The sequence below is a fragment of the Coregonus clupeaformis genome, chromosome 19, assembly GCF_020615455.1.
Source record: "Coregonus clupeaformis isolate EN_2021a chromosome 19, ASM2061545v1, whole genome shotgun sequence".
Taxonomy (NCBI): Eukaryota; Metazoa; Chordata; class Actinopteri; order Salmoniformes; family Salmonidae; genus Coregonus; species Coregonus clupeaformis.
Genome location: NC_059210.1, coordinates 17,315,791 through 17,459,969, shown reverse-complemented (window position 1 = coordinate 17,459,969; position 144,179 = coordinate 17,315,791). Strand labels below are relative to the sequence as shown.

General features: G+C 42.3%; 1 protein-coding gene and 1 pseudogene across 1 annotated transcript; both read left to right on the top strand.

Annotated features, from left to right (window-relative positions):
• The first annotated feature begins 26,885 nt into the window (after window positions 1–26,885).
• Window positions 26,886–97,730, top strand: tmem86a (transmembrane protein 86A). Its single transcript, XM_041837620.1, has 3 exons — window positions 26,886–27,024; window positions 80,412–80,676; window positions 96,354–97,730. The coding sequence occupies exons 1-3, from the start codon at window positions 27,004–27,006 to the stop codon at window positions 96,779–96,781; spliced, it is 714 nt and encodes a 237-aa protein (XP_041693554.1). The 5' UTR covers window positions 26,886–27,003; the 3' UTR covers window positions 96,782–97,730.
• A 25,322-nt stretch (window positions 97,731–123,052) lies between these two features.
• LOC123481035 lies at window positions 123,053–123,863 on the top strand (annotated as a pseudogene).
• Window positions 123,864–144,179: the final 20,316 nt, after the last annotated feature.

Genomic DNA, 144,179 nt, shown 5'->3' with positions numbered 1-144,179 from the left:
CTTTAAAAGATGAATTGGTGTCATATGATGAATCGCCTACGCTGGATAATCTTATTTCACTCACTATCAGGTTGGATAATCGGATTCGGGAGCGCCGCCGGGAGAGGAGTGTTAGTTCCAAGCAACCTGTCTGTCATCAACAAACTCCTCCCTGCATCGTCCCTACGGAGAGAGCCGTGTCTTCCCGAGTCGATACGAGGAGCACTGAACCCGAAGCCATGGAGGTGGGTCGTGCACGGTTGTCCTCAGAGGAGCGTGCACGCCGTATTCAGGCTCGGGTCTGCCTGTATTGTGGAGAAGCTGGTCATTTCGTTCCTTCCTGCCCAGTTCGTCCGGGGAAAAAGGGCCGGCTCATCATTTATGGGAGAAGTTTTGGTGAGCCGAGCAGCGGATTCTTCCTCTTCTCCCCGCATTCTGCTCCAGGCATCCCTCCAGTGGCAGTCCCAGAATTTCTCTGTTAGTGCGCTGATTGACTCTGGTGCCGACGAAAGCTTTTTGGATAGAGAGTGGGCTCAACAAATGGATTTGGAGACTGTTCCTATGGACTGTCCGCTGCAGGCTAAGGGTCTAAATGGACAATTGTTGACCCGCATTACCCATCAGACTGTTCCTGTTTGTCTTAGAGTGTCGGGAAATCATCAGGAGAACATTCAATTCCATATTATCGACTGCCCACAGACTCCCCTGGTCCTTGGTATCCCCTGGCTCATAAAACACAATCCACACATTGATTGGGTGACAGGTAGCATTGTTTCATGGAGCACATTTTGTCATGTGAATTGTTTGTGTTCTGCTCAGACTCCTGCCAGTACTGTGCCTCAACCTCCACTGGAGTCCATGGATCTTTCTGCTGTTCCTGACGTGTATCATGACCTGGCATCCGTTTTCTGCAAACACAGAGCTACTTCTCTTCCTCCTCACCGGCCTTACGACTGCGCCATTGACCTCCAGCCAGGAGCCCCGCTCCCCAGCAGTCGCCTGTACAATCTCTCCCGGCCGGAGACGGAGGCTATGGAGAACTACATTCGGGACTCCTTGGCGGCAGGTATTATGCGTCCTTCCTCGTCACCTGTAGGAGCGGGATTCTTTTTTGTTGCTAAGAAGGATAAGACCCTCAGACCCTGTATTGATTACCGTGGACTTAACAACATCACCATTAAGAACAAGTATTCTCTGCCTTTGATTAATTCTGCTTTTCCCCTCCTTCATGGTGCTACCATCTTTACGAAACTGGATCTACGAAATGCGTATCACCTGGTGCGCATTCGTAAGGGTGATGAATGGAAGACTGCCTTCAACACACCCTTGGGACATTTTGAGTATCGGGTTATGCCTTTTGGGTTGTCTAATGCCCCTGCTGTTTTTCAGGCACTAGTCAATGATGTCCTTCGGGACATGTTGAATCGGTTTGTTTTTGTCTATCTGGATGATATCTTGATTTTCTCAGAGTCCTCCCAGGAACATGAACTGCATGTGCGCCAGGTGTTGCAAAGGTTGTTGGAGAACAAACTGTTTGTGAAGATGGAGAAATGTGAATTTCATGTGTCTGAGACCTCTTTTTGGGTTACATCATAGCTCAGGGGGAGCTGCGGATGGACCCAGCTAAGATCTCTGCTGTCACGGACTGGCCAGCTCCCTCTACCCGCAAACAACTTCAACGATTCCTGGGGTTTGCGAACTTCTATAGGAGGTTCATCAAGGACTACAGCCGCATTGCGGCGCCACTCACCGCTCTCACCTCCATCTCACGACCGTTCGCTTGGAATGAAGGGGCCGAATCAGCGTTCGAAGAACTGAAACATCGCTTCGCCTCGGCTCCCATTCTGATGCAGCCGGACCCCGACCGCCAGTTTGTCGTGGAGGTGGATGCATCCGACACTGGGGTAGGTGCAGTGTTGTCACAACGTTCTCCTGAAGATAACAAACTGCATCCCTGTGCTTTTCTCTCAAGGAAACTTTCTCAGGCAGAGAGGAATTATGATGTTGGAAATCGTGAACTGCTCGCCGTTAAGCTGGCTCTCGAGGAGTGGCGACATTGGTTGGAGGGGGCGGAACAACCCTTCATCGTTTGGACGGATCATAAGAATCTGGCTTACCTCCAGTCAGCGAAGCAGCTCAACCCCCGTCAAGCCAGGTGGGCACTATTTTTTGGGAGATTCAATTTTTTCTCTGTCTTACCGTCCTGGGTCACGCAACGTCAAGCCTGACGCCCTGTCTCGTGTTCATTCGGCTGTTGATACTGGTAGTAACCCTGAACCCATTTTGCCTCCTACCTGCAGTATTGCAGTCATCACATGTGACATCGAGGGGATTGTTAGACAGGCTCAACATCATCAAGCTGACCCTGGGAGGGGTCCTCCTAACCGGATGTTTGTCCCTGAGTCTGCTCGCTCCCAGGTACTTCAGTGGGCTCACTCGTCTCCCCTTACCTGTCACCCTGGAGTTTCGCGGACCCTTGACTTTGTGCGACGGAAGTTCTGGTGGGCCACGATGGAGGCGGACACTCGAGCCTTCATTGCTGCTTGTACGGTATGTGCACGAAGTAAAAACTCCACCCAGGCCAGCGCTGGTCATCTACGACCTCTACCTATACCCAGCCGGCCCTGGTCGCATATCGCTATGGATTTTGTCACTGGACTTCCCCCCTCATCTGGTAAGACTGTCATTCTTACGGTGATTGATCGTTTTTCTAAGTTCGCTCATTTTTTGGCCCTACCTAAACTGCCCACTGCCAGAGAGACGGCTGATATTTTGGTTGAACATGTGTTCCGCTCTCATGGTCTACCCACGGATATTGTCTCTGACAGGGGTCCCCAGTTTGTCTCCCAGGTGTGGAAAGCTTTCTGTAAAGCTTTGGGCATTACATCCAGCCTGTCCTCTGGATATCACCCCCAGACCAACGGGCAAGCCGAGAGAGCGAACCAGGAGATGGAGACCGCACTTCGCTGTGTCACTGGGTCTAACCCTGGGTCATGGAGCTCCATGCTCCCCTGGGTGGAATATGCTCATAACACCTTGACTAACGCTTCCTCTGGTTTGTCTCCTTTTCTGTGTGCTCTGGGTTATCAACCTCCCCTGTTCCCTTCCCAAGAGAGGGAACTTGCGGTACCCTCGGTGCAGTCCCACATGCGCCGCTGCTGCAAGGTCTGGAGGAAGGCCAGGGTAGCTCTGTCCCGAGCTTCGGCGTACATGCAGAGGCAAGCCAACCGTCACCGGTCCCAGGCTCCCGGTTACTCTCCTGGTCAAGAGGTATGGCTGAAGTCACGGGACCTTCCATTGAAGGTGGAGTCGAAGAAGATGGCGCCTCGTTTTATAGGACCGTTCAAGATACTGTCTATTGTTAACCCCTGCGCGGTTAAGCTACAGCTTCCTGCCTCCCTACGGGTTCATTCCACCTTTCATGTTTCCCAGATTAAGCCTGTGTCGGTTAGCCCTTTGTGCCCGCCCTCTCGTCCCCCTCCTCCGCCCAAGATCGTGGGTGGGGGTCCGGTCTACACTGTCCGGCGACTTCTGGATGTTCGCCGCCGGGGTCGTGGTTTCCAGTACCTGGTGGATTGGGAGGGTTATGGTCCTGAGGAACGTTCCTGGGTGCCCAGGAGCTTCATTGTGGATCCTGCTCTGGTTCGTGAGTTTCATAGGTTACATCCTGATAAACCCTGTCGGCCGCCAGGTGGCGTCCGTAGAGGGGGGTACTGTTAGGCCTACTGCTGCTAGGTAGCTCTCTCTCTGCTCTCCCCTCCCCTCTGTCTGTCCTTGATTGCAGGAGTGAAGTCTGGTGTGCGGGAGTCAGGGTTCCAGCTGCAGCTCATTCACCATAATCACCTCAGCCTTTAAGACCCGGTCAAACTTTCCACTCATCGTCAGATCATAGTCAAGACAACCATATATTTGGAACCTGACTCCTGCCTCCGCTTCACTCCTGCCACCACCATCCTGCTCTCCACTATCGGGCCTCTCCTTTGGACTCACCACGGACACTAGGACATTACGGTACCACACCTGCCCTGACCTGGATCTGTACCCTCCCTGTAACCTGGACTTGCTCTTCCCCATTTATTGGAAACCTGGACTATTGAACATTATAATAAACCTGTTAAAACTTCTCTGGCTTGGTGTACTTGTCTGCATTTGGGTTCTATCCAGTTAAATCATAACAGGCAGTGTATCAAATACTTGTTCTCCCCACTGTATGTATTCACCCCCTTTGCTATGAAGCCCCTAAATAAGATATGGTGCAACCAATTACCTTCAGAAGTCACATAATTAGTTAAATAAAGTCCACCTGTGTGCAATCTAAGTGTCACATGATCTGTCACATGATCTCAGTATATACAGTTGAAGTCGGAAGTTTACATACACTTAGGTTGGAGTAATTAAAACTTGTTTTTCAACCACTCCCCAAATTTCTTTTTAACAAACTATAGTTTTGGCAACTCGGTTAGGACATCTACTTTGTGCATGACACAAGTAATTTTTCCAACAATTGTTTACAGACTACAGATTATTTCACTTATAATTCACTGTATCACAATTCCAGTGGGTCAGAAGTTAACATACACTAAGTTGACTGTGCCATTAAACAGCTTGGAAAATTCCAGAAAATTATGTCATGGCTTTAGAAGCTTCTGATAGGCTAATTGACATCATTTGAGTACATTGGAGGTGTACCTGTGGATGTATTTCAAGGCCTTCCTTCAAACTCAGTGCCTCTTTGCTTGACATCATGGGAAAATCAAAAGAAATCAGCCAAGACCTCATAAAAAAAAGTATGGTTCATCCTTGGGAGCAATTTCCAAATACCTGAAGATACCACGTTCATCTGTACAAACAATAGTATGCAAGTATAAACACTATGGGACCACGCAGCCATCATACTGCTCAGGAAGGAGACGCGTTCTGTCTCCTAGAGATGAACGTACTTTGGTGCGAAAAGTGCAAATCAATCCCAGAACAACAGCAAAGGACCTTGTGAAGATGCTGAAGGAAACAGGTACAAAAGTATCTATATCCACAGTAAAACGAGTCCTATATCGACATAACCTGAAAGGCTGTGTGCTGTCGAGACAACGATGGTGATATGCTGTGTTGACAAGAAATCCGCGGACACTGAACTCTGATTATAATGGTTTATTATATCAAAGATTTTCAGCATCAATTTACAGACTTCTGCAGAAATCCGGAGAACAACTAACCCAATCTAAAAATGATTATTCTCCCCGTCCTTTGTTGAAACATGGTATTTATATCCTATGTAACATAAGATGGGTGGTTTTTGATAGACCAATCCCTGACCTTCACATAGCAAACTCTCCTCTGTTTTAGGGGGCCCCTATATTAATGCTTTCCAGATGTTTCCGCAAGCAGAGCCAAGTTCTGGAATGTTCAGATACTACATATTTCCCCCCTTCGAGACTAATTAAGTCTCGAAAACAAAAAGAATAGGATAATGACAAATAAAAAAAAATATTACATCAGAATTCTTGTGTAACTTTAGCAATAAAACAAAATGTATGGAGTGTAAACACATTTTTATATGGAGTGTAAGCAAATTGTTATGTTTCATTCCAAATATCCATCAATCAATCAAGACAGGAAAATTCTCTCATGGCCCCTCTGCCCCAGGCGACCACCTAAGTACTCCAGATCAATTTATAAATCTTTATCAATGCATTTTAAGCTATGTTGCAATTGAATACACATGAAAACCTCAGAAAACAAAATACAATCAAGAATTGTCCACATTCAGGCTGGTCGACCCATCGGACCCTCCTGTGGATTCTCTCTGTCCCTGCCTAGACCCAATATCCCTAAGCATCCATGAAAAAAACAAAAACATCTGAGGTCCCCACATGTACCCAACAACAGAAAACATCATTCTTCAAAAAATTAATACAGAAAGAATATGACACAAATGATCTATTACACATACAAATATGTCTATATATCATTGCAGACACTGGAATGTAGTCCACTACACTGCATCTCCTCAGCAGTGTCGACTTTCAATGCAACGTCGATGATGGAATCTGAACATTTCCACACCTTCCTTGTTCCACTTCCTCCAGTCCATTCATATTGTCCATGTTTGAGTATTTGAATCCCACTCTACACATCCCCATATACTTCTGGAAGAAAAGAAAACACCAACCAGTATCTTTTGCAAAACAACACATGCAAATTAAGACATCAATATCAACAATAATATAAAAATGATATATAAAATGAATCACATTCCATTTCCCCCCTTTGATTCATAAGAAAATACTAAATATCACAACAATATGCAAAGAAATGTGAAAATTATCTCTCAATCAGATATTCAAAATTTCAATTTCAATTTTTTGAAAAATCTATTTCACTGATTTATCCACAAAACTCTTTCCCACTATTTGAGGATATTCGATCGGGAAGTCCCCACCTGCTTATGACTTCTTTACACAAGAACTTTGCAACCGACTGAGCATATTTTAGCTTAGTTGGACATATTATGCACCTCTTGGTGTAGGAATGTAACCAAGAAAAACAGTCACACCCCTGCGAACATTATTTTTCAGACAGATTGTGCACCTGCCTATGATATAGTCAACCTGTTCAAGCAAATATATTTCCCAAAAACCATACTCCTTTGTGATCTTTCTCCTAACCTCCCCCCTTGCAACATTAGCTAACCCATGTGCTTCCTGAATCATTAGACCTAATAGGTCTAGAGGCGCTACTATCAACCCCTCATGGTTTCTCCAAAGACCAGTAGCATCTTTGACGGTACCTCGGTCTAGCCATAACTGTTTGTCGATCGTAGAAGCAGCTTCCTGCATCAAAATCACATCCTTAAGCGTAATTTTGTCTTCCAAGTCCACTCCATGAGTGACCAGAAAAACTTTGCCCAATTTGTCCGCTCCTGTGACGGCTTTTGCAGCTTCATCAGCAGCTTTGTTCCCTAGTGTGACTTTTGACACATCGGTTTTATGAGCTGCACACTTAGCTATCGCTATCTCTTTAGGCTTCATCATAGCATGCAACAATTTCATTATTTGCGCATGATGTTGTAATGGAGAACCATCCGTGTTCTTAAACCCTCGACCTTTCCACACTGCTCCAAACAAATGACATACACTATGTGCATATGCAGAATCAGTACATATCGTCACTCGCTTTCCTTCTGCTAACAAGCACACTTCTGTTAGCCCCACAAGTTCAGCAAGTTGTGCAGACGCAGGCTGTGATGTTACTTCAGCCTTTTCAACAACAAATCCAGTTCCTTGGGCTTTAACTACTGCATAGCCAGCACACAATTTATCTCCCACACGATAACAAAATCCTTCAATTTGTGGTTCGATCCCTTGGATTGCTTCATCTTTCAATGGATACTGATTCTTCCAAGGAGGTCTGGCTCCTGGTCGCAGTTCAACTTTCACTGGTTGGGCTGATTTCACAAGTCCAATATCGGTACTGTGTTGAGACCACAAACATTCTGGAACTTGTTGCAACATCTCCTCTCTCATAGGGTCTGAATCCATCTTTGCACTGCAAATAGATTCATGTGTCATCCGTACAGCTTGTGGCTGTCCTTGTCCTTGAGCCCAAATCATGATTTTGAGAAATCGCTGATCTTCACTCCTCCAAATCACCAAATTCTCTTTCATCGGTACAAAAACAGCTTTCTCTGCTTCTGTCATCATTTCTCCTATTTGCTGCTCATAGCCTGCTCATAGCCTTCAGAAACCAACAAGGTCACATGTGGCACACTCTTCTCAATCTCAAATTCTTTATCCAGATAATCGTCTGTGTTTATCTTCATAGCGGCTCCTTGTGGTTCTAAAATTATGCAACATGAGCTGAGTTGAACTTTCTTTGGTTGATGACTCAACCATTCCTCTGAGTTCGATTGGGCAGCATTGTTGAAATACTTGAGCGTACAATGAAATGGATATTCTGGAAGCCTCACACCTGGCATGTTTGCCACAATGAATTTCTCCCATATCTTAGCCTGCTTCAAAAAATCTGCACTGAGATTTCCAATCCAAAATACTGAAGAAGAATCCATCTCTGTCGTCATCAACAAATGGTAACCTTTTTCTTTTGGCACTTCTACCAGACAGCCGTCTGGCGTACATTTTATTGTACAATTCAATCTACACAATGCATCTCTTCCCAACAATGCAATAGGTGTATGTTCTGATACCAGTATGGGTATTGTAATTTTCTGATTTTTATAGCAGAGCTCAATTGGTTCCGTAAGAGGAATCAGCTGTTTCACTCCCTCAAATCCGATTGTCCTAATTAGTTGATTGGACATAGGGAGATGTGTAGCATCTTTAGGCCAAACACAGGTGAAAGCAGCTCTGCTATCCGCCATCACGTCCAATGGTCGTTTGTTTACTTTCACCTCAATTGTTGGATCTTTTTCCGGTCCTGACGCTACCAGCTGACACCCCCCTTTCGGATCTTCTGGGCACCTCTAGAATCCTTGCTCCGGGCCCCTATAAGGGTTCACCGGTCCTCCAGATGATCTTGACTGGCCCCTGTATCTTCCTCTGAAATTCCCTCTGGTGTTTCCTCCTGGCCCATTACACTCACGGGCAAAGTGACCAACCTGTCCACAATTATAACACACTTCTGAAAATTGCTGGAAGTATGGCTTAAATCTTCCTCCTCTTCCTCTTCCTAAGCCTTCTCGTCCTCTTCCTCTCCAATTCTGTGTCTGTCCAGAAACTGGCTGTGGATATGAAACAACTGGTCCCACTAGTGGTGGCTGGTACAATTGCGGTTGGACCTGGTTCAGTTGAAGCTGTGGCAGTGATTGTTGATTTGGTGAACACTGATTCTGCATAACCAAAGCCTGTTTCTTCTCCTTCTTATTCTCCACCAGTTGTATTTGATTGAGTTTTCTGAGAGTGTCTTGGTCCTGTTCTTTCTGGTTGTGTTCCTTTTTCCGGTACAGATCCACTTGATGGGCTACATGATCTGTATAGACACCTTTTGTCATGCTTCCAAGTCCAACCACCTCTGCCAGTTTGCTCCTTACTGGTGAGGGCAGTCCCATCTGCAGTTTAGCTCGCAAAATTGACTGCTCTATTTGACTCACATCTGGATCATTTCCGGTAATATTTCTCCACACTTGATGAACTCTTGACACATAGGCTCTCAGATTTTCTTGTTGTCCTAGTGGGTCAATCAGAATGTTGTCAGGATGCACATTTGCTGGAAACGTATCTTTCAGTGCTCTCCACAGCCGATTTCTGCTTGCAGCTAACAATTCAGGATCATTCACCGCAGTCCCCACATATCGATGAAGTCCAGCTCTCTGAAAAATTACTTCCATACCTGGAATCCCAAGGAGATTAGCCAAAAGTCTCTTAATGTCTCCTATGGCAGACTGTGTTCCCACCGTAATTTCTTCCAACTTTGAAATCCAAGGATATGCTCCATCTTGAAGAGTAGGCAGCTTCTCAAGTATATCTGACATATCGGTATTCTGCAAAGGCTTATACTCCAGGTTCTGTCCTCGAATTATCACTGGCATCATCTTCTTACTTGTGTTCCCTTTTCTTGGCCTCAATATGTATTTCCTCTCCAATTTTTGAGATTATTTTTTCAGCAGTTTCTCCTCCTGTATCTTTAGCTTCTTGAGATGTTCTTCCAGTTCTCTTACTTCTTCTAAATTATTCGCCTTATCCAAGCATGATATGCATTGGTCTATATCTCTTTCTATTTCTTCTGTGCTAGTCATTGTAGAATAAAATCCTCTTGAACATGAAGCACCTTTAATCTCCAAATCTTTATCGCTGTCTTCATCTTGACTTTCATCAGAGCTCGGATCTCTTGTATCCTTCTCCTTCCAACTTCCATCACCCTTTCTTTCCGCTCTGGCCAACCTCTGTCTGATCACAGGGTCATATCCACCCATGATTTCTTCTGAATCACTCTGATCATCATCATCTTCAAATTCCATCCTCCTGAACCTCACTATACCCTTAGTTTCCAGACATCTCGTTTTCTTCTTACTTTTGGAGTTTGGATTCATCTTTATGGTTGTTTCTGCTTGTCCTCTCTCTATTATTCGTTCATCTTCATCTCTGATGCAATAATCACCCTCCTGAATGATCATTGGAAGCTGAGGATAGACGTCCTTAAACTCTACTTTTTCCTCGTAAGGTGGGGGCCTCTTTGCTGAATCCGTATGTGAGAAAGGTGTATTGACTTCTGCCATTAGTTTTTCTGTTACCTTCGCCTCTTTTGCCATTTTCTCTATACCTCTGTCTCTTTTATCTTTTGTATCTTTTATCAGTTTTTGTCCCTCATTTTCAAACAACTTAAGAACACCCAGCTCTCTTTGTCTCTTTTCTTTACGTTGTTCCTCTTTTTTCCCTTTCTTTTGATCTGCCTTATAAGTCGACACAAGCACTTTCATTATCTTGATGACGTCTGGGTTAAGAGTCCCTTCCACTGGCCATGGTTGTTCAATGTCAGGCCAACGTTTATTCCATTTTCCAGATAACCTTGCAATACCATTAACTAGAGGATTACTATTTTGTACTACATCAACAGGAGTAATTACTTTCATCGTTTTTATGTCCTTTTTCCCCATTGTAACCACTCTTTTATATTCCTTTATTGTGAATTATTTTATTATTATTATTTTAAATAATACATTTGTAAACCCAAAAAACGTTTAGCTATGTTGCTTATCAATCCCTACTAATTAATTAATTAATTAATGTATCAATATATTTATTTATTTTTATTAATTTATTATTTTATTTTTATTTTATTTTATTTTACCAAATTATTGATTAGTGGCAATCTTACCACATCCGATCAGGAAAAGTAAAGGAAACTAGTCAACTTCAGAGCAATCCAAAAAAGAAAGACCTGTAATCCAGCAACACTACAGCACCCACAAACCAATTGCTTAATAATTACCCAATTACCTTAATTTTACAGAATAATGTCAGTGCTGGATTTCCAACACAACTCTAATCAAAACAACCCATACACAAAAAACCCTAATGTGCAATTCTTAATTACATCAATTGATCAGTCTGTTGCCAAGTCCCTGTAAAATTGGCACAACATGAAATATTCTATGCATACACAATGTATCTATTATATCCTGTAACGGAAAGTAAGTTTGTGGATAGAACAGTACTGGCCTTAATTGGACTGGATCCGGGGCAGCACACGCTGTCGCGTGATGCACTGGTCAGCACCTCCTCTCTCTCTGTCTCCTCCTTCTCGTTTCTCACATCACAGAAGAACAAAAGAAACAGACAAGAATTTAGTATTTTATGCACTCACTGGGTTATTTCAACCATACAATACCCTTTTAGACATACCTATGTTCACATTCGCGCTAAGAAATAAGCAAACAGCTTAACTCAGGAATATTATAAATAGCGCAATAACATTTTATTTTATTTATTTATTTAATTTTTATTAATTTTTAATCCGTCAACATATCTTCTCATTTATAAATTCAATGTATCTCAATCAAATAGTTTGATAGGTAAGCAACAGCCACTTATCAAACAGAATATTTTATCTGTGTGTATTCAAAATCTCCCTCTTTCTTCTCTGTCTGCAGCACTAAGTCTGCGTGTCGCAGCAGCTCAGTGCAGGCAGGGGAGTGGCACACTCGCTCCGCTCAACTCTAAATTCCTAAAATCCCACACATGCGCAGCTCATTCACCAGTGCGATTTCATGGTGAGAGGAACTCCCGCAAGCAACTCTCTCCAAACAGCAGACAGTAGACAGACCAGCTGTCCCTCCGTTTTTTCCAACACAGATAAACAGTAACACTGAACAAAACGCACACACCAAAGAACACAAATCCTACTTAGAAGTTTCTTATCTTCACTTATTCTAATCTGCAGATTTATAGTTATTTTCTTATTCATTACAAATCATCTCTATGCAATCCTAACTCCTCCCGGGGGGGCTCATAGTTTTTTTGATTTTTTTTTACAATTATGGAAACGTTCTCTCAAATAGAGACTCATAAGGTTTTAACCGTAAGTCCTCCCGAGGGGCTCATATATTTTTAACAATTATGAAAACGTTCTCTCAAATGGAGACTCATAAGGTTTTAACCGTAAGTCCTCCCGAGGGGCTCATGTATTTTTAACAATTATGAAAACGTTCTCTCAAATGGAGACTCATAAGGTTTTAACCGTAACTAACATATTTCCTTACAAAAAACTAAAACCCCTGTTCTCAACCAAAACATATATACAGTGGGGAGAACAAGTATTTGATACACTGACGATTTTGCAGGTTTTCCTACTTACAAAGCATGTAGAGGTCTGTAATTTTTATCATAGGTACACTTCAACTGTGAGAGACTGAATCTAAAACAAAAATCCAGAAAATCACATTGTATGATTTTTAAGTAATTAATTTGCATTTTAATGCATGACATAAGTATTTGATCACCTACCAACCAGTAAGAATTCCGGCTCTCACAGACCTGTTAGTTTTTCTTTAAGAAGCCCTCCTGTTCTCCACTCATTACCTGTATTAACTGCACCTGTTTGAACTCGTTACCTGTATAAAAGACACCTGTCCACACACTCAATCAAACATACTCCAACCTCTCCACAATGGCCAAGACCAGAGAGCTGTGTAAGGACATCAGGGATAAAATTGTAGACCTGCACAAGGCTGGGATGGGCTACAGGACAATAGGCAAGCAGCTTGGTGAGAAGGCAACAACTGTTGGCACAATTATTAGAAAATGGAAGAAGTTCAAGATGACGGTCAATCACCCTCGGTCTGAGGCTCCATGCAAGATCTCACCTCGTGGGGCATCAATGATCATGAGGAAGGTGAGGGATCAGCCCAGAACTACACGGTAGGACCTGGTCAATGACCTGAAGAGAGCTGGGACCACAGTCTCAAAGAAAACCATTAGTAACACACTACGCCGTCATGGATTAAAATCCTGCAGCGCACGCAAGGTCCCCCTGCTCAAGCCAGCGCATGTCCAGGCCCGTCTGAAGTTTGCCAAAGACCATCTTGATGATCCAGAGGAGGAATGGGAGAAGGTCATGTGGTCTGATGAGACAAAAATATAGCTTTTTGGTCTAAACTCCACTCGCCGTGTTTGGAGGAAGAAGAAGGATGAGTACAACCCCAAGAACACCATCCTGTCACGCCCTGGCTCTGGGGACTATGTTATGTTGAGCCAGGGTGTGTAATTCTATGTTTGATTTTCTATGTTGGGCTGAGTGACTCCCAATCAGAGGCAACGAGTGTCAGCTGGGTGTCTCTGATTGGGAGCCATATTTAACTGTCTGTCTTTCACTTTGTGTTTGTGGTTTCTTGTTCATTTCGGTTTGTGTTAAACTGTAGACGTCACGTTATCGTTTATTGTTTTGATCGTGTGATCAGTAATAAAAGGATATGTACACCTTCAACGCTGCGCCTTGGTCCTCATCTCTAACCAACGATCGTGACACATCCCAACCGTGAAGCATGGAGGTGTAAACATCATTCTTTGGGGATGCTTTTCTGCAAAGGGGACAGGACGACTGCACCGTATTGAGGGGAGGATGGATGGGGCCATGTATCGCGAGATCTTGGCCAACAACCTCCTTCCGTCAGTAAGAGCATTGAAGATGGGTCGTGGCTGGGTCTTCCAGCATGACAACGACCCGAAACACACAGCCAGGGCAACTAGGGAGTGGTTCCGTAAGAAGCATCTCAAGGTCCTGGAGTGGCCTAACCAGTCTCCAGACCTGAACCCAATAGAAAACCTTTGGAGGGAGCTGAAAGTCCGTATTGCCCAGCGACAGCCCCGAAACCTGAAGGATCTGGAGAAGGTCTGTATGGAGGAGTGGGCCAAAATCCGTGCTGCAGTGTGTGCAAACCTTGTCAAGACCTACAGGAAACGTATGATCTCTGTAATTGCAAACAAAGGTTTCTGTACCAAATATTAAGTTCTGCTTTTCTGATGTATCAAATACTTATGTCATGCAATAAAATGCAAATTAATTACTTAAAAATCATACAATGTGATTTTCTGGATTTTTGTTTTAGATTCCGTCTCTCACAGTTGAAGTGTACCTATGATAAAAATTACAGACCTCTAAATGCTTTGTAAGTAGGAAAACCTGCAAATTCGGCAGTGTATCAAATACTTGTTCTCCCCACTGTATGTATATATCTCTAACATAAATGTTATCATAGCATGAGTCGACACAGCTGTAACACAGCAGAGACCTCCCCATGTACACACACGCATAGGCTCTCTTTCACACACACACACACATATTCAAACAAGAATGCATCCGTTCATACAATACTCTAAAGTATGCTTACGTCGCTCCTTTTTTCCTTTATATTCCTTCCTAAATTTCTGCTACCTTGAGTTGCAGATATTCAATGAGAGGCTACATCGAACATATACTTCGTCAACTATATTCCGAGAGGTAACATGCAATTGAATGTATATTCCACAATCTCCAGTTCCCAGAACTGACCCGAAAGTCAACCTAGTGACTTTCCTAGGATTTACGGCCCATCTTAATGATCGCCTCGTTTGAGGGCTTCCTTAAATCAGCGACGTCCTAATAGTATACTTTTTCCTTATTTCCTGGCCTTATTCCTTCATTCTATTCCTGGACACTCCTTTAAATTTATTCAAGCCAAATATCCCTGTGCCCAGTGTTATCAATTCCTATAGACACTCCCCCCTGTTTGCATTGTTTTCAACGCAAACAAATTTAGAAATTTAGAACGGATTGTCATCACACAGCAAATAACAGCAAAGCGCACACACAAGTTCTTTGACAGTACATCTCCTCAATGCACACACACAGCCACACGAACCGACCAGCGCCCAAAGTTGTGAGAAAGCTCACCTTATCTGCCGGCCTCTTGAGCGGGAGTCACTTCGTAGCCCATGAATGGAACGCTGAAGAGACTCAACACGTCCCAAAAATCCTCGTCGCCATTTAATGTGGTGTCGAGACAACGATGCTGATATGCTGTGTTGACAATAAATCCGCGGACACTGAACTCTGATTATAATGGTTTATTATATCAAAGCCGTCATACTGCTCAGGAAGGAGACGCGTTCTGTCTCCTAGAGATGAACGTACTTTGGTGCGAAAAGTGCAAATCAATCCCAGAACAACAGCAAAGGACCTTGTGAAGATGCTGAAGGAAACAGGTACAAAAGTATCTATATCCACAGTAAAACGAGTCCTATATCGACATAACCTGAAAGGCTGTGTGCTGTCGAGACAACGATGGTGATATGCTGTGTTGACAAGAAATCCGCGGACACTGAACTCTGATTATAATGGTTTATTATATCAAAGATTTTCAGCATCAATTTACAGACTTCTGCAGAAATCCGGAGAACAACTAACCCAATCTAAAAATGATTATTCTCCCCGTCCTTTGTTGAAACATGGTATTTATATCCTATGTAACATAAGATGGGTGGTTTTTGATAGACCAATCCCTGACCTTCACATAGCAAACTCTCCTCTGTTTTAGGGGGCCCCTATATTAATGCTTTCCAGATGTTTCCGCAAGCAGAGCCAAGTTCTGGAATGTTCAGATTCTACAGCCGCTCAGCAAGGAAGAATAGTGTGAATAGTTATGCTCGCTCAAGTTCAGTTTTTTTGTCTTATTTCTTGTTTGTTTAAAAAAAAAAAATATTTTGCATCTTCAAAGTCGTAGGCATGTTGTGTAAATCAAATGATACAAACCCCCCCAAAATCAATTTTGATTCCAGGTTGTAAGGCAACAAAATAGGAAAAATGCCAAGGGTGGTGAATACTTTCGCAAGCCACTGTAGCTATAACACACAGGTATAGTTACTCCAAGACTAATATGAGTCATCAAGCCAAAGTAATTCCTTTACTCTCTGCCATTATCATCAAAACATTTATCCAGTTTTGCTCATAATGAGAAGCACTGAGGCTAGTTAGCTAGTTATAACGTTAGACTAAAGCTAGCTAAACTTGGCTTGTAGTGGTTCTTGCAAGCCCTATTATGGCTGAATCGGTCACCAAATGGTACTGTACTGAACAACACTGCCTCGGTTAAAAGAGAGATTATATTGCTAGCTAGCTACCGACAGCAAAACAACTTACTCATTTGTCATTTACCCTCCTGAGTCCTGGTCCAGCTGGTCTAGGCTGCCGCCGCTGCTTGCTGGTCTCGCAATCATTTTTCCTCGCTGTCTCAACTCCTCTTCAGTGTTTTTGCTCGAATAAATAGGGCTGTATATACCTATGTAAAATAACATTTTTAAAATGTTTGTCATCCAGCTCTTCTTGGATAGACATTGAACCAATAAACTAGTATGGTTACCACCAGTGTTGTCAACTCCTCAGTAAGGAAAGTAGCTATTGGCTGTCCTAAAATTCGCTAGAAGTCGCTAAATGACGTAATCACCTAATTTGCATAATTGGCCATGTGCATGTAATTGTGATGGACGCTGTAGGAGAGAGGAATAACGTTGTGGGAGAGACAAAAAGTGAGTAACAAACACCCTAAATATGTTTAGAACTACAAATTAACTTTCTTCTGTCGATTCTTGGTTTTTTTTATGTCACAATTCCAACCCTCCTCCTTTATCTGGGCTTGGGACCGGCAAAAGTGACCCAAAAGAGACACTCTGGCGGAGTTACTTCGTTTTACATTTTTTATGTTTAATTTTTTTAGTTTAGTTTTCTTAAGTTTGGTTTGGTTTTTAACCTTATGGTCCACTTAGGAGCCTACAACAAGTCACAGTAAAACATGAACATTTTTAACCATAACATTTGTAACATTTTTTGTATACAATCTACATTAACAATCTAAATAGACCAAAAAGAGACAATAGAAAAAACTGTCAATGGCAATGTGAGAAAATTATGGTAACAAGTCTGGCCCTAATTCAGGTTTATTGTTGTTGTTTTTCAGACCCCCCTCCACACACACACTGGCTGTGCTGGCTCACAGAATGAGTGGGTCATCGTCATTTTGGTCAAGGCTCCCTATGGCAGGTTCAGCAACTGAGGGAGCTGACTTAAATGAGTAAGCAGCTGATGAGCCAAAAAGCTGCAAAACATTATCAGGCAGCTGGTGCTCATAGCAAGCCTCACCAGACAGCTTCAGTCCATATCGAATGTACAGGATGGAGTTAAGGGTCTGCAAGGACATCCGATTTCTAAGTTTGCTTTTTACCACACTCATCTGGCTGAATACTCTCTCGACTTCAGCATTCGAGTGTGGCAAGGACAATACAGACACAGCAGCCATGGCAAGTTCTTGAAACGGGTTGATATCAGCTGCATCCTGAACTTCCAAATCTCACTCCATAAGCCCAGTGTGTTTTTTGTCTCATTCCATTTACTAAGATGGATGGCACACCATTGCTGGACAATCTTGTCTATCTCTGCAGGGGAGTAGTCAAGGAGGTTGGCTATTTTTTCTATTTCTCCAGGGCAATGTTTCCTCCACATTGAAAACTGACATGTACTGCAATGCTTCGATGTTGTCCGGCAGTCTCACTCTCAACTCATTAATGAGGGAGATGGTGAAGGCTACTCACCGCTTTCGGACATTGTTTTCATCCTCAGGCGCAAGGTGGAGCTCAGCTGCCTTTGACTCAAAAAGGTAACCAAGGTACGGTTTGGGACTGATGTATCCATCTATTGGCCCTTTGAGAACATCAACATTTGCCAGTGGATTCAGCACCCTGCTGCTCACAGACTTGATCAGGCTAACCAAGCTGTCAAGTAGCTTAAGAGGATCTACTTGCTCTCCCTCAAAAGCCTTGATGGCCAACTGTACCTCACCCAGCACTGATACAATATGTTTTGAGGATCACTGTACATGGAGTATAAAACCTCAGCCATGTAGCAGTGTTCACTGGTCTTGGTGACTGCGAAATGCAGCCTAAGCTCCTCCCACTGGTCCAAAATGCGTGAAACTGCAGGTTCAATGGAGAGCCAACGTGTAGCACACACCTTGGTTATCAGTTGATGGTCTCATATATGGCCTTGTAGGCCTCCCTGCGCTTTGGAGACACTGAAAACCAGTTATAAGTCTCTCGTACCAAGTACTCCACACTACGGGGGATGGTGTCATTGGAAGCATGACTTACAGCAAGCTGCAGAGAGTGGCACACACAGCGAATAAGAACCAGATCTTTGAGGCCATACTCCTCCTTCAGCACTTTATGGACCCCATTGTTAATCCTCGTCATAACAGAGGCATTGTCAGTCCATATCCCCAGGAGTTTCTCTTTTTTAAGACAACACTCCTCCCTCCAACTCAACAAGCCCCAGAAATGTTGATACAATTAATAATAATATAATGCCATTTAGCAGACGCTTTTATCCAAAGCGACTTACAGTCATGCGTGCATACATATTTTTTTGTGTATGGGTGGTCCCGGGGATCAAACCCACTACCTTGGCATTACAAGCGCCGTGCTCAACCAGCTGAGCTACAGAGGACCACAATTGTCTGCTTGGTGTCACTAAAGTACCTTATCACAACCCCTAGGTACTTAGAAACACTTACATCCGTGGACTCAATGAGGAGGAGGCTGAAACGCTGGTCACCCACATCTGCGACCAACTTTTTCAGAAAGTATGGTGCTAGAACACAAGTAATCATTTCTGTGCACTTTGTCCTGTGCATTTTGAAGTGGGTAGCAGCAGTGGAGTCTGAGAAAGCAGCTCTACATGCTTCTCCAATGTGATCACATGCCAGCATGGAACAGTGTTCAGCAATAGCTAATGCCATGGTGGCCTCAGCCTTTTCTGCAGAGTCAAATTTTTAAACATAAATGGCAGCTTGTTTTGGGTGGAACTGTTATAAGGCTTTGCCTTTTGAGTACGTTTTTTTACATCACTAAGTTTGGCGTTGTCACGGATTCTGCCGAGGCTGCCCCTCCTCCTTGCTCGGGCAGGCTTCGGCGTTCGTCGTCACTGGAATACTAGCTAATGCCGATCTATGTTCTATGTTGCACCTGTTGTCTGATTGTTACACACCTGTTGCCCATTACGTGATTACTCCTTCCCTATTTAACCTGGTGGCTCCCAATGTGTTTTGTGCGTGTTTGTTTTCCGTTTCGTGTGTCATTGGTGAGCGGGTTTGTTCCTCCCTGTGTGGAGGTGTTTTGTATTTTGGATTCTTTACTTGTTCAGTAAAGTACGTTTCATTGAGTTCTGTGTCCTGCGCCTGACTTCAATCTACCGCATTACACTGACACTCGTGACAGAAACATGCACACCTACGATGGAGTCAGCAGGTACAGCCAGTCAGCCCGGTTCGATGGAGGAACGCGTTCAACGACAGGAGAGCATGATCCAGGCTCTCGCCACCGCTATGGAGAGGGTGGTGAATGCTATGGACCGATGGGAGAGAGGTGGCTTCCCTACACCTTCTCCAACCACTCAACCACCCATACCACTGTCCACCCCTTCGCCACCTGGGTCCAGTGGGATTCGGCTCTCGCTCCTGAGGGCATATGACGGTACACCAGCCGGGTGTCAGGGTTTCCTTCTCCAGGTAGAGCTCTACCTGGCAACCATTCACCCGGCGCCCTCGGGATACGAGAGCGTGTACGCCCTCATCTCCTGTCTGTCGGGGAAGGCGCTCGAGTGGGCCAACGCCGAGTGGGGAGGAATTGATGCTACATCTGTCCGCTACGAGGATTTCACGCTGGATTCAGGACTCTGGCAGCCAGCGCAGGATGAAATGAGAGGGCCCTGATCGACCACTATCGTTGCAGCCTAAGGGAGGACGTTCGGCGGGAACTGGCCTGCAGGGATACCAACCTCAACCTGGACCAACTGGTGGAGATGTCCATCAGGCTGGATAACCTGTTGGAGACCCGCGGACGTTCTGATCGGGGCCCATTCATTCCATCTCCCAGCACCTCCGACCCTACCCCCATGGAGCTCGGAGGTGCTGCGCTTGGGGAGACCAGGAGAGGGGCCGTCCCCTGCACCAACTGTGGCCGCCGAGGACACACTGCAGGTCGGTGTTGGGGAGGGTCCCCAGGGAGTCAAGGCAGTAGGCAGAGCACTGGTCGAACATCTCAGGTGAGTAAGCACCCGACTCACCCAGAGCTCCCTGTTGGTCAGCTGTGTATAGAGGTTGTTTTCCCAGATTTTTCTCCTCATTCCCAGCATAAGGCGCTAGTAGATTCAGGCGCAGCTGGGAATTTCATTGATCATCAGTATTCACTTAGTTTAGGGATTCCCACTGTTCGTGTTGATGTGCCCTTCCCTGTACATGCCTTAGATAGTCGCCCGTTAGGGTCTGGCCTGATCAGGGAGGTTACAGCACCCCTCTTAATGAGGACGCAGGGGGGTCATGAGGAGAGGATTAGTCTATATCTGATTTATTCTCCTTCGTATCCTGTGGTGTTGGGACTTCCCTGATTAACCACACATGACCCCACTATTTCCTTGCAACAGAGGGCTCTCAAGGGATGGTCCAGTCAATGCTCAGGGAGGTGTGTAGGGGTTTCCTTAGGGGCTACTACGGTGGAGAGTCCAAACCAGGTCTCCACAATGCACATTCCTTCCGAGTATGCTGATTTGGCTCTTGCCTTCAGTAAAAAGAGGGCTACTAAATTACCACCCCATCGTCCGGGGGATTGTGCGATAAATCTCCAGGTAGGCGCTACACTTCCCCAGAGTCACGTGTACCCTCTGTCACAGGAGGAGAAGGCGGCTATGGAAACATATGTCTCCGAATCTCTGAGACAGGGATACATTCGGCCTTCCACTTCACCTGTTTCCTCTAGTTTCTTTTTCGTGAAGAAGAAGGATGGTGGGTTACGCCCGTGCATTGATTACCGTGGTCTTAATCAGATCACCATCAAGTAGGCCATTACCTCTGATAGCTTGTATGACGGAATCATTGCACGGGGCGCGCTTCTTCACGAAATTGGATCTCAGGAGCGCGTACAACCTGGTGCGTATCCGGGAGGGAGATGAGTGGAAGATGGCATTCAGTACTACCTCAGGACACTATGAGTACCTCATCATGCCATACGGGTTGATGAATGCTCCATCAGTCTTCCAATCCTTTGTCGATGAGATTTTCAGGGATCTGCACGGTCAGGGTGTAGTGGTGTATATTGATGACATTCTCATATACTCCGCTACCTGGGCCGAGCATGTGTCCCTGGTGCGTAAAGTGCTTGGACGACTGTTGAAGCATGACCTGTATGCCAAGGCGGAGAAATGCCTGTTCTTCCAGGAGTCCATCTCCTTCCTAGGGCACCACCTGTCCACGTCTTCGGTGAAGATGGAGAGTGACCGCATTTCGGCCGTGCGTAATTGAGCGACTCCAACCACGGTGAAGGAGGTGCAGCGATTTTTAGGGTTTTCCAATTACTACCATAGGTTTATCCGGGGCTTTGGTCAGGTAGCGGCTCCCATTACCTCATTGCTGAAGGGGGGACCGGTGGTCAGCTGAGGCGGACAGGGCATTCAGTCATCTGAAAAACCTGTTTACCTCGGCTCCAGCGCTTGTTCATCCGGATCCCTCCTTGGCTTTCACGGTTGAGGTGGACGCGTCGGAGGCTGGGATAGGTGCTGTACTTTCCCAGCGCTCGGGCACACCACCCAAGCTCCGCCCCGTGCGTTCTTTTCGAAGAAGCTCAGCCCGGCGGAGCGCAACTATGATGTGGGGGACCAGGAGCTGTTGACTGTGGTCCAAGCCCTGAAAGCGTGAAGACATTGGCTTGAGGGGGCTAAACACCCTTTTCTCATTTTGACTGACCACCGCAATCTGGAGTACATCCGGGCGGCGAGGAGATTAAACCCTCACCAGGCAAGGTGGTCCATGTTTCTCGCCCATTTTGTTTTCACCCTTTTGTACAGGCCAGGTTCCCAGAATGCTAAGGCAAATGCTCTGTCCCGACTGTATGACACGGAGGAGAGTTCCGTGGAGCCCACTCCCATACTTCCGGCGTCGTGTCTGGTGGCACCGGTGGTGTGGGAGGTGGACGAGGACATCGAGCGGGCGTAGCGTAACGAACCCACTCCTCCCCAGTGTCCAGAGGGTCGTATGTACGTTCCGCTGGAGGTCCGCGATCGTTTGATCTATTGGGCTCACACGTCACCCTCCTCTGGTCATCCTGGTATCGGTCGGACAGTGCATTGTCTTAGTGGGAAGTACTGGTGGCCCACCTTAGCTAAGGACGTGAGGGTTTATGTTTCCTCCTGTTCGGTGTGCGCCCAGTGTAAGGCGCCTAGACACCTGCCCAGAGAGAAATTACAACCCCTACCCGTTCCACAATGACCGTGGTCCCACCTATCGGTGGCCTTCGTGACAGATCTTCCCCCCTCACAAGGGAACACCACGATCCTGGTCGTTGTGGATCGGTTTTCTAAGTCCTGCTGCCTCATTCCTCTGCCCGGTCTCCCTACGGCCCTACAGACTGCTGAGGCCCTATTTACACACGTCTTCCGGCACTATGGGGTACCTGAGGATATAGTGTCTGATCGGGGTTCCCAGTTCACCTCGAGAGTCTGGAGGGCGTTCATGGAACGTCTGGGAGTCTCGGTCAGCCTGACCTCAGGGTTTCAACCCGAAAGCAACGGGCAGGTGGAGAGAGTAAACCAGGAGGTGGGTAGGTTTCTGAGGTCGTATTGCCAGGACCGGCGGGGGGAGTGGTCGGTTTTCCTCCCATGGGCAGAAATGGCCCAAAACTCAATCCGCCACTCCTCCACTAACCTTACTCCATTCCAGTGTGTATTAGGTTATCAGCCGGTTCTGGCACCTTGGCATCAGAGCCAGAGTGAAACAACTGCGGTGGATGAATGGTTTCGGCACTCGCAGGAGACCTGGAACGCTTCCCATGTGCGCCTGCAACGGGCCATCGGGCGGCAAAAGGCGAGCGCCGACCGCCACCGCAGTGAGGCTCCGGTGTATGCACTGGGGGACCGGGTCTGGCTCTCGACCCGAAACCTGCCCCTTCGCCTGCCCTGCCGGAAGCTGGGTCGGCGGTTTGTGGGGCCATTCAAAGTCCTGAGGAGATTGAATGAGGTATGTTATAGGTTACAGCTTCCTCCTGATTATCGTATTAACCCCTCGTTCCATGTGTCTCTCCTCAGGCTGGTGGTAGCTGGTCCACTCCAGGAGTCTGAGATACGGGAGGTTCCTCCGCTCCCACTGGACATCGAGGGGGCACCGGCGTCCGTTCCATCTTGGATTTGAGGCGTCGGGTGGGAGGCCTGCAGTATCTCGTGGAGTGGGAGGGGTACGGTCCGGAGGAACGGTGCTGGGTCCCTTGGAGGGACATCCTCGATCCCTCCATGTTGAGGGATTTCCACCGCAGTCATCCGACTCGCCCCGCACCGCGTCCTCCTGGCCGTCCCCGAGGCCGGTGTCGACGTACGGCTGGAGCTGCGTGTCGTGGGGGGTACTGTCACAGATTCTGCGAGGCTGCCCCTCCTCCTTGCTCGGGCAGGTTTCGCCGTTCACCGAAATACTAGCTACTGCCGATCTATTTTCTATGTTGCACCTGTTGTCTGATTGTTACACACCTGTTGCCCATTAAGTGATTACTCCTTCCCTATTTAACCTGGTGGCTCCCAATGTGTTTTGTGCATGTTTGTTTTCCGTTTCGTGTGTCGTTGGTGAGTGGGTTTGTTCCTCCCTGTGTGGAGGTGTTTTGTATTTTGGATTCTTTACTTGTTCAGTAAAGTACGTTTCATTGAGTTCTGTGTCCTGCGCCTGACTTCAATCCACCGCATTACACTGACACTCGTGACAGGCGTAGAAATCAGCCTTACAATACAGGCAGTATGCCCATGTATCATCTCCAATATACGGCTTCAACCAGCCTTTGAATTCAGGGTTTGATTCCCTCTCCTTTCTGTACTTTTGAGTGTACAGTTTAGACAGAGACATAATGAGCTAGCCAGCTATATGTTTAGATTATGTCACAGAGAGGCACACACACAGTGGACAAGGTGAGTAAGTGACTGAGGCTGTGTGTCAAATGCAGTGATTTATTTTTGTGCAGTGATTTATTTAAGACAAAGAACATTTTACATTTACATCCCGTCCTGAATGTAAGCCAGGGCGGGATCAGCCAGCGGCAGCTCCCCGCATGCGCGATTCATTTGCAGTCTGGACGTGGAGGGGTGAAGATCTCCTGCTCTGACTGCAGCTGGGAGGGACTGCTGCGCGAGGACTGGGCCGCCTGTGAGTGCTTTGGGACGGGGGTGGGGCAGCAGCACCCGCTGCTCGGGGGTGGGGCCTGGGGTGGGGCCCACGGCAGCACCCGCTGCTCGTTGAGAAGATTAAGAACGATAAGTGCTTTCACGTCAGAGTCTCCAAAAGTCTCCAATAACATCAGAAAAAGTCGCTAGATTTGTCGCTATTCGATTTTTTGAAAATGTGTCGCTAGAGGGGTCTGAATACTCGCTAAGTATAGCGACAAAGTCGCTAGTTGGCAACACTGGTTACCACCCCGTTTTGAAAAGTCTGTGTTCGAGGGTGGGCACAAGGAATTATGGCTCTCGTCATTCTGTAGTCTTTACAAAGCCAGGGAAAATGAGTCAACGTGGCAGATAGGAACATCATTGAGACAAGTCCAATGGCTTTATTGAACAAGGAAAACCGTATCTACTCGCATAATCGTGCAATCTGCAAAACACAAAGGCCACAATAATTGCTACAAAACATGACTCCAGTCCTTTTAAGATCAGACAGCAGGCTCAATCAACCAATCAAAAAAAGAAAAATGCAGCTTCAGTGCATAATTTTGTCTGAAATACCCTCTCATCTCTCATAATTATGTAGAGAGACTGGAAAAACACCCACAAATAATGTGGTGAAGTTTCCCTTTTATGCTGTTAACAATATTATCAATGCAATAATATTATTTGTGCTATCAAGGCTTTTAACTTTTTTCCTTTTTTGATGTTGTTATACAAAATTCAGCTAACATTTCCTAATAACATTTTACGAATTTCGACCGTTGCCATTTGTATAATTTTTTGCCATATTCATTGCGTGACTTTTATTTTGAAATCAAATTGCCGAGGTCACGGCCTTATTCTTGCTGTCTTCTAATAGGTGCTGTGTAGCTAGCTAGCTAGTGTATGAACACCGTCATCCGGTTTCAGAACACAATTTCCGTTACACAGAAAAGTTGGGATCTGTGTAAACTGGGATCCTTGGGACGTTCCTCCCCTAAACCCCTACCATAACCATAAGCCTTATCTAACCTTAACCAATTTTAACGTCAACTTCAATGGGGTAGGGACCTCCCAAGGATTCCGAATAGCATGTACTGAAAAGTTGGTGACTGCTGCATTCACAACGACTCAGAACTCGAAAACTCTGACATTTTCAACTTGAAAATCATTGTCGAAAAATGAGCTCAGTTTCCCACTTGGAAAGTATCAGAATCGACCAATAGGAAGTTATACGCAAAAAAACGTAAGTATATTTTAATTTGGCGGGTTCTGAGCCTAGGCTATTAAGCACGTGGAGTAATGAGTGGGCTGTAGGATTCTTTGTTTTCACATGCTAAAGTAATTGCTTTTGATAAAAATGCTTTATCTGCCCTCCCAATGAAAACTACTTTGAAAATTCAAACATATATTTTATGGAAAAGAGATGTTGTATGTTTCTGGACCATGCTTGCTTGTTAACAACATGACCGAGCAGTGCAGATTACTCTGCGATTTGTGAAGGGCGCTCCTCCCTCATGCTTTTGCCAATTAATGTCATGGGCCATAGACCGGTGCACCGCCGCTCAGGTTAGTAGAACTGCCTCATAGGTAATAAATGCCTACTGCATTGGCCAAGTAAAGTAGTGTATTAATTTGACCATCAAAAGCTGTAGCTAGCTATTAAAAGTCAGACTAGCTAAATAGATGGCACCCACGAGTTCTGTCGTGATGATGCCTCAGGCCTCACGTTCCCCTGCTCAATCAATGGTTGGGTGCCACATCATCGACTGTCCCGTCGGGCACCAGATTGCTATAACATATGATGTAGTTGGGTGATATTTCAAATACCTATCCAAGCATATAAAATCTAGCATGTGTAAACTACGTCTGGGCATAGGAACGTGGCAATATGCTGCGTTAGTAACCAAGTGGGAATTGACCACCATAGAGTTAGATAGAGAATGGATAAAACCGTTATGGTATGGACACTGAGGGCTTGCACCATTATAAAGTAGTCAACTGGGTGAGCCTTCCTATGGGTGAAGGAAGGATCACATGATTCCATACGGTCATCAGGGGGATCAGCCAATTCATTATACTCGTGAGAAAACATTGAATAACTGTAGGTGGCAGTAAATCACCAACCAATTGGCTTTATACATGTTCAAACAACACACTAGCTGGCAGTATGCACCCTTTCAGCTCGTCTGCCAATTCATAGAAATAGTAGAAAAAGAAAATTGACTGCTTCAAAATGGAGATGGTCTCAATGGCGCTGCCATGGTGGTAAATTCCCACTTCCCACTTGATTACTAATGCAGCAAAGACTGTATAAAAAATAAAAATAAATGGATGCACAGCACGAGACAGAATGACTAGTGTGTTGTTCAACATTGTCTACAATGCAACATCATTGACTACAATGCAACAATGTTGCCACAATGTAAATGTACAGAGATACAGTGTAACAAAGTGAAATGTGTCATTAGACAAAATGTAAATACAGGCCATCTGCTTCGATAGGTAAACAGCAGTCAAAAGACCTTTATTAAAAGGGGCGTTCTATTCTCTTAACCTTGCCCCTTTCATTGTTCCTGTCTGTTAATTGGTCGGATATTTTAACTACACCCTATCCGTGCCTAAAGATTCTTTCTCCACCCACAATTATGGTCGGTTTGCCTCCTCCCCTTACGTCAGTCTGCCCTGAAAAGGGACCAAAACAATACGCATCACAAAGACTACAGCAATTTTAGTGAACTGTACAGTGCGGAAAACGGCTGCAGCGCAGTGTAGCACTCTCCAGTTCCTTTGCGAATATTAACTACAGTGATCGATTGAGAGATGGTTTCGCCAGTGACAGTGGTGAGTTTGGCTCTTTGACGTCACGTAGAAATATGGACATTGAAATCAAAATGTGCCGTTAAGAACATATTCCGTTGTTATCAGTGTCACAGCGTTTGATTGGTGATTTGAATGCCTAGGCTACTAGAGATAAAGGAAGGCTCGTTAACTCTATAGGGATTTTAGATGTCTTGCTTGTCAATGTGACAGGGGTAGGCTATAGGCCTGTCTGTCTATTTCGTTTTTCTCTCCAATGACGAGCATTATAATACCACAGGCTGACATAGGACCGAGTTTACCGTAAGTAGGCCTACAGTAAAGCACGTGATCATGAAAGCATGTCTGTGTTTATTTCGCGATTGTCACCCACAAAATGTTCCTTATTCACTCTATGGAATAGAGAGGTTGATAATGATCCATACAACGAGCTGAGAGAACTCTGCATGCATTAAAGGGCTTCGTTAATACTAGACCAGATAGACGCCCATGCAATTCATTGGCGGTGGTCTATTGATGCTATGCGGTATTTCTTTGACGATGTGATGATCAGTTGTAGTAGCTACCACTTCAAAACAAATCTGCCTTGATTGTGGAGGCAAATTATAATAATTTTTCTAAGCATAAACTTAAATAGCCTAATAAGTCCATGACTTCGTCTCGAATTTCTCTTTGTCTTGGTCCTTTCTACACTGTTCCAAAAGTATGAAACCGAAACCTATCATGTGACCGAGCTTTTTGTGTTTTTTCCTGTACCCTCCGGATGCGCCGAAGAGCTGTCACGTTGTGGCTTTGCTATAGATTTCCTTTCCACCACTCTACCGAGCCTCTCAACTTTCCATCTAAAGCCCCATTTCAGTAAACATTATAATTACTGTAAATGTATTTAAAATAGAGACATAAACACATTCTGTAGACAAGGCTTGTGCGCCCATACGGAAAAGAACGTTACATATTTTCAAAACTATGATCATATATTTAAAACTCATATGTAAAGACATACATTTTAAAATATACTGTCATATATTTTAAATACAGATATAAATGTCACACCCTCCATACCAAAAATTATATTATGGATAGGCCTATGTATTTTCAACATGCAAAATGTACTCTGAACATATTATTTGTTTTGCATGGCATATATATATATATATATATATATATATATATATATATATATATATATATGGCTTGTCTTTTTTCCTACTATTACTGACTACTTTGTTGAGGTAAAATGTGCCTTCTACGAGTGTGACATGTTGTCTGACCTAGCTATTTCAAGATGAATACACTAATGTAAGTCGCTCTGGAAATTAGCGTCTGCTCAAACACTAAAATGTAATTTAAAAACCATACGTTGATCTAACACGTTTATGATATTTGGATATGCCTGGGTTTGCTGCTTATATAGGATAGCCCATGGAATAACATAAGACAAAATGGTGCCAGCTAAGATTCTGGTTTGAGTTGATTGATTTATATCTCCTCTAAGGTAATAATGTGGTTTATTTTCTACTCCGTTTATATGGTCTAGGCCCTGACATCTCCCCACCCAAGTGTTATATATTACAGAGTTGTATTTTTAGAGTAAAACGGTATACGCTAAGCTAACTACAATCGCTAGCCCATCAAGCCTATATGGCTCGCTATTAGTTTAGCGGCTACCATTAGCTGGCTCGTTCACATTATGCCCGATGTCCACCAGATGAATATGTGTTTTGTTTTGCCGAATGTCTAGCCTGCGTTTTCCGTATTTGACGCACATGTGCTTCACTTTTCAACTCTCTAAAAGCTAGCTAGTTGGAGTCTGTGTGTGTACTTCCTTTTGTACCACTGCATGGTAAAGCAATGCACGATTTGAAAATATTGAACACATGTGGTAAAGAGAATGCACTGCAGCCTAGTGCTGCACCCCCAACGTAGAGTTGTGGACTGCTCCATTGAAAATTATGTCATGCATTTCAATGGGGACATCCACAATGGAGTGGAAACGCAATGTCCCCTTGCGGTTCAAGGCTTCATTGCGAGACAGACGCCACATACTTTTTTAAAACTTTGCGTCATCTTCAGTCCAGCCAGAGTCCGTCAAAGAACAGGAAGTTACCAAACCACAGGAGGATGAAAATACATGGTTTTTGGTGATGGCTTTATGGCATAGCTAGCAACTTGTAATCAATTACCCATTCCTATAAGCATAGCCGCGGGAAGTAAGGGTGCTGAGTGTGCTGCAGCACCCCCTAAAAAATAACAATAAAATATACAATACCGGTCAAAAGTTTTAGAACACCTACTCATTCAAGGGTTTTTCTTTATTTTTACTATTTTCTACATTGTAGAATAATAGTGAAGACATCAAAACTATGAAATAACACACATTGAATCATGTAGTAACCAAAAAAGTGTTAAACAAATCAAAATATATTTGAGATTCTTCAAATAGCCACCCTTTGCCTTGATGACAGCTTTGCACAATCTTGGCATTCTCTCAACCAGCTTATCCTGGAATGCTTTTCCAACAGTCTTGAAGGAGTTCCCACATATGCTGAGCACATGTTGGGTGCTTTTCCTTCACTCTGTGGTCCGACTCATCTCAAACCATCTCAATTGGGTTGAGGTCAGGGGATTGTGGCGGCCAGGTCATCTGATGCAGCACTCCATCACTCTCCTTCTTGGTCAAATAGCCATTACACAGCCTGGAGGTGTGTTGGGTCATTGTCCTGTTGAAAAACAAATGATAGTCCCACTAAGCCCAAACTAGATGGGATGGCGTATCGCTGCAGAATGCTGTGGTAGCCATGCTGGTTAAGTGTGCCTTGAAATCTAAATAAATCACAGACAGCGTCACCAGCAAAGCACCCCCACACCATAACACATCCTACTCTATGCTTTACGGTGGAAATACACATGCGGAGATCATCCGTACACCCACACCACGTCTCACAAAGACACAGCAGTTGAAACCAAAAATCTCAAATTTGGACTCCAGACCAAAGAACAAATGTTCACCGGTCTAATGTCCATTGCTCGTGTTTCTTGGCCCAAGCAAGTCTCTTCTTCTTATTGGTGTCCTTTTAGTAGTGGTTTCTTTGCAGCAATTTGACCATGAAGGACTGATTCACACAGTCTCCTCTGAACAGTTGATGTTGAGATGTGTCTGTCACTTGAACTGTGTGACGCATTTATTTGGGCTGCAATTTCTGAGGCTGGTAACTCTAATTAACTTATCCTCTGCAGCAGAGGTAACTGTTTCTTCCATTCCTGTGGCGGTCCACTTGAGAGCCAGTTTCATCATAGCTGTTGATGGTTTTTGCGACTGCACTTGAAGAAACTTTCAAAGTTCTTAATTTTCCAGATTCACTGACCTTCAGGTCTTAAAGTAATGATGAACTGTAGTTTCTCTTTGCTTATTTGAGCTGTTCTTTCCATAATATGGACTTGGTCTTTTACCAAATAGGGCTATCTTCTGTATACCTCCCTACCCTGTCACAACACAACTGATTGGCTCAAACGCATTAAGAAGGAAAGAAATTCCACAAATTAACCTTTAAGAAGACACACCTGTTAATTGAAATGCATTCCAGGTGACTACCTCATGAAGCTGGTTGAGAGAATGCCAAGAGTGTGCAAAGCTGTCATCAAGGCAAAGGTTGGCTTTTTGAAGAATCTCAAATACAAAATATATTTTGATTTGTTTAACACTTTTTTTTTTTGGTTACTACATGATTTCATATGTGTTAATTCATAGTTTTGATGTCTTCACTATTATTCTACAATGTAGAAAATTGTACAAATAAAGAAAACCCCATGAATGAGTAGGTGTTGTAAAACTTTTGACTGGTAGTGTATATACATATTTTTTATTAAATGTAAAATACAAAAATTCTCAAAAGTAGTGTGCTGGACCTTTTACTAGTATTAGCGGACCGATATACTGTAGACCTCTGTAGCGCGGGCAAACATTTTTTTTCCAGCATCTCTGCTTTGGCAAAAAAGGTAGTTGTATAATTAAGAACAGTATCTTAAAGGATTCAATAGTTGCCCTGTCCCTTTCTCTGCAATTGGAACGAACAAAACCCTGTTCTCAAATATTTGCATCAAAAGGTGCAAAGTTATGGGCAAAGACCTAAAACATCCACATCAAATTAAATGTTTCTCTTGATCAAATAACATGGAAAACAACCACTTTTTGTGCAGTATTAATTTACCATCCTTACAAACTACTTGTAAATAGGCTGGTTATCTAGGTTTCTACCTGTACACTTCCCATCACCGCGAAGAAAAACAATGCACAATACAGTAAATTAATATATTTAGACTTCAAGTGGTTTTTGATGATGTGGCTCAGTTGGTAGAGAATGGCGTTTGCAATGCTAGAGTTGTGGGTTCGATTCCCACAGGGGACCAGTGCGAGAAAGTATGAAAATGTATGCACTCACTACTAAGTTGCTCTGGATAAGAGCGTCTACTAAAATGGAAAAGGAATGAATAGACCATTTCAGTTTTCACAGATTCAAGTTGCATTTGCAAAGTATTTAAAGAAACTGGAAAATAAGGATCTTTATATTCCACAAGTATTATCAGATTAACTGTTTTGTACAGATAATTATCAGACTCAAGTTACAAATGCTGGTACAGTACACTCAAATACAGTACATTTAGTTCAAATATATTCACAAAAGTAGTGCACTAGGCCTTTACTAGTCTTTTGTTAGCAGACCAATATAAATATCTTCAGCGCAGGCCATTTTTTTCTTCTTCTGCAAAACATCGCAGCACCCCCACCCCCAAACTACTTCCCGAGGCTATGCCTATAAGTGAGTACTATTTTAATAGTAATGTTAAATAATACACATTGGCTGTTAAGCCAACTATATTATACTGAACAAAAATCTAAACGCAACCATTTGAAAGATTTTGCTGAGTAACAGTTCATATAAGGAAATCAGTCAATTGAAATAAATTCATTAGGCCCTAATCTATGGATTTCACAGGACTGGGCAGGGACGCAGCCATGGGTGGGCCTGGGAGGGCATAGGCCCACCCAATTGGGAGCCAGGCCCACCCAATTGGGAGCCAGGCCCAGCCAATCAGAATGAGTTTTCCCCACAAAAGGGCTTTATTACAGACAGAAATACTCCTCAGCACCCCACATCCCTCCCTTGGACAATCCCGCAGGTGAAGAAGCCAGATGTGGAGGTCCTGGGCTGGTGTGGTTACACGTGGTCTGCGGTTGTCAGGCCGGTTGGACGTACTGCCAAATTCTATAAAACGACGTTGGAGATGGCTTATGGTAGAGAAATGAACATTGAATTATCTGGTAACAGCTCTGGTGGACATTCCTGCTGTCATCATGACAATTGCTGTGGCATTCTGTTGTGTGATAAAACTGCACATTTTAGTGGCATTTTATTGTCCCCAGCACAAGGTGCACCTGTGTAATGATCATGCGGTTTAATCAGCTTCTTGATATGCCACACCTGTCAGGTGAATGGATTATTTTGACAAAGGCTAAAATGCTTTTATTAGGTGGAGGTCGCCAGCTACAATGGTATCTTCAACCTAGCCTAGGACTGCTCTGCAGTGCAAACTAGCTTGACTTACTATAAAGTTAGAGAAACAAGTTGAGGATAAAGTAACTGAACAAAACATGTTTTATTATCACCTGAAACAACAATATATTTTTCTTGTCTTGAATGAAAAGGTCATATTTTGCAGTCTTTGAAAATAAATGAGATAGCTGACTAGAGACGGGCTCTCCTCCATCTTGCTTTACAAACACTACACTTGTCTGTTCAGTAGCGGAGACTCCCTGAAGATGACGTACGGCGTAATGAAATACTTCACAATGTAAACGGGCCGTCAGTATTGAGATGGTTGTACTGTGAACCAGTCTCCGCGTTAGAGATGTCGACGACGAGTATCATGTGTTTCCTCTAACTCCCAGGAAGCTCCGATTCAAACGCCCATTAGACTGCACTGCAAGTGTTATAATGTCAAAATTAAGTTTGTTACTCACCAAATATGGAGTTTAGCTGAGCAACTATCTTAATTTACTCCCGTTACGGCCGGTATGTACTTCCAAAAAAGGTCTACAACAGCTGGAGGTGCCGAAGAGGCATGTTTTATGTTGCTTGTACATTTTTTTATTAACAATAATAAATCCATACAAAGGTACATGGGGAACACAAGTATACATAAAGAATATACAAAGGACAGTTGGGCTAGGGGCAGGTCTAGGGGGTACAATAACACATCACACAAAGACCTTAAGGGGTTTACACACAAATTTACGTTTGTGAATATTAAATTTGGCCAAAAGAATAATGAAATTAATTACATACATTTGTTTCAAATTATTTCTATCATAGGTAAAGATCATACAGTGCATTCGGAAAGTATTCAGACCCATTCCCCCTTTCCACATTTTGTTACATTACAGCCGTATTCTAAAATTGATTAAATTAATTTTTTCCCTCATCAATCTACACCCAATACCCCATTATGACATAATTAAAACAGGTTTTTAGACATTTTTGCAAATTTATAAAAAAAGACAGATTGCATCCTGAAAATGTAGTAGGTAATTGTTCATCAATTGTAAATGAGAATTTTACGGTGTGCTGGTATCGTCATATTGTTTTAAAAAGAATATGAGTTAGAAATTACTCCTGGTGAAAAGAAGGGTGAATATTATTCCAGACAATGCATACCCCAGAACAGGGTTGGGGTTAATTTAAATTGAAGATGTTAAAGGGATAATTCAATGTTTTACACCTTATCGTCAGATGGTTAACAAACTATGGGAGTGATGGGGGCAATTTGACACAGTTAAAGATTTGTGGCCAAATCAACTCAAAGTAACTACCTACCAAGTCAGAAAGTTGAGTCGACATTTGAGTTGATTTGACCATGCAATTTTGAAATTTGTCTAATTGCCCCAACACTCTCATCGTTTTTCTTGTTATTAGCCGTGGTTAAAATTAGCTGAAGTTAGTATTGGCTATTTAAACAACTTTAAACCATGGATTACAGTTTATCCTGGCCCATGGACTACTTGCAAGGTAAGGAACCATCTGACTATAAGTGAACTATCCCTTAATTGAATTTACAAGTCAATCATTGCATATAGGGCATTAATAAGGATTTCTTATTAAACTGAATCTGATAAGCTTTTCACATCCAAGGTTTTTCAATTTTTATTAAAATCAATTCCTGAATTGATTAAATTGACCCCAAACCCGACCTCTAACTGTTCTATGTGCTCTCTATGTTATACTTGTTGCTTTCCCCCCACAGACGCTGTCATGAAGCGCTTCCTGGGTGCAACAAATAGACAAGTGGGAATGGCTTAAAACAGTAAAATGGCTAAATTGAGAAGCTATGAGAATGTTTATTTATTTAAAAGGATTAAATAAAGTTTAGTGTTGTCGTTTTATTACCATGACTACAGGTATCACTGAAATGATGCTCCCGTAACATACAGTATGCTCCAAAAGCATTGGGACAGTGACAATTTCTGTTGTTGTTTTGGCTTTGTACTGCAACACTTTGGATTTGAAAATACCCTCAAATTAAAGCTGACAAGTCTGCACTTTAAAGCAGAAATCTGCAGGTCGTGGGCTACCAAATGCTGCCCTACTTCCTGTGTAGTGTTTTCACTTTGAACGGAAACAAGGGGGTTGAGCCCTGAGCCGCCTTGGGCTGGCCTTCTGGGCTAGGAGTGTCTTTGTGCTAATCCCGCCTACTTAAATGACTCTGCTGCCCCAGAGATGGAGAGGAAGTGAAAATCACTTGCAACCTAACATTACAGCCACCAGAAACAAACATAGCAGATGAAGCCAACAAGCATCATTCTCTGTTCTTGGATCTGAATCAACTCAACCCCAAAAGAGGAAAAAGAAGCAAGGAAAAAGACTGCTCATGACCAATCCATAAACCGGATAAACATTTAAATTAATTTTGAAAGGTGGAAGAGTGACGCCGAAATGGACTGGACGTTCTCATGGACTGGTAACGTCAGGTAAGTGGTGATGTGTGTTTATCCTGCTAGCTATGTTAGCTGCTAACCTCAGTGTGTTCATGTTCAAGTTAGCTAACAAGGCTACTTAGCTAGCTAACATCGTCTGTATTCAAACTGTTTTGTACTCAAAGGAATCTAAGGATAGCATCATGTAGCTACACTGCATAAACCCCAGAAGATGCCCAATGCCTTTATTTAAACTAGCTAAAGTTAGCTAGCTGAAGCTCAATATGCAGATCGTTGACACGATAATGTGTTTAGTTTGTAGCTGATAATGCTAACTAACTAGGTGGTTGACATAATTTTAGGCCCAGGACCCTAAAAAATGCATCCAGCTATACATTTCAATACAGTAACATCACACAAACATGTATTTCTCAGGGTGAAACTGGTGGAGAAAATCAGATTTCGAGGGAACCTGAGGCTGTACAAGTTGTGGTTGTGCAAACCCCAACACTAAAAGAGAGGTAAGAATTTCTGTATGCATTCTCTGTTATGCTTTGTGGTTCAATAATAATTTTGTTGCTGATGGACCAAAACGGTTAGCTATGTTTGCCTGCTCAGTACATTGCCTGCTTATTTATTTATTTTTATTTCACCTTTATTTAACCAGGTAAGCCAGTTGAGAACAAGTTCTCATTTACAACTGCGACCTGGCCAAGATAAAGCAAAGGAGTGCGATTTAAAAACAACAACAACACAGAGTTACACATGGGATAAAACAAAACATACAGTCAATAACACAATAGAAAATCTATATACAGTGTGTGCAAATGTAGTACGTTATGGAGGTAAGGCAATATACAGTGGGGAGAACAAGTATTTGATACTCTGCCGATTTTGCAGGTTTTCCTACTTACAAAGCATGTAGAGGTCTGTAATTTTTATCATAGGTACACTTCAACTGTGAGAGACGGAATCTAAAACAAAAATCAAGAAAATCACATTCTATGATTTAAATAATTAATTTGCATTTTATTGCATGACATAAGTATTTGATACATCAGAAAAGCAGAACTTAATATTTGGTACAGAAACCTTTGTTTGCAATTACAGAGATCATACGTTTCCTGTAGGTCTTGACCAGGTTTGCACACACTGCAGCAGGGATTTTGGCCCACTCCTCCATACAGACCTTTTCCAGATTCTTCAGGTTTCGGGGCTGTCGCTGGGCAATACGGACTTTCAGCTCCCTCCAAAGATTTTCTATTGGGTTCAGGTCTGGAGACTGGCTAGGCCACTCCAGGACCTTGATATGCTTCTTACGGAGCCACTCCTTAGTTGCCCTGGCTGTGTGTTTCGGGTCGTTGTCATGCTGGAAGACCCAGCCACGACCCATCTTCAATGCTCCTACTGAGGGAAGGAGGTTGTTGGCCAAGATCTCGCGATACATGGCCCCATCCATTCTCCCCTCAATACGGTGCAGTCGTCCTGTCCCCTTTGCAGAAAAGCATCCCCAAAGAATGTTTCCACCTCCATGCTTCACGGTTGGGATGGTGTTCTTGGGGTTGTACTCATCCTTCTTCTTCCTCCAAACACGGCGAGTGGAGTTTAGACCAAAAAGCTCTATTTTTGTCTCATCAGACCACATGACCTTCTCCCATTCCTCCTCTGGATCATCCATATGGTCATTGGCAAACTTCAGATGGGCCTGGACATGCGCTGGCTTGAGCAGGGGGAGAGCTTCAAGTTCCTTGGTGTCCACATCACCAACGAACTATCATGGTCCAAACACACCAAGACAGTCGTGAAGAGGGCACGACAAAGCCTATTCCCCCTCTGGAGACTGAAAAGATTTGGCATGGGTCCTCAGATCCTCAAAAAATTCTACAGCTGCACCATCGAGAGCATCCTGACTGGTTGCATCACCGCCTGGTATGGCAACTGCTTGGCCTCCGACCGCAAGGCACTACAGAGGGTAGTGCGTACGGCCCAGTACATCACTGGGGCCAAGCTTCCTGCCATCCAGGACCTCTATACCAGGCGGTGTCAGAGGAAGGCCCTCAAAATTGTCAAAGACTCCAGCCACCCTAGTCATAGACTGTTCTCTCTGCTACCACACGGCAAGCGGTACCGGAGTGCCAAGTCTAGGTCCAAAAGACTTCTCAACAGCTTCTATCCCCAAGCCATAAGACTCCTGAACAGCTAATCATGGCTACCCGGACTATTTGCACTGCCCCCCCACCCCATCCTTTTACGCTGCTGCTACTCTGTTAATTATTTATGCATAGTCACTTTAACTCTACCCACATGTACATATTACTTCAACTACCTCAACTAGCCGGTGCCCCCGCACATTGACTCTGCACCGGTACCCCCCTGTATATATATAGCCTCCCTACTGTTATTTTATTTTACTTCTGCTCTTTTTTTCTCAACACTTTTTTTGTTGTTGTTTTATTTTTACTTTTTTGTTAAAAATAAATGCACTGTTGGTTAAGGGCTGTAAGTAAGCATTTCACTGTAATGTCTGCACCTGTTGTATTCGGCGCATGTGGCCAATAAAATTTGATTTGATTTGCGTGCGCTGCAGGATTTTAATCCATGACGGCGTAGTGTGTTACAAATGGTTCTCTTTGAGACTGTGGTCCCAGCTCTCTTCAGGTCATTGACCAGGGCCTGCCGTGTAGTTCTGGGCTGATCCCTCACCTTCCTCATGATCATTGATGCCCCACGAGGTGAGATCTTGCATGGAGCCCCAGACCAAGGGTGATTGACCGTCATCTTGAACTTCTTCCATTTTCTAATAATTGCGCCAACAGTTGTTGCCTTCTCACCAAGCTGCTTGCCTATTGTCCTGTAGCCCATCCCAGCCTTGTGCAGTTCTACAATTTTATCCCTGATGTCCTTACACAGCTCTCTGGTCTTGGCCATTGTGGAGAGGTTGGAGTCTGTTTGCTTGAGTGTGTGGACAGGTGTCTTTTATACAGGTAACGAGTTCAAACAGGTGCAGTTAATACAGGTAATGAGTGGAGAACAGGAGGGCTTCTTAAAGAAAAACTAACAGGTCTGTGAGAGCCGGAATTCTTACTGGTTGGTAGGTGATCAAATACTTATGTCATGCAATAAAATGCAAATTAATTACTTAAAAATCATACAATGTGATTTTTTGGATTCCGTCTCTCACAGTTGAAGTGTACCTATGATAAAAATTACAGACCTCTACATGCTTTGTAAGTAGGAAAACCTGCAAAATCGGCAGTGTATCAAATACTTGTTACAATTACAATTTAATATAAACACTGGAGTGATAGATGTGCAGAAGAAGATGTACAAATAGAGATACTGGGGTGCAAATGAGCAAAATAAATAACGATATGGGGATGAGGTAGTTGGGTGGGCTAATTACAGATGGGCTGTGTAAAGGTGCAGTGATCGGTAAACTGCTCTGACAACTGATGCTTAAAGTTAGTGAGGGAGATAAGTGTCTCCAGCTTCAGATTTTTGCAGTTCGTTCCAGTCATTAGCAGCAGAGAACTGGAAGGAATGGTGGCCAAAGGAGGTGTTGGCTTTGGGGATGACCAGTGAGATATACCTGCTGGAGCGCAAATGACGGGTGGGTGTTGCTATGGTGACCAATGAGCTAAGATAAGGCAGGGATTTGCCTAGCAGTGATTTATAGATGACCTGGAGCCAGTGGGTTTGGCGACGAATATGTAGTGAGGGCCAGCTAATGAGAGCGTACAGGTCACAATGGTGGGTAGTATATGTGGTTTTGGTGACAAAACGGATGGCATTGTGATAGACTACATCCAATTTGCTGAGTAGAGTGTTGGAGGCTATTTTGTAAATGACATCGCCGAAGTAAAGGATCAGTAGGATAGTCAGTTTTACGAGGGCATGTTTGGCAGCATGAGTGAAGGAGGCTTTGTTGCGAAATAGGAAGCCGATTCTAGATTTAACTTTGGATTGGAGATGCTTAATGTGAGTCTGGAAGGAGAGTTTACGGTCTAACCAGACACCTAGGTATTTGTAGTTGTCCACATATTCTAAGTCAGTCCCGCCGAGAGTAGTGATTCTTAGCACTGCCTTCAGAAAGTATTCACACCCCTTGACTTTTTCCACATTTTGTTGTGTTACAGCCTGAAATGTAAAATGGATTACATTAAGATTTTGTGTCACTGGCCAACACACAATACCCCATAATGTCAAAGTGGAATTATGTTTTTCGAAATTCTTACCAATGAAAAGCTGAAATGTCTTCAGTCATAGATATTCAACTCCTTTCTTATGGCAAGCCTAAATACGTTGAGCAGTAAAAATTTGCTTGATAAGTTTAATGGACTCACTCTGTGTGCAATGATAGTGTTGAACATGATTTTTGAATTAATACCTCATCCCTGTACCCCACACACACAATTAGCTGTGAGGTCCCTCAGTCAAGCAGTGAATTTCCAAATCCGATTAAACCACCAAGACCAAGGAGGTTTCCCAATGCCTCGCAAAGAAGGGCACCTATTGGTAGATGGGTAAACATTTTAAAAAGCAGACCATGAATATCTCTTTTGAGCATGATGTTATGAATTACACTTTGGATGGTGTATCAATACACCCAGTCACTTCAAATATAGAGGCGTCCTTCCTAACTCAGTTGCCGGAGAGGAAGAAAACCCCTCAGGGATTTCACCATGTGACTTTAAAACAGTTAGAGTTGAATGGCTATCGAAGAAAACTGAGGATGGATCAACAACATTAGTTACTCCATAATACCAACCTTAATGACAGAGTAAAAAAAGAGAGCCTGTACAGAATAAAAATATTCTAAAACATGCAAGGCACTAAAGTAAAACTGCAAAAAGTGTGGTAAAGAAATTAACGTTCTTTCCTGAATACAATGCATAATGTTTGGGGCAAATCCAACACAACATATCACTGAGTACCACTGTTCATATTTTCAAGCATGGTGGTGGCTGCATCATATTATGGGTATGCTTGTTATCAGCAAGGAGTAGGGTGTTTTTTGCTAAGCACAGGCAAAATCGTAGAGGAAAACCTGGTTGTCTGCTTTCCAACAGACACTAGGAGACAAATGTACCTTTCAGCAGGACAATAACTTAAAACACATTTACATTTACGTCATTTAGCAGACGCTCTTATCCAGAGCGACTCACAAATTGGTGCATTCACCCTATAGCCAGTGGGATAACCACTGCGGGACCTGGCAACAGGGTCGTCATTCCAAGCTGCTGTGTGTGGCGAGTACTGGCCTCCAGTGATCAACTGCGGCTTTTCTGCTGTAGGCTTTTTTGCTGGGAGCTGGTAGCTAGCTATATACAGTATGTCCTGCCTTGTATGTGTGTTTTTAAGTTTCACAAGTGTTCAGTTGTCATTGTAACAGTCAGTATCTAAATAATGTGTGAAATGCTTGATAGTGTATGTGATGTAAACTGAGAGGTCTACTTTCTTGGGGACCTGAATATTGACTGGTTTTCATCAAGCTGTCCACTCAAGAGGAAGCTTCTCACTGTAACCAGCACCTGTAATCTGGTTCAGGTTATTAATCAACCTACCAGGGGGATTACAAACATTACAGGAACAAGATCCTCCACATGTATCGATCACATTTTTACTAATACTGTAGAACTTTGTTCTAAAGCTGTATCCGTACCCATTGGATGCAGTGATCACAATATAGTGCTACAGTGGCTTGCGAAAGTATTCACCCCCCTTGGCATTTTTCCTATTTTGTTGCCTTACAACCTGGAATTAAAATAGATTTTTGGGGGGTTTATATCATTTGATTTACACAACATGCCAACCACTTTGAAGATGCAAAACATGTTTTATTGTGAAACAAACAAGAAATAAGACAAAAAAACAGAACTTGTTTCCCTCAAGTATTTCCCTGTATTTAGCGCCATCCATCATTCCTTCAATTCTGACCAGTTTCCCAGTCCCTGCCGATGGTAAAACATCCCCACAGCATGATGCTGCCACCACCATGCTTCACTGTGAGAATGGTGTTCTCGGGGTGATGAGAGGTGTTGGGTTTGCGCCAGACACAGCATTTTCCTTAATGGCCAAAAAGCTCAATTTTAGTCTCATCTGACCAGAGTACCTTCTTCCATATGTTTGGGGAGTCTCCCACATGGCTTTTGGCGAACACCAAACGTGTTTGCTTATTTTTTTCTTTAAGCAATGGCTTTTTATCTGGCCACTCTTCCATAAAGCCCAGCTCTGTGGAGTGTATGGCTTAAAGTGGTCCTATGGACAGATACTCCAATCTCTGTGGAGCTTTGCAGCTCCTTCAGGGTTATCTTTGGTGTCTTTTTTTGCCTCTCTGATTAATGCCCTCCTTGCCTGGTCCATTAGTTTTGGTGGGCGGCCCTCTCTTGGCAGGTTTGTTGTGGTGCCATATTATTTCAATTTTTTAAATAATGGATTTAATGGTGCTCCATGGGATGTTCAAAGTTTCTGATATTTTTTTATAACCCAACCCTGATCTGTACTTCTCCACAACTTTGTACCTGACCTGTTTGGAGAGCTCCTTTGTCTTCATGGTGCCGCTTGCTTGCTGGTGCCCCTTGCTTAGTGGTGTTGCAGACTCTGGGGCCTTTCAGAACAGGTGTGTATGTATGTATGTATATATATATATACTGCTCAAAAAAATAAAGGGAACACTTAAACAACACATCCTAGATCTGAATGAATGAAATAATCTTATTAAATACTTTTTTCTTTACATAGTTGAATGTGCTGACAACAAAATCACACACAAATTATCAATGGAAATCAAATGTATCAACCCATGGAGGTCTGGATTTGGAGTCACCCTCAAAATTAAAGTGGAAAACCACACTACAGGCTGATCCAACTTTGATGTAATGTCCTTAAAACAGGTCAAAATGAGGCTCAGTAGTGTGTGTGGCCTCCACGTGCCTGTATGACCTCCCTACAACGCCTGGGCATGTTCCTGATGAGGTGGCGGATGGTCTCCTGAGGGATCTCCACCCAGACCTGGACTAAAGAATCCGCCAACTGCACCAGCATATGGTCTCACAAGGGGTCTGAGGATCTCATCTCGGTACCTAATGGCAGTCAGGCTACCTCTGGCGAGCACATGGAGGGCTGTGTGGCCCCCCAAAGAAATGCCACCCCACACCATGACTGACCAAACCGGTCATGCTGGAGGATGTTGCAGGCAGCAGAACGTTCTCCACGGTGTCTCCAGACTCTGTCACGTCTGTCACGTGCTCAGTGTGAACCTGCTTTCATCTATGAAGAGCACAGGGCGCCAGTGGCGAATTTGCCAATCTTGGTGTTCTCTGGCAAATGCCAAACGTCCTGCACGGTGTTGGGCTGTAAGCACAACCCCCACCTGTGGACGTCGGGCCCTCATACCACCCTCATGGAGTCTGTTTCTGACCGTTTGAGCAGACACATGCACATTTGTGGCCTGCTGGAGGTCATTTTGCAGGGCTCTGGCAGTGCTCCTCCTGCTCCTCCTTGCACAAAGGCGGAGGTAGCGGTCCTGCTGCTGAGTTGTTGCCCTCCTACGGCCTCCACCACGTCTCCTGATGTACTGGCCTGTCTCCTGGTAGCGCCTCCATGCTCTGGACACTACGCTGACAGACACAGCAAACCTTCTTGCCACAGCTCGCATTGATGTGCCATCCTGGATGAGCAGCACTACCTGAGCCACTTGTGTGGGTTGTAGACTCCGTCTCATGCTACCACTAGAGTGAAAGCACCGCCAGCATTCAAAAGTGACCAAAACATCAGCCAGGAAGCATAGGAACTGAGAAGTGGTCTGTGGTCACCACCTGCAGAACCACTTCTTTATTGGGGGTGTCTTGTTAATTGCCTATAATTTCCACCTGTTGTCTATTCCATTTGCACAACAGCATGTGAAATGTATTGTCAATCAATGTTGCTTCCTATGTGGACAGTTTGATTTCACAGAAGTGTGATTGACTTGGAGTTACATTGTGTTGTTTAAGTGTTCCCTTTATTTTTTTGAGCAGTGTATTATACTGAGATTATGTGACTTCTGAAGGTAATTGGTTGCACCAGATCTTGTTTAGGGGCTTCATCACAAAGGGGGTGAATACATATATTTTCCGTTATATATTTTTTAAAATTTTGTGAAACAAGTAATTATTTTCACTTCACCAATTTGGACTATTTTGTGTCCATTACATGAAATCCAAATAAAAATCCATTTAAATTACAGGTTGTAATGCAACAAAATAGGAAAAATGCCAAGGGTGATGAATACTTTTGCAATGCACTGTATATCCAGGAAAGCCAAAGTTCCAAAAGCTGGGCCTAAAATACTGTATAAGAGATCATACAAAAGATTTTGCTGTGACTCTTATGTGGATGATGTTGAAAATATTTGTTGGGTTAGGGTTGCACTTGATGAATTTATGAAATTGCTTCTTCCAATTATTGATAAGCATGCACCTGTTTTAGAAACTGACTGTTAGAATGGTTAAGGCTCCATGGATTGATGAGGAATTGAAAAACTGTGTGGTTGAATGAGATGGGGCAAAAGGAGTGGCTAATAAGTCTGGTTGCACATCTGACTGGCTGACTTACTGTAAATTGAGAAATTATGTGACTAAACTCAACAAAAAGAAGAAGAAACGGTATTATGAAGCCAAGATCAATTATATAAAGAATGATGAAAAAAAAAAAAAATTGGGAGTACTTTAAATGAAATTATGGCCAGAAAGACTAATTCAATTCTTTTTCATCGAATCAGATGGCTTATTCATCACAAAACCATTTGATGTTGCCAACTATTCTAATGATTACTTCATTGGCAAAGTGGGCAAACTTAGGCAGTAAATGCCAACAACAAACGTGAGCCATTGTATTCATGCATAAAAAAACAAATAATGAAAGAAAAGCATTGTAAGTTTGAATTTTGTAAAGTTAGTGTGGGAGAGGTGGAAAAATAATGGTTATCAATCAATAATGATAAACCTCCTGGCATTGACAATTTAGATGGAAAGCTACTGAGGATGGTAGCTGACTCTATAGCCACTCCTATCTGTCATATATTTAATCTGAGTTTAGAGGAAAGTCTTTGTCCTCAGGCCTGAAGGGAAGCCAAAGTAATTCCGCTACCCAAGAGTGGTAAAGCGACATTTACTGGTTCTAACAGTAGACCTATCAGCTTGCTGCCAGCTCTTAGCAAACTGTTGGAAAAACTTGTTTGACCAAATACAATGCTATTTCTCTGTAAAATAATTAACAACAGACTTTCAGCATGCTTATAGAAAAGAGCACTCAACATGTACTGCACTGAACAAATGACTGATGATTGTTTGTTCATTACCAGATTCAATTTCTTTCAATGAGGAGACTAAATTACTTGGCATTACCTTAGATTGTAAACTGTCATGGTCAAAACATATAGATTCAATGGTTGTAAAGATGGGGAGAGGTATGTCCGTAATAAAGAGATGCTTTGCCTTTTTGACACCACACTCCAAAAAGCAAGTCCTGCAGGCTCTAGTTTTATCTTATCTTCATTATTGTCCAGTTGTGTGGTCGAGTGCAAGGAAATACCTAGTTAAGCAGCAGCTGGCCCAGAACAGTGCCATTAAACCCCTACAACTCATCCAGAATGCCGCAGCCCGTCTGGTGTTCAACCTTCCCAAGTTCTCTCACGTCACCCCCCTCCTCCGCACACTCCACTGGCTTCCAGTTGAAGCTCGCATCCGTTACAAGACCATGGTGCTTGCCTATGGAGCAGTGAGGGGAACGGCACCTCCGTACCTTCGGGCTCTGATCAGTCCCTACACCCAAACGAGGGCATTGCGTTCATCCACCTCTGGCCTGCTGGCTCCCCTTCCTCTGCGGAAGCATAGTTCCCGCTCAGCCCAGTCAAAACTGTTCGCTGCTCTGGCACCCCAATGGTGGAACAAGCTCCCTCACGACGCCAGGACAGCGGAGTCACTCACCACCTTCCGGAGACATTTGAAACCCCACCTCTTTAAGGAACACCTGGGATAGGATAAAGTAATCCTTCTACCCCCCCAAAAAAATAAAAAAAAGTGTAAAGTGGTTATCCCACTGGCTATAGGGTGATTGCACCAATTTGTAAGTCGCTCTGGATAAGAGCGTCTGCTAAATGACGTAAATGTGCCCTTGAGCAAGGCACTTAACCCTAATTGCTCCTGTAAGTCGCTCTGGATAAGAGCGTCTGCTAAATGACTTAAATGTAAATGTAAACAGAGCGGCATGTCTCACTCTTCATTGTAATCAGAGCCTGATATAAATACTATGCATGCCAGTCTCGCTTGGCTAATAGTGGAGGATAGACTGACTACATCACTTCTTCTTGTTATAAGAAACATGAATGTGTTGAAAATCCCAAATTGTTTGCATAGTCAACTTACACACAGCTCTGACAGTTATGCCACTAGGGGTCTTTTCACAGTCCCCAAATCCAGAACAAATTCAAGAAAGCGTACAGTATTCTATAGAGACATTATTGCATGGAACTCCGTTCCATCTCATATTGCTCAAATGAACAGCAAACCTGGTTTAAAAAAACTGATAAAGCAACACCTCACGGCACAACGCCTCTCCCCTATTTTACCTAGATAGTTTGTGTATGTATTGATATGTACCTTTAAAAAAAACAAAAACATGTAGTTCTGTCCTTGAGCTGTTCTTGTCTATTCATGTTCTGTATTATGTCATGTTTTGTGTGGACCCCAGGAAGAGTAGCTGCTGCTTTTGCAACAGCTAATGGGGATCCTAATAAAATACCAAAATGCCAAATACCATTTTAATGTTTGAAAAGTCACTTTTTCCCATTTTAAATTTTTTACAGAACAGATTTTTGTGGTCAGTCTTTTTATCATGCAACAAGTAGTCCAAGTCATCCATGGTTCTGACTCCGACAGTGTTAATGCTGATGGAAGAGAAAGAAATCATATCACTGAAGTGTGTTGAAATCACTTATTAGCACAAGTGTCATTGGCCTTTCCAAACTCAAGTTTTCGTAGTATTGATTCTATCGCAATGTAATTGTATATTGATTTCTCATGTTTCATCAGGAGAAGGTAAAATACTTCTAACTAGTGTAATGTCTGCCATTCTGTATGAACAAACGTTTCCTACCAAGCCCTTAGCACTGATATTCCTGGAGATACTCTTGCTTGCTTGGTAGTGGGACAGGAGGGGACGAGTCTGAGTCTGTCGGGGTTGTTGGCACTTTGGGAAAACATTTTTTATTTATTTTTATTCTTCAATAGTACACTGTAAAATGTGTTGTCATATTCCTTTATACACACCACTGTATCCTGTGCATATGCCAAATAAACATTTATTTTGATAACATAATATGGATGGAATATGTGGCGTTTTCAATCAATCAATCAATTTTATTTTATATAGCCCTTCTTACATCAGCTAATATCTCGAAGTGCTGTACAGAAACCCAGCCTAAAACCCCAAACAGCTAGTAATGCAGGTGTAGAAGCACGGTGGCTAGGTAAAACTCCCTAGAAAGGCGAAAACCTAGGAAGAAACCTAGAGAGGAACCAGGCTATGAGGGGTGGCCAGTCCTCTTCTGGCTGTGCCGGGTGAAGATTATAACAGAACCATGCCAAGATGTTCAAAAATGTTCATAAGTGACAAGCATGGTCAAATAATAATCAGGAATAAATCTCAGTTGGCTTTTCATAGCCGATCATTAAGAGTTGAAAACAGCAGGTCTGGGACAGGTAGGGGTTCCATAACCGCAGGCAGAACAGTTGAAACTGGAATAGCAGCAAGGCCAGGCGGACTGGGGACAGCAAGGAGTCACCACGGCCGGTAGTCCCGACGTATGGTCCTAGGGCTCAGGTCTCTCAGTTGGCTTTTCATAGCCGATCATTAAGAGTTGAAAACAGCAGGTCTGGGACAGGTAGGGGTTTCGTAATCGCAGGCAGAACAGTTGAAACTGGAATAGCAGCAAGGCCAGGCGGACTGGGGACAGCAAGGTGTCATCATGCCCGGTAGTCCTGACGTATGGTCCTAGGGCTCAGGTTCTCAGAGAGAAAGAGAGAACGAGAGAATTAGAGAGAGCATACTTAAATTCACACAGGACACTGGATAAGACAGGAGAAGTACTCCAGGTATAACCAACTAACCCCAGCCCCCCGACACATAAACTACTGCAGCATAAATACTGGAGGCTGAGACAGGAGCGGTCCGGAGACACTGTGGCCCCATCCGAAGAAACCCCGGACAGGGCCAAACAGGAAGGATATAACCCCACCCACTCTGCCAAAGCACAGCCCCCGCACCACTAGAGGGATATCCTCAACCACCAACTTACAATCCTGAGACAAGGCCGAGTATAGCCCACAGAGGTCTCCACCACAGCACAAACCAAAGGGGGGCGCCAACCCAGACAGGAAGATCACGTCAGTAACTCAACCCACTCAAGTGACGCACCCCTCCCAGGGGACGGCATGAAAGAGCACCAGCAAGCCAGTGACTCAGCCCCTGCAACAGGGTTAGAGGCAGAGAACCCCAGTGGAGAGGGGAACCGGCCTGGCAGAGACAGCAAGGGCTGTTCGTTGCTCCAGAGCCTTTCCGTTCACCTTCACACTCCTGGGCCAGACTACACTCAATCATATGACCTACTGAAGAGATAAGTCTTCAGTAAAGACTTAAAGGTTGAGACCGAGTCTGCGTCTCTCACATGGGTAGGCAGACTGTTCCATAAAAATGGAGATCTATAGGAGAAAGCCCTGCCTCCCGCTGTTTGCTTAGAAATTCTAGGGACAATTAGGAGGCCTGCGTCTTGTGACCGTAGCGTACGTATTGGTATGTACGGCAGGACCAACTCGGAAAGATAGGTAGGAGCAAGCCCATGTAACGCTTTATAGGTTAACAGTAAAACCTTGAAATCAGCCCTTGCCTTAACAGGAAGCCAGTGTAGGGAAGCTAGCACTGGAGTAATATGATCAAATTTCTTGGTTCTAGTCAGGATTCTAGCAGCCGTATTTAGCACTAACTGAAGTTTATTTAGTGCTTTATCCGGGTAGCCGGAAAATAGAGCATTGCAGTAGTCTAACCTAGAAGTAACAAATGCATGGATTAATTTTTCTGCATCATTTTTGGACAGAAAATTTCTGATTTTTGCAATGTTACGTAGATGGAAAAAAGCTGTCCTTGAAACAGTCTTGATATGTTCGTCAAAAGAGAGATCAGGGTCAAGAGTAACGCTGAGGTCCTTCACAGTTTTATTTGAGACGACTTTACAACCATCAAGATGAATTGTCAGATTTAACAGAAGATCTCTTTGTTTCTTGGGACCTAGAACAAGCATCTCTGTTTTGTCCGAGTTTAAAAGTAAAAAGTTTTCAGCCATCCACTTCCTTATGTCTGAAACACAGGCTTCTAGCGAGGGCAATTTTGGGGCTTCACCATGTTTCATTGAAATGTACAGCTGTGTGTCATCCGCATAGCAGTGAAAGTTAACATTATGTTTTCGAATAACATCCCCAAGAGGTAAAATATATAGTGAAAACAATAGTGGTCCTAAAACGGAACCTTGAGGAACACCGAAATGTACAGTTGATTTGTCGGAGGACAGACCATTCACAGAGACAAACTGATATCTTTCCGACAGGTAAGATCTAAACCAGGCCAGAACTTGTCCGTGTAGACCAATTTGGGTTTCCAGTCTCTCCAAAAGAATGTGGTGATCGATGGTGTCAAAGGCAGCACTAAGGTCTAGTAGCACGAGGACAGATGCAGAGCCTCGGTCTGACGCCATTAAAAGGTCATTTACCACCTTCACAAGTGCAGTCTCAGTGCTATGATGGGGTCTAAAACCAGACTGAAGCATTTCGTATACATTGTTTGTCTTCAGAAAGGCAGTGAGTTGCTGCGCAACAGCTTTTTCTAAAATTTTGAGAGGAATGGAAGATTCGATATAGGCCGATAGTTTTTTATATTTTCCGGGTCAAGGTTTGGCTTTTTCAAGAGAGGCTTTATCACTGCCACTTTTAGTGAGTTTGGTACACATCCGGTGGATAGAGAGCTGTTTATTATGTTCAACATAGGAGGGCCAAGCACAGGAAGCAGCTCCTTCAGCAGTTTAGTAGGAATAGGATCCAGTATGCAGCTTGAAGGTTTAGAGGCCATGATTATTTTCATCATTGTGTCAAGAGATATAGTACTAAAACACTTAAGTGTCTCTCCCGATCCCAGGCCCTCGCAGAGCTGTGCAGATCCAGGACAGCTAAGCCCTGGAGGAATACGCAGATTCAAAGAGGAGTCCGTAATTTGCTTTCTAATGGTCATGATCTTTTCCTCAAAGAAGTTCATGAATTTATTACTGCTGAAGTGAAAGCCATCCTCTCTTGGGGAATGCTGCTTTTTAGTTAGCTTTGCAACAGTATCAAAAAGAAATTTTGGATTATTCTTATTTTCCTCGATTAAGTTGGAAAAGTAGGATGATCGAGCAGCAGTGAGGGCTCTTCGGTACTGCACGGTACTGTCTTTCCAAGCTAGTCGGAAGACTTCCAGTTTTGCTGTAATCAATGTAACATGCTAATGTCCATCCTATGACTTGATGGCCCATAGTTCAATATGTCATGCAGATGAGCCATTGTTTACTTTACTGACCATGCTGGGTATTCATTCAGTCGTTCTGGTGGGTAGTTCACACTAGGTAGGAAGCAATGCTGTAAATAGGCAGGCAATGTGCTGAACAGGCAAACATAGCTAACTATTTTTTGGTTGATTACCAACAAACAAATTATTGAATCACAAAGCATTACAGAAAATGCATTTCTTACCTCAGTGTTGGGGTTTGCACAACTTGTACAGCCTCAGGTTCCCTCGAAATCAGACAGTCTCCACCAGTATCACCCTGAGAAATACCTGTTTGTGTGATGTTACTGTACTGAAGTTTATAGCTAGATGCATTTTTTGTGTTGGTCCTTGGCCCGAAAATGCTGTCGACTACATAGCTAGCTTTCATTATTATCTACAATCTAAACACATTATCCAACCTAGTCTCAGAGCATATCTTATTATTCTGTACGTAAATCCGGGACACTCCATTTAGTATGATATGTTACGTTTTGTATGGTTTGTATTAATTTGTGGATGTCCATCATCCATTTCGTATGATATGTTACAAATTGCAATTCATACAATATGTTACGAATTTCCAAAATGTATGATATATTACGATTTCCAATTTGTTACTAACGTTCACTCGGTGGCTAACGCTAACATTAGCTGGGTTAGGGTTAAGGTTAGGAGTTCGGTTAAGGTTAGGGGAAGGGTTAGTTGTCCGTGATGAGATTCGAACACACAACCTTTGGGATGCTAGGCGTTTGCATTATACGCCCACCCAACCACCATCGTTTTTTGCCTTAAGTAACCATCTGACTTATGTACCAAACGTAACATATCATACTAATTTGAGTGTCCCGGATTCACATTTACTATGTTACTTCTAGTCTGAGACCAGGCTGCACTATTCATGTCAACAATCTGCATATCTAACTTTAGCTAGTTGAAATAAAGGAATTGGGCATCTGGCGGGGTTTATGCAGTGTAGCTACATGATGCTATTGTTAGATTCCTTTGAGTACAAAACTGTCCAAATACAGAAGATGTTAGCTAGCTAGCTAAGTAGCCTTGTTAGCTAGCTTGAACACTGAACACACTGTTAGCAGCTAACGTGGCTAGTAGGCTAAAAACGCAACCCAACACTTAACTAATGTTACCAGTCCATGAGACCGGTGTCCAGTTTAGTGTCGCTCTTCCAGGATTGGTCATGAGCAGTCTTTTTCTCGCTTCTTTTTCTCTTTTGGGGTCGAGTTGATTCAGATCCAAGAACAGAGAATGATGCTTGTTGGCTTCGTCTGCTCTGTTTGTTTCTGGCGGCTGTAACATTTAGGTTGCAAGTGACATTCACTTCCTCTCCAGCTCCTGGGCACAAAAGGTCATTAGAGTAAGCGGGATTAGCTCAAAGACACACCTAGCCCAGAAGGCCAGCTCAAGGCAGCTCAGTGCTCAACCCACTTGTTTTCGTTCGAAGTGAAAACACTACACAAGAAATGGGGCTGAGTAGGGTCACCGAAGACCTGCGGATTACTTTATTATTTTGGCAATAAGGCCCTTTATCTACTTCCCCATAGTCAGATGAATTCATGGATACCATTTTTAATGACTCTGCGTGCAATTTGAAGGAAGTTGCTAACTAGTGTTAGCGCAATGACTGGAAGTCTATGGGTATCTGCTAGCATGCTAGTAGAGCCCATAGACTTCCAGTCATTGCGCTATTGCTAGTTAGCATTGGCTCCCGAAACTACCTCTGACTTCCTTCATACTGGACACAGAGACATAAAAATGGTATCCACAAGTTCATCTGACTCTGGGGAAGTAGATAAAGCGCCTCATTGACAAAATCCCAAAGTATCCCTTTTATAGGCTGTTCACCCATAAAATGATTATTTCATTCAATGTTCATGAAAATGTCAGTTTCTAGAGAATTGCATCAGGAAAACAATAGTCCAAACCCTATGTCTCTACCATATATAGTCAAAGTTACACACAATTTACTAAGAGAATTTAGCATGATTAGAGTGAATAGAATGATCAATAAAACTCTCACTGCTCCGTGGGCATGTGAACTGACAAGCTAGCTAGTGGCTGCAGGTTCATGTGTGATAATATGGGATTTTTCTAAATTAAATCAGCAGAATACGAAACAAAATGTAGCCTATTAACAAAGCTAACAGACTGAATTTCAATATCTACCCTCCTCAAAAAATGTTTTATTCCTGTTACCATTGTGAATTTCTGAGTCTTCCCCTTTTTAAATTGCTATAAAAACGTCCCCTCTCAACATTGATTGACCGGGGTTAGAGGAATAGAAAGCCACGGATATGTAGATGAAAATGACGAGGGTATCAAGTTTGATTTTGATTGATGGAAAGCGTGGAAACGCCTCCTAATGTTACCACCTCCCAACGCCGAAATATGGAAGAGACACAACCAAGAGCGGGGCAGTCTAAACTAGCAACGGTCACAACAAACTAACGTTGTTATTTAATCAACACTGTTAAATACAAGCATATTAAGGTTGTAATATTGTAGAAAACAATCAAATGATTACTTGTATGTGATTCATAATGACATACAGTGGAATATGGGCTTATTTTCATCATGTCCGAGGCATTTCTAGGTTAGTGAGATGTGTGTCACACATACAGTGGTTCCTCAATTAAAAGTTTTGAGCTTATGCCGCGACCGTTTGTGGTAGATGGTGACAGATTGTGGTAAATTGCGTCCTTCTGTCATTGCACCACACTATCACAAGGGGGAGTTAGAACGCTGATCTATCGGTAGTCTAAACAGTGGCACAAATTGACTATCTTTTCGTAAAGTAATGGAGGTGTGAATGTTTCAGTCCGAGAGTTTCTCTTCTTTGGCACTAGAGTCCTGCATCACGCAACACCAACAAAAATGGCTGGCGGGTGGTCCCGGAGTTGAGAGAGAACTTGGGTAAATATGATTTTCGAAAAAGAGGCACGGTTGGCGTTTGATTTCTCTCCCTCTAAAAACCGAAATAAATAATTCTAAATAACAAACTGGCTTTATTTACCACAGTGTGAAAGAGTGATAGCCCCTCTATATAAAGTGTGTTTCTGAAACACGGAGTCCTTCTTTGCTGATGTGAAGAAGAAACGGAATGAAAGAGTCCAGCGAGGACAGGGAGGGGAAAAGGTTACCCATATTTTAATTAAATGTACTCGTTTATTTAGGCAAAAAGGTTACCCATATTTTAATTAAATGTACTCGTTTATTTAGGCAATTTTAATATATTAATTTAGGCTTGGCCTATTTAGTAGGCTATTTCGCAGCATAAAGCTATATTTGTCAGCATAAAGCTGAGTGACTCACTCATTCGTGGCTTTGGGTCAAAATAAATAAGTACCAACATTCTTTCTGATAGTCTTTCAATAAAGAAATGTTTTACCAAGTTAATCTGCTCTTGTTGTGTGTGTTTAATTATTTGTGACATTGTGGTTACAATGAAGAATGTAAACAAAATCAATCAAATAAATCCTATTCGTAATGAATAATCAGATGCGTGTTGCAAGCTTGTCATTTTTCCTTTTTATATATATTTTTAGTACGATTTTATTTGATATTTTTAGACAACGCAAAACATACACAAACGACAACTACATCACCCCTGCCCAGACTCACCTGCTCACAGCCCCATCTCCAGCGCCCGCATCACTCTCCGCCACATGGCCTCAAACTCCCCCATTTTGTTTCTCCGTCGCCCACACACACTTTCAAAATGTGGATAATAAAGCATTTAAAGGCTGACATTGGTTGATTTTCAGTTTTTAAGTATACGTTTTTTCAAGATGATTGATGAGAAAAGTATCATTCAACCCATAGGGTGTCTCACTGCACCCTTATATGCCATGTGTTGAAATATGACAGACGGATTAAAAGTTAATTTCCATTGTAATACTTCTGACGGCCAAATTTCTAACTCTACCCATAACTTTTTGAATTTATAACATTCCCAGAAGGCATGGATTATTATAACCTAATAAAAAATGAACCTGGTAATCTAATTTAATTTACTACAGGCCTAAGACCTATGTGTTTAACCTTCTGAATGAATGATTATATTGAAGATAGAAGCCGCCTCTTAATGAGTTCCGAGAGCCGATACGTTAACCAACAAAATAATATAAATGTATTTGGCCTAATTGTTTTTATGACTACAGACAGTAGGCTATTATTCCTATTTTCCTGCTTTAATTAATTTGTCTGCATGTCTATTCAACATTTGGCTAAAAAGAAACCATGCCATGAATTAAGAACATAATTATTTTTTATTTTTTTCACAATGCAATGCGGCACATTGCCAACTCAAATCGCTTTAAAGAGCCTTCTAATATTAGACAAAAAATAAATATACTAAAACAATAACTTCAAAAACAGTCCATTCATCACTGGATTCCTTCAAATTGTTGTGCAGGAAAAGGATGTCACCCACCGTGCCTGGTTGCAGGCTCGCAGTTGGCTTCTCTCTGAAACCACACATCCATCTGAAGGTGATGCTTTATCTTTTGGAACCACACAATTACCAGGTGGACAGTAGGCTTCTTGAAGCAATAGAGAAACTCAACAAGATCCACAAGTATTCTTTCACAATAGCTGGCCTTATGCTATCTGCAGTTTTGAGCTGCACTGTCCCACTCCGTGGTGGATAACATTCACTCTTTGTTTATGTAAAGGTCTGTAAGGTGGGTCTGGGCAGCTGTGATGTAGTTGTTTGTGTATGTTTTGTATTGTCTAAAAATATCAAATAGAATTGTACCAAAATGAATAGGATTTATTTGATTTAGTTCATTTACATTCTTCATTGTAACCACAATGTCACAAATAATTAAACACACATGAGCAGATTAACTTTGTCTTTTAATAAAGAAATGTTTTGACCATCAGAAAGAATGTTGGTACTTATTTATTTTGATCCAAAGCCACGAATGAGTGAGTCACTCAGCTTTATGCTGACAAATATAGCTTTATGCTGTGAAATAGCCTACTAAATAGGCCAAGCCTAAATGAATATATTAAAATTGCCTAAATAAACGAGTACATTTAATAAATAAATGAAGTAGCTCAGGTCTTGAAAATATGGGTAACCTTTTTCCCCTCCCTGTCCTCGCTGGACTCTCTTTCATTCCGTTTCTTCTTCACATCAGCAAAGAAGGACTCCGTGTTTCAGAAACCCACTTTATATAGAGGGGCTATCACTCTTTCACACTGTGGTAAATAAAGCCAGTTTGTTATTTAGAATGATTTATTTCGGTTTTTAGAGAGAGAAATCAAAAGCCCACCGGGCCTATTTTTCGAAAATCGTCAGTCCCACATGTCAAGTGTAATTGCGCTATTGTAGTTCTCTCTCAACTCAGGGACCACCCGTCAGCTGATTTTTTTTTTTTTTTTTTTGCCTGATGCAGGACTCTAATGCGATAGGAGAGCGACTGACTGAAACATTCACACCTCCATTATTTACTAAAGGATAGTCTAATAGCTCGGCTAGGTGTGAAAAATCCCCCAATTTGTGCCACATTATAGACTACCGATAGAAGCTGCGGTCAGTCAGAGTTTAGTCCTATTGTAAAGTGTAGCCTAATGGCCAAAAAAGGGCCAACTTGCAATGTATTCGAGGCTTAACATTTCTAACTCAATATCACAGACCAGATTTGCCCTAACGAAAAATGCATCATCCCCTACAAATATATTAATTTATTATAATCCACATAATAATTCAAACGAAATAATATAATAATAATATGCCATTTAGCAGACGCTTTTATCCAAAGCGACTTAGTCATGTGTGCATACATTTTTACGTATGGGTGGTCCCGGGGATCAAGCTAGCTAAATTTCAAGCACAGTAGCCACTTGCTACCTAACGTTAACGGTTCAGACAATGAGGTTAGAAAACAGCTGAATGGTAGGCAATTATTGTATGTAATTATTGTAGGCAGCCAGCTGGCGTAATTACAGGCACTCTCAGGCGTGAAACAACTATACCGTTGCTAATAGCTACTCGCCAGCTAGTCCAGGTGGTGAGTTAGCTAGCTAGCTAGCTTCGTGCTACACCCGGCACAGCCGAATACAGTACTAACCTACAATAATTACATACAACAACCCACGATACCTACCTACAATACCTAACTACAATCTAAATACATAGTTTAAGCCTTACTCGACAAAGCCCAAGCTATGTATAAAGCCAAGCTTACCCGACGCCAAGCTTACCCGACTACCTCCTCATTCGACGCGAGCGTGACCAAAGACAATCAGAACGAATGTGTCTATTAATCCTGCATTATAATATAACTTATTTTGAACGAAAGCCAGGAATGAGTGTCACTTAGCCCTATGCTGTTCCTGCTTCTGTTGTGTTTGTTTAATATCCTACTGATTCTGTGATCACCAAGCCTCATGCAACGCAAAATGTTGGATAAAGCAAGTTCACAAAGCCGGCTGTTTTTTAAACTGTGCTATGCTTTAGTAAAGGTGTTACATTTCTTTTTTGTTAGAACACTCTCTGGTATTACTTATACGTTATTTAGTATTGTTTACACTGTTCCAAATGGGCAGATACATTGTATTGTAATCTAACAGCACCTGTTTGTCATGCAACAGTATCTCTTGCGCTTTTGACAATGATTTTACATGAGGCCTAATTCACATGGTATGCCTAAAACACTTATATCCGCTAGGCTAATAAAGAATCACATTTTTCCTTTCGATGATTTAATTAACCTACAGTGCATTCGGAAAGTATTCAGACTCCTTGACTTTTTCCACATTTTGTTACGTTACAGCTTTATTCTAAAATTGATTAAATTGTTTTTTCCCCGTCATCAATCTACACACAATACCCCATAATGACAAAGCAAAAACAGGTTTTTAGAAATGTTAGCAAATGTATTAAAAATGAAATACTGAAATATGACATTTACATAAGTATTCAGACCTTTTACTCAGTACTTTGTTAAAGTATCTTTGGCAGCGATTACAGGCTTGAGTCTTCTTTGGTATGACACTACAAGCTTGACACACCTGTATTTGGGGAGTTTCTCCCATTCCTCTCTGCAGATCCTCTCAAGCATCGTTTATATTATTACCTAGCAACGCACTACTACTACTACTACTACTACTACTACTACTACTACTACTACTACTACTACTACTACTACTACTACTACTACTACTACTACTACTACTACTACTACTACTACTACTACTACTACTACTACTACTACTACTACCAATAATAATAATAATAATAATAATGAACGTGTCGGTACGAGACCAACAGGCAGCTTTTCTCAGTCAGTCAAAATCATAAATCAGCATAATTTTTATGGACATACTGTCTACAGTGCCTTCAGAAAGTTTTCACACCCCTTGACTTTTTCCACATTTTGTTGTGTTACAGCCTGAATTTAAAATAGATTAAATTGAGATTTTTTGTCACTGGGTTATACACAATAATGTCAAAATGAAATTATGTTCTTCGACATTTTGACAAATTAATAAAAAATGAAAAGCTTAAATGTCTTGAGTCAAGTATTCAACCCCCATGTTATGGCAAGCCTAAATAAGTTCAGAAGTAAAAATGTGTCACAGAAGTTGCATGGACTGTGTGCAATAATAGTGTTTAATAGTGTTTCAGACAAGGTGACTTTTATCAATATATTCGGCTCTATTTACTCTGAAAATGCTAATTAGCCTCAAAGTAGACATCATGCAGAACTACAAATACCTGCAAGCTCCTGCACGTCATCGCTAGCGGACACCTTTGCTAACAGGTATTGTGTCAATTTAAAACTTACACAAGACTGTTCACAGAATTGTCCATTTTTAAAGAAATTGTGCCAATTTATTAATTACTACATTTAGCTAACATTAGATAGTTAATCCAGAGATTCTTACCTTTGCCTCGATTTGGCAGTCTCGTCCAGATCATCATGGCATTTGTAGTTCTTTATGATATCCACATTAGCAGCTAATTAGCATTTAATTTTTGGGGGGTAAATACAGGCGAATATATTGGTAAAAGTCACCTTGTCCTAGAGAGATTTACACGGTTATCAAAACATCACGCCAGGGTAAGCCTAGACGAAACACAGCCCTTATTTTAAGTGTCAAATCGGAGGGCCTGTTGTCTGGCAGTCTCTATGGGGGAACCACAGGGTTCAATTCTTGGGCCGACTCTTTTCTCCGTGTATATCAATGATGTCACTCTTGCTGCTGGTGACTCTCAGATCCACCTCTACGCAGACGACACCATTTTGTATACATCTGGCCCTTCATTGGACACTGTGTTAACAAACCTCCAAACGAGCTTCAATGCCATACAACACTCCTTCAGTAGCCTCCAACTGCTCTTAAACACTAGTAAAACTAAATGCATGCTCTTCAATCGTACGCTGCTGGCACCCGCCCACCCGACTAGAATCACTACTCTCGACGGGTCTGACCTAGAGTATGTGGACAACTACAAATACCTAGGTGTCTGGTTAGACTGTAAACTCTCCTTCCAGACTCACATTAAGCATCTCCAATCCAAAGTTAAATATAGAATCGGCTTCCTATTTCGCAACAAAGCCTCCTTCACTCATGCTGCCAAACATGCCCTCGTAAAACTGACTATCCTACCGATCCTTGACTTCGGCGATGTCATTTACAAAATAGCCTCCAACACTCTACTCAGCAAATTGGATGTAGTCTATCACAGTGCCATCCGTTTTGTCACCAAAGCCTCATATACTACCCACCACTGTGACCTGTATGCTCTTGTTGGCTGGTCCTCACTACATATTCGTCGCCAAACCCACTGGCTCCAGGCCATCTATAAATCACTGCTAGGCAAATCCCCGCCTTATCTTAGCTCATTGGTCACCATAGCAACACCCACCCGTAGTATGCGCTCCAGCAGGTATATCTCACTGGTCATCCCCAAAGCCAACACCTCCTTTGGCCGCCATTCCTTCCAGTTCTCTGCTGCCAATGACTGGAATGAATTGCAAAAATCTCTGAAGCTGGAGACTCTTATCTCCCTCACTAACTTTAAGCATCAGTTGTCAGAGCACCCTACCGATCACTGCACCTGTACACAGCCCATCTGAAATTAGCCCACCCAACTACCTCATCCCCATATTGTTATTTATTTTGCTCATTTGCACCCCAGTATCTCTATTTGCACATCATCTCTTGCACATCTATCAATCCAGTGTTAATACTAATTTTAATTATTTTGCACTATGGCCTATTTATTGCCTTACCTCCATAACTTGCTACATTTGCACACACTGTATATATATTTTCTGTTGTATTTTTGACTTTGTTTTGTTTTACCCCATATGTAACTCTGTTGTTATTTTTATCGCACTGCTTTGCTTTATCTTGGCCAGGTCGCAGTTGTAAATGAGAACTTGTTTTCAACTGGCTTACCTGGTTAAATAAAGGTTAAATAAATAAATAAATAAAACGTTTCTAAAATCCCCAATGGGAAAAATGAATGGTGGAAAAACAATTGGAACAATTTCCCTGTTTGACCACTAGGTTTTATGGGTATTATGACTTACACTGTGGTACTCTTTGGTTACTTTAAAACAGTTGCAGAGTTTTATGGCTGTGATAGGGGAAAACTGAGGATGGATCAACAACATTGTAGTTACTCCACAATACTAACCTAATTGACAGAGTGAAAAGGAGGAAGCCTGTGCAGAATAAAAATAATCCAAAACATGCATCCTGGTTGCAACATTGCACTAAACTAATACAGAAAAAAATGTGGCAAAGCAATTCACTTTTTGTCCTGAATACAAATGTCTATGTTTGGGGAAAATCCAAAACAACACATTACTGACTACCACTCTCCATATTTTCAAGCGTAGTGGTGACTGCATCATGTTATGGGTATGCTTGTAAACGTTAAGGAATGGGGAGTTTTTCAGGATAAAAAATAAATGGAATGGAACTAAGCACAGGCAAAATCCTAACAGAAAACCTGGTTCAGTCTGCTTTCCACCCGACACTGTGAGATGATTTAACCTTTCAGCAGGTCAATACCCTAAAACCTAAAAAGCCTCCATAGCAACCATTTTTGTTTGCCATAGCAACCTGCACATTTCTTTAACTATCAAGCAGCGCTGACGACCATTGCACTTCCAAATCAATTTGTTGAAAAATGTATGGTTTGGGAAAGAAATCGTGCTTTTTAATGCTGGTAACCCGTTGTATAATAATACACTCGAGTCCATGTGTTATGACATTTTTATCATGGCTGTGGTGGTCTACACCACTCAGCTTTGATTCAACTGTGTAGAAATCAAATAACTGTATAGGGCAGGCTTACTTCAACACTGTTCCTGCGGGTTGTGTGACGTGTGAGAGTATCACAGCATCAGTGTTGCTCTACACTTGGCTGTAGAGTGTAGACTCCTATATGGCATTGCGTCTGCAGCCATGTATCAGGGCAACTATCAGTGTCACGATCGTCGAAAGGATGGGACCAATGCGCAGCGTGGAATGCGAACATACTTTATTGTTATATTCACCACACAAACAAAAACAACAAAACGATACGTGAAGTCCTTGGGTACATACACAAACCAACACGGAACAAGATCCCACAAAACACAAGTGCCAAACGGCTGCCTAAGTATGGTTCCCAATCAGAGACAACAAGCAACAGCTGATTCACGTTGCCTCTGAGAACCACCCCGGCCAACATAGAAACACATGAACTAGAAACTGAAACAATGAACACAAAACATAAACTCTACACACCCTGGCTCAACATAAAAGAGTCCCTAGAGCCAGGGCGTGACAATCAGTGGACGGTATCTAGTCTTAACCATAAAATATGGTATCCTCAAGACTACACTTTGACTGTTCATTATGATCAGCACATTTTATTTTATTTGACCATTTAAAATACATAAAGAAGCCACACCAGGCAACCAATACATCTACCAAAGTCAGACTTGTTTCCATTGTGGTCCTCTATTGGTAGGCAAGTGGCTGCAAGGCAAAACAAGGCACATGGGCACTCTGTGCCATACATTCAATAATATAAAATATTAAGGAGTATACAAAAATATACAATATATAATATACAAAAAAGCGAATATACACATCTTACAAATCACTTCACTAGCACAGAGTGGATGTATACTTGGCTAGGAGGCTATCTCAACATTAAACAAGCCTTGCAGGAGTGTTTGCACCTGGCAAAAATCGTTTTTTATCTCAGCCGGGAGTTTGTTCCACTCTACCATTGCCGTATATAAAAACGTGTTCTGGCCAGTACCGCTCTTGAATCGAGGTGGCACAAAATCTGTGGCACCGCCTCTTATGGCGTAGGAATGAGAGTCCCTAACAGTAGTAAGATAGTTCTTTAGATACTGGGGGACTGTACCATACAAGATTTTATGGGCCAATCCCAGCTTCAGCTGATTGACCCGTTTATCAACTGATAGCCACTGTAGTTCACTGAGCTGAGAAGGGCCAACATGACCCCGAGGGCTAAGATTCAGAATGACCCTTGACATTTTATTCTGAGCTGTCTGTAGCTTGTTCTTGATGAACTGAAGGGAGCTACTGTACAAGGTAGTGCACACATAGTCAACCTGCACGTGTTTTCAAAGTCCCTTTATCTACAAATGTGGCTTTTCTGGCCAGAAATGTAACTTTGTAGTTGACCTTGGCAATCACTTTCTGCCCCCATACTCTCCCCTGTGAGGAACCTGTCTAGTTCACAGCCTAAGTATTTCACACAGTTCTTGGCTGTAACCGCTGTGTCACCAACCGCGACTCTAAAGCCTGGTGATCTACCTAGCCTAATCTTAGATCCAAAGTTAATTGACTCTGTTTTTCCCAAATGAAGAAACCGCTTGTTGTCTGACAGCCAGTTACTGATACTCATCAGTTCTGCACTAAGCTGGCTCTCAACCATACTCTTATCTTTGTGAGAGACCAAAAGAGCTGAATCGTCTGCACATAAAAACAGTTGACAGGAACAAGCTGATTTCATATAATTGATATGATTGTTATTGTAGAGAATTGAGAAAATAACAATATTCCCCTAACCTCCCTAAAATATCTAATCGCTACATGCTATACTGCCATGCTACTGATGCACTTCTCATGTACAGTATCATTGTATTAGCAGTGTTGTGTGGTTAGGCCTACTCCCCCACTCCCAGTCTCAGCAGGTGACAGCTTGGGGTGGTGGGCAGATAGAATAGCATTATCTGCTTTAGTATATAAGATGACAAGACTAACAGACTCATTCTTCCCGAAGAACCCGGTAAGGAAGTTATTGAACTTCCATTTTCCTCAAATGGCAGCTGTTTCTTACACATTCAGTTTATTCCTCAATTAATGCACCTTGATTGGTCTCTGTGTGGTAGGCCGAGGCTGCATACTTTCCCTGAACAAAAAATCTCCGTCAAAGAAGGAACCCAATGCTCCTGCTACTCTTGCCCTTTATTAATGATCTAGGATCAGCTACCCTTACCTCATGCTGTCCTAACCCCTATCAATTATGGGACAAGCGCCAAAGCTGGCACTGATTGTGAACCTGTTGCTAGGCCTTAAGTAACCAGGAGAGATAGAATGCAGTGTAGCGCTGCCCTTTTCCCTGTGGCCATTTGGCATACGGGTGAGATCATCCTCTTGTCAAATGTTATTTGTCTTGACGAGTCCAACGGTTTAAGTGGTTTAAGTGAATACCCCTCTCCTTTCTGTGAACCTATTAACTGTGCTATATTAGTCTGTAAGTGTTAAAACAGTAACATATTACATGAAGTGTATTACAAGTGTGAAAAGTGGTGTTACACATGCATAACTGTAACTTATTATTGTAACAGCAATGAATATCCCTCTCTTTTCTGTGCACCTATGAACAGTGCAATACTAGTCAAGTGTTAACACGGTAACATGTTATATTAAGTGTATTACATGTATTTAATAGTGTTGTTAGGCTACACAATGCATACAAGTAACTTATTATAATTACATTTACGGGGTTTACTTTGGAACCACTGTCAAAGTTTTTGTCTTTTGGTTGCTAAAAGCAGAGCATTTGATATTGTAGTGTTGTCCCCCTGCTCTCATCCTAATGTGACCCCTGGGTGTGTACGGTGTTATGGAAAGATCTAATGCAGTATAGGATATCACAATGAACATAGCAGTAATACAACCCACTCGCCGGCTGTGCATGCCAGGGCCGTATTTGTACCCCTGTTGTACCCCCTTTGCCAAGATGAGTACGATGAGAGAAGGGGAGAGAGTGTGTGTGTGTGTGTGTGTTTGTCATATTTCTGACACTCATCAACATAGTGCCAGATGATCCAGAATGCATAGATGGCATGATGGGACTTTATTACGACTGCCCCAACATGCACGCGGCTGTAGTGTTTCCTAATGGTGGATCCGGAGCCAATGCTAATTCTTTTTGGGTCGCAGTGTAAAAGTGGTAACCTAGTCCCAGATCAGTTTGTACTGTCTTGCTGAGCTGGCAATAACTGTGAGTCTTGAAACATTGGTTTCACATCACAAAAGTATTGTGTTTTGCCAAATGGTGGGTTTCAGCTAGCTTACTCTTAGGTTGAAGTCTTTGAAGAAAGAGACATTGGTTGTGGTGTTAATTAGGTTTGTCACAAGAACATTTGAAGAGCTTTAGATGGGTCTCTCAGCACAACAAATGCAGCACTATACTTTCATGCGGCATAAAAACGTCCTTCTTTTTAGTCACTCTCTCCAGCCATTAACCGTATGATTCTTCGATAGGATACAAGAGCAGGTCTAGATTACCAATCAACCATGCAATAACACACTTTCAATGTTTGTTTGCATTGGGATCATCAAAACAGAAGAAATGCGTTAATTGTGTTTGTCTTATCTACCTTAGTTGAATATCTGTATGTCGCTCTGGACACAATGCCTTCAGAAAGTATTCATACCCCTTGACTTCAAAATGGATTCAATTGATCTACACACAATACCCCATAATGACCAAGTGAAAACATGTTTTTAGAAATGTATTGAAAATGACATACAGAAATATCTCATTTACATAAGTATTCACACGCCAGAGTCAATACTTTGTATAAGCACCTTTGGCAGCGATAACAGCTGTGAGTCTTTCTGGGTAAGTCTTTAAGAACTTTCCACACCTGGATTGTGCAACATTTGCCATTATTCTTTTCAGAATTCTTAAAGCTCTGTCAAATTGGTTGTTGATCATTGCTAGACAACCATTTTCAGGTCTTGCCATAGATTTCCAAGTAGATTTCAGTCAAAACTGTAACTCGGCCACATTCACTGTCTTATTGGTAAGCAACCCCAGTGTAGATGGGGGTTGTGGGTTCGATTCCCACGGGGGGTATAAAAAATAATGTAAATCGCTCTGGATTAGAGCGTCTGCTAAATGACTAAAATGTAAATGTAAATGTAGATTTGGCCTTGTGTTTTAGGTTATTGTTCTGCTGAAAGGTGTGTTGTGACGTGACTCATTATTGTGATGACTATTATTTATCTAATAATTACCTACTATGTTTAATTGTTACTAGACTAAATGAATCATGTAACAATTAACTCATTAGGAATTTGGGGCACCACAGGAAAAGTTTTTAACGAGTTACCGTTCCCGAATTAACTCTGAAGATATCTAGATATCTCTTGTCATATATTAATAATTTACCTCATATCAGTCTCATTCTGAAAGTCGTAGGCTCTTTAAGTCTGCACGAACCCGGGTCTTACTGATCATTCGGTAACACACATTGATTTAATGATTTATTTACTAACTAATTAAAAATGATAACACAAGATACAAACACGTACACTGTATAGGTAGGGATTAGAAACTTAATACAATGAAAACTGGTCCCTAGCGGACTAACACAATATGACACTTCTTACAAAAGATGGTGAGTTAAAGAGGGAGAGAGAGAACACTTGGATACATATGGACCTACGCTCACAGTAATCCTAATACTTTGCCCCGAACTGCCGCCCGTTTGGGAAGAAAAGCAATGCATGTATTTACGTGTTGGAGGTCTTCGTCGTGTATCTCTGTTGGACCCAGGCCTTCGTGGGAAGGGGTCGATTGGGCCTTCTCTTTCGGATGGCCTTTTAGATGTAAGGCTCAGATTGTCCACAAGAGGTCACAATGTTCTTCTTAGTTGTCTGTTTACTTTCACTCGTTATGGAAGTGGTCCTCTGAGGACGGCTAATCAGCCATGTCGATGATCCGCTGTGGGGTGATGAGAGCAGTGTAGTAGAAGGTGGCTTGAAGAGAGTAACAGGATGGTCCCACTTAAATTCACCTAAGAGACAGTAATTAGAACAGATACTCAGCCGTAACATTGATTGTTAGTGGAGGCAACTTTGTCGTCTTCACCTCGTGTTGATTTTCAGGGTCAGGACCAATATGAACAAAAGCTGCAGCTTGAGGTCCGTTTAGTCTGATCTGATAATTCTTATCTCAATCTTTTATGCACTCTGGTAAAGAGGGGCGTTTCCGTCATACTGACATGCTCTCTGAGCGCTCTCGGGCGTGGCTAGTTACGAGGCAAAAGTATTATCATCATATGATTTTGTTAGAAAGCTAAAATCACATTCTTATCTTCACGAAAACATTGTCTTCCTCCTTGATATTTTCTACACAAGGTAAAGGATGTAAGCCTGATATACACAGTGTAAAAGCTTTTCAAGTCACAATGTTTTAGTTATAACGCCTTTATACCATTTTTAATGACATCACAAAATAGACATACATTTTCCATATTCCATTTCTCATCATTCCCAACGTTCGGATGTTGAAATATATTGTCCCAATATTCATTGTTGGATGTTGAAGTTTTTGGGCGGCAAAAAGTCTCTGAAACAAAGGCATTCCTTTCACCATACTAGAATGCCAGAGATTCTCCTCCTCTCTAATTTATGGCAGTATTAAGGTGTCAAGACCGGCACAGTCCCCCTGTGGGTAAGAGGGTCTGGTTGTTGTCAGCCATTTGCCAAGCTGATGTGAGGCCTTTGATCCTCACCCAGGGGAGTCATGACAGGTGAATTAATCTCCCAGTGTCTGGTGGAAAGCAGACTGAACCAGGTTTTTCTCTAGGATTTTGCCTGTGCTTAGCGCCATTCTGCTTCTTTTTTATCTTAAACTCCCCAGTCCTTAACGATTACAAGCATACCCATAACATAATGCAGCCACCACTATGCTTGAAAATATGGAGAGTGGTACTAAGTAATGTGTTGTATTGGATTTTCCCCAAACATAACACTTTGTATTCAGGACAAAAAGTGAATTGCTTTGCCACATTTTTTGCAGTATTACTTTAGTGCCTTTATGCAATCAGGATGCATGTTTTGGAATATTTGTATTCTGGACAGGCTTCCTTCTTTTCACTCTGTCTATTAGGTTAGTATTGTGGAGTAATTGCAATGTTGTTGATCCATCCTCAGTTTTCTCCAATCACAGCCATTGTCAAAGTCACCATTGTCCTCATGGTGTTAATCCCTAAGCGGTTTCCTTCCTCTCCGGCAACTGAGTTAGGAAGGAGGCCTGTATCTTTGTGGTGACTGGGTGTATTGATACACCATCCAAAGTGTAATTAATAACTTCACCATGCTCCAAGGGATATTCAATGTCTGTTTTTTTTTGTTTTACCAATAGCTGCCCTTCTTTCCGAGGCATTGGAAAACCACCCTGGTCTTTGTGGTTGAATCTGTGTTTTTAATTCACTGCTCGACTGCGGGAATTTACAGATAATTGTATGTGTGGGTTACAGAGATTAGTTAGTCATTCAAAAATCATGTTAAACATGATTATTGCACACAGAGTGTTAGGGTTGCGCGACATTTGGGCAGACCTCTTCTACGATATGCTACTCCAAATACTGCAATATCCGATATAATCGTTTTGAAATGTTAATAACTAGATAATTCACATTTTTGTTTTTATTTACGATATTATAGTAATATTCTCATTAAATAATCTTAATATGGCGAAAAAATAATGCTTAGTTAATTCCTTTAGGCTTCATTTAACATATTGATACATCCTAACTGATAAAGCTGCACAGTTTTGATTTGTAAAGTTCAAATTCAGTATAGTCAAGATCGTCTTGCATTTCACAATACATTTTCAGTCAAATATCACGATATTCGATTTAATCATATCGGCCCAACCCTAGAGTCCATGCAACTTATTATGTGACTTGTCAAGCAAATTTTTGCTCCTGAACTTATTTAGGCTTGCCATAACAAAGGGGTTGACTGAAGACATTTCAGCTTTTCATTATTGATTAATTTGTAAACATTTCCAAAAACATTATTCCACTTTGACATTATGGGGTATTGTGTAGGTCAGTGACAAAAAAATCTAAATGTAATCCATTTTAAATTCAGGCTATAACACAACAAAATGTGGAAAACGTCAAGGGGTGTGAATACTTTCTGAAGGCACTCTAAGAGTGTCTGCTTAATGACCAAAATGTAAATGTAAAGAAATGCATACTTTTATAGGCTATGCCATCTCTGCTGGGCAACAACTGTCTGTCAAACAGGACTGTTAGTCACCACTGACTGATGTTACCTTCAGTCTCCCTTAGTCTCAGTATGCGTCCCAAATGGCACCTTACTCCCTATATAGTGCACTACCTTTAACCAAGGCACATAGGGCTCTAGGCAAAAGTAATCATTATATAGGGAATAGGGTGCCATTTGGTCTCCTGCATCTATTTCAGTCTCCCGCAGACACACACTGATGGCAAAGCCAAAATGAAGTGAGTCATTCCATGCGACATTTTGACACATGCTCCAGTATGACTCGGTAGCTGTCTGTGAGAAAGAAAGACAGATAGAAAGGATACAATCAATGCAATGTTTTGACACATTCCGCTTCAAACTTTCAAGTATGGCTCGGTAGCCGTCTGTGAGAAAGAAAGAAAGATAAACAGAATACTGAAAGGAGTCAGTCAATTAAACATTTTGACAGTTGCTGCTGAGTGAGCCAACCAGAAGGAAGAAGAGGAGGTAGATGAATGTGTTAGTGTTGTCTGGGTAGATCTCGCCACCTGCTGTTTTAAACTTCATGAGACAGAGAAACTCAGTGGAAGAGAAAGACGGATATATTAAAACATTTGAAAGTAGGCCATTTGAAAAGGAGACATTCAGTCACATAATGCTTCTAATGATACAGTAAGGCTGGAGAGAACCAAGTGTGAGAACTAAAACAGAGAAGGATATATTTTGAAACATGCCGTTATTTACATTTGACATTTTAGTCATTTAGCAGACGCTCTTATCCAGAACGACTTACAGTTAGTGAGTGCATACATTTTTCATACTGGCCCCCCGTGGGAAATGAACCCACAACCCTGGCGTTGCAAGCGCCATGCTCTACCAACTGAGCTACAGGAGGCCTACGTTATAAACTTGACAGGGCTGGCGAGTCATCCCTGAGAAAGAAAAGGCTGAGAAACTGAGCTTTGAAAGGAGACATGTATGAGGTTAAGGCAGATAGACAGACAGTTGGCAGACATTTGAGAGGGCAGGCATTGAATAGATGCAACATTCAGAAGCACTTCACTTAGACTCTCCATCTAAAGGCCTTCATAACAGTGACATAACAGATTACAGAGGCCTCCAACAGTGATTTCAAATAAAGTGTTACCGCTCTTTCCTAATTTAATTTCTTCATTCTTCCTAGTTTTTCATGTAAGTTCTGAGGATAAGGTTAGAACACGAGGAAGACATAGCCCACCCAAATCCTAACCTCAATTATCGGTTTAAAAAGCATAACTTTCCTTAGATCAGTGCTTTATGGAACACAGAATACAGACACACTGTCTCAGCACAAAAAAAACATTCAAATCAAATCGGTTTTTATTTGTCACATGCGCCGAATACAACAGGTGTAGACCTTACCGTGAAATGCTTACTTACAAGCCCTTAACCAACAATGCAGTTCAAGAAATAGAGTTAAGAAAATGTTTACTAAATAAAATAAAGTAAAAAATACAATAAAAAGTAACACAATAAAATAACAATAACGAGGCTATAAACTGTACAGGGAGTACCGGTACCGAGTCAATGTGCAGGGGTACAGGTTAGTCGAGGTAATTTGTACATGTAGGTAGGGGTAAAGTGACTATGCATAGATAATAAACAGCGAGTAGCAGCAGTGTAAAAACAAAGGGGGGGTCAATGTAAATAGTCCGGGTGGCCATTTTATTAATTGTTCAGCAGTCTTATGACTTGGGGGTGGAAGCAGCTAAGGAGCCTTTTGGACCTAGACTTGGCGCTCCGGTACCGCTTGCCGTGTGGTAGCAGAAAGAACAGTCAATGACTTGGGTGACTGGATTCTTGGACAATTTTTTGGGCCTTCCTCTGACACCGCCTAGTATATAGGTCCTGGATGGCAGGAAGCTTGGCCCCAGTGATGTACTGGGCCGTACGCACTACCCTCTGTAGCGCCTTATGGTCGGATGCCGAGCAGTTGCCATACCAGGCGGTGATGCAACCGGTTAGGATGCTCTCGATGGTGCAGCTGTAGAACTTTTTGAGGATCTGGGGACCCATGCCAAATCTTTTCTGTCTCCTGAGGGGGAAAAGGTGCTGTCGTGTCCTCTTCACGAATGTCTTGGTGTGTTTGGAACATGATAGTTGTTGGTGATGTGGACACCAAGGAACTTGAAGCTCTCGACCTGGTCCACTACAGCCCCGTCGATGTGAATAGGAGCGTGTTCAGCCCACCTTTTCCTGTAGTCCACGGTCAGCTCCTTTGTCTTGCTCACGTTAAGGGAGAGGTTGTTGTCCTGGCACCACACTGCCAGGTCTCTGTAATGATGATGTTGGAGTCGTGCTTGGCCACACAGTCGTGGGTGAACAGGGAGTACAGGAGGGACTAAGAACGCACGCCTGAGGGACACCCGTGTTGAGGATCATCGTGGCAGATGTGTTGATGCTTACCCTTACCACCTGGGGCGGCCCGTCAGGAAGTCCAGGATCCAGTTGCAGAGGGAGGCGTTTAGTCCCAGGGTTCTTAGCTTAGTGATGAGCTTTAAGGGCACTATGGTGTTGAACGCTGAGCTGTAGTCAATGAACAGCATTCTCACATTGGTAGTCCTGTGTAGCTCAGTTGGTAGAGCATGGCGCTTGCAACGCCAGGGTTGTGGGTTCGATTCCCATGGGGCACCAGTATGAAAAAATGTATGCACTAAATGTAAGTCGCTCTGGATAAGAGCATCTGCTAAATGACTAAAATGTAAAATGTGTTCCTTTTGTCCACTTGGGAAAGGGCAGTGTGGAGTGCGATTGAGATTGCATTGTCTGTGGATCTGTTGGGGCGGTATGCGAATTGGAGTGGGTCTAGAGTTTCTGGGATGATGGTGTTGATGTGAGCCATGACCAGCCTTTCAAAGCACTTCATGGCTACCGACGTGAGTGCTACGGGGCGGTAGTCATTTAGGCAGGTTACGTTCGCTTTCTTGGGCACAGGGACTATGGTGGTCAGTTTGAAACATGTAGGTATTACAGACTCGGTCAGGGAGAGTTTGAACATGTCAGTGAAGACATCCCACTTGTTCTCAAACACAGCCTCGTAAATACCATATTGTAGATACCATAAATACTGTATCGTAGATACCAAAAACAAGCAGGTTGAACTCATACTCAAAATACACTTATTGCGAAAATTGAAGCAGCATGCTTCTTTCTCTGGGCCTGTGTCATAAACAAAGATACAACTTCCCTGTTCCTTCGAGATCTTATCACAAGTCCCAGCACTTTAAGTGATTTAAGATGTTTGCAAGTGAGTTTAAGCTCTCTTACTGCATTTCTATACAATAAAAAGAAAAACTTTTCAATGCTATTTGGAGAACAGCAAACACAAGCAAAAATGACTCCAGCCATTATCAACTTGGCTGCTGTAGGTTCATTCAATACAGTTGATCTAAAAACACATAGCCAAATAGCTATACAATTATAATGTTATACCCCTGAAAGGGGGGAAATATGATACATTATTCACACTGACACGTAGCATCAGTGACTGTTCAGTCAGTTGTAATGATGAATTGCATAAAATCATCAACTCTTTACATAGATATCTCTTTTCTCAAATTATATAGCCTTCACATTTGTATTCCTAGGCATTACTAATCAAGCGCCGCACAAACAGACATCAATGGAGCACACAGATGATCATATTATTACATTCACATGAATTATTAGAATATTACTTACGATTCTGTATTAATATCAGTGATGTACTAGTAAAAAAAGGTAGGTAATGGGTAAACTATAAACTCCAGTGGGCGATCGCGATAAGACGAACAACCACAGATATAAACAAAAACGTAGGACATTTCTAGAACTGTATTGTTTGCATTTTGATTGCATTTTAATGCAGGCCGCTAGGGAAGATAGGCCATGAGGAGATGTTCATATTGAAACATATCTTCCTTTTTTAAGTTCCTAATTTGTTTGATAAGATTTGTACAGATTTTCTCAGGGGAGCCCAAGATTGGGAATCACTGTACTAACCTCTCTCTTTGCTCTTCCTCTCTCTCTTTGTCTCCTCTACTTCCTCCTGCATGCGTTGCAGCCTGCCTCGGCCTCACCACTGAGTGCCACATCACTGTCTGTTTCAGTAGCCTACTCTCTGTAAAGCAACGTTATTATGAGGTAGGCTCCGTTTAACGTTAGCTTCTTACTTCATCCTTCTAGCTGGCTTAGTAATACTAGCCAGAGCCCTTCAACGTTACTGCAATGGAAGTCTCTGCCGGCAGCTAGCTACCTGACTGACTGACATATCTATAAGTGACTATTTACCAGTTGTGCACTCATTTTCCAAGAGTCGTTTTTTGTTTGTTTGGGGGATGTCTGTAGACATGGCAGGAGTCGCAGAACGGTTTTTAAATCGCCTTTTGTCCGGCATCTCGCAAACACACTGTCGGCAGCGTCTGTAGTTGCTTAGGCCTACTTCAGCAGACTCCGAGCTGAGGTAGTAAGTTTCACGTCTCAGGCCCTCAGGCCCTCAGCCTGTGCCGCAAGAGGGCGGAGTTAGCCATTTGAGAGAGTGGTGAATGTGCAGCTAAAAAGACAAACCTGGGAGACGCAGGCGAACATAACAAACAAACCACTGTTCATGATTCCACTCATTCGCAAAGAGGTAGGCGCGATTAGAACTCAGTCAGATCAAGAATATGAGGGTTCGGAGCTGATGTTCACCCGTAATTGATTTTCTTTGTGTAAAAAATATATAGTTTAATGTCCTCCTATGTAGTTATGGCCCTGTGCCCAGTATTATTAGTCAGCTTATCAGTCCTGGGTGAGCCACTTGGGAACAGAGAGAGAACAACACAGGAGAGGACACACGGCATGAGAACAATCAGCACCACTGGGATACAAGGACAGAGCAATGGAGGGCCATGTCACATGGGCCTTGTTTGTAGTCTTTAACAGGAGTTACCTTGAAGAAACATTTTACAGACCTAAAAGGGTTGGATTAGTGAAAGATGAGAAAATTAAATATCTGTGTATGTGAAGCAGAGGACATGAGGTTGAAAGGTTGACCCTCCTGCCTTTTTCATGCTGTGTTTAAGCAATCATTCTCAGAGCAATTGTTCGGCGGGAGTTTCCCTTTCCGTTGCTTCACGTGTAAACATAATATCAGCACAATGAGAACATGGGGCGCTGTACTGTTATCTACACTATATATACAAAAGTATGTGGACACCCCTTCAAATGAGTGGATTCAGCAATTTCAGCCACACCAGTTGCTGACAGTTGTATAAAATTGAGCACACCGCCATGCAATCTCCATAGACAAACATTGGCAGTAGAATGGCCTTACTGAAGAGCTCAGTGACTTTCAACGTGGCACCGTCATAGGATGCCACCTTTCCAACAAGTCAGTTCGTAAAATTTCTGCCCTGCTAGAGCTGCTCCGGTCAACTGTAAGTGCTGTTATTGTGACGTGGAAATGTCTAGGAGCAACAATGGCTCAGCCACGAAGTGGTAGGCCACACAAGCTCACAGAACGGGACCGGCGAGTGCTGAAGGGCGTAGCACGTACAAACCGTCTGTCCTTGGTTGCAACACTCACTACCGAGTTACGAACTGCATCTGGAAGCAACGTCAGCACAATAACTGTTTGTCGGGAGCTTCATTAAATGGGTTTCCATAGCCGAGCAGCCGCACACAAGCCTAAGATCACCATGTGCAACGCAAAGCTTCGGCTGGACTGGTGTAAAGCTCGCCGCCATTGGACTCTGGAGCAGTGGAAACGCGTTCTCTGGAGTGATGAATCACGCTTCACCATCTGGCAGTCCGACGGACTAATCTGGGTTTGGTGGATGCCAGGAGATTGCTACCAGGCCGAATGCATAGTGCCAACTGTAAAGTTTGGTGGAGGAATGATGCTCTCTGGCTGTTTTTCATGGTTCGGGCTAGGCCCCATAGTTCCAGTGAAGGGAAATCTTAAGGTTACAGCATACAATGACATTCTAGACGATTCTGTGCTTTGAACTTTGTGGCAACAGTTTGGGAAAGGCCCTTTCCTGTTTTAGCATGACAATACCCCCATGCACAAAGCGAGGTCCATACAGAAATGGTTTGTTGAGATCGATGTGGAAGAACTTGACTGAATGCACAGAGCCCTGACCTCAACTCCATGGAACACCTTTGGGATTAATTGGAACGCAGACTGCGAGCCAGACCTAATCGCCCAACATCAGTGCCCGACCTCATTAATCCTCTTGTGGCTGAATGGAAGCAAGTCCCCGCAGCAATGTTCCAACATCTGGTGGAAAGTCTTCCCAGAAGAGTGGAGGCTTTTCTAGCAGCAAAGGGGGCACCAACTCTATAATAATGCCATGATTTTGGAATGAGATGTTCGACGAGCAGATGTCCACATACTTTTGGTCATGTAGTGTATGTTCGCCTCAACTTTTATTTCTCACGGTTATCTTTGCTAGCTGCAGCACAGGCCAGGGGTTGAATAAGCAAGGTTTTGTTGTTTGGGTTTGTTTGTAACCCCCTAGAGTCAATTGATGCACCTGTGCTTCAATATAAGTTACATGAAGAAATCCCCATCAAAATGTGTCAGTTTAAACTAGAGATATCTGTTTTTTGGCGTTGGATGCGTCTCAATCCACCGCATCCGCCAGTGTCGCACTTCCGCAACTGCGGTGAAAGGTGGCAGAGCTAGAGCGGTGTCTGTCAGACCATGAGGTATCACGAAAATCGGTCTTCTCACGAAAACGTATGTAGTGTTGGTGGTGGTGTTCTCCATTTTGCCTGTCTGAAGGTAACCGGTACCAGTTTTTAAAAAAATAATGGAAGTATGAGGTTGGTTTTGTACCTACCCCAAAAAAATTTTATAATGTGGAAAATGTGCAAGTCTAGTCACAGACACATCTCAACATCAACTGTTCAGAGAAGACAGTGTGAAATCAGGCATTCATGGTCGAATTGCTCAGTTCTCTTTCTATGAGAGGGGTGACAGACTGTAGGTTGGGGGAGAAGTGTTAGAGAGAAGGCAACGTGAGGCACCATTGTTTGGAAGACCGTAGCCTCTTCCCCACTTCTGCTTTCATATTCCGTCCACGCTGAAGTGGTTTGTGTCTGTCTGACTTTTTTGGGTCAGAGAGCATGTGAACATCTGGGTTAACAATACACAGCACATTTCCTCTCTATTCTTTTACTGTCTTTAGGTCCACCTGTCAAAACTGTCCATGACTTTAACTCACCTCATTCTTATGCCAATTGAGAGAATCTAGAGAGAAAAGTCGTAAGTTTACATACAATTTAGCCAAATACATTTAAACTCAGTTTTTCACAATTCCTGACATTTAATCCTAGTACAAATTCCCTGTCTTAGGTCAGTTAGGATCACCACTTTATTTTAAGAATGTGAAATGTTAGAATAATAGTAGAGAGAATGATATACACTGCTTAAAAAAATTAAGGGAACAATGTAACACAACACAATGTAACTCCAAGTCAATCACACTTCTGTGAAATCAAACTGTCCACTTAGGAAGCAACACTGATTGACAATACATTTCACATGCTGTTGTGCAAATGGAATAGACAACAGGTGGAAATTATAGGCAATTAGCAAGACACCCCCAATAAAAGACTGGTTTTGCAGGTGGTGACCACAGACCACTTCTCAGTTCCTATGCTTCCTGGCTGATGTTTTGATCACTTTTGAATGCTGGCGGTGCTTTCACTCTAGTGGTAGCATGAGACGGAGTCTACAACCCACACAAGTGGCTCAGGTAGTGCAGCTCATCCAGGATGGCACATCAATGCGAGCTGTGGCAAGAAGGTTTGCTGTGTCTGTCAGCGTAGTGTCCAGAGCATGGAGGCGCTACCAGGAGACAGGCCAGTACATCAGGAGACGTGGAGGAGGCCGTAGGAGGGCAACAACCCAGCAGCAGGACTGCTACCTCTGCCTTTGTGCAAGGAGGAGCAGGAGGAGCACTGCCAGAGCCCTGCAAAATGACCTCCAGCAGGCCACAAATGTGCATGTGTCTGCTCAAACGGTCAGAAACAGACTCCATGAGGGTGGTATGAGGGCCCGACGTCCACAGGTGGGGGTTGCGCTTACAGCCCAACACCGTGCAGGACGTTTGGCATTTGCCAGAGAACACCAAGATTGGCAAATTCGCCACTGGCGCCCTGTGCTCTTCACAGATGAAAGCAGGTTCACACTGAGCACGTGACAGACGTGACAGAGTCTGGAGACGCCGTGGAGAACGTTCTGCTGCCTGCAACATCTTCCAGCATGACTGGTTTGGCGGTGGGTCAGTCATGGTGTGGGGTGGCATTTCTTTGTGGGGCCGCACAGCCCTCCATGTGCTCGCCAGAGGTAGCCTGACTGCCATTAGATACCGAGATGAGATCCTCAGACCCCTTGTGAGACCATATGCTGGTGCGGTTGGCCCTGGGTTCCTCCTAATGCAAGACAATGCTAGACCTCATGTGGCTGGAGTGTGTCAGCAGTTCCTGCAAGAGGAAGGCATTGATGCTATGGACTGGCCCGCCCGTTCCCCAGACCTGAATCCAATTGAGCACATCTGGGACATCATGTCTCGCTCCATCCACCAACGCCACGTTGCATCACAGACTGTCCAGGAGTTGGCGGATGCTTTAGTCCAGGTCTGGGAGGAGATGCCTCAGGAGACCATCCGCCACCTCATCAGGAGCATGCCCAGGCGTTGTAGGGAGGTCATACAGGCACGTGGAGGCCACACACACTACTGAGCCTCATTTTGACTTGTTTTAAGGACATTACATCAAAGTTGGATCAGCCTGTAGTGTGGTTTTCCACTTTAATTTTGAGGGTGACTCCAAGTCCAGACCTCCATGGGTTGATAAATTTGATTTCAATTGATAATTTTGGTGTGATTTTGTTGTCAGCACATTCAACTATGTAAAGAAAAAAGTATTTAATAAGATTATTTCATTCATTCAGATCTAGGATGTGTCATTTTAGTGTTCCCTTTATCTTTTTGAGCAGTGTATTTCAGCTTTTATTTATTTCATCACATTCCCAGTGGGTCAGAAATTTACATACACTCAATTAGTATTTGGTAGCATTGCCTTTAAATTGTTTTAACTTGGGTCAAACGTTTCGGGTAGCCTTCCACAAGCTTCCCACAATAAGTTGGGTGAGTTTTGGCCCATTCCTCCTGACAGAGTGGTGCAACTGAGTCAGGTTTGTAGGCCTCCTTGCTCGCACAAGCTTTTTCAGTTCTGCCCACACATTTTCTATAGGATTGAGGTCATTGATGGCCACTCCAATACCTTGACTTTGTTGTCCTTAAGCCATTTTGCCACAACTTTGGAAGTATGCTTGGAGTCATTGTCCATTTGGAAGACCCATTTGCGACCAATATTTAACTTCCTGACTGATGTCTTGAGATATTGCTTCAATATATCCACATAATTTTCCTTCCTCATGATGCCATCTATTTTGTGAAGTGCACCAGTCCCTCCTGCAGCAAAGCACCCCACAGCATGATGCTGCCACCCCTGTTTTTCACGGTTGGGATGGTGTTCTTCGGCTTGCAAGCAACCCCCTCTTTCCTCCAAACATAACTATGGTCATTATGGCCAAACAGTTCTATGTTTGTTTCATCAGACCAGAGGACATTTCTCCAAAAAGTACGATCTTTGTCCCCATGTGCAGTTGCAAACCGTAGTCTGGCTTTTTTATGGCAGTTTTGGAGCAGTGGCTTCTTCCTTGCTGAGCGGCCTTTCAGGTTATGTCGATATAGGACTCGTTTTACAGTGGATATAGATACTTTAGTACCCGTTTCCTCCAGCATCTTCACAAGGTCCTTTGCAGTTGTTCTAGGATTGATTTGCACTTTTCGCACCAAAGTACGTTCATCTCTAGGAGCCGGAACACATCTCCTTCCTGAGCTGTATGACGGCTGCGTGGTCCCATGGCGTTTTATACTTGCGTACTATTGTTTGTACAGATGAACGTGGTACTTTCAGGGGTTTGGAAATTGCTCCCAAGGATGAAACAGACTTGTGGAGGTCTACAATTTATTTTCTGAGGTCTTGGCTGATTTATTTTGATTTTCCCATGATGTCAAGCAAAGAGGCACTGAGTTGGAAGGTAGGCCTTGAAATACATCCACAGGTACACCTCCAATTGACTCAAATGATGTCAATTAGCCTATCAGAAGCTTCTAAAGCCATGACATCATTTTCTGGAATTTTCCAAGCTGTTTAAAGGCACAGTCAACTTAGTGTATGTAAACTTCCGACTTCAACTGCACATTTCTTAATGAAAGATTGAATAGATTGATGTGCAAAAAACCTCAGCTGCCAAAACTGCTGAATGTTCCTCTTTTTTTGCTTCGTCAGGACTAGCGGAAGACCAGAAATGCAATGCAACCTAAAAAAGACCCCAAAGGAAAAGGAGAACTTTGAGATACATTTGACATGAAAAAAGACTGCTGTGTTCTGACTTCACAGATCACCCCTCTTCCTCACCCCTCCTCTACCGTTATCCTTGCAGTAGGGCTGTGGCGGTCACAACATTTTGTCAGCTGGTGATTGTCAAGTAAATAACTGCAGGTCTCACAGTAATTGACCGTTAATTAACATAAACACATGTAGCATCTCCTTGCTTCCACACATACAGTGGGGAAAAAAAGTATTTAGTCAGCCACCAATTGTGCAAGTTCTCCCACTTAAAAAGATGAGAGGCCTGTAATTTTCATCATAGGTACACGTCAACTATGACAGACAAATATAGATTTTTTTTCTCCAGAAAATCACATTGTAGGTTTTTAATGAATTTATTTGCAAATTATGGTGGAAAATAAGTATTTGGTCACCTACAAACAAGCAAGATTTCTGGCTCTCACAGACCTGTAACTTCTTCTTTAAGAGGCTCCTCTGTCCTCCACTCGTTACCTGTATTAATGGCACCTGTTTGAACTTGTTATCAGTATAAAAGACACCTGTCCACAACCTCAAACAATCACACTCCAAACTCCACTATGGCCAAGACCAAAGAGCTGTCAAAGGACACCAGAAACAAAATTGTAGACCTGCACCAGGCTGGGAAGACTGAATCTGCAATAGGTAAGCAGCTTGGTTTGAAGAAATCAACTGTCGGAGCAATTATTAGGAAATGGAAGACATACAAGACCACTGATAATCTCCCTCGATCTGGGGCTCCACGCAAGATCTCACCCCGTGGGGTCAAAATGATCACATGAACGGTGAGCAAAAATCCCAGAACCACACGGGGGGACCTAGTGAATGACCTGCAGAGAGCTGGGACCAAAGTAACAAAGCCTACCATCAGTAACACACTACGCCGCCAGGGACTCAAATCCTGCAGTGCCAGACGTGTCCCCCTGCTTAAGCCAGTACATGTCCAGGCCCGTCTGAAGTTTGCTAGAGTGCATTTGGATGATCCAGAAGAGGATTGGGAGAATGTCATATGGTCAGATGAAACCAAAATATAACTTTTTGGTAAAAACTCAACTCGTCGTGTTTGGAGGACAAAGAATGCTGAGTTGCATCCAAAGAACACCATACCTACTGTGAAGCATGGGGATGGAAACATCATGCTTTGGGGCTGTTTTTCTGCAAAGGGACCAGGACGACTGATCCGTGTAAAGGAAAGAATGAATGGGGCCATGTATCGTGAGATTTTGAGTGAAAACCTCCTTCCATCAGCAAGGGCATTGAAGATGAAACGTGGCTGGGTCTTTCAGCATGACAATGATCCAAAACACACCGCCCGGGCAACGAAGGAGTGGCTTCGTAAGAAGCATTTCAAGGTCCTGGAGTGGCCTAGCCAGTCTCCAGATCTCAACCCCATAGAAAATCTTTGGAGGGAGTTGAAAGTCCGTGTTGCCCAGCGACAGCCCCAAAACATCACTGCTCTAGAGGAGATCTGCATGGAGGAATGGGCCAAAATACCAGCAACAGTGTGTGAAAACCTTGTGAAGACTTACAGAAAACGTTTGACCTGTGTCATTGCCAACAAAGGGTATATAACAAAGTATTGAGAAACTTTTGTTATTGACCAAATACTTATTTTCCACTATAATTTGCAAATAAATTCATAAAAAATCCTACAATGTGATTTTCATGATTTTTTTTCTTCTCATTTTGTCTGTCATAGTTGACGTGTACCTATGATGAAAATTACAGGCCTCTCTCATCTTTTTAAGTGGGAGAACTTGCACAATTGGTGGCTGACTAAATACTTTTTTTATGGTCACCATAACAGCCCTACCCTGCAGTTGCCCTCACCCCCTCTTCCCTCACCCATACAGATTTTGACCACTGCAGATGTACTATACGCTACACCAGATTCACATCAAAGCAAGATCACATGACCTTTGACCTGTAGGAAGTGTTTACCAGTGATCAGCGAGCCATAGGATAACAGAGAGAGAGAAGAGGGCACTTCAGACAAGGAGACTATACATACACAGTGCAGGCTCTGTTGTAACGTTATACTAGATTGACTACTTTGCTGTCATACTGCTCAGAATCACTGAACTACAAATGACCTTCCGTACCAAATAACTACTCATTATGCGATAAAGATTAGCAATTATGCGCTTTGCCTTGCTTAAACTGATCCCTTCAAATGTGATGATATTGTTCAGGAGAGTCGTTATTATTCTGCTAAAGAATGGCCCCGCATTTGTTGTTGATCTTCTCTAGGAATTCAGTTGTTTAGAGGAATTCCACATTCCCAGTTCCTTGTAGTAGAATGTCATGATGATACTTGTACCTGACTTGCCTTTCTTAATTGCCCCTGAGGGGATAAATAACGTTTTATTGAAATGACTCCCAATCGTCTTCTTTTGCTGGGATTATGTTGAATGTTGAACGCTATAATTCCAAATCTGTCTTCACAACAACTGATTAACTGAATGATTACTGTGTAACAAACTGTCAACACCGACCCACCCACCCACTCACTCACCCACCCACTCACTCACTCATTGGCTGCATTCCAATACCTTTCTCCAGAAGTGTGAACTCGTTCACTCCCCTTGCATTTAAAAGCATTGGATTGGTGCAGGCATGACTGGAAAACGTTTCCACCTTATTTCTTACACCAGTCTATGGGAGAATCTCACCATTCCTTTTAAATCCATGAGGGGGAGTGTGCAGTACAAATGCACACTTCGGGACAAGGGTAGAGAATCGGATGTAGCCAATCACTCACTCAAGAGGGGCTGCTAGAGCTTCTCCTGTTCATTCATTCATTCACTCACTCACTCACTCACTCACTCACTCACTTGGGTTTTATGTTGTGTTCCAGGTGAAGAGTGAGGGCCCTAAGCTGGTGCCCTTCTTCAAGTCTACCTGTGTCTACTTTGTCCTGTGGCTACCAACCTCTAGCCCTTCTTGGTTCAGCGCCCTCATCAAGTGTCTACCCATCTTCTGCCTGTGGCTCTTCATGCTTGCCCACGGCTTCAGCTTCTTAGGTGCCCACTCCAGTGCCCGCAAGATTCTGGCCGGACTCATCTTCTCTAGCCTGGGAGACGCCTTTCTCATCTGGCAGGAGGAGGGCTACTTTAGCCATGGTGAGTGATTCCTGCCTGACTACATTTCAGACACCTGCCAGATCTCACAACCCCTGGATAGGTGTTCAACCTACCAGCTAACCACATCATATGATAAAGCAATCTGCAATTTGGTAATATTTGGTTGAGCCATTGATCAATGCGATTACAACCTATATTCACCCACACAAAAAGTTTGTTGAATTCCCAATGTGTTATCACTATGCTTTCAACCATCTAAAACATTACTGGAACTGATTTGGCCAAGTGCAACTGCGCTCTCTGTTCAGTGCGCTCTCTGCTTAGCAGTGGTGTCTCTGCTCAGTTTGGCAGCTGTGCAAGTGGGAGGGATATTCCTGTGTGCTTCGCAGTTTACCAGATCTTCTTTCTGCAGTTTTATTGAAGATCACTCCGCGACCCATACGCTGCAGCGCTGTCGTTCAGCAGCAGATGATGCGCTGTCAGCCACCGACTTGTCATTCTCACTTTCCATCACTCACCGCTGTCATCAAATGGACGCAAGCTAGCCACAAGTTCTGACTGAGCTCATACAGTGCAAATACAGCGATGAGTTTCTCTCTCTTGGTTTCATACAAACTTCGAGAAATAACGAGGAGCGCACACAATGTGTTTTGTGTGGGGAAATGCTTAGTTATGAGTCTCTCAAAACGAACAAATTAAAATGACACGTCCTGACCAAACATCCACAGCATGATGGTAAACCCAGGGAGTTATTTCAGAACACCTGCAAAGTGGTTATGAACGACATCAATTGCCCAAAGTTTAATTATTGCCTTAGCAAGTTTATCCTTACTTAAATGATCATCAGAGGGCACCCGTGCAGTCACTCTACATTTGTTGAAGTCAGTTCAATTGATGCGACCTCCCGTTTGGCAGCAAAGGCTTCTCAAAGGATAAATAGGTACATCACTAAGGGGATGAGGGATCCGATTGAGGAAACAGTATTTCACAGAACAGACTTCTCTCGGTGGATAAGAGGACTCTAACCTCTGTCTTTAGAATCACAATCTAATGTGTTGGTTAAACTATATCTACAGAAACATAATTTCCCAGCTCCGTTAACATCCCCCTCAGTTTTTCATAACAGTTTATACCTAAATGTGATTGTTCTCCTCTCCTTGGTGTTGAACTTGCTGCTTCCTTTTTCCTCTTCTTCTATCTCTACATTCCCTTTTATTGAGACTAAACCTGTGACCTGAGAATACTGCCCCCCTTCTGTGTATGGTGGTGGTGTAGTTAAACCAGCCTTTTTTGGTTCACTCTCCATTATCCCTCTAGCCTTGGCTATGCTGTCCCTCCAACTCTTTCCTTCCTCACAGAATAGTTTCAAGATTTCTTTCTCGCTCTTCTTCTTTCCAAAACCCGAGATTATCCCTTGCCTTTCTTTTAATATTCTTCTTATCCTTTGTTCCATTGTCTCATCTCCCATTAAAATAAGACACTCACTCCCCTGTGCTTTCGAACTATACTCTTTAAAGGACACAGATCTCACAAGCTCAACGCAAATAACTTAGCAGTCAACAAGTCAAACCTACGTTCCTTGATTTGGAAACAGATCTAACGACTTTACTCAAATGAATTATATTTTCCCCCTAATATACTAAAATTCCTTGACCATATCACCTCTGCTTCTGAAATGATAATTAGCTATTATAATACTTAATTTTATCTCTATCAAATGATCTATGTACTGTCTCCCACCCCCCACGTATGTCTACGTGCTTGGGCGCGCAAGCCAGCACTCATATTATTTCACTTTTACCCACTCTCTAATAACCACTTATCCGCACATAACATGCATCATATTTTAATATTATTCATATCAACCACCGCATTCGTATTTCTAATGATTCTTTATTCCCGCAAGTTAATTTTACCATACCCCCCCCAGGTATCATTATATAACCAGCTCATTCTCCACACTTGAAATTTACTCATACCTCATTCACACAACGCTACTTCCCAAACACAGAATCAATATTCGTATAACCTACAGGAATTTTCTTCTATAAAAATACCCAAATTTGGAATGTTAACTCTATCAACATTTACTTTTATATTTTCCAAATGTAATGATCCCCTATAAGCTTGACCGAAATTCAATGTGTTGCCGTCATATGATCACCCCCGTACACATGACCTGTTCCTCCAACAGGATTTCTCATACCCCTCCGGGAAAAGACACCTTTAATTTTCTTCTCCCAGTAACGTGAATTTTCCACACTCCGTTAGTAAATGAATATCCACATACTATCAATTCTCCTCTTCCCAATGCAAGATTGGGCTTGCCCTTTCTCCACCAGCCTTAGAAGCTTTGTTGTCCGATCACCCACACAGATAAGCCGCCACTCGTGCTTAAATGAATCACTGAATGACTCACAGCCGCTCAAGCTAACCATTCACCCTTACGAGATGAGCAGACCTACTCTATCTTATTATTTCTCTATACTTTGAAGCCCTGGTGGCGTCCACAACTGTTCACCTACTAGGGATGAAAAGCGCGACTTCCAATTTATGGTGTCACCTACTCAGGATGACCTACGTTTTTACCTGATTAGCTGTCTAATTTGTGCATCCCCTCCTCCAGGATAATGCACACCTACCCGAGCAGTCCTCTAACAATGAACTCCACGTTAGAGCGGTACCGTAGGCCCTCTGTCTTATGTACAACTCTTGGCTAGCCACCTGCTCGTCCAGCCCCCTGGAGTGCTAACTTAGCTCTCCACAGCGGTAGCACAGGATTTAACTTATTTACACTTTTCAACAATCACATTGCATGCATGTTTATTCTTTATTCCAATAAAAACTCTGTTCTTCTGCTAAATTTGGTCCTTATATTCTGGAGAGAACCGTTCCGTACCCTACCCTCAGATTCAGCTTGATCGAAACACACAGTTTAATTAAGAACATCGCTTACCTTTGTTTAAACAGTGGCCACTGATTGTGTGATTCGTCAAAACCTCCCCCGATGGCAAAGCACTCAAAGATCCCTTATAACCAGTCCCGTCTCGGGTGCCAATTATGTTGTGGAAAATAACCACTATACTATATTACAAATAAGGTCTTACAGAGTTTTTGTTGCATTAAGATTACTTTATTAGAGTTTCAACAAAGCCGATACCAGTCTGCAGAATGGCACCCCCCCTTACGGTCTCCCTCCACCTTATATAGTCCTCTTCAGTTTTCCCGCTATTTTATTGCTCCGCCCACTTCTTTTGTCTCTGAGAGCGGCTAAACTCGACTTTCATTAAGTTCAGAGTACTACATTCAATCAATCCTTATCTTGCAAAAACATTCATGTTTGTTCAACGCTGGCTCTTTTGACTGTGTTTGAAGACAGAAACAAAAGGCCCAAGCCAGTTTCAGTCTTTGATATGATAAGACAACCATGGATCTAAGTAAGAGCAAGCAATCTGACCCTAGGTCAGATTCCCTCTTTACCACCACACACAGTGAAATGACCCAATTACATTCCTGGCCCAGTAACAAATAATTCTAACTCTATGTTAGTGATTAACCCAGTTTTATCTGACAATCCATAAAAAAATACACATCAATGGGAATAAGGTGCAAGGTGATAAGTAGGTGTTCACGGGTGTGGATTCATACTTCCCCTTTCTTCAGGGTATAGAATACTACGAATCTCCATTTACAATCGCTGACGACATATACGGCTCCACTTTCTTTGTCAGGGCACAATACTTCAGGAAACATTGCTTTGACAGTGGAAAAGTAAGTCAGCTAGTATTGTTGTCATTTTCTAACAGGTGATGATAAGCAGAAATAAGGGAGTACTATCGCTCATAGTAGTAGATGTGAGTTTCTCTTTCAAACAATCCCCTTGTACACAGGTGATAGCTAGCTAACGTTAGCCAAAGCAAGTAAGTTAGCTACTGTACTTAGTGCAACCCTAAGTAACAGTACAGATGAAGATGAAAAATTATCAGGCCTACTTTACATCTTACTGTAGAAATTGTTGTTGAAAACAAGTCTAGGTTGAAACTGTTGCTGTTCAAATACAAGTAATACTTTTTTTCTGGAATAAACTGATTGAAGCAAGATGCTTTTTTTGGGGGGGGGGGCAAACACACTCACACAGTTCTCGGTTGCTCATTTACAGCAGGAAGCGGTCCCCTGCCTGAGAAAGCAGTCAATGTTCTGATCCATTTATTGTATTTTAACAGCAACAGTTCCAACCTTTTTTTTCAACAACACTTTCTACAGTAAGATGTACAATAGGACTGATAATTTTTCATCTGTATTGTTACTTAGGGTTGCACTATCACAAACTGAGCTGGTGTGTGTTCTGTTATAGTTCAGAATGAAAATGATTTATTGTATTTTAACAGAAACAGTTACAACCTAGACAGATATGTAAGAGTGTTTTTAATGGGTAAAAATAAACATTAATTGCTATTTATATGGGTATTTCATTGTTATTTGTTTTTGTCTATATTGCATTTGTTTTAGGCATAAAGGCAATTAAATGTACCAATATTTACGTATAGTTGCATGTTTTCATAAGCTTGGGTCCCAGGAAAACACAGAATTTCTCATTTGGGTCCCAGGCTGAAAAAGTTTAAAGAACCCTTGATCTGAAAGCACAACCAAATTCCAATAGAAAAACAATGTCAGATTTTTGTTTATTTATACAACTGAATGTGTTATCGCTGTGTTTCATCTAATAGCACAACCAAATGACCTGAATTGCAGTTGGGGTTGCAATAAATAGTAATGGTGCAAGTGGTCAATGCTGCTACTGCTTAAATAGTTCCATCTGTGCCACTGGCTTAGTCCTATTCTTTAACTTTTTGGTTGAGTTGGAGACGTGAATCCAACATATATAATTGGTAAACAAGTTAATAGGCTATTTAGTGTAATAAAAAGTTATACTGAAGTGTTTCGTTTTCAGCACAACCAAAAATCAACATTTGAAGGAGATGTATTGACTGCTTGGATAGTTCTGTCTGACACTGGCTTAGTCCTATTCTTTAAGTTAGATTTTTGGTTGAGATGGAGATGTCAACCCAACATATCAATTATTAAAGGGATACTTTGGGATTTTGTCAATCGTGGATACCATTTTTATGTCTCTGCGTGCAGTTTGAAGGAAGTTGCTAACTAGTGCATAATAGCGTTAGCATAATGACTCGAAGTCTATACCCATAGAATTCCAGTCATTGCGCTAATACTAGTTAGCATTGGCTTGTGAAACTACCTCTAACATCCTTCATACTGGACACAGAGGCATAAAAATGGTATCCACAAGTTAATCTGACCCCAGGGAAGAAGATAAAGGGCATCATGGCCAAATTCCTGAAGTATTGCTTTAAATTAAAATTGAAATCAACTGAAGCCTATAGGTATTGTCTATTTTTAGTTGAATCCTTGGTTAAATTGAAACAATAGCTGTTGAGGATTTTTTGGAACTGCTATATAGGCCTAAATAACATCATTGATGAAATATAATTACATTGATACACATATGGTTACATTTGTTAAACCTACCCTTTGGAATACAAATAGCAACAGTGAACCTATTTAGTTTTAAAGTGGAGATCCCTCAATAATGATTCTTAAGATGGCACATTACTCACTGGGCACATACACCTCAATGTTTAGTTTGAGTTGCCAACAAAAAATGTCACCATGTTATTGGATTTAGGTTCAAAGTTGGGTGAAAAAAAATTGGGAATTCCCTTACGTTGATGAGTTTTTGCAAATCCAATCAGTATGCCACGTTGATTCAACGTTATCACATTGAATTTTTTGCTGTTGAAATGACGTGGAAACAACGTTGATTCAACCAGTCAGTGACAAATCTAAATGCTAATCAGGGCTTGGTTAAAACCCTGGATGGGAGACCAAAAGGATTACTGTAGATAAATCTGTACTGAACAAAAATATAAACGCAACATGTAAAGGGTTGGTCCCATGTTTCATGAAATAAAAGATCCCAGAAATGTTCCATACACACAAAAAGCTTATTTCTCTAAAATGTTGGGCACAAATTTGTTTACATCCCTGTTAGTGAGCATTTCTGCTTTGCCAAGATAATCCATCCACCTGACAGGTGTGGCATATCAGAAGCTTATTAACCCCCTAGAGTTGATTGACGCACCGATGCGACAATCTAAGTAACACTAAAGAAATCCCCATCAAAATCAGTCAGTTTAAGCTAGAGATATGTTTTTTTTTTTGCATCGAATGTGTCTCAATCCAACGCACTTCTGCATCTGCGGTGAAAGGTTGCAGAGCTAGAGTGGTGTTTGTCAGACCATGAGACATCCCGAAAATCGGCCTTCTCACGAAAACGTCTGTAGCATCCGAGCCGTTTGGCCTACAAACAACTATGACCACTCTCACGAACACGATGGTGTTCTCCGTTTTGCTCTATGACCCCCACAAGTGTCAGGGGACTCGTCTAAAGTCGGTACCGTCGGTGTGCCAACTTGTGTTTTGTAGCTTCCGAACCATTTGGGTTACAAACTAATGTGACCCCACTGAGGAAAGGGGAGAGTCTCACGAACACCAAGTGTCACTGGACTCATCTGAAGGTAGCCGGTACCGGTTTCAAAAAATGAATGGAAGTATGGCGGTAGTTCTGTGCCTACCCCAAAAAAGGTGTTCAATATGTGTAAAAAAAACAAGAAAAAAAAAAAACATATATATATATATACACTGCTCAAAAAAATTAAGGGAACACTTAAACAACACATCCTAGATCTGAATGAATGAAATAATCTTATTAAATACTTTTTTCTTTACATAGTTGAATGTGCTGACAACAAAATCACACAAAAATGATCAATGGAAATCAAATTTATCAACCCATGGAGGTCTGGATTTGGAGTCACCCTCAAAATTAAAGTGGAAAACCACACTACAGGCTGATCCAACTTTGATGTAATGTCCTTAAAACAAGTCAAAATGAGGCTCAGTAGTGTGTGTGGCCTCCACGTGCCTGTATGACCTCTCTACAACGCCTGGGCATGCTCCTGATGAGGTGGCGGATGGTCTCCTGAGGGATCTCCTCCCAGACCTGGACTAAAGCATCCGCCAACTCCTGGACAGTCTGTGGTGCAACGTCCCAGATGTGCTCAATTGGATTCAGGTCTGGGGAACGGGCGGGCCAGTCCATAGCATCAATGCCTTCCTCTTGCAGGAACTGCTGACACACTCCAGCCACATGAGGTCTAGCATTGTCTTGTATTAGGAGGAACCCAGGGCCAACCGCACCAGCATATGGTCTCACAAGGGGTCTGAGGATCTCATCTCGGTACCTAATGGCAGTCAGGCTACCTCTGGTGAGCACATGGAGGGCTGTGCGGCCCCACAAAGAAATGCCACCCCACACCATGACTGACCCACCGCCAAACCAGTCATGCTGGAAGATGTTGCAGGCAGCAGAACGTTCTCCACGGCGTCTCCAGACTCTGTCACGTCTGTCACGTGCTCAGTGTGAACCTGCTTTCATCTGTGAAGAGCACAGGGCGCCAGTGGCGAATTTGCCAATCTTGGTGTTCTCTGGCAAATGCCAAACGTCCTGCACGGTGTTGGGCTGTATGCACAACCCCCACCTGTGGACGTCGGGCCCTCATACCACCCTCATGGAGTCTGTTTCTGACCGTTTGAGCAGACACATGCACATTTGTGGCCTGCTGGAGGTCATTTTGCAGGGCTCTGGCAGTGCTCCTCCTGCTCCTCCTTGCACAAAGGTGGAGGTAGTGGTCCTGCTGCTGGGTTGTTGCCCTCCTACGGCCTCCTCCACGTCTCCTGATGTACTGGCCTGTCTCCTGGTAACGCCTCCATGCTCTGGACACTACGCTGACAGACACAGCAAACCTTCTTGCCACAGCTCGCATTGATGTGCCATCCTACCAGGTAGCTGCACTACCTGAGCCACTTGTGTGGGTTGTAGACTCCGTCTCATGCTACCACTTGAGTGAAAGCACCGCCAGCATTCAAAAGTGACCAAAACATCAGCCAGGAAGCATAGGAACTGAGAAGTGGTCTGTGGTCACCACCTGCAGAACCACTTCTTTTATTGGGGGTGTCTTGCTAATTGCCTATAATTTCCACCTGTTGTCTATTCCATTTGCACAACAGCATGTGAAATTTATTGTCAATCAGTGTTGCTTCCTAAGTGGACAGTTTGATTTCACAGAAGTGTGATTGACTTGGAGTTACATTGTGTTGTTTAAGTGTTCCCTTTATTTTTTTGAGCAGTGTATATAACATTTCCTGAGCTTTCTTATACAGTGCATTCGGAAAGTATTCAGACTGCTTCACTTTTTTCCACATTTTGTTACATTACAGCCTTATTCTAAAAGGTATTACATTTGCAAAAATGTCTAAAAACCTGTTTTCGTTTTGTCATTTTGGGGTATTGTTTGAAGATTGATGAGGAAAATGTTTTATTTAATTTATTTTTATTTAATAAGGCTGTAACATAACACAATGTGGAAAAAGTCAAGGGGTCTGAATAGTTTCCGAATGCACTGTATCTTCTAGAAATAGGACAGACACTTCGAAACCTTATTCCTTATGAATTTTTTTTTTGCTTTATTTTTTGCCATTTTATGAATGTGTTATTCAATGCGTTTTTAAGGGCTATAGTAGTAAATGCCAAATTCAATATTTTGTCAAATACATTTCATATAATACGTTTGGGACACATGAAGGGGCCCTAAAATTCCAAATCAAATAGCTAAATGATCCATGGTATGACCATCTTAAAACAATTCCATATGTCAGCTTAGAAGACAGATATTGAAGAGGAGTGGGACAACATTCCACAGGCCACAATCAACAGCCTCATCAACTCTATGCGAAGGAGATGTGTTGCGCTGCATGAGGCAAATGGTGGTCACACCAGATACTGACATGTTTTCTGATCCACGCCACTATCTTTAAAAAATGAAGGTATTCCCAGTCATGTGAAATCCATAGATTAGGGCCTGATGAATGTATTTAAATTGACTGATTTCCATATATGAACTGTAACAGTAAAATCTTTGAAATTGTTGAAATTGTTGTATGCTGCGTTTATAATTTTGTTCAGTGTACTTTCCAGTGGGAGTTGCTGGCCAGCCTATTGTCTTTTCTGATGGTGGATATAACGTTGAAGATCTGACATTGTTTCAAAGGTACAAATGTAACATGTATTCAACATATTTATACAAGGTTTGTCTATGTTGAAAATTGGTTAACATGATGACATAATCCTGTGGTTGAAATTTCACCCTCAAACATCAGTGATGACTTTTTGCAAATCCAATGTATTTTACACGTAGATTCCACGTCACAATACGTTGACAAATTACGCTGAAGCAACAACGTTGATTCAACCAGTTTGTGCTAAGCGGGACTGCAGTCAGAATCATGTTGTTATGGTGTAAGTCAGAAATAGGGTAAAGACCCAGCAAACATGGCCCCATGTGGGTATTCAGGGGGCAAGGTGGGCACAGGCTAGCCCACACTAAGCCCACGCCAGCCCAACACAGGCTAGCCCAGACCAAGCCCAGCTAGAGGCAGGGGCTCATTTGAATATTTGGGGGCATGTGAAGTTTTCATATGTCACATGCAATTATTTAAAGACCCAGTACAGTCAAAAATGTGATGTTTCCTGTGTTTTATATATATTTCCACACTAAGAGTTTGGAAAAATACTGTGAAATTGTGAAAATTATGATAATGCCCTTTTATTGTAACAGCTGTTTGAAAAGACCACCTGAAATTTCTGCTTGTTTTGGTGGGAGGAAGTTTTGGCCTTCCATGTACACCTTTCAAACCAATATGTTTTTCCGCCAACTTTAGCATTCCGCCAACTTTTTGCAGGCTTTTCTTTATATATGAAAGGTATTGCCGGCGACAAAGCCTCTACATTTCCACCAACCGACCTAGTCATGATTGTGGTAAAGTTCTGCCTACGGCTTAGTATGAAATGCTGAGGCGGAATGGCACGCTCTACGCTTAAGTTCTTGATGGTTGCTAGGCAGTGCCCATTACTACTATCCTCTTGCCAGTTATAAACTTTGCTAGACATGTCACTTCACCCATCTCTTCGCATAGCCCACCACATACACTGTTTTCTTAACCACAACTGCATGAATCATAAAGAATGACTGTGGGAATAAATATCACTGAATGATGGAAATATTGGAATAATGTAGTCTAATGTAATTGAAGGCAACAAATTGTTGCTTACTGAAACTCCCAAAGTCATCCAGTTGTTATAATAGGATTTGAAGCAATAGCCTACCTGCATGTGGTCAACTATTTCAGCACTGTTTCTCGCTCCTTTGAGACAAGCATGGGGACTCGTCTTGATAAATCAATCAATGTCCGATTTTTCTTTTCACTGAATCTCCGTTTGGATATTGGTTAGGCTACAATTAGGCTGTGGAAATGTTAGCTAAGTTGAGGTGAGTGCTGCTCATGATCATCTTGTCAAGTTGGCTAATTTATTAGCACTGATCAGAACATTTTGCAAGCATGTTCAGTGCCTTCAGAAAGTTTTCATACCCCTTGACTTATTTCACATTTTGTTTTGTTATAGCCTGAATTCAAAATATTTTTTCTCACACATCTACACACAATACACCATAATGACAAAGTGAAAACATTTTTTTAGACATTTTTGCAAATGTATTGGAAATGAAATACATAAATATCTAATTTACACAAGTATTCACACCCCTGAGTCAATACATGTTAGAATCACCTTTGGCAGCGATTACAGCTGTGAGTCTTTCTGGTTAAGTCTATAAGAACTTTGCACACCTGGATTGTGCAACATTTGCCCATTATTATTTAAACAATTCTTCAAGCTCTGTCAAGTTGGTTGTTGATCATTGCTAGACCGCCATTTTCAAGTCTTGCCGTAGATTTTCAAGCCGGTTTAAGTCAAAACTGTAACAAGGCTATTTAGGAACATTCCATGTCGTCTTGGTAAGCAACACCAGTGTATATTCTGCCTTGTGTTTTAGGTTATTGTCTTGCAGAAAGTTGAATCTGTCTGTTGGAAAGTCTTCCTCTAGGATTTTGCCTGTGTTTATCTCTCTTCCGTTTTTTTATCCTAAAAAAAGTCCCTAGTGCTTGCCGATGATAAGCATAACCATAACATAATGCGGCCACCATCATGATTGATGTGTTGTATTGGATTTGCCCCAAACATAACACTTTGTATTAAGGACATACATTTAATTTCTTTGCCAAATTTTTCAGTTTTACTTTAGTACCTTATTGCAAACAGGATGCATGTTGTGGAATATTTGTATTCTGTACAGGTTTCCTTCTTTTCACTGTGTCATTTAGGTTAGTATTGTGGAGTAACTACAATGTTGATCCATCTTCAGTTCTCCTATCACAGCCATTAAACTCTTAACTGTTTTAAAGTCACCATTGGCCTCATGGTGAAATCCCGGGGGGTTTCCTTCCTCTCCGGCAGCTGAGTTAGTAAGGACGCCTGTATGTTTGTAGTGACTGGGTGTATTGATACACCATCCAAAGTGTTATTAATAACTTCATCAGTCTCAAAAGTATATTCAATGTCTGCCAATAGGTGCCCTTCTTTACGAGGCATTAGAAAACGTCCCTGGTCTTTGTGGTTGAATCTGTGTTTGAAATTCACTGCTCGACTGAGGGACCTTACAGATAATTGTATGTGTGGGGTACAGAGATAAGGTAGTCATTAAAAAAATCATGTTCAACACTATTATTGCACAGTGAGTCCATGCAACTTATGTGAATTGTTAATCAAATTTTTACTCCTGAACTTATTTAGGCTTGCCATAACAAAGGGGTGGAATACTTATTGACATTTCAGCTTTTCATTTTTTATTAATTTGTAAACATTTCGAAAAACATTATTCCACTTTGACGTTATGGGGTATTGTGTGTAGGCCAGTGACACAAAATCTCAATTTAATCAATTTTAATTTCAGGCTGTAACGCAACAAAATGTGGAAAAAGTCAAGGGGTGTGAATACTTTCTGAAGGCACTGGAGCTTAACAAGTGAATTATTTTTGCTCTTCACTTGCAGTCACTTAGTAGCCTAGTTCTACTCCCGACCAAAAGCCTGCAACTTAACTTAATCAATCAATGTGATTTTGTTTAACTGAATCTCTGTCTATTTGGTTAATTATCTGGCTGGACAAATAGCCTAAGTGGAGGTGGTATAGCTCATCTATTCATTTGCTAATCTATCACTGATCAGAAACATTTAGCATGCAATAATGTAGCCTAAATCAAGTGTAGGCCTATGATTTTGCTCGATCGCTTAAAGGCAACTTCAAAAAGCCTGCGGAGGTTGTGAAATATGAACATGAGACTCGCATGCTTTTGAAAATATAGATTACTATAATTTTTTATTGGTATCAGCATGAAGATACTCACAATGTAAGACCCTACCTCTGCTCCTTAACAAAGCAGAGTGAGGGTAGGAAAGAGATGAAACGTGGATCAAAAGCATGGGCTTGGGCTCTGTTTCAAAATATCACTTTTTTTATATGACAGCGGTTCCACACGTTGACGTGACGCAAGTTGTGTGGGAAAAATATTATTTGTATTTTATTCTGTTCTATTTCATTATATTCTTGGCCTACAATAAAATATGTGTGTTGACTGTGATCTGGGTAGCCTAAGTGTGCCTTGTCTGTTTAACCTCTAAAAGTCTAAGCCTTGGGGAGTTCTACTAAGCTAATATATATAATTGTTTTAAGATGGTCATACCATTGATCACTTAGCTATTTGATTTGGAATTTTAGGACCCCTGTAATTATCCCCCCCCAAAAATGTAAACATAATTTGATAAAATATTGTATTTGGCCTTGAATAACACACATTAATAAATGGCAAAACAGACACACAAAAAATAAATCATAAGGAATAAGGTTTTGAAGTGTCTGTCCTATATCTAGGAGATATAAGAAATCTCAGGAAATATTTTATTTTTTGGTACACATATTTAACCCATTTTTTGGGGGTAGGCTAAGACTACCTCCATACTTCCATTTGTTTTTATAAACCGGTACCGGGTTACCTGCAGACGAGTCCCGTGACACCTGTGGGGGTCGTATAGAAAAATAGTCTCGTCTTTCCATAGTGGGTCATATTAGTTTGTAGCCCAAACGGTTTGGACGCTACAGACAGAAGGTGGCACATTGGCGGTACCGAGTCCTGTGGGGCTTGTAGAGGAAAATTGTAATATTAGTTAGTAGGCCAAACCCTTCGGACGCTACAGACGTTTTGTGAGAAGACCGATTTTCCAGATGTCTCCTGGTCTGACAAACAGCGCTGTAGCTCTGCCACTTTCCACCGCAGATGCGGAAGGCCAACATAGGCGGATGCAGTGGATTGAGATGCAGCCCATGCAAAAAAATATCTCTAGCTTAAATTGACGGATTTTAATGAGGATTATTTTGTTAGGTAAATTAGATATAGACTCTTAAATTAATGAACAAAATAACCATTGATTTCATGTGCATGACGCTGCACAGACCAGTAACATAATACAACTCAAAATATGTCATTCTATTCTTTTGAAAATACAATTTATTCGTCTTATAATGTTTCTTAGGACCTGCCTAAAACGTCGTCCCATGTGTATTTCCACTCTTAAACTTGCCGGCATGTGAACAGGAGATATAAAAGGCTTTTCCGGCAATACTTGTAAAAAATAAAAATAAAAATCTGCCTTTTTTTTGTTGTTTTTATTCATATAGTCCTATTTTTAATAGGACTGTATGAATAAAAAAAACATTGCCCGATTTTTATGTTTTACAGGCAACATACCGTAAAGTCTGTCTGTAAAGGGTAATGGTCCCTTGCGGTAAATTAGTTAATAGACCAATAAGAAAGAGTTCCAAACCCCTCTGCCAATAACAGCTTGCTTGCTTGAGAAATTGCTCTTTGCTTGTTTCTTTTTAGCCATTTTAATTTAAGTTACTTAATTGTTACCCAGAAATGATTTGATATTGAGATAAAAACGGCTGCACTGGACCTTTTAACCTTGGTGCTTAAAATAGCCAATAATATTTCCACCAACCATTTCATTTGTTTGGGTTCTTTTTGAAGGCCTCAGGGTCAACTTGCATTCTGGGAAATGTAGTAAGTTCCCCATATTCAACAAAATGTTAGTGATTAATGAAATATAACCGCATACAGGTTTTGTTTTCCTTGATCATTCATTTTAAGAGTTTGTCCTGAAAATCTATTGTTTCAACAATATTTGATATACATGTATATGTTTTATGTACAAGATGTACAGTACATCAGTATAAACTACACCTAATATAGAATAGAAGAGGCATTTTAATTGTAGCTCAGTTGATAGAGCATGGAGCTTGCAATGCCAGGGTTGTGGGTTCGTTTCCCACGGGGGGCCAATATGAAAAAAAGTATGAAAATGTATGCACTCACTAACTGTAAGTCGCTCTGGATAAGAGCGTCTGCTAAATGACTAAAATGTCAAATGTAAATGTAAAACCCTGCCTCCAGCTGTTTGCTTAGAAATTCTAGGAACAATAAGGAGGCCTGCGTCTTGTGACCGTAGCATACATGTAGGTATGTTTGGCAGAACTAAATCGGCGAAAATATGTAGGAGCAAGTCCATGTAATGCTTTGCAGGTTAGCAGTAAAACCTTACTACCCGGATAAGGCCCTAGCCTTAACAGGAAGCCAGGATCCTAGCACTGGGGTAATATGATCACATTTTTTGGTTCTAGTCAAGATTCTAGCAGCCCTATTTAACACTAGCTGAAGTTTATTTAGTGCCTTATCCGAATAGCCGGAGAGTAGAGTAGAGTGCGTGCAGTAGTCTAATCTTGAAGTGACAAAAGCATGGATTAGCTTTTTTGCATCAAATTTGGGCAAAAGGTTTCTGATTTTTGCAATGTTACTACTTCAATTCAAATTCAAGAATTGAGCCCAAACCCTGGTAGGATTACAGGAAATTAACTATAAATCGTCAAATTTTGCTGTACGCTGCGAAGAGGGGGGCGACTAAAATGTTTTGCCATAAGGTGGGGGGGCCCTCAAACCAAATTCCGCTTAGGGCCCCCGAAAGGCTAGAGCCGTCCCTGCCTGCAATGTAGTCAGGCAGGAACTCGACCACTGATGCCTACGGTCCTTTTCAGCAGTTGAAGGTGGCTTCCTCTACTGGGCTGCATCTGAAATGGCACCCTATTCCCTAGTAATAGTGCATTATACAGAGAAAAGGGTGCCAATTCGGAAGCAGATATAGGGTCTCATTTCCCTCATGCTACTTTCAGCTATCCAGTTTGTTTAGATCAGCGCAGACGAAGGAAAAGAGATGGAGGAGAGGAAGGTACTTTAGACAATTTAGGTGCGCCCCATGCTTAATTTCTTCCCTATTTATGATTTCCCTCCCTCCTGTGTGTACCTAAATGTGTGTGTGTGTGTGTGTGTGTGTGTGTGTGTATATAGCATAAATACTATATTAGGCTAATTCTAATCTGGACCTCAAAGCCTGATCTACATTATTTCCCTCTAATCAAAGACTGATTTAGACCTTGGACACCAGGTGGCTGCTATTAATTGTCAGGTATAACAGAAAACCAGCAGTACTCCAGACCTCCAAGCTCAGATTTTATAACAAAAAAGGCAATATAACAGTACGTTTTATATATATACTATTTGCTGTATCCCACAGGTCTGCTGATGTTCGCCATCTCCCACATCCTCTACTCCTCGGCCTTCGGTATGAAGCCCCTGAACCCGCTTGCCGGCCTGGTGATCGGCGCCATATCGGCCGTGAGCTACGCCCTGCTCTACCCCTACCTCTCAGGCCCCTTCACCTACCTGGTGGGGGTCTACATCGCCCTGATCGGCTTCATGGGCTGGCGGGCCGTGGCCGGCCTGCAGTTGGCCAATGATCTGTGGACCTGGACCAAGATGTCGGCATGCCTGGGCGCTGTGCTCTTCATGGTCTCCGACCTCACTATTGCCGTTAACAAGTTCTGCTTCCCTGTGCCGCACTCACGCGCCATCATCATGGCCACCTACTACGCCGCGCAGATGCTGATCGCGCTCTCCGCCGTCGAGTGCCAGGATGTGAAGACGGCGAGGAAGAGGGCATGAAGAGGAGAGAGCGAGGTCGCGAAATGTGATCAAGAAGATGTGAACGGGGCAGCCAATCCCCCTTGTTTTTGTCATGGACATATTCCAGAGACAGTTACCCCCCAAACCCCTGCTTTGGTTGTAGCGTCGCATTCACACACCCTTGTTACCATGGAAACTAGTGTACTACCACCAGCCTGCCCCATGGCTAGTGGGACAGGCAAAGACCCTAGTTACCATGGAGACAAGTGCACTACCTTTAACCCCCAACTACTGCCCTACAGTTCTCGTAGATACATCCTAGTTACTAGAGAGTAGTGCACTACAACTCCCCCACCTCACTGCCTAGGATTTTGGTACAGATGACCATACAGATCACCATGTCAAGGTTTGTGTGTGCGTGCGTGTGTATTAGGTTAGAGCATTCATACTATATAACCTACAGATGAGTGTGAATTGTCATGACCTGCTACAATAATAGCACTTCTTCATTCTGTCCCCCGGTCATTGGCTGCCCCCTCCCCCTCCAGCCCATTTACAGTATAATGTGGTCCAATATTGCAAATTCAAATGGGTGTGCTTTCCTGTGGAGTATTGTCTTTGCCACTATTTTATCACCATTCTTTTATTTATCTCTGAGAAGGTAGTTGTTTTAGTGAAGAAGTTTGCACATCTCGACTCGTTATGGGGGAGGTAGTGTCCACTCTATTGCTGTCTGTTCTCATGTATTTAGGTACTCAGTCAGGAGCACATCCACCCCCCTTTTTACTGATTTTAGTCTCTTCCATTTCACTCAAGACAGCCAAACTGCCTTTTGTACTTCTGCACACCACACTCTTATCAGAATACATCCTCTCTCCTGTGTCTATGAGCCTATGAAAATTGCCCTGAATGTCTGCCATGTGATAAGAAGAGAGAATTTACCTAGCTTGCTGTTGCTAACTAATTTAAACATTGGGTTGCTATTTTACCTGAAATGCAGATGGTCCTTTTTTTGCTGGATCTTTGTAGAATTTTGACCCATTTTGAGTCACACAAAATCATGTGTTCTCTACTCTGACAATTAATCCACAGATAAAAGGGAAACCTAGTTAGTTTTTAGTTAGTTTTCTTTGATTAATCTCTCCTCATTCATTCTTCTTCTGATTTTATATGGCGGTTGGCAACCGACATTAATGCGCATTACCGCCACCAACTTGGCTGGAGTGTGGACCTTGTTCATCTTTCAATCACTCACGTGGGTTAGTATGCTCCTAAAAACCAACGAGTAGATGGGAGAGGCATGACTTGCAGCGCCAAATAGAACCAAGTTTTATTTTAGCGCCTGGTTATGCAGATGACGTGCGTGAGCAGTTTGGATGAAATGATTTGAATAACATGTATGTGGACATTTATTTTGCAACACTCGCACACGCAACGTGGCCGGTTTGGTCAGCATGTGAGGGAGATCATTAGAGAGCTCCTGCTCTAGTATTTTACCACAGTCATTCTGATCACTCAAAAGGCTGGTCGTTTACTGCGGTCTAATGGGAATGTTTTTCTTAGATCTGTATGTGTGCGTATGTGTTTCTCTCTGTGTGTGTGTGTACCCTCTGTCCCTGAGACAGGGTTCCTCCTTCACTGTTTATGTTACCCTGAACACACACACACGCACAAACACACACATTTACACGGTAGGTGTGTGTGTGTGTCGAGCTCCCCTTAGGGCCGTGGCAGAATTGCTGTGAACCATCATTTTGCTTGTACATTGGCTAAATGTACATCATACCGGCATATTCCTATTTTGTGATATTCTCTCAAAATCCTTTGCCGTTTTCTCTTACTTCTTCACTTCAGTCACCTATCTTCCTAATAACGGATATTTTCACTTTCTATATTATTTTCACATTTTCCCTTGCTGTCTCTTTCCTTTCTATGCACCCATAGTCAGGGATGACTGATTTAATGGCAGGCCATTTTTATGTATGTAGCATTTTCCCAGCTAGTACATAACGTTCTGAGAACCATATGTTTCTTAGAGCTTGTTGAGAGGGTGGTTGTCCTATGGTTATTTTGCATACAACTTTCCCACAACTTTCTGGGAATAGTTGCTTGGCTTTGGAACATTCTCAGCACTTTTAAGGAACTTGACAACATTTCTTTATTTTCTTGGTATTTCATTACTTTAACAGAATGTTTCCTAGAAGTTCAAACATGGTTATATTTCATTTCAATTTTGGTTATGTTCTTGGAATGTTCTCCAACTGCTTTGACATTGGGAATGTTCTCAAGTAGTTCAGAAACAACGTTCTTCAGTGGGAATTTCAGTACTTAAGCATAACATTTTACTACAGGTTTCCTCCTGGTTCTATTTAAAGTCATGTTCTCAAATTATTCTGAGAACATTAAGAAAACTTTTCATAGAAACCACAAGAAAACTTTTGTAATGTTCAGAGAATGTTCTAGGAATGTTATTTAATAACATATACATTCCATTCTCAGCATCAACAAAATTATCTCTATCCTCTATCTTGTTAAGTGTGTTGGCTGTGCCCACTAATTGGCAACACCTGGTCTTAATGAGTGTTTGTTTCCATTGAAATGGGGTCTGTTTGAATAAACTAAAATGAACAGATTTGTATGCGTAAAAAAATATGACATGCTAGCTCCATCCTGGTGGTGTGGTGGACTAATTCCATGGATAGATTATAGGTTCGAATCTCACTGATGCCGTGTCACAATGAAAAAGAAATGTGTTTGCATGATTAATGCCTAAGGAAATACATTTCCATGTGTCCTATCTGTGCTTGGAGTTCAAAGAAGTTAACCCAAAATAAACTAGCAGTGTTATTAACCCACTGGGCACAGACATCAGTTCAACGTCTAGTTTTGATTTAAATTTGGTTGAGTTGTCAACTAATGTGAATTCAAAGTGAAATCAACAAAACAATTCACAATGTCATTGGATTTAGGTTAAAAGTTTGGTGAAAAAAAAGTTTTCCACATTGATTCAACGTTATCACATAGACATTTTTTGTTGAAATGACTTGGAAACAACATTGATTCAACCAGTTTCTGCCCAGTACGAAAAGTCACATTCAGTGAACGTTTTAAGGAAGTTATAAAAAAAAACTCGAAATAACCTATAATATTTCCGTTCTCAAAGCGTTAATAAAACCTCCCAGGAAAGCTTTCAAAGAACCAGAGTAAAACGTTCTCAGAACCTCCTGCAACCTAAAAATAAACCTTCCCAGAACAGGCGAAATGTTCACTTTTGTTCTCAGAACGTTTACCGGTCAGGAAACGTATGACTCAATTCCCACAACCAATGTGAAACCAAAAACATACAACTTCCAAGGAACCAAATGTGCTAGCTGGGGTCTCTGCTCAAACAGAAACATTGTGTGTTTATTAATAAAGGCAGTGGTGGAGCTTATGAGTGTGCAGGCTCTATTTCTTTTATACCAACTTTTTTCGGCCCTGCATCGCACTAAAGGATGTGTCTTTGATTACACTTTTCTATAGAGAGTGGTTGTTGCATAGCGCCCATAGAGTCTAATGTAGCATGAAGAAGGATGCTAAATATTGATGTGTTCTATTGGTATTGAAGACATCTATCTATTGGCTATTGTTGTTTATTGATATCTATTCAGCTACAGTATATGAAACTAACTGACAGTTTACTGTAATAAGTAGAGGAACTACTTAAAGATGCATACAAACAGTATATTGTAACATATATATTTTTTTTACCTTTAATAGTTTTAATTGTGATGTGTATAGGGAGGATTTGAATACTTGTGGATACACAGATACAGAGTATCCAAATATATCGTACTGTTCTGTCCCACTGGGCACCAACTGGTTGAATCAACGTTGTTTCCACAACATTTCCACAAAGAAATGCAATGTTTTTCCTTTTGATAATGTTGAATCAATGTGGAAGATTAATTGAATTTGCAAAAACTCATCAACGTACAGGAATTTCTGGATTTTTTGTCAACCAACTTTTAACCTAAATCAAATGGTTGTCAAATGGTTGACATTTCCGTTTATTTCACTTTGAATTCACATTAGAATTGACAACCAATCAAATGTAAATCATGTTGAACTAACGTTGGTGCCCAGTGGGGTGTGTGGTCTTTTTAGCCACAGTCTAAGGTGCAGAAGGGATCACTGAGATTCTAAATGAGGGGGAAACAACCCGGGATGTCAGCTGGTCCAGTGACCCCAGAGCTGTCAACAACACACACAGCCACCATGTTCGGTTGGCCATGGTGTTAACACTCAGAGAAGCATCAACGTAAACATGTCACATTTTCCCTCAAGTATCTAATTCAAAATAATGCTTGCCACTCTGTTTCATATACTATTTTTGGTTTGGCGGTTTGATTTTCAGCTAAATATTTCAGCTTAGTCAGTCAGACACCGAGTGTGATTGAGAGCATCAGTTCCTTTGTCGACAGGATATATTTTGGGACCCAGTTTTGGTGTAATGGATTGGCAATATTTAAGAGGATGTGAAATTAAATATTTGCAAGTAGTGAATGTGTAAAATCAGGACCAGTGTGCAAATTACGGGGGGCATGAGCTCCCCTAAATGCAACAAAAGTCAAACTTTAATTAAACAATTCTCCAATTTGTTTAAAATGCAATTTTGTACTGTTACAGTTGTAAATATTAAAATAAAAGTTTATTCCAAATTAAAGGAACACCCCCCTCTGCTCTGTCATTGTTTAAACCAGTGACAGTTACTTCAGGTTCTTTCAATCGCATTCATACTACTCCACCTGTCTGCCTCTCTCTCTCTGTCTGTCTTGAGCTTTCGCTAGCAAACTTGCAACATTGTATCGACTGTATGATAGGAGCGAGGCAAACTATAAACAAACCTAAATCCCAGATTAGCTGTGCATCCTAAATTGCACCCTGTTCCCTATTTATTGCACTACTTTTGCCCATTGAATTCTGGTAAAAAATAGTGCACCATATAGGGGATAGGGACCATTTGGGACACATCCTGGGTCAACGAATCACGGGTATTGATGCCAATTAAGAAAATTACACCGTTTGGCAAACATTTGGCAGCCACCCAATGTAAATTACATCATAATTTCTCAAAGTTTGTACCAACAGATATTGAATATCATTCTAGAGTATGCATAAAATGTATCCTCCAATTGCAACATCTGCTTATGCCCACACATATTGTCTCAATAACATTTTCTATTTTTAATACCCTCAAACACCAAGTTAGGCATACCTAATTTCAAAATAAGCCATGGCATCATCACTGTCAATCATGAACAATAATTCTTCACGTTTTACCAGTGAAATGTCCAAACTGCGTCTGCATGCCAATCATTTGATCTCAATCATTTTCATGGGAATATGCGTTTAGATCTCCTTGAATTACTGTTTTGTGAGCAAATTAGAGCAGATGGTTTTAACAAACTATACAGCCTTCCTGCCTGTATATTGTTTCAATTAAAGCACATTCTGCCTAGTGGCGCGCTGTTGAGTTTTTGACTTCAGCTAGCCATCCTAAAATAAGAAATTAGGTGGTGTTTTTTATGTAACAGTAACATTATATATGTTATAATATTTGGTCATGTTATGTAGAATACTAATGAATCATTATGCGATCTTCCAATACATTGATTCAGCCTTAATCTAACTTTACTAAACGAGCACCATTGTGAGAAATGGAGGAGCGACGCTCCGCAGTCCGCTGCACCGAATTAGCAATTTAAGCGCACCTAGCCTACTCTGTTGCCTCATGCAAAATTTGGTGATGCAGAAACGAGAGACAACGTGTGGCTGTTTTATGATAATCTGGGAATATTTGGCCAAGGACACTTCTGGTTGGTCTCAGGGAATGCAAAACAGGATTGAGTGAAGTAGCAGCAAATATGTGGCCGACCGGCTCGATTCGGTCTTATGCAGCAAAATTTGACTTGTGTTTTTTACATTGGATATAAGTAGAGACTCAGAGCTACAAAATGGTATATAATTCACTACAGTTGAGGAACAATGGGAAAGTAATTCTGCTTTAAAAGTTGATAAACTTGTAACGTCCCTTTTTGAGAAAATGGCCCTTGAATGTTTTGGTAAACCTACTGGAGAGCTCCTCTTTGTCTACACCCATTCAGCATCGTTCACACCCTCTTAAGCCTTATCCCCACCCATCTCTTTAAGGATTCACATATGAGGCCATGTACTAAACAACCAAAGATTTCAAAACTAAAGGCTGGTTTATACTACGTCTATTGACAGTTGTCGCAGTGACATCATTAACATTCTATTGTTGTCGGACATCAAACTTGTCATTTGTTGTTATGAAAAAGTATAAACACAAAAACTACGGGCTGCATGACATCAGCAGCCTGGTGGTCCAAAATAGCATAACCACCTGTTTAAAAATGAATTTAGTATATGTCTATCTAGAAACCAGGCAACTAAAAGCAACTTTCTAAACAATGTTTTGGTTCGTTTCTAGCTTTTTAGCTAGCTAGCTAATGTTTATTTAGCTGGCTAGCCAGTTTAAATAATGACCATATTATATAACTGACAATGTCTTCACTTTAACTCATTTGTCTTCATTATTACAGGAAAATAAACTAACAACAGGGTCGTTATTTACAAGTTAATGGCGAGCCAATAACAGAAAATAGCTTACGGTTGTGAGTGCGACGAAATAAAAGCAGGGCATTCTACCGGAGAATTGTAGAACTTGGACACTGTCTCGTTGGCCTAACGTTATGTCCTAATTTTACTTTGGTGCAGGTGTTGTTCTTCACATTACCGTCTCTGGTAAACACATACTATATCGAATAAAATCAAAGTGTATTTGTCACATGCACAGGATACAGAATGTGTAGTGAAATGGTTACATGCATAGTGGAGTCTTTTGTTTAGACATGTAGCTAGGTCCCAACTCATAACGTCACTACCCTGCATGAATTTGCAGGTAGCTAACCAACCAGGTTCAATGTTAGCTAGCTGGCTAACATCAGGCTATAACTAGCAATGCAAATGGCTCTGAGATACAAATAATATTACTACACAGATCATACACGTAACATTAGCTAGCTAACTGTATGCTTTAACTTGAAATGAAAATGACTTTCTGACAAAATTTGAAACTTATAATATCTGAAAATGTAGCTAGCTAGACTATCTTACCCGTATACATGGATGGACGCTTTTCCATCTCTGTCAGCCTTCTGTGTGTTCTTTTTTCGACTGCCTCTACATAGTTGCAATCAAACATCAGAATTTTCCACTGATTTCAAAACTCGGTCCTCCAGAAAGTGGAGAGAAACACTTTTGCAATTCTACTATGTGATATCTTTCAAAAAAGCCACATTAGAAAGGATTTTCTACACACACTGACAAGCTCATGTTATAGACAGAAGCGCGCTACATGGCAGTCCAATCCGAACTCATCACTCGGCATGTCCAGCCCAGCCATTATCTCAGCCAATCATGGCTAGCGGGAAGGTTCCTGTCTTTTTCCGTGGCTAAACCAACTAGGCTCGTAAACATTCTGAATTGATTTCGACATGCCAGAAGAGATAGTTGAAAGTTCCATATGTTAAGCAAGGAAAGCATCATAACGTGCACTTACCTCTGCAAGCTCCTTGTAGTTGCCCTTGTTAGTGGAACTTCCCCTCTCTTCGTGTTCTCTAAAAGCCAATTCTTGCATGCCCAAAAATGCAGTGGTGTCGATAAGCCGCTTGATAACATCCCTGTTTCTTCTTACTTTCTCGTTGTTACACAGTTTGAATACGCAGACCTTCGTCCATTACATGATCAATGCGGCTTTTTCCCAGAAGCTTGAATCTGATGTGGGCATGTACTGTATATGCTCCCTGCTTTTGTTATGCCGTTTTGCTGAACGATCAATGTTCTTCAGGACACTGTACCCCCTTTTGCCCAAGGCTCTGACTTTCCAAAAAGCAGGCAAGGCCAGCAATACAGGCGGCTTGATGAAAGGGTCCCTGTTAACCAGCTGTACTGTTGATACCAGTTGGCATTAAACGCCCTCACCTTTTCATCCTTCTTCATGAAACTGTTCTCAGGCAGAGGTCGACCCTCGGTTTTAATTCGCACCTTTTCTGTGTACCCCAGAGAATGAAAGGGGTTCTTCAACAAAAAGTCCACAACATTTTCGGTAGCGTTGGCCATTCTGCCATTCTGGCGGTGAAAACTGCATGCTTGTGCTGGTAGCTAGCTAGCTACTGCTACTTGCTACTGAAGTTAGCAAGGCAAATTCAAATAACTTGCACTAACTGGACATAAAAATAAAATTCTAAAACCAAGAAAACCATTTTTAATCTACCTCCTCCTCCTGTAATTTGAAAAAATTCATTTGAATTTAATAATGTTATAAAAATGCTCATCTATCACTTTTCACTCTCAATCACTATCCAATAATGCCACCAACTCACCAAGCTTCTCAACACATAGAACCCCCCAGAATGCTCTGCGGCACAATCCCAATACAACACACTAGGTTCATTCTCTGATCCTAATCCTATGATTTGATGGACAAGATGTCAGTTCATACTGCAAAAGCTTTGATTGGTTGGAGGTCGTCTTCCGGAAGTGATCATAATTACCATGTAGGTCTATGGACGGAGGTGAAGCAAACGAGCCTCCTAGGTTTTGTATCGAAGTCAATGTAGCCAGAGGAAAACGGAAGCTAGCTGTCCTCCGGCTACACAATGGTGCTTCCCCAGAGATTGCTATTGAAGTTACTATAGACCTTCATTGCAAAACAGTGTGTTTTAATCAATTATTTGATGACATTAATATATTTAGTATAGTTTTATCTAAAAAGGATAATGTTTTAAAATGTTTCACAAGAAAGAAAAAATTAATTTCACTGGTCGGAATGTCTGACTGACAAATCAACATTTTTTTCTAAATTAGTGGTGTTTGAATTTATTGATAAAATGCGGGACATGATTGTTTGGTTGTGGGACGCGGGATCCGGGATATGTGGTCACCCTACATGAGATATACAGTAGCTCCAAGTAGGTTAGGTGGTGAAATATGACACATGGGGAAAATTGCCTGCTACAGTAGCTAGCTACTACTACCCAGCGCACCACAGATGGCAGGCTGTAGAGCATCACTTTACCTTCCCCATCAACAACCCTGTTGTTCTCTGCCTATGTGAGACTCAGACAAAGGGAGGTGAGAGTCATCTGGGAGGTGGTAGAGACGGAGCGTGTTTGGGCTGTGGTGTGTGAGTGATGAGGTGGAATGAGTGAGTAGGCGTTGGAGAGAGTAGAGGTCTACGAAAATGCTGTTCACTCCTGTTCAGATGAAGCACTTTTCCGCTTTTTGAGAGTTCCTTTATCACTTTCTCAATCACTTGTCTATTGAAGCTAACATTATTTTTGTTTGGTGTGTGTGAGTGGAGATAGAATACACATTGGCCTGATCATAATATTTAGAGTGTCACTAAAGTTTTGATGATCTCTCAATGGCTGCCTCAAATCATTCAGCTGTACGCACATTTCTTGTTGTGTATCTGGAGGTTCATTGACTCTATACACTGACACAATGTGACACCTATAAGGGAACCACACCCTCCCATGTTCAGAACAGGATCTTGGGTTGAACAGAAACACTTTTTATTGGATAAGTCCAGGTAGTCCCTCCCTCTTTGAGTCAGTTTTCTTCCATTTGGTGCCTAATGAATTTTCTATTCTCCTTACTCAACTTCAATGCCAGTAATGCACCACTCTGACCAGTGGTGTTATGTTGGATGATAAGAGGCTTCCCACTGGGCACAGACGTCAATTCGACGTCTATTCCAAGGTTGTTTAACACAATTTAATTGAAATGACTTGGAAACAACTTTGATTCAGCCAGTGTGTGCCGGTGGGTTTCTTGATGTGTCTTCTTCAAATACTTTCTACTATGGACAATTGTCATGATTAAACAATGCATAGGTACAAGTAACTGCCCAAATAAATGAAACACAACGTTTCTTAATAGGGCGATGGACCAAATCAAATCAAATCAAATCAAATTTTATTGGTCACATGCGCCGAATACAACAGGTGCAGACATTACAGTGAAATGCTTACTTACAGCCCTTAACCAACAGTGCATTTATTTTAAACAAAAAAGTAAGAATAAAACAACAACAAAAAAAGTGTTGAAAAAAAAAGAGCAGAAGTAAAATAGTGACAGTAGGGAGGCTATATATACAGTAAAATAAAGTGACAGTAGGGAGGCTATATATACAGGGGGGTACCGTTGCATAGTCAATGTGCGGGGGCACCGGCTAGTTGAGGTAGTTGAGGTAATATGTACATGTGGGTAGAGTTAAAGTGACTATGCATAAATACTTAACAGAGTAGCAGCAGCGTAAAAAGGATGGGGTGGGGGGCAGTGCAAATAGTCCGGGTAGCCATGATTAGCTGTTCAGGAGTCTTATGGCTTGGGGGTAGAAGCTGTTGAGAAGTCTTTTGGACCTAGACTTGGCACTCCGGTACCGCTTGCCGTGCGGTAGCAGAGAGAACAGTCTATGACTAGGGTGGCTGGAGTCTTTGACAATTTTGAGGGCCTTCCTCTGACACCGCCTGGTATAGAGGTCCTGGATGGCAGGGAGCTTTGCCCCAGTGATGTACTGGGCCGTACGCACTACCCTCTGTAGTGCCTTGCGGTCAGAGGCCAAGCAGTTGCCATACCAGGCGGTGATGCAACCAGTCAGGATGCTCTCGATGGTGCAGCTGTAGAATTTTTTGAGGATCTGAGGACCCATGCCAAATCTTTTTAGTCTCCTGAGGGGGAATAGGCTTTGTCGTGCCCTCTTCACGACTGTCTTGGTGTGTTTGGACCATGATAGTTCGTTGGTGATGTGGACACCAAGGAACTTGAAGCTCTCAACCTGTTCCACTACAGCCCCGTCGATGAGAATGGGGGCGTGCTCAGTCCTCTTTTTTTTCCTGTAGTCCACAATCATCTCCTTTGTCTTGGTCACGTTGAGGGAGAGGTTGTTGTCCTGGCACCACACGGCCAGATCTCTGACCTCCTCCCTATAGGCTGTCTGACCAAGAACAGTATGTAGGGGATCTAGTTTCAGGTGTTTATTTTACACCTGCTACGTTAGATTATGTTGATGATGGTGGAAAACGCCGTCTCAGGCGCTGCTCCAATCTCCCATAAGTGTTCAGTTGGGTTGAGATCTGATGACTGAGATCTGATCACTCACACACACACACACACACACACACACCTGTGGAGGCTGCTGAAGGGAAGACGACTCATAATAATGGCTGGAATGGAATGGCATCAAACACATGGAAACTGTGTTTGATGTATTTTAAACCATTCCACACCTATTACGCTCCAGCCATTACCATCAGCTCGACCTCCCCAATTAAGGTGCCACCAACCTCCCGTGACACACAAACACATTTTCAAGTCTTGCCACACATTTTCAAGCAGATTTATGTCAATACTGTAACTTGGCCACTCAGGAACATTCACTGTCTTCTTGGTAATCAACTCCAGTGTAGATATGGCCTTGTGTTTATTGTCCTGCTGAAAAATGAATTCCTCTCCCAGTGGCTAGTGTAAAGCAGACTGAAGCTGATTTTCCTCTAGAATTTTGCCAGTGCTTACCCACATGAAAAAATACAATAGTATACTATGGTCTAAATACTGTAGTGTTAGTATATTTATAGACTATAGTATTCACTGTAGTATTTTTGCTGTATTCTTACTGTAGTATTCTTGCTGTATTCTTACTGTAGACTTTTTGCGGACATGACTGTAGTTTTCCCTGGGCACCCTGATTAGGAGAAGACATGCAGGAAATATATAAAGGCACCCCATGGTCATGTTCAGGTGAGCGCTTTGTACCTGGAAGGTACTTTGTGTGTACAGGCTGTACGGCGTTGGTGCTGTTGGTTTATTTCTGTGAGCAACCATTTTGTGGCCAAGCTGTCTTCAATAAATGTTTGGGGTGTGGTCGATTGTTCTAAATGGAATGTGTTGAGTTTGACCATCAGTGAGTTTTTTCACTTGTGACAATATTCAATATGTTCATTATGTAAAGCCACTTCAATAATGTCCTTTTGTTTTCATTTGGTTTGTTTGGAGAGGCTTTGCTGGTTTGAGGTCCAGGCAGTTTATTGGCAGCACCCTCCCATATGGTGACTGTCTAAGCAAAATAATTTGTATTTCAAAAATATCTATTATTTAGGTAAATGTGAACTTGGTCAGCTAAATCTCTGTGAAAACACTATTTCAGAAAGCTATCTAGTGGAAGTAACAGATCTAAGAAGTAATTTTGGTGTACACTACCGGTCAAAGGTTTTAGAACACCTGCTCATTCAAGGGTTTTTCTTTATTTTTACTATTTTGTACATTGTAGAATAATAGTGAAGACATCAAAACTATGAAATAACACATATGGAATCATGTAGTAACCAAAAAAGTGTTAAACAGATGAAAATATATTTTATATTTGAGATTCTTAAAATAGCCACCCTTTGCCTTGATGACACCTTTAAACACTCTTGGCATTCTCTCAACCAGCTTAACCTGGAATGCTTCTCCAACAGTCTTGAAGGAGTTCCCGCATATGCTGAGCACTTGTTGGGTGCTTTTCCTTCACTCTGCGGTCCGACTCATCCCAATCATCTCAATTTGGTTGAGGTCGGGGGATTGTGGAGGCCAGGTCATCTGATGTAGCACTCCGTCACTCTCCTTCTTGGTAAAATAGTCCTTACACAGCCTGGAGGTGTGTTGGGTCATTGTCCTGTTGAAAAACAAATGATAGTCCCACTAAGCCCAAACCAGATGGGATGGCGTATCACTGCAGAATGCTGTGGTAGCCATGCTGGTTAAGTGTGACTTGAATTCTAAATAAATCACAGACAATTTCACCAGCAAAGCACCCCCACACCATCACACCTCCTCCTCCATGCTTTACGGTGGGAAATACACATGTGGAGATCATCCGTTCACCCACACCGCGTCTCACAAAGACACGGCAGTTAGAACCAAAAATCTCCAATTTGGACTCCAGACCAAAGGACAAATTTCCACCGGTCTAATGTCCATTGCTCGTGTTTCTTGGCCCAAGCAAGTCTCTTCTTCATATTGGTGTCCTTTAGTAGTGGTTTCTTTGCAGCAATTCGACCATGGAGGCCTGATTCACACAGTCTCCTCTGAACAGTTGATGTTGAGATGTGTCTGTTACTTGAACTCTATGAAGCATTTATTTGGGCTGCAATTTCTGAGGCTGGTAATTCTAATGAACGTATCCTCTGCAGCAGAGGTAACTCTGGGTCTTCCATTCCTGTGGCGGTCGTCATGAGAGCCAGTTTCATCATAACGCTTGATGGTTTTTGCGACTGCACTTTAAGAAACTTTTAAAGTTCTTAAAATGTTCCGTATTGTTTGACCTTCATGTCTTAAAGTAATGATGAACTGTCGTTTCTCTTTTCTTATTTGAGCAGTTCTTGCCATAATATGGACTTGGTCTTTTACCAAATAGGGCTATCTTCTGTATACCCCCCTACCTTGTCCCAACACAACTGATTGGCTCAAACGCATTAAGAAGGAAAGAAATTCCACAAATTAACTTTTAAGAAGGCACACCTGTTAATTGAAATGCATTCCAGGTGATTACATCATGAAGCTGGTTGAGAGAATGCCAAGGTGTGCAAAGTTGTCATCAAGGCAAAGGGTGGCTATTTGAAATATAAAATATATTTTGATTTGTTTAACACTTTTTTGGTTACTACATGATTCCATATGTGTTATTTCATAGTTTTGATGTCTTGACTATTATTATACAATGTAGAAAATAGTAAAAATAAAGAAAAACCCTTGAATGAGTAGGTGTTCTAAAACTTTTGACCGGTAGTGTACTCTTGTTAATGTGTGTTACTTATCTGCGTCAAACAAGCAAGCCTAACCCTCTAAGCTTTAATAAACTTAGCTTGTTCTTCATATCTGCCTCTGTACTGTTTCCATTTAATGCGCCTAGAACCTGTCTAATGTTTAGATGTTACAATTGTAATAAAAAAAATATATATTTGCTAAAGTTTTGTTTGGTCCGTTGCATTGCTCAGAACTCAATCAATCTGTCACATGCTTCGTAAACAATAGGTGTAGACTAACAGTGAAATTCTTACTTAGGGGTCCTTCCCAACAATGCAGAGAGAAAAAAAGAGAAATAACAGAAAAATAACAACACAAGACAAGACACAATGAGTAATGATAACTTAGCTGCATACACAGGGTACCAGTACCAAGTCAATGTGCAGGGGTACGAGGTAATTGATGAAGATATGTACATATACAGTGAGGGAAAAAAGTATTTGATCCCCTGCTGATTTTGTACGTTTGCCCACTGACAAAGACATGATCAGTCTATAATTTTAATGGTAGGTTTATTTGAACAGTGAGAGACAGAATAACAACAAAAAAATCCAGAAAAACGCATGTCAAAAATGTTATAAATTGATTTGCATTTTAATGAGGGTGGGGGGACATCGACTAGGGGGTAAGCACATTTTTACTCCTGAACTTATTTAGGTTTGCCATAATAAAGGGGTTGAATACTTATTGACTCAAGACATTTCATCTTTTTTTATTATGGGGCATTGTGTGTAGGCCAGTAACCAAAACAATCTCAATTTAATGCATTTTAAATTCAGGCTGTAACACAAAAAAAATTGGAAAAAGTCAAGGCGTGTGAATATTTCCTGAAGGTATTGTAGTCCGGGTAACTAAGGGGGTTAATACTTATGCAACGACTATATTTGAATTATAAAAAATATATTTGTAGAATTTCCTTTTCACTTTGACATTATGGAGTATTTCGTGTAGCTCAATGGCCAAAAAAAATCACAATGAAATATATTTCAATCCCACGTTGTAACACAACAAGATTTGAAACAATCCAAGCGGGGTGAATACTTATGATACCCACTGTACGCTTATTCTCAGAGATGGAAATATTTACTAAGTGTCTTTGTGTTTCTTTTGATGGCATTATTGCATTGATTCTGAAGGTGTTACTTAGCCCATAGTAGAGCCGTTGCTAGAAATTGTTATCCTTCTTTCATCGAGAGAAAAATGCCCGGAATGCGTAAATTCAGGCTTTTATTGGGATATCTGTTATATTTTGAGAATTCACTTTTTTCATTTTAAGTTATGATGTAATATATTCTTTAAAAGATAAGTTTACTTTTTTACAACCAAATCAGTTTTTTGGATGTAAATGGCATATTATAGAAGTGTCCAGACACTTTTTTGGGGGATTTCACTTGTTTTTGAGAAACTTACCTCAACCAGCGATAAACTTCCTCATCCTCGTTCTGCGGTATGAGGGCTTAAATAAAAAAAAACTGTCTGAACACTTCTATAACATGCCATTTACATCCAAAATACAGATTTGGTTGTAAAATGTAAACTTCTCCTTTAAGCTGGCATTGTGTTGTGAATGAATGCAGAGTTGGTTTGTTGTTGTGTTTTCACCTTTGATGATGTTTTCGATTCTATTTCTATATTAACTTTCATTTTGTGTATAATGAGTATTGATTTATTTTTATGATATGTAGAGATAAAGGACCATATTGTTCCTTCCTGTAGTCGAACTGTGACTTTATCTAAAGGAGAAATAAATGCAAGTACAATGCAACCTCATAACAGTCTCTTCTTCTTTGTGGTCATTTTTCTCCTGAGTGGCGCAGTGGTCTAAGGCACTGCATCGCAGTGCTAACTGTGCCACTAGAGATCCTGGTTCAAATCCAGGCTCTGTCGCAGCCGGCCGCGACCGGGAGACTCATGGGCGGCGCACAATTGGCCCAGCATCGCCCAGGGTAGGGGAGGGAATGGCCGGCAGGGATGTAGCTCAGTTGATAGAGCATGGCGTTTGCAATGCCAGGGTTGTGGGTTCGATTCCCACGGGGGGCCAGTATAAAAAAAATATGTATTCACTAACTGTAAGTCGCTCTGGATAAGAGCGTCTGCTAAATGACTAAAATGTAAATTTTATAATAAATAATACGAATAAGTAATTGTTTGGATTTATATAGCGTTTTACTACATAGAATGATCAAATGACTGCTCTGTGGCCTAGGATGGTCTAGTCTGGTTAGCACCACTGCTTTCAACACATATGATCGTGACTACATGGGTTCGAAAAATATTAAAGAGTAATAGTAAAGTGTGGCATATCCACTCTTTAAAACAAGGGGGGAAAAAAAGACACAAATGCTCTCTGCACAGGTCGGAAGGTGAGATTTTGAAGAGGTGGGAGAAATTATCTCAGCTTGGATGTCGGCCCACCACCTTAAGCTCAACCTCGACAAGAAGGATCTGCTTTTCCTCCCGGGGAAGGCCTGCTCGCTCCAAGACCTCTCGATCACGGTTGACAACTCCACGGTGTCCCCCTCCCAGAGTGCAAATAACCTTGGCGTGACCCTGGACAGCACCCTGTCGTTCTCTGCAAACATCAAAGCAGGGACTTTCTCCTGCAGGTTCATGCTCTACAACATCCATAGAGTACGTCCCTACCTCACACAGGAAGCGGCGCAGGTCCTAACCCAGGCACTTGTCATCTCCTTGTCTGGACTACTGCAACTCTCTGGTGGCTGCTCTCCCCGCTTGTGCCATCAAACCCCTGCAAATGATACAGAACGCTGCAGCCCGCCTGGTGTTCAACCTTCCCATGTTCTCCTATGTTACCCCGCTCATCTGCACACTCCACTTGCTTCCAGTCGAAGCTCGCATCCACTACAAGACCATGGTACTTGACTACGGAGCAGCAAGAGGAACTGCCCCTCCCTACCTTCAGGCTATGCCCAACTCAAGCACTCCGTTCTTCCACCTCTGGTCTCTTGGCCCTCCCACTCCTACATGAGTGCAGCTCCTGCTCAGCCCACTCCAAGCTCTTCTCTGTCCTGTCACCCCAATGGTGGAACCAACTTCCCCCTGAAGCTAGGACAGGAGAGTCCCTGCCCATCTTCTAAAAATATCTGAAACCCTACCTCTTCAAAGAGTATCTTAAATAATCCCACAGCGCACCATGCACCTGTAGTTTGCTGACTGAACTCTAGCTGATTAAACACAACATGTATCTCACACAGGGTGACATCTTTGTCATCTTCAACATCATTGTCTTATACCACCTGTCCGAAGACAATGGTTCGTCACCATATAATGTTTTGGTAAAGGGGAACATTTTGCTAACACTTCCTTAAAGCCTGCAGGTGTAATGTGCATGCATGACCCCCTTGTAATGTCTATCTCATAATGATCCTGACTAATTGCAAATCTTCATTAGTAAACCTCTAAGCTGCTGGAGGGCCATAACTGCAGCCACTAGCAGAGAACAATAATGACACTGTTCTAGTGGCTGGTCTGTTACACTCTCAGGCTTATTGCTGTGGGAAACACGCACGCACACACACAGGGGGTTTACTCCAGTTGGAACTCGGCCAGTCCTCTGGCAATGAAGCTCATTCAGACACAGCCAAGCGTCCACATCAAAGGACCCCACTCTTCCCCTTCAATAAAGCGTCTGTGATTGCATGAATCAAATAGATGATGACTATTGACTGTATTGTTGTATTGGAAGTGATTGAGGTCGCTTCAGGAGATATTTATGTCCATAACTACATGGTAAGACTTCCAGAGATTTGGTGGAATGTGAGAGGGACGGAATAAAGAAGAAAGAGGGGATGAAGGAGAGGAGTAAATCCTACAGCTGTCGAAGACTCCCTTTGCTCCAAAATTCCTCCATTGAATGATAAGCAGCAGGTGACCTGACAGTGAGGACGAAGGAGAGGAGAGATGGAGGAGAGAAGAGAGGGGGGAAAGGAGAGGAGCATAGAGGAGAAGAGAAAGCAAATGACGTGGGGGTTTAGTCCAATGCTCCTTTAATTAGTTTCACCCTGGCAGTCCACGTGTTGTGCCAAAGAGTTTGTTGCTTAGTCAACAGGTGGCTGTATAGAAATAAAGACGGCGGCCGTGTCCCAATGGCACCCTATTTCCTATGTAGTGCACTACTTTTGACTGGAGCCCTATGGGTCCAGGTCAAAAGTACTACACTATATAGGGAATAGGGTGCCATTGGGACACGGCCGGCATGTTGGAGCCAGCAGCCCAATGACGTCAGCACAGAGAGAGACTGGCAGTCCTCTGTTAGGGAAGGAACTCTCCATTACCGGTAGGGTGTCTGGTAAGAGGAAGGAGGCTGATGTGTAGAACAAATTAGACTTTTAAAAAAGAGAATGGTGTTGCTAAGAGAGGAAATGGATATGTCAGATAGGGAGGGGGGAGGGGGGAGGAGAGAGAGGTAAGGGGAGAGCGAGGAAGGGGGAGAGCGAGCGAGAGAGAGAGAGAAAAGGAGAGCGATACAATGGAAAATGAAGAAAGGAAGAGAGATTAAATATAGGATAACCGAGGATGATCGAGGAAGTAGACCTACCCTATAAAAAATGTGATTAACAATTGGGAAATTGTTGAACTGACATGGAATACTCCATTGACACAACAATTTCTACTCAATGTGAGTTGAATTAGAAATACAATATTGTGTGAACTTAATTATTGAACTTTGTCTTTGCAATACAAATAGTTTTATTTAACTTTTATTTAAGCAGGGAGTAAGGTGGTTGATCACACGAGAGTTTAGTTTGCTGAGACCCGCAACAAACAAAAAAGCCTCCAGCTATTTTGGAACATGTGGAAACCTGCTCCACCTATTGAAATGCACCTTTTGTTAGGTAAATCATGTGATAAATTAGGTGCTAAGGAAGCTGAATTTGTATATACTTTGTTGGCTTAAATCTGCAATATGTAACTTTTTGGGCTATTTGGTAAAGGGCTTTGATACTGTTGATCCTTAATTGTTGCTGTGCAGACCATCTTCTGTTGGACTTGATTGCAATGCATGCGATTGGTACAGAGACTACCGTATGGGCAGATCACAATGTATAGTTGCTGACAGTGTAAATTCGCAATTCCTTGAGGTCACTAAAGGAGTTCCCCAAGGATCCATTTAAGCTTTGATGATTTGAATCAAGTGTGTAGTGCTAAGGAAAACATTTTAATCCACCCCATTGGGTTCCCAGGACCAGGATTAAGAAGCACTGCCCTAAGCACTTCCTCTAGCCCTTGGCACTTGTTTATATCAGAAAGTATTCGATAGCTATAATCAATATTGTAGTAGCTTAACATTGCCCTCTAAACGGTTATGTAGAATGTTAACCATTTACTGACACATATCCAGTCCCCTAAAATCTACACAAGTGTGTAGGCTAGGGCTTGCTTCTGGACAGGGCCATTGTCAGAGCTTAAAGGGGTAATGTGGAGGAGTGAAACTTCAGGGAGCTCTTGGACAGACCTCTGCGACCTAAATTAAACATATCATTTTTTTCTTATCTGTGTTGTTAACCTGACTCACTTCTCTGTGCCTCATCTATATAGCTATTAAAGTAACCCATAGCATTGCAAACTTACATATTACATAATAAGACATACAGGATCATAATGATCCCAGAACAGAGCCTTGTGGAACACCATTTTTTACGTTAAAGATATAATTAGATTCTGTCCAGAAAAATTGTCATGTACAGGGTCCAGAGACAAATGCAATCAATGATTGAGGGGTTAAATAGAGAAGTGAAACTCCAGGTTCCTTGGTGGTCTTTGAAACAAGGAAGCGCTAACTTTGACCAACATGATCAAGAGGTTCTCTATACCATGATCACAGTGCTCTACTGGAAGGAGAGGCAGTCAACACCACTGGCTGTCGTCTTTTCATGATTGCAAGTAACAATAATGACTGTTTTATTGCTTTATAACTAGGTTTTATCTAGGCAGTCTAATGTGCTATGCAATTCCTTTGTTTAGAAGATGTCTTGTCCCAAAAATATTTATGCTCGCATTGACGTCTATCTAGGCTTAAGTGTTCTCCTCCTATTTAATTTGACTTAATTTTGACTGTACAATTATTTTGTTATTTACTATAGTAAAGCTTCCTCCTTGTAGCTCATTCAGCTCTGATTCAAAGGGCCTCATTTCCACTGACTGGACCGGGCAAAGAGTACTGCTCCTGCGGGTGCATGTTTTGTTTTTTGCTCTAGCACTACACAACTGATTAGAATAATCAAAACTAGATGAGGAGTTGGTTATTTGAATCAGCTGTGTAGTGCTAGGACTGCTCTAGCGCGTGCAATCAGTATCGTCTGTGAAGGAGAAGGAAAGAGAGTGTACAGCACGTGTCAAACTCATTCCATGGAGGGCCGAGTGTCTGCGGGTTTTCGCTCCTCTCTTGTAAAGAACTCCCCTCACCTGGTTGTCTAGGTCTTTAATTGAAAACAAAAAACAAAAACCTGCAGACATTAGGCCCTCCATGGAATGCGTTTGACACCCCTTGTGTAGAGTGACTCAATTAGATTTTAACTGCCAGTGATGGGCAGGACTCGCGGGAGGTATGTTTGTAAATTAATTTGATCAAGCTATGATTCCTTCTTGATTAATAAATAACACGAAAATGTTTTGTTACTAGCCACCTAGCAATTTTATGAAGTTGGCTTTAGCTAGCCAGCTAAATAGGTTCCATGCCATTTCAGGCTATCAATCCACTTAGAGTAGCTTGTCTAACTATCTTAGCTGGCATGCCTGCTGGCAAGGTTGCTAGACTTTAGAAAAGCAAGCAATTACTAAATGTACTGAATAAGGCTCACATTCCTTTCAATCTCTTACCCAGATTTTAGCAGAGAGGCAGAGAAGCATATTTCATTAAAAAAATAAAATAAAAACACCAGTCACGTGCGGCACCGCCTTCACACCGAATTGCTGGAACGACCTAGCGAACAGACACGAACTGGCTGAGTCGATTCAGTGGCTAATTTTGCACTTGGCTGGCTAACAGTAGCTGCTAGGGGTAAGTTATAACCTACATTTGTGTTTTGTTTTTACTTACTGGTAACCAGAGTCGTTCAAGAGAATTCGGGACATGGGTGACTAGTTAACGTTAGCTTGGCTCTCTCTGTGTGTTCGTGCCATGGGAGGAGTTTTTTATTTTCTTTCCGTTGGCAGAGAGCAATGGCTAGCTAGTATGCTAACTATTCTAGCTAACTAACTGGCTGAATAAGTTGACGACGGACTCGCTCAAGCTGTCGGGACTAACCCAGAACTTTAGAACGTTAGACACGGACACGAATGATCTGCTTGGCGTGTTGACACACTGGTGGTTTGTTGTGGCCGAGTATTGGTGCTAAACCGTGTTGTTGGAGGCTGGCATGCTAATTGGCTGTGGCGTCATAGGATTCGGTGCCCTGGACTGTTTTCACGGAAAAATACTGTACCAAGTTAGCTAGCTGAATAAACTAAGTTAGTCTATTCCTAGAAAACATTGAACCGCTGTAGTTTCCAACAATGATAGTTTCTGAGGTGGAAGTTGGGAGAGTTATATTTGGGTGTTTCAGTGAAACGTAAGTGAGGGAGGCCCCGCTCTCTCGCTTTCCCAGATGTTTAGTTCATTTCATTCCGATCTCCTTTGCATTATTGTAGTCATTTTCTGTAGCCTGTCAACTATGTGTCTGTCTATCCCTGTTCTCTCCTCTCCGCACAGGCTATACAAACGCCTCACACCGCGTGGCTGCTGCCACTCTAACCTGGTGGTCCCTGCACGCACGACCCACGTGGAGTTCCAGGTCTCCGGCAGCCTCTGGAACTGCCGTTCTGCGGCCAACAAGGCAGAGTTCATCTCAGCCTATGTTACCCTCCAGTCCCTCGACTTCTTGGCGCTGATGGAAACATGGATTACCACAGAAAACACTGCTACTCCTACTGCTCTCTCCTCATCTGACCATGTGTTCTCGCATAACCCGAGAGCATCTGGTCAGCGGGGTGGTGGCACAGGAATCCTCATCTCTCCCAAGTGGACATTCTCTCTTTCTCCCCTGACCCATCTGTCTATCTCCTCATTTGAATTCCATGCTGTCACAGTCACTAGACCATTCAAGCTTAACATCCTTATCATTTATCGCCCTCCAGGTTCCCTTGGAGAGTTCATCAATGAGCTTGACGCCTTGATAAGTTCCTTTCCTGAGGATGGCTCACCCCTCACAGTTCTGGGTGACTTTAACCTCCCTACGTCTACCTTTGTCTAATTTCTCTCTGCCTCCTTCTTTCCACTCCTCTCCTCTTTTGACCTCACCCTCTCACCGTCCCCCCCTACTCACAAGGCAGACAATACGCTTGACCTCATCTTTACTAGATGCTGTTCTTCTACTAATCTCACTGCAACTCCCCTCCAAGTCTCCGACCACTACTTTGTATCCTTTTCTCTCTCGCTCTCCTCCAACACTACTCACTCTGCCCCTACTCAGATGGTAATGCGCCGTCGCAACCTTCGCAAGCTCACAGAACAGGGCTCCGGGCAGCCAAGCGGAAATGGAGGAAAACTAGACTCCCTGCGGACATGGCATCTTTTCACTCTCTCCTCTCTACATTTTCTTCCTCTGTTTCTGCTGCTAAAGCCACTTTCTACCACTCTAAATTCCAAGCATCTGCCTCTAACCCTAGGAAGCTCTTTGCCACCTTCTCCTCCCTGCTGAATCCTCCTCCCCCTCCAGCCCCCTCCTCCCTCTCTGTGGATGACTTCGTCAACCATTTTGAAAAGAAGGTTGACGACATCCGATCCTCGTTTGTTAAGTCAAATGACACCACTGGTCCTGCTCTCTCTGCCCTACCCTATGCTTTGACTTCTTTCTCCTCTCTCTCTCCAGATGAAACCATTTCCGGAGACCTTCTCCCTTACCTCACCTCGCTCATCAACTCATCCTTGACCGCTGGCTATGTCCCTTCCGTCTTCAAGAGAGCGAGAGTTGCACCCCTTCTCAAAAAACCTACACTCGATCCCTCCGCTGTCAACAACTACAGACCAGTATCCCTTCTTTCTTTTCTCTCCAAAACTCGTGCCGTCTTTAGCCAACTCTCTTGCTATCTCTCTCAGAATGACCTTCTTGATCCAAACCAGTCAGGTTTCAAGACTGGTCATTCAACTGAGACTGCTCTTCTCTGTGTCACGGAGGCTCTCCGCACTGCTAAAGCTAACTCTCCTCTGCTCTCGTCCTTCTAGACCTATCTGCTGCCTTTGATACTGTGAACCATCAGATCCTCCTCTCCACCCTCTCCGAGTTGGGCATCTCCGGCGCGGCTCACTCTTGGATTGCATCCTACCTGACAGGTTGCTCCAACCAGGTGCCGTGGCGAGAATCTGTCTCCGCACCACGTGCTCTCACCACTGGTGTCCCCCAGGGCTCAGTTCTAGGCCCTCTCCTATTCTCGCTATACACCAAGTCACTTGGCTCTGTCATATCCTCACATGGCCTCTCCTATCATTGCTACGCAGACGACACACAATTAATCTTCTCCTTTCCTCCTTCTGATAACCAGGTGGCGAATCGCATCTCTGCATGTCTGGCAGACATATCAGTGTGGATGTCGGATCACCACCTCAAGCTGAACCTCGGCAAGACGGAGCTGCTCTTCCTCCCGGGGAAGGACTGCCCGTTCCATGATCTCGCCATCACGGTTGACAACTCCGTTGTGTCCTACTCCCAGAGTGCAAAGAGCCTTGGCGTGACCCTGGACAACACCCTGTCGTTCTCCACTAACATCAAGGCGGTGACCCGATCCTGTAGGTTCATGCTCTACAACATTCGCAGAGTACGACCCTGCCTTACACAGGAAGCGGCACAGGTCCTAATCCAGGCACTTGTCCTCTCCCGTCTGGATTACTGCAACTCGCTGTTGGCTGGGCTCCCTGCCTGTGCCATTAAACCCCTACAACTCATCCAGAACGCCGCTGCCCGTCTGGTGTTCAACCTTCCCAAGTTCTCTCACGTCACCCCGCTCCTCCGCACACTCCACTGGCTTCCAGTTGAAGTTTGCATCTGCTACAACACCATGGTGCTTGCCTACGGAACTGTGAGGGGAACGGCATCTCCGTACCTTCAGGCTCTGATCAGTCCCTACACCCAAACGAGGGTATTGCGTTCATCCACCTCTGGCCTGCTGGCTCCCCTACCTCTGCGGAAGCACAGTTCACGCTCAGCCCAGTCAAAACTGTTCACTGCTCTGGCACCCCAATGGTGGAACAAGCTCCCTCACGACGCCAGGACAGCTGAGTCACTCACCACCTTCCGGAGACACTTGAAACCCCACCTCTTTAAGGAATACCTGGGATAGGATAAAGTAATCCTTCTACCCCGCCTTACCCCACCCCCCCAAAAATTAAAAAAGTAAAGTGGTGGGTGTCCCACTGGCTATCATAAGGTGAATGCACCAATTTGTAAGTCGCTCTGGATAAGAGCGTCTGCTAAATGACGAAAATGTAAATGAAAATGATACAGACAGCTCAAGAGGTAGGCTTAGATATGCAGAAAAATACTGAAATGTAATCTGGCATCTTATGATAATATCATGATATTTGTGTATTAATTATGATGCCATGATATGTGCCTGTATTGATGATGTGGGTTATGTACTGTGTTGTAATTTAGAACAATAGACATATAGAATAGAATTAGGTGTAATGATTATGGCTCTAGATTGCAGGAAAAAGCTGTTTCAGGCGTTTGAAAAAGACTAAATTCTACAACTAATCACCTCCCTCCATCCTCATGTACTTCGTGGCCCCTCTAAAATAATATGAGTCAGAAGCATTTATTCTAGTGTCAAAATTGACTACAAAGTGTAAATTGGATAATTTTGGTCATAAAGTCAGTCTTGTCCAAAACGGAGTTTGGTAAGTGACTGCGTCATGACATACTTGAGGGTTTGTTTTGAATTACATTTATGTCAACAATTCATGCTCTCTTTTGCCTATTAACATGTGGTGACACTGTGTTTTCTGAGAAAAGACTGGGCGAGTTCACTTTGCATGAGACATCTCCTTAGGAGTACCAATGGAATGGTTGAAAATGAGCAAACCCCCTGCCCACCTGGGGCCCCGGGTCACGCACAAAGAACTCACTCACTGGAATGTCTCCTAGACAAGACTTGTGGTTAGGACTTGCCCTTGCTCTGGAAATAGCTACTCTAGTGAAAATGGGCTTCCATCAAGTTTTTCAACAATCTTGGGCAGATGGCCAGGATATGGATTACATACGACTAGTTTCCACTTGGGCTATCAACAGTAAAACCTGAGACTGGTGTGTTGTTGGTAAGTAGCTAAGTTTTGTTTATAGCTAGCTATCTAACTAGCTACATGTCATTATTTGATAGCCTAGTATCATAGAGGATTAGCCTATGATACTGTGATGTAACTAGCTAAATACATAGTCTCTCTCTAACGTGTAATGTGTTGAGGAAGATTTACATAGATAACGTTGCACCTGAAGACAGGTTTGATCTCTGCTAGCTAGCTCATAATCAAGCAAACCTGACAACATGTTTGAAGCATGTTGCCAGCTTGCTTTCAATAAGCAACTGTCCTTTTTTGTTGTGATTGAATGGCAAAGACACACCCAAGACAACTCATTTGCCTTCAGTTGTGGCCGCTAGTATTTCTTAATGAGCATTGATGAAAAATGAGGCCAAATCGGCAAATACAGTCACCCTTTAAAAACAACATGTTCATTGAAATAGTTTAAAAATCAAGCAAATATTGTAAATGTGGCCAGTGGGCTCTCTGTCCTCTTTGATGGCACTTAAAGATGAAGGGCTGGTGTTTCTTGACTTTTCATTGAGTGATGCATAAACATTTTTTCCCTCTCAAAGCAGCTATTTGTTATTTACTTAAGATCTACAGTATAGGTTGAAAATAACCTTGTTAGGATAAAATGTGTGTTGATCACCAGCCACCTATTACTCTGAAAAGGAACTGAGCCAAACCAAGCTCTACTTGCTGAAATGATGATAACCATGCCAAGAATAGGAAGTTGGTCTACATACTCTCAGCTGAGACTCTCTCTCTAGGTAGCGGCAGGTAGCTTAGTGGTTAAGAGTGTAGTGCCAGTAACCGAAAGGTTGCTGGTTCTAATCCCCGAGCCGACTAGGTGAAAAATCTGTCGATGTGCCCTTGAGCAAGGCACTTAACCCTAATTGCTCCTGTAAGTCGCTCTGGATAAGAGCGTCTGCTAAAATGTAAATGTACTTGTTGTTGTATTGCTGGGTTCTTGTAATCCAGTGAGGGGTTACATAATGAAAACCTACACAATTGATTGCACAAAAAATATCACCATCAACATGAAAGTACTCTGTGATCATAGGAACCTCAAAGCCATACCAACTGACTTTCCACCTAAAGTGAGATTTTTAGACATTTCGTAAAATGACATTTCAAAGATCAAACAATAGTTTTTAACATTTCTATCAATCCTGAAAGTTCAATATGTTCGGCAACCAAATCTCTCATGTAGACGATGGGGCTTTTTCAGACTTGGTGGCTCTAGAGGAGCTGAATCTTGGTATGAACAAACTCACCTGTCTCTCAGACCACACGTTTCATAGCCTGGACAACCTGTTAGTGCTAACACAAAAATCCATCACAACCATCACCCCATCATCCAATTCAGTTCCTCTCCTGTTTAAAAGTAGTAGGCTTAAATAACAACAGGCTGAGACATATCAAATATGTTAAGTCCATCTTCCAATTACCACAACAGCAGGAGTTGGATATTAGTGACAACTTATTTAACTATTTTCAGTCATCAAAATATCAAAGACGTCCACAGGGCTGAGAAAGCTGGATGTATCTGGGAATCATTTTAATATCTTCAGCATCACAGCCAATGTTTTTCCTCACCTTCAGACATTACACCTATCCTTCTCTGGCCCATGTGTAAATGGAAGCATGGAATGGGATGTTCCAGACAGATATTTTCTAAGGAACGTGTCCAGTCTTGACTTGAGCTGGATCCACATGTCTATAGAGATGATGAGTATGGTACTGCAGAGCCTCAACTCATTAGTAAACCTGAAACTGAATCATACAGGTGAATATAAGCCTGAACCTGTATGTTTCAGGTTCACTAATGAGTTGAGGCTCTGCAGCACAATACTCATCATCTCTACAGACATGTGGACCCAGCTGGGTCTCACGGGCAAAACATTTTAGTGGCCTCCCTCTTGACGGCTGAGAGAACAATTTAAAGTTTTTAAGTACATTTCCTGCAATTCTATGAAATATTCCATGGGGCATAGAGAAAATATTTCCGTTTTAAAACAAGTTTTCTGCAATTCTACACATTTTGCCATGGGGTGGAGAGAACATTGTGCAATTATAAAACAACTTTCACGCAATTCTACTATTTCTGGCATGGGGTGGACAGAAGAAATTTCAGTTTTACAGCAAATTTCCTGAAATTCTACACATTTTGCCCTGACTTATGCCAAGGCCTCTGGGCAGGTAATTCGGCCATTCTTACTACAAGTTTAGATAGCTGGCTAAACTAACTTACCAATTTAAAAAAAAAATTGCTGACATGGGCTAATTGAGTGAGTGTCAGTGACTGAGATAACAAGAGGATAACTGCTGATGCACAACCAAATTTCGAAACTGCACCTTGTGTTTTTACTACTGTAACTCTGACAATTCTATAATATCATTTTCTGATAAGTCCAACTCAGTCATCTGTATGCATGGTTGCAGCAGTTCCTCAGAGACAATAGTGAAGTCGTTATATTTCAGGTGTCCTCCAAAATTATATTATAGAATTGTCTGAGTTATCTTTCAGGTCAATTAAACAGTTAATACTGTTACTGGGTAAAAACATCCTGTCTTCTGTGCCAAATGCCACAAGGAATTTCCCTACTTTGGAAATCCTGGATCTCAGTGGCAATAGGATCATTAAATTAGGCTGTTCAGATTTTGCCAATCTCACAAGATTTACAGAACTCTATCTTGACTTCAATGAAAACATGAACTTTGAAGGATGTGTTTTCCAGGATTTGGGAGCTTTAAAGCCCCTGGCCCTTGGAAACAACCTAATCCTGGCCTTGGATGGTGCTTTCAATTAGTATTTGCTAAAACTGGAGTGCTTGAATCTGAAATCTGAAAGTTCCATTGTAAAAGACTCCAAGCTTTTGGATTTATCTTATAATCAAATTGTCAACCGGTAATATAATAATAATAATAATAATAATAATAATAATAATTGGGACATACAGTACATAGTGCTTTTCAATGACCCAAAGTCGCTTTACAATTGTAGAAACTAAACAAAAAACTGAGATCAAAACAAGACAATGCCAGATTAACAGCAGGAAGAAACCAAAATATAAAACAAAGAGGGAAGGGCTTAAAGAAAAGGAAAATAGTGTGATGTGTCAGTGTATGAGTGAGCGAACAGGTGTTATGTGTGTGTGTGGGGGGGGGCTTAGGGGTAGGCCAACTTGAAGAGGTGGGGCTTTAGGAGGGACTGAAAGATGGCGATGGACTCAGTCTCTCGGTCCCAGCTTTGATGCACCTGTACTGACCTCGCCTTCTGGATGATAGCGGGGTGAACAGGCGGTGACTCGGGTGGTAGTTGTCCTTGATGATCTTTTTGGCCTTCCTGTGACATCGGGTGCTGTAGGTGTCCTGGTGATGCGTTGTGCAGACCGCACCACCCTCTGGAGAGCCCTGCGGTTGTGGGCGGTGCAGTTGCTGTACCAGGCGGTGATACAGCCCGACAGGGTGCTCTCAATTGTGCATCTGTAAAAGTTTGTGAGGGTTTTAGGAGACAGGCCAAATTTCTTCAGCCTCCTGAGGTTGAAGAGACGCTGTTGCGCCTTCTTCACCACACCGTCTGTTTGGGTGGACCATTTCAGTGTGTCAGTGATATGTACGGCGAGGAACTTAAAACTTTTCACCTTCTCCACTGCTGTCCCGTCTATGTGGATAGGGGGATATTCTAAGCATTTCTACGTTTGGTAGAAAAAATAACAAGTTAGAAAGTTATACCTGATGACGTCATCAGAAGCTTAAACATTTTAAAAACAGTGATTTTCAAACACTGAGATTTGCGGCGATGTGGGGAGCAAGAAAATACCATCCCTCTGGCTAGAAACTCGTTGCAGGTTTTGATAAACACTTTTTTTGGGGGACCTTTCTTTTCTTCTCTTTTTAACACACAGATCATAGAAATGCGCTGTTTTCAAATATGTAGAAACTGGTTTGGTGCCGGAGATAATGAATATGAGTTTGAAAAGTGGCGGAATGGCATTTTAACAAAGACCAATGAGGTAATGCTGTGTTCTCTCCCTATGTTCCTGCAATGCTTTGTTCATCCAGTGGGTGGAGCGCAACAGCCAAACACAAGTTGTTCATCCCTACCAGTAACTCTGCAGATGTCTAAAGGATCTGAAGGGTTCTAAACAGTTGGACTTTGACATCCACTCATGTTCAGTAGACATAGGCTTCTTGTACTTCCTCTCCTCCACTTCTCCTCACTTTGCTGGTATCCTTTATCTACCATTGTCTGAGATTGCAGGTGGTCTACGTCTACTACCCCTTCCAGGCTTGTCTTTATGACACCAAGTGGAGGAATAGGTGTGTGCCTCATCAGTACGATGCCTTCATCTGCTACAACGCCCACGATGAGCCTTGGGTCCTGAGGCAGCTGCTGCCAAAGCTGGAGGGAGAGCAGGGATGGAAGCTGCGTCTGCACAACCGGGGACCTTCAGCCAGGTAGGGGTGTGTGTTTGTGTTTGCGTGTGCATTGATCATGCTGTTGGTCATTGCACTTACAAGACTTTTCGACATAGTAATTTTCTTGTGTCCTGTAGCCTATATTCTGTTACACCCATACCATGGGGAGCGGCTATGAAGGGTTGTCATGTCTGTGCTTTCATAATGCAAGCCGCTACTTCTGTCTTGACAAGCGTATTTAATTTGACATGAATAGCCATGAATGGATATGACGGGTCTTATGACATTTTTATGACATGTCATGTCCATGACATAGCGATACTATCAAATGAAGTGTAACCAAATGTTTTCAATTTAAGTGTGTATATATATATATATACTGAACAAAAATATAAATGCAACAATTTCAACAAATTTACAGAGTTACAGTTCATACAAGGAAATCGGTCAATTTAAATTAGGCCCTAATCTATGGATATCACATGACTGGGTAGGGGCGCAGCCCTGGGTGGGCCTGGGAGGGCATATGCCCACCCACTTGGGAGCCAGGCCCACCCACTGGGGAGCCAGGCCCAGCCAATCAGAATGAGTTTTTCCCAACAAAAGGGCTTTATTGCAGACAGAAATACTCCTCAGTTTTATTAGCTGTCTGTGTGGCTGGTTTCAGGCGATCCAGCAGGTGAAGAAGCCAGATGTGGAGGTCCTGGGCTGGTGTGGTTACACGGGGTCTGCGGTTGCAGCTCTGGTGGACTGGATCTCTGCAGTCAGCATGCCAATTTCACGCTCCCTCAAAACTTGCGACATCTGTGGCATTGTGTTTTGTGACAAAACTGCACGTTTTAGAGTGGCCTTTTATTGTCCCCAGCACAAGGTGCACCTGTGTAATGATCATGCTGTTTATTCAGCTTCTTGATATGCCACAGATGTCAGGTGGATGGATTATCTTTTCAAAGGAGAAATGCTCAATAACAGGGATGTAAACAAATTTGTGCATAAAATGTAAAATAAATAAGCCTTTTGTGCGTATGCAACATCTCTGGGATCTTCTATTTCAGCTCATGAAACATGGGACCAACACATGTTGCGTTTATATGTGGACACTCCTTTAAATTAGTGGATTTGGCAATTTCAGCCACACCCATTGCTGAAAGGGGGAAAAATCAAGCATAGACAAACATTGGCAGTAGAATAGCCTGTACTGAAGATTTCAGTGACTTTCAACGTGACACCGTCATAGGATGCCACCTTTCCAACAAGTCAGTTCGTCAAATTTCTGCCCTGCTAAAGCTGTCCCGGTCAACTGCAATTGCTGTTATTGTGAATTGGAAAAGTCTAGGAGCAACAATGGCTCAGCCTGCGAAGCAGTAGGCCAGAAAAGCTCACAAGCTCACAGAACGGGACCGCTGAAGCACGTATTGCGTACAAATCGTCTGTCCTCGGTTGCAACACTCACTACCGAGTTCCAAACTGCCTCTGGAAGCAACGTCAGCACAATAACTGTTCTTCGGGAGCTTCATGAAATGGGTTTCCATGGCCGAGCAGCCACACACAAGCCTAAGATCACCATGCGCAATGCCAAGCGTCAGCTGGATTGGTGTAAAGCTCACCGCCATTGGACTCTGGAGCAGTGGAAACACTTTCTCTGGAGTTATGAATCACACGTCACCATCTGGCAGTCCAAGACGAATCTGGGTTTGGTGGATGCCAGGAGAACGCTACCTGCCCGAATGCATAGTGCCAACTGTAAAGTTTGGTGGAGGAGGAATAATGGTCTGGGGCTGTTTTTCATGGTTCAGGCTAGGCCCCTTAGTTCCAGTGAAGGGAAATCTTAACGCTACAGCATACAATGACATTCTAGGCGATTATGTGCTTCCAACTTTGTGGCAACAATTTGGGAAAGACCCTTTCCTGTTTCAGCATGACAATACCACCGTACAGAAAGCGAGGTCCATACAGAAATGGTTTGTCGAGATCGGTGTAGAAGAACTTGACTGGCCTGCACAGAGCCCTGACCTCAACCCAATCGAACACCTTTGGGATACATTGGAACGCCGACTGTGAGCCAGGCCTAAAGCCCAACATCAGTGATTGGCCTCACTAATGCTCTTGTGGCTGAATGGAAGCAAGCTCCCGCAGCAATGTTCCAACATTTAGTTGAAAGCGTTCCCAGAGGAGTGGAGGCTGTTATAGCAGCAAAGGGGGGACCAACTCCATATTAATGCCCATGATTTTGGAATGATATGTTCGATGAGCAAGTGTCCACATACTTTTGGTGATGTAGTGTATCTTAAGATGGATGCACTAACTGTAAGTCACTCTGGATAAGAGCGTCTGCTACATTACCATTTAAAAAAATGTAAATAGTATGTCAACAGTGGACATGATCAATATCACTAAGCAGATACACTGCCTTCAGAAAGTATTCATACCCCTTGATTTATTCCACATTTTGTTGTTACAGTCTGAATTCAAAATGTATTAAATAGCTTTTTTTTCTCAACAATCTAATCAGGGGTGTGAACACTTACGTAAATGAGATATTCTGTACTTCATTTTCAATACACATTCCACATTTTGTATTAAATATGTATTAAATAGCTTTTGTTTCTCACCAATCTACACGCAATACCTGATAATGACAAAGTGAAAACATATAATTTTCAATACATTTGCCAAAAAATGTAAAAACATGTTTTCACTTTGTCATTATGGGGTATTGTGTGTAGATTGGTGAGAAACAAAAGCTATATAATACATATTTAATACAAAATGTGGAATGTGTATTGAAAATGAAGTACAGAATATCTAATTTACGTAAGTGTTCACACCCCTGATTTAATACATGTTAAAATCACCTTTGGCAGCGATTACAGCTGTGAGTCTTTCTGGGTAAGTATCTAAAAGCTTTGCATACCTGGATTGTACAATATTTGCCCATTATTCTTTTCAAAAGTCTTGCCATAGATTTTCAATCAGATTTAAGTCAAAACTGTAATTTGGCCACTCAGGAAACATTCAATGGCTTTCTATTTTGGACCAAAAGTTAATTGCTTTGCCAAATTTTTGGCAGTATTGCTTTAGTGCCTTATTGCAAACAGGATGCATGATTTGGAATATTTGTATCCTCTATAGGCTTCCTTCTTTTCACTCTGTCATTTAGGTTAGTATTGTGGAGTAACTACAATGTTATTCATCCATCCTCAGTTTTCTCCTATCACAGCCATTAAACTCTTAACTGTTTTAAAGACAGCATTGGCCTCATGGTGTTAATCCCTGAGCAGTTTCCTTCCTCTCCGGCAACTGAGATAAGAAGGACGCATGTATCTTTGTAGTGACTGGGTGTATTGATACACCATCCAAAGTGTAATTAATAACTTCATCAGTCTCAAAAATATATTTAATGTCTGCCAATAGGTGCCCTTCTTTACAAGGCATTGGAAAACCTCCCTGGTCTTTGTGATTTAATCTGTGTTTGAAATTCACTGCTCGACTGAGGGGCCTTACAGATAATTGTATGTGTGGGGTACAGAGATGAGGTAGTCATTCAAAAACACTATTATTACACACAGAGTGAGTCCATGCAACTTATTATGTGACTTGATAAGCACATTTTTACTCCTGAACTTATTTAGGCTTGCCATAAAAAAGGGGTTGAATACTTATTGACTCAAGAAATGTCAGCTTTTCTTTTTAAATTAATTTGTCAACATTTTGAAAAACATGATTCCACTTTGACATTATGGGGTATTGTGTGTAGGCCAGTGATGAAATATATAAATGTAGTCCATTTTAAATTCAGGCTGTAACACAACAAAATGTGGAAAAAGTCAAGGGGTGTGAATACTTTCTGAAGGCACTGCAACTCTGGTTGAAAGACACGTTATGCAGGAACTGAGACATACTGTACCTGATGATGATGTGATGATGCTGCGGATGCAACTGCTGCTGCTGCTGCTGATGATGATAATGATAACAGCAACTATACTGATGATGATGATGATGACAATTATGATGATGATGATGATGATGAATACAGTGGTAAGGCTGAACCAGTGTTAACCCTCTCACCGATGAACTCTCCTGCATACACCTCATCAGTCTCCATTGGGTCACTCATGCCCTGGAAGTTGAAGGCTCTGATGCGATACTGGTAAGCCTTGCCCCCTTCCACCTTACTATCGGGGAATTTAGTAGTGTTACTGTCCACCTCCCCCGTCTGGAAGGGATATGAATGGGAAATATAGGCACCATTTAAAAATATGAATTCGATTTTTTCCATTGTGTTAATGATAGCAGATTGATTGATTTTCAGGTTTTTAGTATCCGTTTTTCAAGATGAGTGATTTATTATTGAAATATTGAAATAGCATAGGTGACCAAGAAAAACAAATTGGTACAATTTAAGTCCATGTGGCAAACAATAATGCAGGCACTTGTTACGCCCTGGCTCTGGGACTCTGTTATGTTGAGCCAGGGTGTGTGGTTTCTATGTGTTTTGTGTGCTAGGGTGATTGTCTAGTTTGTTTGTTTCTATGTTGGCCGGTGTGGTTCTCAATCAGAGGCAACGTGAATCAGCTGTTGCTTGTTGTCTCTGATTGGGTACCATATTTAGGTAGCCTGTTTTTCCACAGTGTTTGTGGGATCTTGTTCCGTATGGTTTGTGTTGTAACCAAGGACTTCACGTTTCATATCGTTTGTTGTTTTGTTCATGTGGTGAATAATAAATAAGGTATGTTCACATTCCACGCTGCCCATTGGTCCTCTCTTCCCGACGAACGTGACAGAAGATCCCACCATAACTGGACCAAGCAGCGTGTCCAGGAGCCAACGCCAGAGAGGGCTCTAAAGGATATTAACCTCGACTGGGTCAAGCCGCGGGAGGAGGAGAGAGGCTGGACTTGGGAGCAGAGGAGCGAGAGTCTGGCGAGAGCCATGGAGGCCTGGCCCACGGGGAGGAGAGACGCCCAGAACATTTTTAGGGGGGGGCTCACGCCGTGGACGACGGGGCAGCAGGAGGCCGGGATAGAGTGGTTCAGCGGGTTGGCAAAGGTGGCCGCCAGGTTACGGGAGTCACTGGTCACCAGGGGGAAGGAGAATGTAGAGGCACGGCGAGAGGTACTGGGGTGTGTTGCCAGTCCGGTCCGGCCCGTTCCTGATCCCCGCGTAGGGCCGGTGGTGTGTGTCCCCAGTACGGTCCGGCTTGTTCCTGTCCCTCGCACCGAGCCTGTGGTGCGCGTCGCCAGCCCGGTGCGGCATGTTCCTGCTCCCCGCACCAAGCCTGTGATGCGCGTCGTCAGCCCGGTCCGGCCTGTTCCTGCTCCCCGCACCAAGCCTGTGGTGCGCGTCGTCAGCCCGGTCCGGCCTGTTCCTGCTCCCCGCACCAAGCCAGTGGTGCGCTTCGTCAGCCCGGTCCGGCCTGTTCCTGCTCCCCGCACCAAGCCTGTGGTGTGCTTCGTCAGCCTGGTTCGGCCCGTCCCTGCTCCCCGCACCAAGCCAATGGTGCGCGTCGTCAGCCCGGTCCGGCCTGTTCCAGCTCCCCGCACCAAGCCAGTGGTGCGCTTCGTCAGCCCGGTTCGGCCCGTCCCTGCTCCCTGCACCAAGGAAGTGGTGCGCGTCGTCAGCCCGGTCCGGCCCGTCCCTGCTCCCCGCACCAAGCCTGTGGTGCGCGTCATCAGTCCGGCACAGCCCGTGCCTGTTCCACCGGTGCTGCTCCACTCCGGAGCTAGAGCAATCCGCTCCACCAGTGTTCAGTCCAGCTCCGGCCAGCAGGGCCAGACCGGACCAGGGGCGCTTTGGGGGGTTGGTTGGAGGGTGGAGGTCAAGCCCGGAGCCGGAACCGCCTCCGACGAGGAATGCCCAACCGGCCCTCCCCTGTTCGGTTTATGTTTGGCGCGGTCGCAGTCCGCGCCTTTGGGGGGGTACTGTCACGCCCTGGCTCTGGGACTCTGTTATGTTGAGCCAGGGTGTGTGGTTTCTATGTGTTTTGTGTGCTAGGGTGATTGTCTAGTTCGTTTGTTTCTATGCTGTTGCTTGTTGTCTCTGATTGGGAACCATATTTAGGTAGCCTGTTTTTCCACAGTGTTTGTGGGATCTTGTTCCGTATGGTTTGTGTTGTAACCAAGGACTTCACGTTTCGTATCGTTTGTTGTTTTGTTCGTGTGGTGAATAATAAATAAGGTATGTTCACATTCCACGCTGCGCATTGGTCCTCTCTTCCCGACGAACGTGACAGCACTAGGGATGGGGATGTGAGATGTAGTCGTTGTTTGTGTGCGTCTGTAAGTTGTTGTTCATATGTGTATGTTTGTAACTGGTTTGGAAAATTGAAAATAAAATAGGCCCCATTTAAAAAGTTAGTGCCTGACACTGGTTTCACAGGTTTAACTTCATCGCCTGCAGCACATATACACCACCCCAGCATGAGTAGGAATACCTCCCCACTGCTATTCCACATCTCCCTATCTTTCTGTCTCCACACTAAATTCATACTGTCCCTGTCTGAATAAAATGGAGAAAAAATAATCTTGAATAAAAGATGAATTAGATAAATGGGAAAGATAAGCATAATTTAAAGAGACAAAATTAGATATATGAAAAGGAAAGATAGGTACTATTTATTAGAAACATAATTTAGATATATGAATAGGAAAGATTTTTAGATGGTGCATATCATTGTCATTCTTTTGGAATTGGAGTCTGCAGATTTCTAATGTATATACTGTACATAGTTTGATCTACACAAGATATTGTGGAGAATATGAACTAAATTCCCCATTAGACCACTTTTTTGTAATGAATATAAATGACACATTTTAATTGATTAACTTTAAATTAATTGTCCCTCACATTAATCTCCAGTGATAAAAAAATAAAAAATACTGTTGAAAACCGATATCCCAACTATGAATACAGTAAAGTACTCGCAGAGTAAGAAAATATGTTTTGAACGAAATAGTGTTTTTAGACTCAACTGCTAACTTCAAGGAGTAGGGCATTCAAGAAGTTGGTCTGATGGGAATCCGTGATGTCATCGGCCTCCCCCTTGCTTGGAATTATTTTAAAACACTATTCACATGTATGACGGATGCATATTTTGCATAAATGTAAAGATAAAATGACACTTAAAATCAAAACACACAAGATATCCTAAAAAGCCTTTGTATAAGTCTGACTATAAGACCTAAGAACCTGTGTGTGGAATAATGTGAATGCCTTTGGAAAGTATTCAGAACCCTTCACTTTTTCCAAATGTTGTTACATTACAGCCTTATTCTAAAATTCTGAACATAAATACCTCATTTACAGAAGTATTCAGACCCTTTGCTAGGAGACACTAAATTGAGCTCAGGTGCGTCCTGTTTCTATTGATCATTTTTGAGATGTTTCGACAACTTCATTGGAGTCCACCTGTGGTCAATTCAATTGATTGGACATGATTCGGAAAGGCACACACCTGTCTATATAAGGTCCCACAGTTGACAGTGCATGTCAGAGCAAAAACCAAGTCATGAGGTTGAAGGAATTGTCTGTAGAGCTCCGAGACAGGATTGTGTCGAGGCACAGATCTGGGGAAGGGTACCAAAAAATGTCTGCTGCATTGAAGGTCCCCAAGAACACAGTGGCCTCCATCATTCTTAAATGGAAGAAGTTTGGAACCACCAGATTTGCTAATGTTGTCTCTCTTTACGGGGATTCTTCACGGGAGATATTTTTAAATAAGGAAGTGCTGCGCGGCACGTGAGGCATTTTAACCAATCAGGTTGCCGGAAAGGGCCTTTAAATGCCAGTAACCAATCGGATGTCAGGAAATTACTCATCTTTCAGCACGAAGCACTACGTCTACAATATATAGCCATGTATAGACTAGTTAACGATATACTCTGGAAAACAAGCTTTTAAATGATATGTTATTCAACAAATACATTATCGGGACAAGTCTCTGAATGTCCTTGAGTGGCCCAGCCAGAGCCCGGACTTGAACCCGATCTAACATCTCTGGAGAGACCTGAAAATAGCTGTGCAGCGACGCTCCCCATCCAACCTGACAGAGCTTGAGAGGATCTGCAGAGAAGAATGGGAGAAACTCCCCAAATACAGGTGTGCCAAGCTTGTAGCGTCATACCCAAGAAGATTTGAGGCTGTAATCACTGCCAAAGGTGCTTCAACAAAGTACTGAGTAAAGGGTCTGAATACTTATGTAAATGTAATATTTCCGTTTTTTATTTGTAATAAATGTGCACAAAATGCAAAAAACCTGTGTTTACGTTGTCATTCTGGGGTATTTTGTGTAGATTGAGGGAAAAAAACAATTTAATCCATTTTAGAATAAGGCTAATTAGTGGCGTAGTGTGGTGTTTTTTTTTACTCTTGTGGATTTCTATTCCTTTGCTACAACTGGTATTTAATTACTGACATTTGATGCTAGTTGCAGACGAAAATGTTAGATGTAGCTCACACACACACACACACACACACACACACACACACACAGACAGACTTGCAATGGTGAGCACCGCCTCGCTCTCGGCTCCTTTAGCCCTGAAGGTGTATTTTCCCTTGTGTGCGTCAGTCACCTCGTCAAGCAGGAGCTTGTGGACCACCCCCTGCTTCACCACCTGAACCCCAGTTAGACGAGACACCTGCAGGGAGACAAGAGGAGCAATCAAGGTGACCCATAAAAAGGTTTTGTGTTTCCCTAATGCTGAAGGTCAGAAATGTTGATCAAGTTTATCCATAGACTCTGATCTCGAGTGAGTTTTGCATTTCAAACCCTAATGCTAAAGGTCATGAATGGGAGATGGTAAGCTTATCCTAGATCTGTACATAGATCCTTGATCTGGGTAACTCCAACCTATAGTGCAGGGAGAGGTTGACAAAACGACCCAGTCACTTTAGTATGGTAAGGATGGAAATAAATGGCCTTGCCTCTACTCCATCTTTCAACCACACACCTTCCACTTTTTCATTGTTCAGAACGACACACAACTCGGCAGGGGATCCGGTGGGGCACTGAACGTCTGATATGCCACTCTTCACTGTGGCAAAGAGCTCTGGGAACAAAGACAAGAAGGAGAGGTGTTACCATTAGAATCTGTGATAAAACAGCTAGGATGACTTAAAGAAGGATTGGAAAGTGAGTCTTTTATGACATAATTTCTGTCGTATCCTTATTTATCTCATCCTACATATGGAGTAGGAAGAATTAGAGGCAGGATGACAGTTGTAATGGCTCTCATCATCATCTTATTGATGATGTTGACTATGTTGGTGATGATGACAGTGATGATCATGATAATGACTGATAATGATAATGAAGATAAAAACAATAATGATAGGGACAATTATCTTGATTATCTGATAAGGAAGACAGTGACAATAGTGGCGATAACAATAATGACAATTGTAGAGAATGCCAAGAGTGTGCAAAGCTGTCATTAAGGCAAAGGGTGGCTACTTTGAAGAATCTCAAATATAAAATATATTTTGATTTGTTTAAAACTTTTTTGGTTACTACATGATTCTATATGTGTTATTTCATAGTTTTGATGTCTTCACTATTATTCTACAATGTAGAAAATAGTAAAAATAAAGAAAAACCCTGGAATGAGTAGGTGTGTCCAAACTTTTGACTGGTACTGTATTTAGAATTTTGTTCCAGCAATACTGTGCGTTAAAACTAAAAGCAGATTTACCTAGCTCGGTGAAGAGCCTAGGAGTCTCAAGAGTTAACCAATCATGTGAATGGGTTAGGCAACTCAGGTATCTATACTTCAACAGCAAAGTTAGATAAGATGGAAGTTTAGGAAGTAGGGCCTTGAAAGGGAGTAATGTAGAGATCTACGGGTCTTTAGCGAAGTCCAGCCAACCTTTTGATACAGGATGCAGTGATGAGTATTAAAACTATCACCTATAACAAAACGAAGGGCACTATGGTCGATGGCATCCAAAGGTTTAAGAGTAGTAGCAGCTGCACTTTGATAAATAATATCACCATATAATATCACCATAATCAAGAACAGATAGAAAAGTTGACTGAATAATCTGTTTAGAGAAAGGCATTATCTGTTTCTGTATAAAAAGCCAACTTTAAAACTTAACCAGCTCACCTATGTGTTTTTAAAATGTCAAATCCATAGAGATCCAAATGCCTAAGTATTTATATGCGGGTACACGTAGAATTGTAGAACCATCTAATGGGTGAACATGTAGTTCATCTGAAACATTCTTACGAGAGTTTAAAAACAACATGTATTTCGTTTTGCCTGTATTAAGCACAAGTTTTAAATCAGCAAGGGATTTCTGCATAGCTATAGAATCGGACTGTAGTTTTGACACAGCCAGATCAACAGTAGGGGCAATAGCATATATAATAGTATCATCTGCATATAGATGAAGTTTACAATGTTTTAAAGACTGACCAATGGTGTTTATATAAACAGTGAAGAGAACAGGTCCCAAAATCAACCCCTGTGGTACACCTTTATGCACTTCAAGAAATTCAGACTTAACCTTATCAATCACGATGGCCTGAGTTCTGTCACTGGGGTGATCATGAAACCATGAACAGGTGTCAGAGCTCAGGCCTATCGAGGACAATTTATTCAAGAAAATAGCATGATCAACAGTATCAAAATCTATTGACAGGTCCACAAAACAAAGCAGCACATTTCATTTTAGTGTCTAAAAGCATTGACAAGATCATTAACAACTTAAGTGGTTGCTGTAATAGTGCTATACCCAGGCCTAAACCCTGATTTGGTTTATATTTAAAATATATTTCTCAGATAAAAAAGAGCAAAGTTTTTACCAAAGATTCAAGAATCTTGATTAGACAAGGAAGCCTTGAAATGGGGCGATTAATTATTAAGATCACTACTATCCCTGCCTTTATGGAGTGGCAGCAGAAGAGCTGATTTTCATACTTTTTAAATATTTCCTGATAACAATGTTAAATTAAAAGAAATTGGGGTTATTGCGCGAACAATGATGGGCGCTGCACACTTAAGCAGACCAGGATCCAATTGGTCGGCCCCTGTGGATTTCTTGTTGTCTATTGCTAGCAAAGCATCCAGGACTTCTTTTTCTGAAATAGCCTAAAAGAAAAGCTTTGACTATAATTTCAGCAAGTTTCCCCTATCAGCATCCATCCCAGTATCATTGTGAATAGGCTTAGAAGTTATTTCAAAGAGATAGCCCGTTTAAATAAAATGGTGATTAAATGCATCAATGATGGAATTTTTTTCCCGTAAGAGGCCAGTGTCTGAATTAATTTGTTTGACAGCTTTCCAGAATTTTGGCAAGTTCCCATTACAATCCGAAAGATAATCAGATTTAGCCTTTCTGATTTGTCTTACACAATGATTCATCACTTGCTTAAAAGCTTGCCAGTCCCGGCCTAAGCCTGTGTTCCTGGCCTTGACCCAAGCATCATCTCTTTTATGAATGACTGCTGATAATTCTGCATTGTACCAGGCATTCGACTTACCTTTAACCCTTCATTTTTTGAAGGGAGCATGATTATCTACAATAGTATCGAAGACATCTGCAAAAAGACTGAAAGCTAAATCCGTCTCAGGGATAGCTGAAATACAATCAAGGTCACTAAAATAAAGCGAATGTAAAAAGCCTGTGCACTGAAGTTTTTAAAGTTCCTCTTTGTGATGACACAAGGCTTAGATTACACAAATAACTGGGCAATGGTCACTAATATCTTGGGCGAAGACACCATTAGAAACATATTTCTCTGGTCTATTCGTTAGAATAAGATCAATCAGAGTTGACTTTGAAGGATCTTTAGGGTGGGACGTGTAGGCTTAGTCACCAGCTGGTCAGGTTTAGATCATTACACGTCTTTTTGATTTTCTGAAGCCTGCATTTCCCAATCATAATTTAGGTGACCCAGGATAATAATTTCTGATATAGTAAAAGAAGACAACAAACTAGTTAACTCCATGAGTGCACAAAGGTTAGCCGAGGGAGGACGGTAGACCCCTACAGTGGTTCCTCAATTAAAAGTTTTGAGATAATGTGCGGGACTTAGAGGTAATTTATGGTTTAGTACAGTGCCTTGCAAAAGTATTCATCCCCCTTGGCATTTTTCCTATTTTGTTGCATTACAGCCTGTAATTTAAATGATTTTTTATTTGCATTTAATGTAATGGACATACACAAAATAGTCCAAATTGGTGAAGTGAAAAAAAAAAAAAATCAATAACGGAAAAGTGGTGCGTGCATATGTATTCACCCCCTTTGCTATGAAGCCCCTAAATAAGATCTGGTGCAACCAATTACCTTCAGAAGTCACATAATTAGTTAAATAAAGTCCACCTGTGTGCAATCTAAGTGTCACATGATCTGTCACATGATCTCAAATGGACAATGACCCCAAGCATACTTCCAAAGTTGTGGCAAAATGGCTTAAGGACAACAAAGTCAAGGTATTGGAGTGGCCATCACAAAGCCCTAACCTCAAGCCTATAGAAAATATGTGGGCAAAACTGAAAAAGCATGTGCGAGCAAGGAGGCCTGCAAACCTGACTCAGTTACACCAGCTCTGTCAGAGGAATGGGCCAAAATTCACCCAACTTATTGTGGGAAGCTTGTGGAAGGCTACCTGAAACGTTTGCCCCAAGTTAAACAATTTAAAGGCAATGCCACCAAATACTAATTGAGTGTATGATAAACCACTGGGAATGTGATGAAAGAAATTAAAGCTGAAATAAAACATTCTCTCTACTATTATTCTGACATTTCCCGTTCTTAAAATAAAGTGGTGATCCTAACTGACCTAAGACAGGGAATGTTTTATAGGATTAAATGTCAGGAGTAGGGAAAAACTGAGCTTAAATGTATTTGGCTCAGGTATACAGTATGTAAACTTCCGACTTCAACTGTATCTGAATATTGTTGTATTGTCAGTTTCTCAAGCCTTCACCAGTTTCTTGATGGCCTTCACCAGTTAATCTTTGCTTGTAGGCTTGGCAGAGTTATAATTAATGCTTTCAGTTGATGCCAAACAAGTTAGATCGGGTTTAAATCAGGAGACCTACATGTAGAGATTAAACATATATTTTTAGATATACTGTAGGTCTACCGTAGGCGAGGTGAGTCTCACTAGTGTTGAGTAATGTGCTGTGAAAAAGTGTTGTAGGTCTAATTACTCTGCTGGCGTCTTGACCCAGTTCATGCCCTCATTTGCAATGCAAATTGGTGTTTTGGGTCATTGTCTGCATTTGAGAGAGATCGCTCATCGTCATAGCTACAGTATGAGCTACATCATAATCAAAGTGAGGACAGTGGGATGTCTGCTGTTTACTTATGGCCTATTGTAACCTGGAGTTACATCTTTCCAGTACTCCTCACCCAACCCTAAACTCTGCCCTTAACACAGTTACCATTAAAAAAATGATCAAAGATAACAGACGGAATGGACATCGTTTTCAGCAAGCCACCTTCTTTCTATGGTGCTACCCGTTCCAGAGATACGGGCGATACGGAGAGTCAGGAGGCATTGGCGGAGAGCCAGGCGGAGAATGACATGTTGAAGAGGGCGAGGGACGAGATGATGGAGTCACAATCCATGCCAGGCACACCTGTGAGCTCTGGAACTCCACATCCGACAGGCAGAGGAAACAATTGTGGCGGGTTCGTCGGGTCGTCGGTTCACCCTGACATTTCCATTCCTCTTCTTCTTCTGACACCAGAACTTGACGAACTGCTCACCACGAGTTATACAGTGGTGGACACAGAATAAATACCAACTGGGATGGATCCCGAGGCAAATGTGGCTTACCAGTGAACCTCTGAGTGTTCATGATGAGTGATGCAACCCGAAAAAGCATTAAAGACAGAGTTCATGAGTACTTGAGGTCGCCGAGAAAGTCTGGACATGGCCTGCTCTCCCTTATCTAAGGAATTAGGCATACAGTATATGTAGGCTACAGTAAACATCTCATTGTCCTGTTGGTTTTTGGCACACTGCACAGTACCCTATTAAACATATGCGTTTTGAAACAGATGCTTTGTTATTATTTTTAGAATACAGTTCTCAGCTTACAGTGGTGATGGACATTGGTCACAGTTCACGCATTGATGATCCATTAAATTGGACAATAGCCAGCCGAAACCCTCATAATAGCTAATTGGTGATCGAAACTAATTTGTATACAATGACAAATGCAACACCTACAAATGTGTCAATTTATTTTAATTCACATAATAATTCACCCTACAAAAATCCCCCAATTTCTGGCTCTTATTTCTGTGTGTAAATACATTTGACCATCATGCTTATCGGTCTATAGAATAATTGACATTATTTTTTTTTCTCAACTGGTAATTGAAGCGCGCTTCCGATTCACCATTCAAGTGCAGGCAACAGGCTATCAGCGCATCACCCACCACTTTACAATGTGAGCTGGAGGCATTGTTTTTCACAAGTGTAACAGGTTGTGAACTCTCCAAACAACATTTCCAATCTGAGAATGAGAATGGTAAATTACTGTAATTAATACATTCATTCAATACATTGGAATAGACTCTTGCCAAGTTTATTTCTATTTTTAGGGACTTGAAATGTATTAATGGATGTTTGCCTACTAATGATAATGACATGAAGAAGGAGGGTAGGAGGAGCGTGCTCTGCGTGCTTATTACAGTATGTGTGATTCATATTTGTTCTGACCATTTTGAACAGTGTAAACAACACAACGAATACAATAATAATTTACAAACAAATTATAATCAATCCCATATAGTCTGTTCTAACAAAACAGTTTATAAAGTCTACTACAACCAAGATTAAAAACAGTTGAATTAATTCCTGAATTCAATTGCTTTAGCCGACATGTTGCGGTTTATTTAGTGTTTAATTATTCAAGGCTCCTTTCTCTTCTATGTGCTGGAGTTCTTTTAAGAACTCGATGGTATAGCAATAGCCGAATAAACTTGACATTAACTTGAATCTTCTCTCTTCATTTTAGCGACAAACAAAATCACTTATAGTCAAGAGTAGTCCCATGTAGCTCAGTTGGTAGAGCATGGCGCTTGCAATGCTAGGACTGTGGGTTCAATTCCCATGGGAGACAATTTGAGAAAAAATGAAAATGTATGCACTCGCTACTGTAAGTCGCGTCTGCTAAATGACTAAAATGTAAGTCATATTGTTTTTTATTATTGCCAGTATAATTTAGCAGCTTTGACATGTATCATCCAAACAGCGGCTGAAGGGCAAATGTGATCTAATGCTGAAGTCTCGGCGACATCTTGCCAATGTGCAAACGCTCTCCATACTACATCGGCCCGATGTATCATGTACAGTGCATTCGGAAAGTATTCAGACCCCTTTACCTTTTCCACATTTTGTTACGTTACAGCCTTATTGTAAAATGGATTACATTGTTTTATACCCCATAATGACAAAGCAAAAACTGGTTTGTAGAAATGTTTGCAAATGTATAAAAAATAAAAAACTGAAATATCACATTTACATAAGTATTCAGACCCTTTACTCAGTACTTTGTTGAAGCACCTTTGGCAGCGATTACAGCCTTCTTGGGTATGACGCTACAAGCTTGGCACAACTGTATTTGGGGAGTTTCTCCCATTATTCTCTGCAGATCAATCTCTGTCAGGTTGGATGGGGAGCGTCCCTACACAGCTATTTTCAGATCTCTCCAGAGATGTTCGATTGTGTTGAAGTCCGGGTTCTGGCTGGGCCACTCAAGGATATTCAGTACTTGTCCCGAAGCCACACTTGAATTGTCTTGGCTGTGTGCTTAGGGTCATTGTCCTGTTGGAAGGTGAACCTTCGCCCCAGTCTGAGGTCCTGAGCGCTCTGGAGCATGTTTTCATCAAGGATCTCTCTGTACTTTGCTCCGTTCATCTTTCCTTCGATCCTGACTAGTCTCCCAGTCCCTGCCACTGAAAAACATTCCCACAGCATGATGCTGCCACCACCATGCTTCACCGTAGGGATGGTGCCAGTTTTCCTCCAGACGTGACGCTTGGCATTCAGGTCAAAGAGTTCAATCTTGGTTTCATTAGACCACAGAATCTTGTTTCTTATGGTCTGAGAGTCCTTTAGGTGCCTTTTGGCAAACTCCAAGAGGGCTGTCATGTGCCTTTTACTGAGCAGTGGCTTCCATCTGGCCACTCTACCATAAAGGACTGATTGGTGGAGTGCTGCAGAGATGGTTGTCCTTCTGGAAGGTTCTCCCATTCCACAGAGGAACTCTGGAGCTCTGTCAGAGTGACCATCGGGTTCTTGGTTACCTCCCTGACCAAGGCCCTTCTCCCCCGATTGCTCAGTTTGGCGTGGCGGCCAGCTCTAGGAAGAGTCTTGGTGGTTCCAAACTTCTTCCATTTAAGAATGATGGAGGCCGCTGTGTTCTTGAGGACCTTCAATGATGCAGCAATTTTTTGGTGCCCTTCCCCAGATCTGTGCTTTGACACAATTCTGTCTCGGAGCTCTAAGGACAATAGGCCCTTTTCACGTGACGTCAGACAACTTCCGTTCTGCCGCGATGCAGGTTATGTTTACATCCGGTGTCGCTTAGGAACGCTTAGCTAGTAGCACATCATTATGGAGTTCACCCAGTCCCTTTCACATCTGCCACCAATACGACTTAACGACGTAGAACGACTTGCTGACAAGTGGTCCCTTACTTCAAGATCGAAGCTTGATAAAGGCTACAAGTTCTTCGTTGAAGGTTACCTGTTTGATTATGAAGGTACGTGTTTATCTTTATTTAGCTTAAATTAGCCCTATGCTAGCGAAGGTTATGAGCTGACGAAGTTTCTGTTTTGCAGCCTCTTTTTAATATTACTGCTGTTTGTATCGACCGTAAGATAAGAGTCAGTAATGTATTAATGGCTAATGCTGCGCCCTTTCTCCCAATCACTGTATTGAAACAGTCTCAAGTGTAGTTAACGGTGAGGTGACAGTGAGAGGGCGATGTTACAGGTCCATGAAGAAAAATGAGGAGGCTCATCGGCTTCAGGTTTCTCAGATAAACAGTTCTCTAACATTATGATAAGATAGGTTAAGATAGATAAGTTTTCTTTTTGTTGTGTTTTGCTGCGGTTGCAGATTTAATAAGAATGATTCCACAATGTTCCACTGTGGATCAGTTTGTTTCTCAGTCTGAGCTCTGATTTTGTATCATTAAACTTAATACACAACGAAATTCTAACAAACCGATGTGGGTTGTTGACGGCAATAAAGACTGGGAAAGATTCTGTGATAACTCAAAATGTTCAAATTTTCGATAAGTGTTGGCACTACTTGTCAAAGGTTTCAGAACAGCCAATTTTTCTTAATTAAAAAAAGAAATTGGGTTTTGAAAATTGTGTACAGTAGTTTATAATGAAACGTAGAAAAAATGTTTTGTAAGTACAGCACTAATTGTTATGTCTCTATGAACAGGTTACACTAGACTCTGCAGAGGTTCCTGTGGTACTCAATCACATGTCATGTTCCTGCTCTGCTGGGAAAGCACTATGTAATCACATAGTAGCACTTATTTTTCAAAGTGCTCACTATGTTACCATGGGCTTTAAGACAGTGCCATTGCCTCTGTCATGCACCAGCGCACTGCAGACCTGGCACCGGCCTAGGACACAGGTCAGACATTATTTGTTACACTGATGCAGAACTTTGCAGTTTGTATTGACTTTTGACAATGTATTGTTCATCATTATTATATCACAGGGAATTGTACCAGAGGCCACCAATGATATGGCGGTGTGTAAACCAGCGGCTAAGAAAAAAACAAGTGTCAGAGCTGGTGTGAAGTGCACACT

Bases quoted from the DNA above. Each gene is read 5' to 3' on its own strand.
- tmem86a (XM_041837620.1), top strand. From the start codon at position 27,004: ATGGTTTCGCCAGTGACAGTG. The intron at 27,025-80,411 runs GTGAGTTTGGCT...GTTGTGTTCCAG, and splicing joins TGGTTTCGCCAGTGACAGTG to GTGAAGAGTGAGGGCCCTAA. The intron at 80,677-96,353 runs GTGAGTGATTCC...TGTATCCCACAG, and splicing joins GGAGGGCTACTTTAGCCATG to GTCTGCTGATGTTCGCCATC.